Below are 133,389 nucleotides of genomic sequence, written 5' to 3' on the forward strand. Positions count from 1 at the left end.
CCTTTTTCATTTCTAATTCTATTGATTTGAGTCTTCTCCCTTTTTTTCTTGATGAGTCTGGCTAGTGGTTTATCTATTTTGTTTATCTTCTCAAAGAACCAGCTTTTAGTTTTATTGATCTTTGCTATCGTTTCTTTCATTTCGTTTTCCTTTATTTCTGATCTGATTTTTATGATTTCTTTCCTTCTGCTAGCTTTGGGGTTTTTTTGTTCTTCTTTCTCTAATTGCTTGAGGTGCAAGGTTAGGTTGTTTATTCGAGATGTTTCCTGCTTCTTAAGGTGGGCTTGTATTGCTATAAACTTCCCCCTTAGAACTGCTTTTGCTGCATCCCATAGGTTTTGGGTCGTTGTATCTCCATTGTCATTTGTTTCTAGGTATTTTTTTATTTCCTCTTTGATTTCTTCAGTGATCACTTCATTATTAAGTAGTGTATTGTTTAGCCTCCATGTGTTTGTATTTTTTACAGATCTTTTCCTGTAATTGATATCTAGTCTCATGGCGTTGTGGTCAGAAAAGATAGTTGATACAATTTCAATTTTCTTAAATTTACCAAGGCTTGATTTGTGACCCAAGATATGATCTATCCTGGAGAATGTTCCATGAGCACTTGAGAAAAATGTGTATTCTGTTGTTTTTGGATGGAGTGTCCTATAAATATCAATTAAGTCCATCTTGTTTAATGTATCATTTAAAGCTAGTGTTTCCTTATTTATTTTCATTTTGGATGATCTGTCCATGGGTGAAAGTGGGGTGTTAAAGTCCCCTACTATGAATGTGTTACTGTCGATCTCCCCTTTTATGGCTGTTAGTATTTGCCTTATGTATTGAGGTGCTCCTATGTTGGGTGCATAAATATTTACAATTGTTATATCTTCTTCTTGGATCGATCCCTTGATCATTATGTAGTGTCCTTCTTTGTCTCTTGTAATAGTCCTTATTTTAAAGTCTATTTTGTCTGATATGAGAATTGCTACTCCAGCTTTCTTTTGGTTTCCATTTGCATGGAATATCTTTTTCCATCCCCTTATTTTCAGTCTGTATGTGTCTCTAGGTCTGAAGTGGGTCTCTTGTAGACAGCATATATAAGGGTCTTGTTTTTGTATCCATTCAGCCAATCTGTGTCTTTTGGTGGGAGCATTTAGTCCATTTACATTTAAGGTAATTATCGATATGTATGTTCCTATTCCCATTTTCTATATTGTTTTGGGTTCGTTATTATAGGTCTTTTCCTTCTCTTGTGTTCCTTGTCTAGAGAAGTTCCTTTAGCATTTGTTGTAAAGCTGGTTTGGTGGTGCTGAACTCTCTCAGCTTTTGCTTGTCCGTAAAGGTTTTAATTTCTCCATCAAATCTGAATGAGATCCTTGCTGGGTAGAGTAGTCTTGGTTGCAGGTTTTTCTCCTTCATCACTTTCAGTATGTCCTGCCACTCCCTTCTGGCTTGTAGGGTTTCTGCTGAGAGATCAGCTGTTAACCTTATGGGGATTCCCTTGTGTGTTATTTGTTGTTTTTCCCTTGCTGCTTTTAATATGCTTTCTTTGTATTTAATTTTTGACAGTTTGATTAATATGTGTCTTGGCGTATTTCTCCTTGGATTTATCCTGTATGGGACTCTCTGTGCTTCCTGGACTTGATTAACTATTTCCTTTCCCATATTAGGGAAGTTTTCAACTATAATCTCTTCAAATATTTTCTCAGTCCCTTTCTTTTTCTCTTCTTCTTCTGGAACCCCTATAATTCGAATGTTGGTGCGTTTAATGTTGTCCCAGAGGTCTCTGAGACTGTCCTCAGTTCTTTTCATTCTTTTTTCTTTATTCTGCTCTGCAGTAGTTATTTCCACTATTTTATCTTCCAGGTCACTTATCCGTTCTTCTGCCTCAGTTATTCTGTTATTGATCCCATCTAGAGTACTTTTAATTTCATTTATTGCGTTGTTCATCATTGCTTGTTTCATCTTTATTTCTTCTAGGTCCTTGTTAACGGTTTCTTGCATTTTGTCCATTCTACTTCCAAGATTTCGGATCATCCGTACTATCATTATTCTGAATTCTTTTTCAGGTAGACTGCCTATTTCCTCTTCATTTGTTAGGTCTGGTGCATTTTTATCTTGCTCCTTCATCTGCTGTGTGTTTTTCTGTCTTCTCATTTTGCTTATCTTACTGTGTTTGGGGTCTCCTTTTTGCAGGCTGCACGTTCGTAGTTCCCGTTGTTTTTGATGTCTGTCTCCAGTGGCTAAGGTTGTTTCAGTGGGTTGTGTAGGCTTCCTGGTGGAGGGGACTAGTGCCTGTGTTGTGGTGGATGAGGCTGGATCTTGTCTTTCTGGTGGGCAGGTCCACGTCTGGTGGTGTGTTTTGGGGTGTCTGTGGCCTTATTATGATTTTAGGCAGCCTCTCTGCTAATGGGTGGGGTTGTGTTCCTGTCTTGCTAGTTGTCTGGCATAGGTTGTCTAGCACTGTGGCTTGCTGGTCGTTGAGTGAAGCTGGGTGCTGGTGTTATGATGGAGGTCTCTGGGAGATTTCCGCCGCTTAATATTATGTGGAGCTGGGAGGTCTCTTGTTGACCAGTGTCCTGAAGTTGGCTCTCCTACCTCAGAGGCAGAGCCCTGACTCCTGGCTGGAGCACCAAGAGCCTTTCATCCACACGGCTCAGAATAAAAGGGAGAAAAAGTAGAGAGAATTAGTAGAAGTATGAGGAAAGAAAGAAGGAAAGGAGGAAAGGAAGGAAGGAAGAAAGAAGCAAAGAAGGAAAGAAAGGTGGGAGGGAGGGAGGGAGGAAGGAAGGAAGGAAGGAAGGAGGGAAAGAAGGAAAAAAGACAGAAAGAAAGAAGATACAGTAAAAATAAAATAAAGTATAATATAGTTATTGAATTAAAAAATATTTAGAAAAAAAAAAAAAAAGGGACGGATAGAACCTTAGGACAAATGTTGGAAGCAAAGCTATACAGAGAAAATCTTACACAGAAGCATACACATACACCTTCACAAAAAGAGGTAAAGGGGGAAAAATCATAAATCTTGCTCTCAGAGACCACCTCCTCAATTTGGGGTGATTCGTTGTCTAAAGGAGGGAAGGAAGGAAGGAAAGAAAGAAAGAAAGAACGAAGGTAAAGTATAATAAAGTTATTACATTAAAATTAATTATTGAGAAAAAAAATTTTTTTTTAAAAACCATGGACGGATAGAGCCCTAGGACAAATGGTGGAAGCAAGAGTATACAGACAAGATCTCACACAGAAGCATACACGTACCCATTCACAAAAAGAGGAAAAGGGAAAAAAATCATAGATCTCGCTCCTAAATTCCACCTCTTCAATTTGGGATCATTCCTTGTCTATTCAGGTATTCCACAGATGCAGGGTATATCAAGTTGATTGTGGAGCTTTAATCCGCTGCTTCTGAGGCTGCTGGGAGAGATTTCCCTTTCTCTTCTTTGTTCTCACAGCTCACAGGAGCTCAGCTTTGGATTTGGCCCTGCCTCTGCGTGTAGGTCGCTGGAGGGCGTCTGTTTTTTGCTCAGACAGGACAGGGTTAAAGGAGCCGCTGATTCGGGGGCTCTGGCTCACTCAGGCCGGGGGTGGGGGGGGAAGGAGGGGCACTGTGTGCGGGGCGGGCCTGCGGCGTCAGAGGCGGCGTGACGTTGCGGCAGAGGCCGGCGTGACGTTGCACCAGCGTGAGGCCCGCCGTGCGTTCTCCCGGGGAAGTTGTCCCTGGTTCCCGGGAAGCTGGCAGTGGCAGGCTGCACAGACTCCGCGGAAGAGGGGTGTGGAGAGTGACCTGTGCTCGCACACAGGCCCCTTGGTGGCGGCAGCAGCAGCCTTAGCGTCTCCCGCCCGTCTCTGGGGTTCGCGCTTTTAGCCGCGGCTCACGCCCGTCTCTGGGGTTCCTTTAAGCAGCGCTCTTAAACCCCTCTCCTCGCGCTCCAGGAAACAAAGAGGGAAGAAAAAGTCTCTTGCCTCTTCGGCAGGTGCAGGCTTTTCCCCGACCTCCCTCCCGGCTAGTCGTGGTGCACTAACCCCTTCAGGCTATGTTCAAGCCGCCAACCCCAGTCCTCTCCCTGCGCTCCGTCCAAAACCGAAACCCGAGCCTCAGCTCGCAGCCCCGCCCGCCCCGGCGGGTGAGCAGACAAGCCTCTCGGGCTGGTTAGTGCCGGTCGGCACTGATCCTCTGTGCGGGAATCTCCCCGCTTTGCCCTCCGCACCCGTCGCTGTGCACTACTCCGCGGTCCCGAAGCTCCCCACTCCGCCTCCCGCAGTCTCCGCCCGCGGAGGGGCTGCCTAGTGTGTGGAAACTTTTCCTCCTTCACAGCTCCCTCCCACTGGTGCAGGTTCCGTCCTTATTCTTTTGTCTCTGTTTTTTCTTTTTTTCTTTTGCCCTACCCAGGTACGTGGGGAGTTTCTTGCCTTTTGGGAGGTCTGAGGTCTTCTGCCAGCCTTCAGTAGGTGTTCTGTAGGAGTTGTTCCACGTGTAGATGTATTTCTGGTGTATCCGTGGGGAGGAAGGCGATCTCTGCGTCTTACTCTTCCGCCATCTTCAACGTCCCCCCCGTGGTTGACTTCTAACTGAATTTCTTTATATCAGAGACCACAGGCAGTACTATAAAGATTATTTGACATTTATTATGATATATTTTGATTTGGTACATGATAATTTTTTATAAATGGTCCATGTATGCTTGAAAAAAATTTGTGTTCTCTAATTTTTGGATGCAATTCTATATTTATTCATTATATCTAGCTTGCTAATTGACTTTTTAAAAAATTTTTATACTCTTAACTAATTTTCTAATCTATTAATAAAGGAGATATTTTAAAATGGCCAACTAGCATAGTGAATTTATCAATAACTATTTGTAATTCTGATTTATATATTCTTAAGCTATTATTAGTTGCTTATAATTTTAGAATTTTATATCTTCCTTGTGAACTAAACCTTTCAGTATTATACAGTGACTTCTTAATGCCTAATGCTGTTTGCTTTTAAGTCTCTTCTTTCTGATCTCTCTATAGCTATACCAGCTCTCTTCTGTTAGTGTTGTTCTGTGTATTTTAATTTTTACTTTAAAATATCCAGGGAAAATGTTCCCAAAGATTCCTTCTCATTAAACTGCGTGGATGACCAATAAATTAAATGAAATGAGTTCTACAGAGTTGACCTAGTCCTGAAAAATAATTTATCAACACTAATTGGTAAAGCAAATCTCTAAAAATTAATTTCAGGTAATTACGGTAGGAATGTGGAGATTCTGAATGAAATGGAACAGAGGAAAAGAAATGGGGCAATGCTTATACACTGACACAATCCCTCCCATCTCCAACAAGACGTTAAAAAGCCATTTGCGCACAATTCATTTACTAAGAAAAAGTGACATCACCCAGTGAGAAGTCGTAGCATAATTTAAACCTGAGACATATTTCAAGTCATGCTTCCAAATAAACTTGATTATATTTATCAAAGAAGCAAACTGTTCTAGATAGTTGTAATTCAAATAAGGCTCACTTAGGACTCTAACATGTCTTTGATTGAATGAAATGTGATTTGGCTAACAATGTCAAGAAGGCACAAGGAGAAATATTCTAAATTATCAAGATACCAGGTCTTTTTGGAGAGTGCTCACTGAATCAAAGTAATGTCAAAGAAAAGGCTGGATAAAATTTTCCAAGGAGCCTAAGTTAACTTTTCTGCACTGCATATGCAAAGATTTATGAGGACAAAATGTAAACAGTAATACTAAGAGATAGGAGCCTGGTTCCTGGTCTTTCTGCTGTGACTGAAGAGCTGTATGATCACAGACAAATCATTTCAGCTCTCGGGGAATTAGTTTCTTCACCTTTAAAATGAGGGTTGGAATAAAAATTAATTGATCTATCTTCTAAATCTAGTCATCTACATACAAGTCTATGAAGTCTAGACAATTCCTAGGGACAGCATCATAACTGAAAGGGCATCAAGCAACTTTAACATCAAATTAATTCATGAAATATAAGCAAGGCAAATTCTAATAAAACTAGCAATTTTATTCTAAACAACATAGTCTAAAAAATACCCAGAAATGTTCTAAGATACTCTTTTCTAGAAGTAAACTTTAAAGCATATCAAAACTCATCCTAGAAAAGTCAAGCCATAAAATATAAGGGAAAACACCCAAAGCATAAAATATACTCAGTTCTAGAAGGGAATCAGTATGGTTATATAAAGGATCTACTCATTCTGTGAAGTTTCTCACTTCCAAATATCTCTCCAAGTAGAAAATCATTCTGATCAGAGAAAAGTATCAACAGTGGAGCTGAGAACCCTGGATTACACTAAGAGAGACTGCCAGCCAGAGATGTGATGGTGGTCTTGATATGGCCACCTTACATGTCACGGAGGAATGCACAGACTCCTACATGAGAGAACAACCAAACTACAATGTTGTTTTTCAAAGCAGCAGCATAACTGTCAGCCTTGGGTAGTGGTGGCAGCCAAATTGGGAAAGTAGGGGAGGCAGTGCCTATTCTTGGTACTGATTTCTATCTCTGTTATTGCTGGAACCTACAGAGAGTGAGTATGAGGACAATAACATGATGGAAGTCCCAAAGCTCCAATAGATTAGATAAGAAAAAATAAATGCAAGGGACCCATAAGATGAAAATATAGTTCCCTTTTTGTGCTCTAACACTGGCAGTATCTTCACAAGGAAAGTAATATATTAAGGTGAGGATTTTGCCCCAGATTTTTTCACAGCCATCTACTATTCCATAGTTTGGAGACACTGCACCCTGCTGTCCCTATCAATTAAAAGTTCTATCATCAATATATCTAAAGGTGCTTCAAATTTTATGTGAAATTTATTTTGTGTCTCTATTAGTAGCACAAAATAAAATAGATGCTAAAATAAGTAAAATTTCCAAAAGAACAGTGAAAGGGGTTTTCTTCAGTTGCAAAAGTCCCACTCTTCCAAATCCCTGTTTTGGTCATCTTCAATATCAGAGTGACACAGAATTGAGAAATCATTGCAGCAAGGAGAATAAATTAGACATTTATTCTTTAGAGAGTTTAGTCAGTGATTTAGGTATCAGCCATAGTTAATTAGCAGAGATCCCTCTTCTAGTTTTACCTCACAATTCACTGATATAGGGGTCGTTTCCTGACTTGATGAAGGCAAGTTGTCATGATACGATGTAGGCAAACATAGATCCAGGTTTTTCATATCAGAGTCCTCTCCCTTCCGATCTTTTCCTGAACAAAGAAAAGGAAAGAATTGATCAAATGCAAAGGGCGACAGAGAAGGACATTTTGAGCCTTAGTGAGAAAAGCCAAGCTACATGAGGGGAATTTTCACCTACTTTTCCTGTTTTAGTCATCTCATCTTTATCTCCTATATTAATCATTGTTCTCCCTGCTTTGAAAAATAACATAGCAAACATGATCCTTCTTCTAGGATCATCCTCAGAAAGTAGATTTTTGAGCAGTCCGTTTGTTCCTACTTCCATATTATTCAAGAAAGTACCCTTGGGCTTCCCTGGTGGCGCAGTGGTTAAGAATCCGCCTGCCAATGCAGGGGACATGGATTCAAGCCCTAGTCGGGGAAGATCCCACATTCCAGGGAGCAACTAAGCCCATGCACCACAACTACTGAGCCTGTGCTCTAGAGCCCGCGAGCCACAACTACTGAAGCCTGTGCACCTAGAGCCCGTGCTCCGCAACAAGAGAAGCCACCGCAATGAAAAGCCCACGCACCGCAACGAAGAGTAGCCCCCACTCCTGCAACTAGAGGAAGCCCACGCACAGCAACAAAGACCCCAATGCAGCCAAAAATAAATAACTAAAATAAATAAATTTATTTTAAAAAAAAAAAGTATCCTTCAAGTAAATTCTAAATATATACCACCTATAGAACCTATGCATTGGGATCTAAAGAATTCAATTCTTCTGTATTTCAGAGTCTCCTTCTTGGATAAAGAATAGTATGTTATGTGTCTCATTTTTACATCTTGCATTGTTAATAATAAATTAGTAATATGTTAATGTACATAGAAAGTTGTTTTAGACTTTATTGAAGAATATAATATGAAATCATCCCATGGAAACTCTTTGTTGGTTTTATTTTAAGGTTTTTGTTAATTACTCTGTTAATTTTACTGCACAGAATCTTTCATATAGTAGCCAAGGGAGATAGTTTTCTCTGATCTTAGAATTGAGCACTCAGAGTACTGTTTCTTATATCGTGGCAGCCTTAAATATTATGATTTAGAAATTTATGACATAGCATATTAAAAAATCAACAATAAAAAGTATAGTAAAAATATAGTAAACAAGTACTTTAGAAACTAAAAACTGCATTTCTTAATGTGCCAAAAAGGAAATCAAATAGAAATTATGAACTATTACAACATATGAATTAATTTTCTAAGTATATAGTAAGAAATATCAATGAAAGGACAACATATCAAAACTAACGTGAAGTAGCTAAAGCAGTGTTTAAAGGGGAAATGTATAGTTTTAAAAACATTTTTAAAAAGACAAAAAAAAATGACAAAAACTAGTTTTGTATTCAATCACAAAGGCCAAGAATAACTGAGGAAACCCCCCAAAATAGAAAGAAAGATAGCATAAAGAAAAACAGCAAATAGAAAATAAGATAAAACAATAGAATAATCAACAAAATCAAAGACTGGTTCTTTGAAATCAAAGACTTAAAAATATACAAAACTCTTTCACTACTCAATAATATCAAAATGAAAAAAAGGCACAACCACAAATCCAGCTATCATTTTAAGAACTAATATGAAATTACAATTAGACAAATTTGATAAAATGGAAACTTTTATAGAATTATAAATTATCAAAATCTACTCAAGAATATACAGAAAGCCTGAATAGTATAATAACTATTTAAAAGGTTAAACCAATAATCAAAAGTCTCACACCAAGGAGGAAAAAAGCATCTGGACCCAAACAGACTTCCAGATGAGATTTTACCAAACTTCCAACGAACAAAAATCTCTTCCTTATGCAAACTGTTTTAGAGAATTTTTTTTAAGTAAAGGTGTTTAATTTATATTAAAAGGTTAGTAAATCCTCACATGAAAACCAAACATGTAAAATACGAGTAAGAAAAACTGTAAGCCAAACTCGAAAAATGACCACAGATGCAAAAGTCCTAAATAAAATATTACTAAATGGTACAGTCGAAAAAATGTGTACACTAAGATTTATCTCAAGAATTCAAAGTATACTCCGTTTCATAAAAATCTATCAATGTAAATTGGCATATTAACAAATGTTAACAGAATAAGAGACAGAAATCATATTATCATCTGAACATATAAAGAAAAATCATCTGAAAAATTCAATAATCTTTCAAGGTAGAAATAGAAGAAAGCTTCTTTAACTTATAGACAAGGTTATCTAATCAAAATATTGATCCAGCATTATCCTTAATGGTAAAACTTTAGAAACATTCTCACTGTTTTAAAGAAAATACAGGAAAGCCTACTACTTATTTAACATTGTATAAGATACAGGGTCCAAGCAATGAAAAGAAAGAAGAAAGAAAAATAAAAGCCATAAGGATTGGAAAAAAAGCAAGTTAACTGTTATTTGCAAATATTGTAATTGTCTACATAGAAAATTAAAGAGACTCCATGGTCAAACACTAGAAATAATAAAAAAGTCTGATAGAACAGATGACACAAGATCAATAAATTAGAAACATTCCATAGGCCAACAATAACCAGCCAGATACTGCAACAAAAGAAAATATGTCATTCACAATAGAAATAAAAATATAAGGTAACTAGAAATAAATCGAGCCAAAATATATACTGAAAATTGCAAAATTTTGGTGAAAGCTACAAAAAATGGAATAAATAACCTATATTCATATAGGCAAAAACTCCTATCATAATAATGGTATCTTCTAAATTAATCCACAGATTCAATGAAAATCTACTCAAAATTCAAGCAGGATGTGTGGGTGTATTTGTGTGTATGTATGTATGTATGTATGTGTAGAGAAAACTAGAAAACAGAAATCTAAGAACAGGAAAGACAACTCTGGAAGAGTAGAACAGAGAAGGGGCATTTGCCCCATAAAATATCAATACTTATTATAACCTAGAGTAATCAAAACAGTGTGAATTGGTGTAGGGATGGAAAAGTAGATCAATAAAAGAGAACTGGGATTCAAAAACAGTCTCAATCAAGCACATAAGAGCACCTGCCATTTGATAATGATGGCAATGCAAATCAGAGTGGGGAAAGTACCAAAATAAGTGGGGTTGGGACAATTGGCTTTCCTGCCAGAAAAAAAAGATCATATCCCTTTCTCACAGCATAAGATCAAAGACCAAAACATGCAAAATAAAAGAGGCTATTTTTGTTATCTCAGGTTAGGGATGGATTCTGGAATTATGAAAGCACAATTTATGGTATAAAAAAATATTGATACGTTTGAATATTCAAGTAAAAGACACTATCAATACAAAATAAGCATTTACCAGGGAAAAGTGATACAAGAGATGACAGAATTTATCTAGGATGTATAGAGAATTCTTAAAATTCAATATGAAAAGCAACCAACTATCTCTGATTGAAGAATAAAGAAAATTTACCACACGTCCTCTGGGAAACTCCTTTAACCACCAAAAACGCTGAGTGATAAGATATTGTCCTCTGAATGCTGTGGGGTGCACGTCTAACACTCCTGATGCTGAATGCTAAAACTACACCATATCTTCCTAAAGTCCTTGACTTTGTATATCACTGCCAATATTGCCTCATACCAAGATTTAAAGGACAGGGAGCTCTCCAAACCTAAGAAGGAGCTTCAAATTCTAGGGAGGCCAGTTACAAGGGGAAAAAAATGTCTAGAAGAACTATAAACAAGCAACTCATAGAAGAAGAAAACTTAAAGGCCAACAAAGGTATGAAAAAAATGTCCACTATCACCTAATAAACAAAGAAATGAAAATTAGAATAACCTACCACTGACTTTCACTTCTGCCCATGAGGGATTTACTGTTGCAAAATTTATTCACAACCAGAAAACAGGACAAAATACATGTGATGACAATTTTCAGATGTTGTACAACAGACTTTGATCTCTGAAAGAGGGAAAACAAATGATGTGAGCCTTATGATTACCCCAGATTAAGGCCTCAAGGAGTTTCCACGCTAGAGATCAGGGAAAGAAACCTTGAGAGTCTGATCTTTCTTTCACTGAGTTGAGAAGAAAGAGGTCAAACTTCAGAAGATTAGGGCAGGTAGAATTTGTAGGGCAGAATATCAGAGAGAAGGGAGCTAGCTGTACAGAACAAGAGAAGTCTGAATATTGGCAAAGAAATCCTCTCATGTCCTTTACAGAATATGGATCTGCTTTTATGTAGAGGACAATCCCTGACACCCAGGAAGAGTCACTGGAAAGCAGCAAGCCTGACAATTCCTAGAGATTAGTAAGGGCTAGGAACAGTGTATGTTCTCACAGCCAGAATAAGAACTTGTAAAACATGGGGGCACTGGAGAGAGTGCACAAAAAAGATACCTCCTAGTAGTAAAACTAAGTTATCCTCAGAATAAAAGCTACTCTGGACCACCTACAAAAAGTTTAACAGCAAGCCTCAAAAAGGGTCAAGTTACCCAAACTTCAAGTAACATAACTACAAGGCAGAAAATACTTAACTTTTTTATAGGAATACAAAAAAAAAAATTCAGAACCCCAAACTGTATAATTCACAATGTCCATCATCTTGTCAACAGTTAACAGGCATATAAAGAAACAGGAAAATATGGCCCAGAACCAGATAAGTCAATTAATAGAAATACACTTAGAAATAACAGATGATGAAATTTGTAAACAAGAACCTTTAACAAGCTGTTATAACTTTTATAAAGGTGTTCAAGGAAGTAAAGAAAACATCATGTAATGAGAAGAGAAATGTAAAGTGTAAAAATGAGATCCAAATGGAACTTCTAGAAATGAAATGAACAATATATGAACCGAATGGAATTAATAGCAGATAAGCAGAGAAGAAAAGATAAGTGTATACCAACAGATAGCAATAGAAACTACCCAAAAATGAAGCATGGGAGGCTGGTGGGGGGAGGAGACTGAACAGAGATTCAGCAAACTTTTAAAGAAGAAAAAGGGGAAAGAGATACCATGTTAACAATAGTAAAAGAAAGTTGGAATGGCTAGATTATTATAAAAATAGACTTCAGAACAAAGAATGTTACCAGGGATAAAGAGGGACATAACATAATGATAAAGAAGTTAATTCAAAAAAAAAAGAAGTTAATTCATTAGAAATATAACAATTCAAAGTATGTATATAACTAACAGCAAAACTTCAAATTACATGAAGTAAATACCAACAGAATTGAAAGGAGAAAGACACATATACACAAAATTCTCTTTCAGCAACTGACATAACAAATAGAAAAAAATATTAGTAAAGACACAGAAGACTTGAAACACCCTGTAATTCACATTGTCCTAATTTAAAAGAATAGACACTTCACCCTAAAACAACAGAATACCCATTCAAGCACACATGGAACATTCTCAAAGATCACCTACTGGGTCATAAAACAATTTTTAATAAATTTATAAGCTATTAAATAATACAGAGTTTATCATATAAATTATAAAATATATCATGTAAATATCCTCAAATCACAATGAAATTAGAAACCAGTAATAATAAGATATATGGTAAATCTCCAAATATTTGGAGACTAAACAACAAATTTCTATTTAACCAATGAGTCAAAGAAGAAATCACAGGGAATCTAGAAAATATCTTAAACTTCATGAAGATGAATAAAACAGCACATTGAAATTTTAAAGAGGGAGCAAAAGTAATGTTTTTGTAAATGTACAGCACTGGATACTTCTATGAAAAAAATAGAAAGGCCTAAAATCCATGATCTAAACTTCCACCTTAAGAAGTTAGAAGAAAAAATTAAATTCAAAGAAGCAGAAAAATGGATATGTTGGTAAGAACAGAAATCAATTAAATAAGGAGAAAAAGAAAATGGAACAAACATCTGGTTCATTGAAGAGATCAATAAAATTGGTAAGTATCTTGACAGATGAAGAAACAAACTAGCAATCTCAAGAATGAAAGGGAAGACCTCGTAATACTTTCAATAGAAATTTAAAGGATATTAAAGAAATATTATGAATAACTTTAAGTTAGTAATTTTGACAACTTAGATGAAATGAACAAATAATTTGAAAGTCACAATCTACCATAGCTCACCCAAAAATAAACACATAATCTGAATAGCCCTATAGCTAGTAAAGAAGCTGAATTCATAATTTAAAACTCTGCCACAAAGAAAACACCAGGCCCAAAGAGTTTCACTGTCAAATCCAAAACATTAATGGAAAAAATACCAATTCTACACCAACTTTCAAAAAAACTGAAAAGAAGGAAACACTTCTCACCTCATTTTATGAGGTAAACACTACTGTATTAGTTTGTTAGGGCCGTCATAAAAAAATACCACAGACTGGGTGGCTTAAACAATAGAAATTTATTTTGTCACAGTCCTGGAGGTTGGAAGTACAAAATCAAGGTTCCAGCAGGTTTGGTTTCTTCCAAAGCATCTCTCCTTGGCATGTAGATGGCCTCCCTCCTGTTGCGTCTGCTTTGATCCCAGTTCTGTCACTTGGTATGATCTAGGCCAAGTTCCCTATGATCTCTATTCCTCAGTTTCCTTATCTACAGAATAGAAATATTAACAGTACCTATGTCACAAGGATGTCACAATGATTAAACAAGATATACATGAAGTGCTCGGCACAGCACTTGACACAGGGTCAGCATTTAGTAAGTTGGTTACTACTATTTGAGTTTCCAGAAATAATTTTCTTCATTTACATTTTTCAAGAAATATTTATTCCATTAAACCATGTGATTATTTTTCAATTTATTAAAAAAAATATATCAAGCCTAGAAACAATGATACTACATCAGCAACAAACATGCCCAGTGCCCATATCTTGGTTTCTAAATGCTATTATCCAATAAGAGAAAACTAAGCTCTTAGGAGAAATGGCTGCGTCTAGGGCTGGGACAGAAGAAAATGCAAGATAAGCCTGGAGTATCCTGTAATGCAATAAAGTGCTCAAAAAACAAAAGGATGGGTTATGTCAAAGGGACCCAGGAGTCAACCTGAAAGAGCTCCCAAGGACCCAGACTAGAACAATTTGAACAAAGTAAATAACATAACAGCTAGATTATAATATAAAGTACAAAATACATATACTGAGTCCATATTGATATAAACAAATGACAATAAATAAATAAGTAGGGGAGTAGAAACAAATCTTCTTTATAGGGCAATCCCAAATAATGTACATATATTACTCCCTTGTCTAGGAAGCACAGCTACCTCCCTTCCCCACCTATGAGAGCAACCTTGTTGTTTTGACCTCTTGAATGTTATTCTCCTTTCCTAATTCCACAACGATTGTCCAATTTGTCACCATGTGTCTTAATTACTGCCACAGCCTCTAAACAAGCCTGCTATTTTCACTCTTACTATCCATCCAATACATCCTCAACACTGAAGCCAGAGAAATAACAGATAATAGAAACAGACAGATAGGAGTTCTAGATACTGGCATTAACAAATATAGACTTTAAATGTTCTATGTTTAAGGCATAAAAGACAAATGAAAATCTAGGAAAGAAACTGAAGAAAAACATCTATGGTTTGAAAGGAACACAACAGAAAGACTAATACTGAAACTAAGACATCAGTGGTGAATTTAACAGCAGATTGCATACAGCTAAACAGAATATTAGTTAACTGAAAACAAAATCAGAAGAAACATTTCAATAAAAATACAAAAAAAAAAAAAAGACAATCTAGAGCCTGGGAGAAGATCTTTGACTTACATATTAAAGATAAGATTAGCTATAATATATAAAACCTACAAACTAAAAAAAAAAAAAAAAAAAAGCAACCCACGACAGAAAGCCCAGAGATAAACCCATGCACCTATGGTCACCTAATCTATGACAAAGGAGGCAAGAATATACAATGGAGAAAAGACAGCCTCTTCAATAAGTGGTGCTGGAAAAACTGAACAGCTACATGTAAAAGAATGAAATTAGAGCACTCCCTAACACCATACACAAAAATAAATGCAAAATGGATTAAAGACCTAAATGTAGGACCAGACACTCTAAAAACTCTTAGTGGAAAACATAGGAAGAACACTCTGACATAAATCACAGCAAGATCTTTTTTGACCACCTCCTTGAGTAATGAAAATAAAAACAAAAATAAACAAATGGGACCTAATTAAACTTAAAAGCTTTTGCACAGCAAAGGAAACCATAAACAAGACAAAAAGACAACCCTCAGAATGGGAGAAAATATTTGCAGATGAAGCAACTGACAAGGGATTACTCTCCAAAATATACAAACAGTTCATGCAGCTCAATATCAAAAAAACAAACAACCCAATCAAAAAATGGGCACAAGATCTAAATAGACATTTCTCCAAAGAAGACATACAGGTGGCTAAAAAGCACATGATAAGATGCTCAACATCACTAATTATTAGAGAAATGCAAATCAAAACTACAATGAGGTATCACCTCACACCAGTCAGAATGGGCATCACCAAAAAATCTATAAACAACAAATGCTGGAGAGGGTGTGGAAGAAAGGGAGCTCTCCTACACTGCTGGTAGGAATGTAAACTGGTACAGCCACTATGGAGAACAGTACGGAGGTTCCTTAAAAAACTAAAAATAGAGCTACCATATGATCTAGCAATCCCACTCCTGGGCATATATCCAGAGAAAACCATAATTTGGAAAGGTACATGCACCCCAATGTTCACTGCAGCACTGTTTGCAATAGCCAGGACATGGGAGCAGCCTAAATGTCCATCAACAGAGGAATGGACAAAGAAGATGTGGTACATACATACTATAGACTACTACTCAGCCATACAAAGAACAAAATAATGCCATTCGCAGCAACATGGATGGACCTAGAGATTGTCATACGGAGCGAAGTAAGTCAGACAGAGAAAGACATATCATATGATATCGCTTATATACAGAATCTTAGAAAAAGGTACAAATGAACTTATCTACAAAACAGAAGTAGAGTTACAGATGTAGAAAACAAACTTATGGTTACCAGGGGGTAAGGGGCGGGGGGAGGGATAAATTGGAAGGTTGGAATTGACATATACACACTACTATATATAAAATAGATAACTAATAAGGACCTACCGTATAGCATAGGTAACTCTACTCAATACTCTGTAATGACCTATATGGGAAAAGAATCTAAAAAAGAGTGGATATATGTATATGCATAATTGATTCACTTTGCTGTACACCTGAAACTACACAACATTATAAATCAACTATGCTCCAATAAAAATTTTAAAAATAATAATAATAAAGTAACTTGATTCTTGCTCTGTCACTCTCTTATTGTGGACTTTAAATCCATCTATATGTTTAACTTTTCAATTTTGCTAAGCATTTCTTTCCTTGAGAAAAGAGATAATTTGCTAGGTGGCAATAAAGAATAAAACTATAAATTACTACAATATAATGTAGTACTTTTTGAATATAGAAAAATATATTCATGAAAAGTTATGACGACAAAATATGAGAATTGCTAATTTTATTTTAATTTCTTTTAAGGAAGCCCACCCAGTTTGGTCACTTGCATATTAATTTTCAAATGTCTTAAGAAAATTAATGCCTCAACTATTTTTTTGTACGCTGTTATTGCCCTTTTCACAGAAGCTAAAACAAAGGCATGGAGTGCTTAGGATGTAACAGAAAGAAGCCGAGTCAAAATTACATTTTAAAGGACTCCCATAAAATTTAAATTTCATCAGATTCTTGAATAGAAGATCAGAAGGTAATCGATAGAACTGTTAATGCACAGTTAGCTCAAAATGGAAAAAGTATCAAGCAGATTTTTTTTTAAAATCAGGTTACACAAAAGGAAATAAATAATCCTGGACAGTAATCACAGCAACATAAATTAAAGGAAGCTCAAGGCATCATTTCATAACAAGTAAATTAACAAATTAACCACATTTCTTTTTGTTGTGATAACACCAAATGTGGTGAGGTTACAGTATAACTGATATATTGCTGGTAACGTGCTTAACCTTTTCTAAAATAATATCGCAATAGGTAGTAAAAGTAATACAAAATTAAGATTCATTAGCTCAAGGATCCCAATCTGGAGAATTTATCCTAAAGAAAGAATTCAACCAAAGAATAAAATCTATAAATATTAACATGTCAATAATAATATCTATAACTGAAGGAAAAAAAAAACTGGAAACAACATACGTGCTATGGATAATATCATGATGAGAAAGCAAGCTGCCTCCAGGCCTTTCAGAATGTAAACCGGACCAGAAGTACTTCTGAAATCAGACCTGCAAGGCTAGAGCAGCAGCCTGGCAGGGAATGCCCTATGTAGACCTCTGGCTTAAGCCTCTAGTGGAAGGGAACAACACTGATTACAGGGAGGCAGGGTAGAAGAGGAACCAAGAGCTGAGCTGTACATGGAAGAGAAGAGAAAAGACATAAAAGAAATGTTGAGAACTGACAGCAAGCTACTAATGAGTGAGGCACGACAATGACACCATGAGTCAGCTGGGAGACAGTTAACATCTAATTGAAACACTGCCTTAGTATTATATACCAAAATCCTCCTTTTTTGTGTGCTTTTATGTACTTTCCAAAGTACATAAGAATTTCTGCAATAAATATATATTGTATCTACAATCAGAAATAAGCATTATTTGATCAGAGTAAAATAAAACTCATGTAAGAGTCTAATTCTTGCTATTCTAAGCATGGTGGTTTGTTAGAGATGCAGAATCTTGGGTCCCACCACAGACCCAGTGAATCAGAATGTGCGGGTTAAGAAATGCACAGGTGGTTCGTGCATACTTACCGTCTGAGAAGCACTGCTCTGGCTCCCCCTGCTCCCCATGTCCACCACAGTGCACAACGCATAAGAACCTACCAGACTCTGCTGTAGTGTTCCCCGATGAAGACATGTCCCCATTCCCGGATGAGATGGGTAAAAGGTTTCTGCAGGTACTGAGCCTTGTGTTCTCAGAGTCAGACAGAAGGTCAAATTAATATCCTGGGGCCAGCACACAATGGTTGTTCACCTGGTCAAACATACAATGTAAAGGAATTTTAGACAACTCGAGTTCTCACAGTTTTGACATATTATTACTCATTTATTTAGTCACTGTAACTCAGCGAGTTAATTCTTTTAATGCCAAACTTATTCTGAATTAGATGCTGGAGATTCGATATTGGAGGGTAAGAATTAACTTCAAAGCCTATCTCCAAGGAGGTCATGTTCAATCTATAAAAAGTCCTCACACAGGATAAACATTTTTTTCTCTTCTAACCTTTGCCATAATAGGCCTGTAAGATGATGTTACATTGCTCCCATTGGTTGAAATCTAGAGGTTTTTTGGTCTGGTGACTCTTTCAATTAGTTTACCTGCAAATGAAATAAGATTACTATAATCTTAACCTAAAAGTTAATGTTTGGACACATATATTTTAAAACTTTGATATAGTATGTTAAGAAAGATTATTTAAAACATGGAGGTAAAGCAAAAACATAGGGGGCATATCCTTTCAATGTTATATGAGGATGATGTTTAAAAGGCCCTCCCAAGGATTATTTAATTATATAAACAAATTGTACTTTGTACAACTCATTTACTGTTGATTAAAAGTCCTAGACTTAGTAAAATTACGTTAACCTATAGATTTTCAGCCAGTTGGGATACAAATAATTTCTGAGAGAAAAGATGATACCAAAGATTACAATTTATTGCCCTGTCAGACATTAACCAGGCTTTTAAAGTCTAACCTGGCATTCTTACTCTAACCTTCGTTCAAAATACATATAAAAGCCTAGATCCTCAAAATGTTCTCTGAACTACTTTGGCCACCTTCCTGGTTGCTTCATTAATAAATAAATTGAATAAAATCCTTAACATGGTTTCATTTCAAATTTTAATGAGTCACATTTTTAAGTTTTGAAAATGCTACTTTGACAAAGGGAAAAAAAATCTCTTTTTACAAGGACAGCAGTGGCCTTGTGACTGGTACAGAGGTAATGGACCTAAGTGATAGGCCTCCTCTAGAAATAACACTGAAAAGTCAAAGACCTCATTGTTAAATAAAAACCACCAAGAATGATGTCCAAGCTTCTACCTCCCAAGTACATGATTGAAAATATTTTAAATGATATAATCTTTTAAAAAAATTTTTTATTGAAGTATAGTTGATTCACAATGTTGTGTTAGTTTCCAGTATACAGCAAAGTGGTTCAATTATACACACACACACACACACACACACACACACACACATCTTTTCCATTACAGTTTATTCCAGGATATTGAATATAGTTCCCTGTGCTATACAGTAGGGCCTTGTTGTTTATCTATTTTATATATAGTAGTTTGTATCTGCTAATCCCAAACTCCTAATTTATCCCTCTCCCACCCCCTTTCCCCTTTGGTAACCATAAATTTGTTTTCTATGTCTGCGAGTCTGTTTCTGTTTTGTAAATAAGTTCATTTGTATCATATTTTAGATTCCACATATAAGAGATATCATATGATATTTCTCTTTCCCTGTCTGACTTACTTCATGTAGTGTGATAATGTCTAGGTCCATGCATGTTGCTGCAAATGGTATTACGTCATTCTTTTTTATGGCTGAATAGTATTCCATTATTTATATATACCACATCTTCTTTATCCATTCGTCTGTCAATGGACATTTAGGTTGCTTCTGTGTCTTGGCTATTGTAAATAATGCTGCAATGAACATTGGGGTGCATGTATCTTTTCAAATCAGAGTTTTCTCCAGATATATGGCCAGGAGTGGGAATGCTGGATCATATGGCAATTCTATTTTTAGTTTTTTAAGCAACCTCTGTACTGTTTTCCATAGTGGCTGCACCAATTTACGTTTCCACCAACAGTGTAGGAGAGTTCCCTTTTCTCCACACCCTCTCCAGCAAGTGTTATTCGCAGACTTTTAAATGATGGCCATTCTGACCAGCCTGCGGTGATACCTCAATGTGGTTTGATTTGCATTTCTCTAATAATTAGTGATGTTGAGCATCTCTTCATGTGCCTATTGGCCATCTGTATGTCTTCTTTGGAGAAATGTCTATTTAGGTCTTCTGCCCATTAAATGATACAATCTTTATTAAAGACAGTTAAAATGAATTTCCTTCATAAATGTCAGATAATTTTAAGATGCTCCTTGATAATTGGAGATACTCTTACTATTTAAATACCAGTGTTTAAATATGCTATCCACTGCATTCCACCAAATAAACATGTGAATGGCAACCAAACATCTTATCCTCTTTATATAAATGCACATACCCACAACACACACACAAATTAGTAAGATCTCTCTTGCACAGAGATGAGTAGACTGAAATCCATATCAATCTATGCCAACGGTCACCAATTTCAAATCTCCCATAAGAGTCAGCAGTACTTCCAGAACAGTCAACTTTGATCAGAAACACATGCCCATTTCTGGTGTCTGTTAGTGCAGTGAGTTTCAGATAACCCTATAGAAACACAAGAACCAAACTGGATGAATTTCTCTTCTCTTATATTTGACATAGTATATCATAGAAGAAATAAACAAAATAATATCAATATTAAGCTGATTAACATTTATTTCAGTTTTTGAGTTACAACCACTGTAGTAAATCAGTAATAGTGTAAGACTATAGAATTCATTTTACTTATACTAGATATCACTAATATCAGATATGAAAGAGAGGTCATCACTGATGAGTCCATGGACATTAAAAGGATAATAAAGGAATATTATGATGCCCCCAAATTTGATAACTTAAAGAGACCAACTCCTTATAAAACAGAAACTACCAATACTCACAAAATACTCAAAAGGAAAAGTAAATCACCTGAAAAGGCCTATGTCTATTAAAGAACTTGAATCAATAACTAATAATCTTCCAATATTCCAGACCCAGAAGGTTTCACCAGTGAATTCTACCAAAAATTTAAGGAAGAAAAACTATACAAATTATCTCAAATCTCTTCCATAAAATAGGGCCACTGGGAACACTTCCAAACTCATCTATGAAGCCAGCACTGCCCTAACACCAAAACCAAATAAAGATATTAGAAGAAATAAAAACTACAGACCTACATCATTCATAAACATAGATACATAAATCCTCAATAAAATATTAGCAAATTGAATCCAACAATGTATAAAGAGCATTATACACCATGACCAGTGGAACTTATGCCAGGTATGCAAGTTTGGTTCAACATTTGAAAGTCAATTAACATAATGCGACAAAACAGGCTAAAGAAGAAAAATCATATTATGATATCAATACATGCAGAAAAAACATTTGACAAAATCCAAACTCCATTCATGATAAAAACCTCTCAGAAAACTAGGACTAGAGGAGGTGAACTCCCTCAACTTGATAAAGAACATCTACCAAATAATTTACAGGTAACTAAATGGTGAGAAGCTAGATGCTTTCCTCTAAGATGGTAAACAAGGCAAGAATGTCCTCTCTCACCACTCCTATTCAAGTTCATATTAGAAGTCCTAGCTAATGCAATTAGACAAGACAAGGAAATAAAAAATATACAGACTGGGACAGAAGCAATAAAACTGTCTTTCTTCTCAGATGACATGACTGTCTATGAAGAAAATCCCAAAGAATCAATAATTACAACAAAGAACTCCAAGAACTAATAAGCAATTATAGCAAGGTTGCAAGACACGAAGTTAGTGTACAAATGTCAATTCCCTTCCTGTATACCAGCAATGGTATACAACTGAAATTGTAAATACATAACATTATATTAGCTCCCCCCAATAAAATATATACATATAAATATAACAAAACATGTACAGGGTCTATATGAGGAACTCTACAAAACCAATGAAAGAAAGCAAAGATCTAAATAAATGGAGAGCTATTCCATGTTCATGGATAGAAAGAATCAATATTGTTAAGATCTCAATTACTCCCAATGTGATCTATAGACTCAATTCAATCTCAATCAAAATACCCAGCAAATTATTTTGTGGTTATCAACAAACTCATTCTAAAGTGTATGTGGAAAGGCAAAAGATTCAGAATGGCCAACAAATACTGAAGAAGGATAAAGCTGGAACACCAATGTTACAGATTTCAAGACTTACTATAAAGCTACAGTAATCAAGACAGTATGGTACTGGTAAAGGAATAGACAAATTGATAAATGAAACAGATCCCCGAGTTAGAAGTATTCCCAAACTCAACCTAGACCAGTAGTAGGAACCTTAGAGAATGATTTTAGGGGAGTCAATCAATCAGTACACATACCACCATGGCTTCACTACCAGGTAGGTGGTAGTGCAGCATTTACGTAACCAGGCATTAATTTAGGCTTATTAAGTATATTAATTCATGTGATCCTCACAAGAACCCTATCATCAGGTATGGTTATTATTCCCATTTCATGGATAAAGTAACAAAGGCACACAGAGGTTAAATAATTTGTCCAAAGTCACAGAGCTAGTATGTGGCAGTTCTTGAACCCAGGCAATCTGCTTCAGTCCATTATCTTGCCTACTCCACTACAGTGTAGATGAGTGATGGCCAAGGTCTTTAAAAAAGAAAGTTGAAGTATGCAGCAGAAACTGGAGATCAGACCATGTGTAGCTTGGGCAAGTTACTTAACACCTCGGAGCCTATTTTTGCATCTGAAAAACAGAGATAATAATAGTACCTGCCTCATTGAGTTGAGATGACAGTTAAACAAGATTATGCATATAATGTGCTTATAACAGTGCCTGGCACTTTTAAGACCTGTCAATGTCAGCCATTATTATTATTTGTACCATAAAACAGCCCAAGCGGTCACAGAGAAATTATAACCTATGAAACTGAAAATTTCCCCTGGTGATCTGAGATCCATAGATTCTGTAGATTGCCATTACATCAGATCCAATAAGACACGCAGTAATAAAAGATATTCATGAAAACTTATAAGAACTGCCACTGTGACAAACCCCCAGCCCCTCCAGTCCAAGACTATGAGTTAGTCTGAAAATGGAAAGCTCTATTTGCTATAGTTTGTCTCTTTTTAGCAAACATACCCAATTATCAAGCTGTATAAATGTAACCACACCGGGAGCCAGACTTCCAAGTAGCTGCAAACTGCGGTGGACTTTGGTGCGATTGGAGAACATGTCACAGGAGAAGATCCTCTCAGGTGGTAAATGTCAGCCTTCCTCAGTCACATTTGTATAAACAAAAGAAAAACAAAGTAAGAATTCAAACAGGTAGCATTCATCATGTACTTGCCACTGTATTAAATGTTTTCCATGTATTACCGCACCTAAACTTCACAACACGCTTCCCACCCATGGGAAGCCACACAACCCCACTAGGTTGATCCCACTCTAAGTTCACAACTACACATCTCAAACGGGCACTCAGCACTGCCTAGCAATCCAGTTCCATTTCCGTACTTAGTTCACTTCCCCGTTCTCCAGGAGGACTGTCACATGTGTCTCCCAGCACCTCTTCTCCTTTCCCCTGCTGCCCTTGCTCTCAGCCAGTGACTGCCTTCACAGACAGATGATGCCTCTCACCACCTGTCCGCATCTGCATTTGTCTCGGCTTTCCCTCTAGATACAATGGAATATGTGTTCCTGTTCATTTCAAAGCCAACTGCTCACCTACTCTGGAGTCTCCTCCCCTCTCAGGTGTTCACATACCTCCCCTGCAGTGTTCCCCTTATCTGCATCATTTCTCCCTTTCTATGAGTTCAACCCCACTGGCATATAAACATATTCTAGTTTCCTCCATCTTAAAAACAAAATTCCACTTGACCTTAAGGTCCCTCTACTCCACTAAAGTTGTTCTTGTTAAAATGATTAAAATCCTCCTAATTGCCAAACGATCTTGCACAGTTGCACTCACCATGGTTGGCCACCACCTCCCTCTTTTTTGGCTTCCTTCCTCTTCTCTATGTACACTCTCAACCTAGGTGGTTTCACCTAGTCCTTTAGTTTAAATACCACCTACGTGGTGATGATTCCAAAGACCAGTTCTAGCCCTAACATCCCCTAGGACTTCAGACTCAAATTTCCAATGGCCTATTTGACATCTTAACTTAAAAATCTACTAGGTAATTTACGTTATGTGTATTTTACCACAATAAAAAAAAAAAAAAACTACCAGGTGATTAACAGATGGAGAGAGGGATGGTGAGATGAACAGGCATGTGAAAAAACAAGTGTAGCTAAATATTAATGGTAGGGTCTAGGTGGTGGGTGTATGGAGTTTAGTGTAAAATTCTTTCCAAGTATATTGTTCGTATGCTGCATGTTGGGAGAAAACGTTCTAGGCATCTCAACATAATATATCCAAAACAATTTTTGATTCCAACCGTTCCAAAAATGAAACCTACCTTTCACCTACAGTTTTCCCCATCTCATTAAAGAGCAAGGCAAAAGTAGGCAAGGCAAAAACCCAGGACTCAGCCTTGAAAGGCTCTCTCCCACCTGGAATATAATTCCATGAAGGCAGGGACCCTGCCCATCTAGAACAGTCCTAGCACACAGGAGGTGTTCAAAAATAGCTGTGGAACTAATCATGAATTACTGCTCTGTTTCTCTCTAGGCCCTTCAGCCCTCACTGGTCCTTGAGTGAGAATGGAGCTCTTGGCCTCCAAACCTCCCCAGCCCAGGCAGCAGAGACTGTGTCTTAGTACCTGATTATGGCTTCTTACCAATCACAGCGGTTCCATGCTCCTCAGCGAGAGTTCAAGGCCTTTCTTTACCGCAGAGCCAGTGTTTCCTGTCCCAAACCTGTGACACACAGGACCCATGACACATGTCACAGCACAGCTGGGCATCACACTGCCCACGCTGTCTCCCTGCAAGGCTTCAGCGGGCCTCACTTTGCCCAGGGCCTGCCCGAATCCAGCCCAGGAAGCCTCCCTATGGTGGCTGGAGCCACAGTCCACTCCTTCAGTGGGCATCAAGGCATCTTCCTCTCAAGGCAATTGGGTGGGTCCAAGCCTGCTCTCTCACGCCCCACCGCAGCAGCCCCCTCTAACCTCCCCCACGTCCCGCCGGGGCCCTGCCACGTTTCCTCACCTGGACCTGCCCTGCCCAGCCCAGCCCAGCCCAGCCCAGCCCCGCCCAGCCCAGCTCAGCCCCGCCCAGTCCAGCTCAGCCCCGCCCAGCCCAGCTTGGCCCCAACCGACACACCTGCTCCCAGCCCCCTTGCCAGTTGGGTTCCCGCGGGAGTCCGCCGGCCCTGCGAGATCGGTGCCGTCCAATCCTGGAGGCTCCCATGAGCCTGCGCACTGGAGCCGCACTCTGCGCCGGCGCCCTCTGCAAGCAGGCTGGAGTCTGCAGTGCCTCCCTCTGCTGGCCTTCCGAAGCACTGCAGCAGTTACCGCGGACCCGGTGGTGAATGCCTTGTGGTCCCTGGTACACCTCCCTGTCCCTGTCCGTGCCTGGTCCCAAGCCAGGCTTATAATGCCAGCAACTCTCTGAGCCATGCCCACATCCTGAACCACTGAGGACTATGTTCTCTAGGGGTGATGGCCTGGTTCACACCTGCCCCCTCAACTCCCTACTGAGTTGGAGAGGGGCCGGGGTAGAGGACTGGTTTGCAGTGTCAGAAATGGGCAGGTAGTGTTTGGGCACTTTGGACAGGATAGACGATTGCGAAAGGAGTCACTAGACTGTACCAGAACGTTAGGTCAGTTATAGCTGCTAGGTCGGGTGAGACGGTTTCATCTAGGGTGGTCACTGTAAGGGGAATTCAGCGTGTAGACATTGCCTCAATACAGGAAGCCAGAATCTTTTTATCTTAACAAGCGCACCTCTCTCCGTTTGGTCCTGACCAGAGCCACTCCAGTGGATCCAATTCCCTTAAAGGCATGATGAGACCTGCCTCACTTAGCCCACAGCCTGGTCCAGGAGAGCCATATCCTTGAGCTGAGCTGGGACTGAGCCAAAACAGTCACCCTCTGTCCAGGCGTGGAGAGATCAACTTCCTGCTCCATGAGTCACTGACAGCAGATGCCTTTTCTCCACCAGAGGCCCTGTCTTTCCTCAGCAGCCAAGGCTCCCTCCCATCCCAAGGTAGAGTTCCTCCTTAAAGATGGGCCCCCTTTAAGGGGATGCCTGTTGTTTCTCGTAGCATCTAAGGTCAGAACTTTGCATGCCATCACTATTTCACAAATCTGAGCAGCACGAATGAATCAGAATATTCTATTGTTGTGTTCCTACATAGATGGCTGTCATGGGGACACACACACAGAATTTTCACCCACGGCATCAGGAAATCGCTAAATGGAGACTGAATGAATACTTGGTGGGAGTGAACCCCGAGGTGTCATCATGTTCCTCAACTTACTGTTAACCCGCATCATGTTCCCAGTGGCCACCAACCCAAAAGGCTGCTTCTGTTTTCACCAGTGAAAAATTCGAAGAATTATAAAGGTTAGTTCTTTATCAAAATTTCTGCCATTCTTTGGAGGCCTTTTCAAATCCTTATGACTTGCTATTACCAGCAGTGCAAGGAGTCTTGCAGGCCTGGACTTAAGTCCCTGATCTGCTACTGAAAGGTCCCCTTTCTAGCCTGACTGAAGGGTAGCTTGGTTGTCCCCTCCCTGCTGCCCCCCAGACACCAACTTCTCATGTGCTACTTGGTCCCAGGCTCACTGCGGATCCCTGGGGTAGCAGCAGTGACCAGCACAGAGGGATGCAGATTCTGGAATCTCACAGTCTGCATTCCTGATCCTGGTCTGAGCACCCAGACTCCCTCAGGATGGACCCTGAGAGCCAGACATACCTCTGCTCTCCACTGAGCTGAGACCCATCTGTCCCTTTCAAGTGTAAGAATTTACTGCCCAAATGGCCCCTCATCCCAAGCTGTGTTCTCCAGACACAATCAGAGAGTCCCTTGAGGGCCGCCCAGACCCCAGTGGACAGCTTGTACCCAGGACCTCAGGACCCAAAGTCATTTCTTCACAGCGCCTAAGGCCCATGATCAAGTTCAGAGTTTTCTAAACCTGGCTCGGGGCCAGGGAAGAGCAAATAACTAAGAACAAGAAACGCTGACCAAAAAAAAAAAAAAGAAGAATCATTTCAGCAGCGCTACCCTTCCACGGCCCCATCCTGGTACTGGCCTCTGCTTTGCAGCCCGTTTATTTTCGGATGGTGTTCTTCACACCCAGCACCATCAAGTGTGAGTCGATGAGGACTGTGGGCTTGGGAGAAGCTGTGAGACCTTGTCTGTGTGTTTCTTTCTCTCTACTCAGCTTTGAGACACTTCACATAAAAGACTCTATAAAAATAAATTGTGGAAAGTACGAGGCCAATAAAAATCCCAGTAGAGGCTGAACACTATTTTATTTAGAAAGCAGAAGGACATGCACTTACCTCATTCTGGATTCCCAGATGCCTAGTTCCTGAGCCTGGCACCTGGGCAATGCCCAATAAATATAAGTTGATTGATCTGTTAGTTGGCTGCTCACCGGTTTGCAGAGCAACAACCAGCCCACCGCTCTGCCTGCACACACCACAGAGAGAGAGTCCTTAGGCTTCGATGGGAGAGTTGTTAAGTTGGCAGGTGAGCCTGCTACAAACCCTTGCCTATAAATGCCCAGCCTTCTACTTCCAGCTCTGCTTATTAACAGTAAAATAATGATGTAGCAGAAAGTGAACTGCAAACACTGCCAAATTCTAAGAGAGGAGCTGGATGCATGCCTTTTAGTCCTCATGTATTCAATCCTCTTGGTCTGTGTCAAGCCCTGTGCTTTACAGCAAGAATTCAGATGTCGCCATCTTACTGCATCTTATTAGCTGGACAGAATAGGGTTCACACAGAAGGCAACTTCTTTGTTTCTTTTCAGTGTCATTCAAACTCAGTGCCAAGATGCATTTTTCTCCTGGGTTCTTGAATATAAAATCTTGGGCAGGTCTATAACTTTGAGCAACCAGAACAGTCCCATTTCAGTGTAAGACTCCCTCTGACTTCTTATCTAACTCTTAGGCTCTCTCTGTCTCGAGGCCAGGACTGCTTTGGACTGGAAATAGGCATGGGAAATGGGCACATCAGTTTCTCCTTTCTCACCCAACTTCACACCCACATCCTACCCTCCAGACTCAGTGTCTGACATCTTTGCAGCTGGAATCCAACACAGGGCTCTCTGGCTTCAGCAGATATCTTGAGCTGGCTGTTTGCCTGAGAAAATCTTATGGTTTCCCTAAGAATTCCCTTTTGAGGTATCTCCAAGTGCAGCTCCATGGCCTGGGTGATGTTGCCACTGGCCAGTTGTTTACAATGCCCTCCCTCTGTTCCTGCCTCCCATGGGCCCATTCCAGGACCATGAATGAAGGTGTCAGACAAATGAGTAAGTGGAGGCCAAAATGCAGACTTGGCTTTGTGCCCTCATGAGGGGCTTCTCAAATGGAGGAAGGGCCACCTTCGGGTCATTCATCAGCCACAGGAGGGTGCCTTTCCGTGATTCTCCCCAGTCCACCCTCTGTGAGCTGAGGCTCTGAGTCTCTGTTTGGGTCCATGTCCCTTCTGCTTGTTTTAGGGCAGTTCCAGATGGTGCCCCACCTGTAGATCCACTTGGTTCTAAGAAGGGCTTCCACATCCTTCCCCTACCAAGGGTATCAGCAGTTACAGTCCTGGGCAGACCTCTTCCTCTTTGCTCTCCCACCAGTCATGTTGTTTCAGCCATCTCCTTTCACCTTTCGCTTGCTTGGGCATGGGTCAGACACCAAGCCCTTGTGTCCCCCCAAATTTCTGGAGACACATATCAAGCCTTACAAATTATTCTCCTGAAGTTCCTGTTACGCATGCAGAGGTCTTGAAGGAGAAGAAGCACTGCCTTCCCTGTCCCCTCTCCTCCCCAGGGCTGGGAAACAGGTGTGGAAGGGAAAATGCCATGGCATTCCAACAACTCAGAGGAATCTTCCATTCCTGGCCTCCTTACCCTCTAATCCCTCACAGGCTATGGATGGGTGATCACCAGCGCTCCTGGCTTGCCAGGGGAGGTGACTCTTAAAGCATGAGTAGGCGTTAACTGAATGAAGAAGGGAGAGTGGCCTATATGGGCGTGTAGGGCACAGAGCAGCACAGGAAGGAGCACGAGAAACCATGGCATATTCTAGGAGCCCCATATGACTGCATGAGGAAGAGAGAGTTTGAGGGATGGTCAGAGATGGGATTGCAATCGGAGAACCAACCACATCCTGCAGTGTTTTGCACACTCTGCTGAGAAATTTTAATGCTATCCTATAGGATTAGCCATCAAATGGTATTAATCAAGGGAGTACATGTCTGGCCCTTAGCATGCTGCTTTTGGCTGCAATGTGGAGAGGCATGGTGAGAGTAGAGACTTCTTTGGTGTGAGCTGAGAACATTAATAAGCAATGTTCAGAGGATCTTCCAATCAGAATACAGAATATCTGGAGCTTCCCTGGTGGCACAGTGGTTAAAAATCCACCTGCCAATGCAGGGGACACGGGTTCGAGCCCTGATCCAGGAAGATCCCACATGCTGCGGAGCAACTAAACCCGTGTGCTACAACTACTGAGCCCGTGTGCCACAGCTACTGAAGCCCGCGCACCTAGAGCCCGTGCTCCACAACAAAACAAGCCGCCGCAATGAGAAGCCTGTGCACAGCAACGAAGAGTAGCCCCCACTCGCCACAACTAGAGAAAGCCCACGCGCAGCAACGAAGACCCAACGCAGCCATAAATAGATAGATAGATAGATAAATAAAATTTATTTTTTTAATTGCTGTTAAAAAAAAGAATAAAGAATTTCTGACTTGTTTTCTTATTTCTCAAAGTCTTTCTAATACAGTCTTGAAAGCCACACATTCTCCTTGGTTTGCCAAGTTCTTAGGGAGGCGTTGTGATTAAGAGATTTAATTGTGATTTTATTTTTTTATGAAAAGAACCAGTGTCAATCCACACTGAGAAATCCTCTGAGAAATCAGGCTGGCCAGGCCAGGTCAGCAGCCCCTCTGCCCAACTCAGAGGCTCAGTGACAAGGGGCGGCTTTATTCCGAGTGACCTGGGTTTTATTTCAGCATCACTATTTACTTGTGACCTCAGACAAATATTAAATTTCTCTGGGTCTCAATTCCCTCATATATAAAAATGACTCTAAGAATGTATGAGTCAGAATAAGCTAGGTTATGCTGCTGTAATAAACAAACCATCAAATCTTAGTCACTTAGAGCAGTAAAGGTTTGATTCATGCTCTCAGTGCATATCCAGTGTGGGTCAGCTGGAAGCTCTGCTCTGTGATCCCTGACTTCAACCCGCAGACTGATGGAGCACTCACCATCCCACACCCTGTGATCACTGTGGCCGATGGGGATAGAGATCTCTAGAGGGTTCAGCACCTGCAATTAAATGTCTGGATGTGTCTACAGTTAGTATGGATATGGTATGCATTACTTCTGCTCACAACTTTTTGGTGAGAACAAATCACATGGTCCCACTCCACCAGAAATACCTACCCCACAAGCCTGTGGTGGGGTTAAACACAGAGTACTTGGCACAGACCTTCAAACCCACCAGGCTCTGACAAAGCTCTTCAATGAAGAGTGGCCTCTGCCCACAGGGGTAGTTAAGACTTCCAACTTCTCGCTGAGAAGTACTTTAGGAAAAGGATTGTATCCTCAACAACACAGGTAGACACTGGGCCTCCCATTTCAAAATGATAAAAGGAAATTTGAAAATTCCAGTGAAGGAAAGCCTGGTTGAGAAACAGAAATCCAAAAGGACCAGGATTGGCAACGGTCTCTACCTTCGAGTTGTAGACATAGAGTGTCCTAATACAGAATTTGGGGAAAGGCTCAATATTTTGTAATAACCTATAATGGAGAAGAATCTAAAAATGTTATACATATGTATATGTATAACATATGAAACTAACACATTGTAAATCAACTATATATTAATAAATTTTTTTAAAATACTACAAGTACCACAGTGATGGCACTGACTATGTAGATGGGCTGTTGGAGAATCATGTTTGATTCAGACAGTTGGTAGTAGAGGCTGAGCACCCTCACTCTGCACTCTTGGTGGATGGATCTGTAACTTTCTGTAGAACCCGCCCTGCCAATATGTGAACAGCCACGGCATGGTTAAAGCAGAGTTGGGAAGACCACTTTTCAAAATTAAACTTTATTTTGAGATAATTACAGATTCACATACAGTTATATGAACTAATACAGATGATTCCCCGTACCCTTCACTCAGTTTGCCCACAATGGTAACATCTTACAAAACTAGTACAACATCACAACCAGGATATTGACATCGATGAAATCCATCCCTCTTGTTCAGATTTCTTTTGTTTTATTTGTACTCATTTGTATGTGTATTTTAAGTTCTATAATACCTGAATTCTGTGATATGGTGTAAGATTTGAGTGTTTACGAAAAGAAGAGCCACATTCGTTGCATAAATGAGGTTTCTCACCAGTGTGAATTCTCTGGTGTTCAGTGAGATGTGAATGATTGTGGAAGGAATTCCCACAGTCATTACATTTATACGGTTTCTCTCCAGTATGGATTCTCTGATGCTGAGTAAGAAATGATCGACATCGAAATGTTTTCCCACACTGCTCACATCCACATGGTTTCACTCTGGTATGAATTCTTTGATGTCGAACAAGGAATGAACTACGACTAAAAATTTTCCCACATTCCTCACATGTGTAGGGTCTCATATGAGTTATCTGATGCTGGGTAAAGGATGAGTTCTGATTGAAAGTTTTTCCACATTCACTACATTTCCAAGATATTTTCTGTGTAGAGAGGGTCGGACATTTACTTTGGTCTGAAATCTCATTGGTGTGTATGCTACTTGTCTCCCACTGATGTAGGCTCTCTTCTGTAGAAACCCTGAGATGTGTAACAAGACTTGAGATCAAAAGCAGGCTTCTCTCAAAATTATATTCTTGTCTAATCATTTCTGGAGGTGCTTCTTTGTGGATGAAAGTTATTCCCCCAAAACCTTCTTGGAAAAGGCATGGTCCAGGAACCTCTCTGGAAGGGTTTTCCTTCATGCTCTCACATACATATTTTTCTTCAAATGTAGAATCCTGGTATTCATCCTCTTGGGATCTCTTTGATGCTATCCCTGGCAAATCAATTTCAGAGTCATCCTGCTCTGGAGCAGACCTGTTCACCCAACCTGGACAAATCTCTCTTTCAATCTCTCTGTCTTCAGCTCCTTGCATATTCAACATTCACAAATCTTCCCTTTGCTTTGATTGTAGAAGGCTTCAAGGTTGAAAAACTGGGAGCCCAAAAAAAAAAAACAAAAACAAAAACTGGGAGCCCATGATGTCCTGGGGCTCCCCGCAGGGCGGCGACCACGGTCCCAGAGGTACACGGAAACCCCACTGCTATTTTTACATTAATTTTGTCACTGCTACTGTACAGAAGTTTTAACTTTTTCAATATTGTCAGCACTGTAATTCTTCTTTGTTATACTCTGTCTATTGCTGGCAGCCAGAGGAAGTTATTACTCCTCTGTATATCTGATAAAACTAGAATATATTTTCCACCAGTTTTCCTATGCTTTTTTATTTAATCAAGCTGTTATGTAATTTTAGTAGATGACGTGACTTTTGAATCTAAGTCATCTTTTCCATCTATCTTAGTTCGATCTATGAAGCTGGGCTCCCTCCCCCACATTGAGACTGATTGCCATACGCCCCCCATTATATAGCACTGAGTGTTCCTTGGCTCACATTGTGGTCCTCCAGGTCTATTTCTTTTGTACACTTAATAACTCCAACCTTTAGCTTTTTCGTTTTTTTTGTTATGGTGGTGGCTATATGTCCTAATATCATAATGCTGGATCTGCCACTTCACTCTTCCTTTTTCTTAGATGTTCCCATCTTGTTTTTCTTTCATATAATTTTTAGAATTAGAACCCAAAAGGAAAATGTTTTTAAAAGAATGTATAACCATTTGGAGTTGCATAGAAAGTACATAGAAAGATGACAAAACACATTACTCCCATGGCCTTTGAGCCAAGTCTCTCAGCAGATTCCCTCGAGGGAACTGGGGGCACTTTGAAAACCATGGAAACTCCTTCAACCAATGGAGAACCCAAAAGTGTCAACTGGAACAAGGCATCTGTCCCAGAAAGTGTGACCAGTGCACCAGCAAGACCTCTCCCTGTCCTGGCTTATCTTGATGTAGGAGGTTAATTCTCAAATTCTTTCACCAGGCAAAGCCCCCTTTAAGTATGCAAGGACACGTGCACACACATACACACACAGAGCTTTATTCAACATAAACCCCAGAACTGAAGAGGGGTCAAGACCACTATTCAAAATGAGTTTCAGAAGTGACAGGCGTGATTTTTTTGAAGTTACTTCTTAACAACTGGGCCAGACACTCCATCCCAGGTCACCTTCTCAGGGCCCCACTGGCCTCTTTCCTTATTGTGGAGTATGTGGGTACATTCTTTGGACCAACATCTGAGGGCTCTTGCATGTGATCACAGTCAGAACGATGTCCAGGCAGAAACCCTCAGGTTCTGCGTTGGGAGACTGTCCCATTTTCTCTGTTCACCTAAAACAGTAAGCAGCTTTTACTGGGTCACCTTGCCATTTGGCCAACAGCCTTCCCTAAACAGAACAGTTCAGTTGCCTTCTTAATCCCACTGGACAGCAGGGGTTGTTTTAGCCTCATAAGAGAGAAGTAGTAGGACTCATGACACGTGATGGAAAGACATGTGTGTTACACAAGTCTACGTGGACAGGCACATTCTAGGGGAAATGTAAAAATGCACCAAAAGTGGAATCAGATAGCAGCAGTGTGAATCTGCCCCTGCTAGCTGTATGATCTTGGCCAAATTAAATAAACCTTCCAAGCCCCGTTTATAAAAGAGGAATAAGAATACTGCTCAAAGTTGAAATGAGGATTAAATTAAATCATTTATAGAAACTACCTATATACTATTACTGTCTCAATATCTAAAAGGACCAAATAAAATAATTTGTTATACAGTTTTAAAGGATGCATGACTCCATCCATAAGCAAAGTCCTCTTATACCCTCCAAAACTTCTCTGTACTTCCAGGATGAAAGAGAGAATATATACAACAGAGGCCCTTAACTTTGGGGGATTTGTTCTCCTAGAGAACTTGGAGAATGTTAAGAGCTGCTTTTTCCAAAAGAAGCAGCAAGTCAACATTCTAACTGTAGAGCTCCCCAGGTGCCTTGAAGCACATCTGTGGGCAGCTCCATGGAGCCCAGTCTGAGAACTCACACCTTGAGCACCCACACGTGTAGGCCCGCCTTCTGTCAGCAGGGAAGGTAAGTGACTGTGACAGGACTCAGCCTAACTACATCCCAAGCCGTCATCCATAGCTGAGGGCTATTCCATCCACCCTGGATCCTGACACCTTTGCCATAAACCAGTACTTCTCCTCATCCACCCCACACCCCATGTTAGGGCACCAGTCCTTTGTCTACATGGGGAAAAAAACGATGGCATTGAATGCGTTAAGAAGGTTGCATCATCTCACTGCAGTAATTTCCTCCTTTATGATTAAAAGTAGCTAACACTTTTTGAGTTATTACTACATGCCACACAGTGTGCTAAACATGTGAGCCGCGTTGTCATCTAACCCTCCCAGGAACAGCATGAGATGGATTTCGTTATCTCCACTTGGCAGTCAGTTAGCTGAGTCTTAGACGGTTTAACAGTCACTTGCTGCTGGTCATTTAGCTAGTGAGTGGTGAAGTCTGGCTTGGAGCCCTGCTCTCACTACTCTGCTCTCTGCCGCCTCCTCCCATGGCACTGCAGATCTGCTGGGACATTTCATAAGTACTAACACTTATAGGCCTTAATTACTGCCCTGTGGATCCCCAAAGTTTTGCTTATCCTATCTTCTTTTAGCTCCCCAGCCCTGAGGAGCCCCCTCTGGGAAGATTGCCCTCCACATATAAGCTGCTCCCTGCTCGCTGCACACTTTCGTGAATCCGTAATGCATCATTCCCAAAGTTGTCAGAGTGTCTGACTTCCCCATTAATGGCATACAGGGTCTTCAAAGCCTCCATGTCATCTCCTCTATCAACATGTTGCTTCCTATTTCAGATAAGAACCAGCCCTTTCGTCATATTTGAATTTCAAATATCCACCCACCTTATCAGCTTGCCTGCCACTGTCCTTTAAGAGTCCAGTTCAATCATTTGTGATGAAAATGTAGCTGGGACACAATGAAATGAAAGTGAACGAGAGTGTTTCAATTATACCTAAACCTTCACAGCCAGTGCCTTGGTAAGTTTCGACGTGTCTTGGAAATATATTTATCTGAAAGTTTCTTGAACAGTGAGCATTTTTCAAATATTGGAACTATCTATGTTGCAGGCACTTTAACAGAATGCTGCGTGGTTTACCAACTGGTCAAGAGTTTAACCCTTTCTACTTGAAGTCTGACGGGTTTTATTACACTTATTCCTCCCACGTCTTCATCAGTCTGATCTGACTCCAGCCTGGTCACCCAGTCCCAGCTTCTGGCAACACCTTGTGTCAACAGTTTGACTTTCTTGATCAAGAAAGAGCTCACTGTGTTGAGGCACAGGGGCTGTTGAGAAGGGCCACATTACATGATACCAAGACTCTTCTCTGCAATACATTTAGCCCAAGGGCAGTCAGGAGCAGACAAAGTAGGAATCAGAACTTTACCAGCAACCCACCAAAAGAGAGAGGCCCGAGGAGAGATGGTGGGCCCAGCCACATGCAGGAGGCCACAGAGGAGGGCACTGAGCAGGGGGTCCATGGAGTGGGAGACCTGGGGTTGAATTCTGACTGTCACTTACTTATCTGTCACTTACTATATGACCCTGGGAAAGTCCTAAATGTGTCATCTGTAAAACGGGAATGACAATAACCCTATCTCATAGGGTCGTTGCCATGGAACATGTACCATGATAAGTGCCATGATGAGGCATGACCCAAAGAGGGAATGCAAGGGGAACATGGTGATGCGCATAGACCATCACCCAGCCAAAGTGGAGACACTGAGGCCCACTAGAAGAACTCAGCCCAGTCTCATTCCACCCAGACAGAGTGCTACCCACCTGAGGGTGCCATCATCTGGGTCCTTAGCCTCCTCAAGTTCTTCCCACTCGCTGTCACTCTCACGGGACTCTTCTGGAGGCAAAGACTCTGAGAAAGTACCCCAAGAACAGAACTGCGGTAAAGGAATGGTCCCTGAATCTGCCTTCAAACATTCTCCACAGGGTAGCTGGTCTTCCAACGTAGAGCTGATAGTAGGATATGCTTCATCCTCCAAGGTGAGAGAAGGGGCTTCAGGTAGATGGCACGTGTCACCTTCATCATCACTGTACAATTCAGGACTAGAAAACAGAAACCCACGTGTCTTCCAGCATTGATCAGAAATTCCTCTCCCCACCTTCCCTTGCTTTCAGGATGCTCATCATGACACATCACAGGCAAGCCAGCCAGGCTTGAAACGGTTCTTGCCAGAGACTGCTCTGGGGTCAGGAGGCGAACAGTGAATACGGCATGGCCCTTGACCTGGAGGAGCCCCTGATTTAACGGGAAGAGCGAGCAGTGAACAAATGTTAGAATCAGGTAGTAAGTGCTATGGTAGAGGCAGCACAGAGCCTTATGGGAGCAGGGGGAGCTCCTTACCGAGTCCAGAAGACAATGCGGGAACTTGCCAGAGGACATGGATCAAAAGCAGAGCTATGACCCAGTTTTAGTACTGACGCTTCCTATGGGAAGACAGTCAGACTTCAGGCAAGTTTATTAACTTCTCTAGAACCTCAGTTTTTTCATCTGAAAAATGGGAAGGTTAAGAAACTTATAGGAGCATTGGGATGCTTACATTAAATAATTCTGATACAGCCACCCATGGCTCCTGGTACAGGGTAAGTTCTCAGTAAATGGAAGATGTCATGATTACTACTATGATTACGTTTGCTATTTCGACAGAGGAATTAGATGGAAAGGGCCAAAGCAAGAGGCTGGGAACAACTCAAGCAGGTGACCTTCAAAGCACTTTGCCCAAATATCAGGTCCTTTTCAGAGCACTGAAACAGTGTCTATTTGGAGAGGCAGCCAGCTGGAGTGACATTTACTCCCTGTGTGACATAGGAAACAGATGAATGGTGAAGCTCATTGGTTGGTAACGAAGACGCTGAAGCAACAGGGAAAGAATAAGCCTTCGAGGGGCTGCCGAAAGTCACTACACACGTTTTTGATTAGAAAGAGCGGTCCATGAAGATGACAGAGCATTGGGCACAGCGCTTCCAACATGCAGACAGGGTACTCAGAAAATATCTGTCGAGAGTCTGGTTAGAGAAGATGAGTAGGAGAATCTAAAAGAAATGCACATAGGTTGAGCTTTGTACCAAATACATGGATCCTTGTTTATCAGCCTCCTTCCCCATCCCCAAATCATTAGGTTGGCTTTGTCAGTGCCCCTGCCCTCCCTTTCCCTTTCCTGCAATACATCTTTCCCTTAAAATCAGCGCTGGCACCTCCTTATAGCTACAAGCCTCCAAACACCCATGCTGCTGGCCCTCCTCCCCAGTAGGGCTGGAGTGTTGGTTCCAACCTGAGTTTGCTGTCAAAGAGACATCATTTCTGCTCATGAGAGATACGGAGTTCATGTAAATGGGCATTTCCTGTAAATATACACGCACATGTGTTTAAAAAGAAGACCATATGCATAAATACTAAAGAGGAATATTCACTTTAAGAAAACAATCTCTTAAAATTGCTAAGCTCTTTAAGGAAAAATTGATTTAACACCTTAAAGTATTTGATCAAATTGTGCAGAATATGTGTTTTCTTATAAACATAGGGAGGGAATGCCATGGCAGTTTTGTCAAAGGACAGGAAATCCAGCTGGTGCCCAGGCCCACCCTGCCGCTGCTTCCCCGCCCCCCAGCAGCAACCCTCTCCTTCCCTCGCTGCGGAGAAGCAGGTGGCAACACTGCAGCGCCTGGCTGTCCACGCCTCACCTCCCACTTCCGTGCTCCTCCAACCTTTGTAATAAGCTCCTTGCTCTCCAGGTTGGATTTGGGGCTCTGGCTACTAGCCCTGCCCGGAAAGAGACCCAGGGAGGCCATCAGCCTGAGAGGCAAGAGGCAAGGCCGTTGTGTGTCCAGAGGGGGCTCAGTGGTCTCCAGGGTGGCATCTTGGCCATTATCTCAGGGCGAATAACTGCCCTTCCAACCACCCTTCCACCCAGGCCACCAGGCTGCTCTTGGAGCTCTGACCTGGAGTTTGCTTGTGAGCATGGAGAAAAGGATGTGAGGCAAGAAGAGGTCCAGAAAGGGCCGAGAGAGCCCACCAGGCAGAGCCTATTTCACGGAAAGGGTGAGACTTGGAGATTTGGAGAATTTGATAAGATGCTTTGGCAGGTGGACACGCCAGGTAGAGAGTGAGAGTCCTTCCCCCAGGGCTCAAGGCCAGCTCAGGACCTGGAGATAACGCAGTAGGGCTCCATCTAGAACCTGAAGGGATCAGAGTGCTCCGAGCTCTCTGTTTACCCCTGGATACATTTTATGACCTCGGCTCCTCCCTGCCCTCATTCTCTCCCTCCCAAGCTGTCTGATAAAAGGAGCCTCCTGTAGACAGATGGTACTTAGAGGAGAATCTGGAGACCCCACCTGGGTCTCCTCAGGTGTGCCCAGCTGCCTCCTCCACACAAGCTGGCAGGGCCCTGGCACTAGGCCTCCCACCAGATCCTGCAATTCTTCAGTGACTGCTTTTAAGGAAAGGAATCCCGGTTCAGCTCTGAGGTCAGTGAAATCATCGTGGAGCCTCTGTTTGCTACAGGGTATTTACTGAGAATGGAAGACAGCATGCCCAACGTCCCAGGAGAGCTGTTCCTTAGAAACTTGAGCCACCAAAATCACATTCACCTTTCAGGAAGACAAGTCAAATGAGTAGACGGCATTTCAGGCCTGAAATACCGGGTATTGTAATTGCCCTATTTACTGTGGGTAAGCTCACAACAAGGTCGGGTTTTGTGTCTCTTCATGTGAGGCTCAGCCTTCCCCAGCTCTCCAGCACCAGGCCCGCCCCACATCCCCATTAGCCTGGTGAGTGCCACTGGGACTTCCTGCTGGTGCCAAGTTTAACAGCTGGGGGGTTGTGTTTGCAGTGTTTCTAAGACATCAAGTAGAGATGTTCAGTGGATCGCTGGGGGTGAAGTTCAGTTGATAATCCTGAGCTGGAGTTCAGTATTTAGGAGTCGTGAGAGTGGGTATGTATGAGGGTGTCCCCTGGGAGCCTGTCAGCTTGCGGAGAGAACCCAGCTGAAGGCAGCGCCCAGCCCCAGGCTGCCATGGGCTCTGCTCTGCTGGGTTAGACCACTGCCGCTCCTGGCCAGGCATCTGCTCCACTCACTCCTCTCAGTCACACTTTGGCTGCAGAGCGGGCCTTCACAGGGGTCCCCTGTGTCCTCCCGTTTGACCGACAGCCCTGCTCACCTAGCAGCTCATTCAACCCTCGGCCAGCTACTCTGAGGTCACACCTGGCATGACAGCTGCAGTTAAGTTAGACCCTTAATCTCCTAAGCATCCTTTGCTATTCCAGGAGCACTGCCCTCCCCAGAACATATACAGTAACTTTAGGTTCATTTCAAGGACCTGGTTTCACTTTGCATTCTTAAATAACCATGAAGACTTATATCCTCACTTTCTCTAAATGATACTTGCTGAAAATAGATGCATTTTAATTACAGGAATATAAGTATATATGCTAGGGGAGAGAGACAGAGACAGAGATAAAGGAAGGAAGGAAGGGAAGGGAAGAGAAATAACCTTAAACACTCTGCAACAACCAACTTCTCACTCAATGAGTTTAAGCCCTGAATTGAACGTGAGTGGGAAACTTGAATCTGCCATCCCTTCATTCCTATGAGGCTAGCATTTAAAGGTAAGCATTTTGCAGTCAGCATGGCCCATAAATGCAAGTCACCAGACTTCATCTGAGGCTCAACCAAAGAAAAAGTAATCTCCTCCCACACCAAGGGAGAAAAACATCACATCTCCCAAAGTGATGTTCAGGGTAATGTGACTTGATATGATTTTACCTTATGCCCTACTTTAGAAACTAACCTTGCATAAGATGCAACTCCAGCCAAGTACCAAGTCCTCCCTCTGGAAGATACACAATTCCAGTGTTCCTCCATGAAAATGTACTGTACTGCTTTATTACATGTTTTACAAAGATCTACTACCGTATGGTAGTAGTATGTGTACAGTGTGGTAAAAGAAGAGAACAGGGAAATAAGAGTAAAACTTCGTCTTCTCCATGAACACTCCGGGTTTGCTGGGGTGCCGGCAGCCACTAGACTAGGAAGTAACCACCTGGTAGATGGTAAGATCTGCCAGTTCGGTGGAAATTTTAATTGATTGGGACTTGTTTTTAGCTGAAAATGGCTCAGGAAAGGGAAGGAAAACTGACTTGAGCTCCTGCTGCATGCCAGGCTCTGGACTAGTGCTCTGCATGTGTTATTTCTTTTGAAGGGCACAGCACCCTGTGGAGTTGCCAGGGTCTTCATTTACATTTGAGAAGCCTCAAGCTCAGGAAAGACAACTCTTCAGACACACTAGTAAGTGGTAGAGCTGAAACCAGGGCTGTATGATCAAGAAGTCAGTACTCTTTTTGATCTAAACTGCAGAAAGAAAACTTCACTCAGGGATGCCAGAAACAAGAGGCAGTTACCTGGGGCAGCCACCTCAGAACTGAGCTGTGGATATTCCAGGGAGAACCACAAAGAACCACAAACCCACTTTGGAATCCTAATTCTGACCCTACCCAGGAGCTGGGGGAACTGTGTCCAGGGATTGCTGAGCCTGTGCCATGCTTTTCCTCCTGTAGGGGGCAGTCACTATGTGTGCTTTACGTGCAAGCTGACGTCCCACTGGAGGAGAAGCTAATATGGTTTGAGTCCTTCCTTTGTAGAGAAAGAAAGGTTCCTGAATGGAAGAGAGAAAACGCAGTACAAGTGAAACACAGTAAAAGGAAATGTGAAGAGGCAGAGCACTGCCACCACCAGGGCTGTGGGAGGTAAGTACAAGAGGGAGGAGTTGGTGATGGAGGGAGTCAGGGCAGAGAATAGCAAGGCTGCCCCCCTGTAACTCCATGGACCACATGGCCTGGGTAGCAAGCATGGGGCAACAACCAAGACGGAATGATGATCTGGGGCTCCACCAGAATGTTCTGAAGAAGCTCTTAGTATAATTCTAGGAAGGAGCAGCCCCCTGTAAGGATGGCAGGTTTTGGATATCTGGTATACCCTTGCAAGGAGGAATGCTAAGTCAAATTTAATTTGATTCAGAAATATAAAATGATGTGATGTTTCTTATTTTTTTAAAAAAGAAATGACGAAAACAGGAGGAAAACATATCAGGATTTATGAGTAGAAGATAGAGAAAGGCAATTTTCACGTCAGTATAAAGAAGAACTTCCTGATCAACAGCTACACGATGATAAAATGGGCCACCTCAAGAGGCAGCAACTTCCGCCTCCCTGGAGATATTCAAGTAAAAGCAGGCCCCCTACTTCAGGGATGTCACAGAGCAGATTCCAGCATGGGATATGAAGTTAGATGAGACCATTTTTATATGGAACAACACTGAATTTCTGTGAGTCCGTGAATGAGACAGTGACAACATACAGTAATAATTAAACACTATTATTAATAAGTAATAATTATATTATATTAAAGGCACATGGCAAGTCAAACTCCAGGCTTATGTGTAATCCTAGAGTCACTTTGTCATACAGTCCATCACCCCAAACTATCTATCAGTAAAACCTTTAAAAATCCAAAAGAGTGGCCCCATGTCTACAGGGAAGTACCGCTCCTTTTATATTTCCTACAAGATCATACGAATAGTTGTCCTTGGATAAATCTCTGTAGGTTGTTTCCTTTATCATTTGATCAAGTATATCAATTACTGCCTAGAATGCAAATGTAAGGAACTGTACATACACTCGTGCTTATGCATTTTCAAACAATGAAAAGGAATGCCACTGACGAACGTGCTTGCCCACCCTGCTCTACTCCACAGCGTAGTTGGATTTGGTTTAGTTGGCACAATACAGTATACTTTAAAAATTGTATCTGGATGCTTCTAGGAAACATATGTCTGGCTCCTGTCTGTCACGGATCTCACCCTGCCTAATTGCATTACCCCAGCCGCTTCATAGTTCATGTCACCTACTAGTCCCTATAGATTTGCCCTTGTCAGTCTTCTAGGATGACCAACAATTAAGGGCTATTTAATATCAGTGGGTTTATACAGTGTCAAACACAAACCATTGTTCCTCGCTTGTCTGCTTTGTGCCCATGCATCTAGTTAGCTCACTCTTAGGAGCAATGTCTCGCCCTCTCTCAGTATTTGTACCCCTCTCTCTTCTCCTAACAGGTTTCTAAGTACCCTGGCTATGTGTAAAAATACTCATCAAACTGAATGAAAGAGTTTGTTTTCCATCAGAACAGGACTGAGAGGTGGAAATACTCAGGGGTGGATGAGCACAAAAATGCAGACTATGTTGAAAAACAAATGGCTATTAAAATGAATGTTTCAGTCTGGTCTTGAAGATGTAGATTTGTTTTTTTTTTCTTAAGCTGGTGTTGATTATAAAGTATTATATTTGCAATAGAAATGATGTACACAAGGGAACCTCTTTCTTACCATGGCGCTTCAAGAGGCCATGAGGGATGCAGGACAAAGGTCTGTATGTGGGGAAGAAACCCCAAGGCCTGCCATCTGTAGTCTCCAAGGGTACTGGAGGACCTCTGGGTGGGGTTTGCTTTCCCAAAAGCTCACAAGCTGTGGTTACAGCAGCTCCAGATTGCATGCTTCTCTTGTTTCTTCCTCCCCTACAATGCCCAGAACAGTCCTGGCCCAGCAAGCATCTGAGCATAGTTATTAATTGCTTGATTGTAATTTCTAGCAATGATATGCACACAATTTATAATATGTCTGCCAAGGGGTGATCCTTACCTTTCAAGTCTCCTGATATCACAAACTGAATAGCAGTTTTGCCTCATATCGTTTTCCAAAGAGGTAGCCAATGTTGATGCATCCATTTCTTGGTGAAGTCTCAATAAATGAGGGTAGGAATCCCGAGGACGAGTCAAGGAAGTGGCCCAGGGTCTCTCTGTGTCTTGGTCCCATTGTGCCTCTCTGGTGGCCTGTTGGAAAGACTCTGGCCTGAGACCCAGGCCTTCCCCTGCATCTGCGGAGGCACTGTCCCTCTGGCTGTCCTCTTGATCTAGGCTGGGGCTCTGCTCTGAGTCAGTGCCTGTTGCCCTGGTGAATTCTTTGTCTGCTGAGAGCACAGGTGTCTATTGAAAGAAATGCTAAGGATTACTGGATCCACGGTGCACACTGAACAAAATCTAAATATTGCTTTGGTACCAAAGTCGGTACCAATCCACCCCTTTTCTCTGTTCTTCAAATGAGCGTCTGTACTCACTATTTCTGTGTCCCCTCCTTCTCATTTGTACCCACTCCAACCAGGCTTCTGTCTCCATCATTCCACTGAAGGAGCTCTGATTAGGATCTCTAGTGACCTACATCTTTCTAAAGCCAAAGGATAATTCTCTGTCCTCATCTCACTCTAACTCAGCAACATTCAGCATAACTGGTCCTTCCTCCTTCTTGAGAATGTCCCTTACGAATTTACTCTACTTAAACGTTGAGTTTACCCTGAACTCTGCCCTTACCTGGACCACTTCCCAGGCCCCTTCTCAGTCTCATGTGCTGTCTCATTTCTTTGGACCAGACCGCTCAGTGTTGGGGTGTCACATGGCTCACTTCTCAGCCCTCTTCTTGACTTTTTCTGTACTCCTTCCAGCGGTGATCTCATCCAATTTATGGCTTTCAGTGGCATTATTTGCTGATAATTCCAAGTTTGCTTTTTCCAGCCCTGACCTCACACAAGTTCTCCACAAACAACTACCTAACAGACATCTCCATCGAATGCTCCACAAACATTTAAGTTTACACGCTATCAAGAGCTACTTCTTCTCCCCCATGTACTTTAAACTTCTCCCTCCAAGCACTTCCTATCATGGTAAGTGGTGCCACCATTCATCCAAGTTGATCAAGCCAAACTCTACTCTCTGTCCGCACACCCATATCTAATCCAGAAGTCATCCCACGGGCTCTACCTCCCAGTCACATCCCAAATCTGACCACTTACCAGCTATTTGGCTACAACCTGAGTCTAAGCCACATATCTCACCTGAATCGCTGCCAACTTACCTGCTCTACTCCATCTCCACCAGCAACCTAAGTGACCTCTCTAAAGTACAGACCACATGAGGCCACATTCCTGATTCACCCTTCACCCTCCCACCCCTCCCAGCCCAGTGGCTTCCTGTTGCAGCCAGGATGGAATCGGCACATTACCAAGACCTACAAGGTCACACATGGTGCAGTCCCTGACTCCCTCTACAACTCCTCCCGTTCCACACTCCCCTTCATTAGCTACTGTCCAGGCACAACCATTATCTTTGTGTCCTTCAAACCTCCAGGTCATTCCTGTCTCAGAGCCTTTGCATATGCTATTCCTTCTGCCTGGAATGACCTTATTCCAGATGTTTGTACAGCCGCCTCCTTCTCATAACTACTTTATTCTAGTTCTGAACTAAATAGTCTCTTCCTTGGTCTTCAATCTGACCTCTGGAGCCACATGAATGAATGAAAATTCTTCTTGCACTTGGTCCTCAGGTATGAGGAGAGAGGAAGCATGCCCACCATTCCTCACCCCAAGCCCTTCCCACTAGATGCATCTGGGCTCTCCTTGGGGGAGCTCTTCTCCAGGACAGAAGGACAACTCTTTCCCTGGCATTACCAGATATCTCACAAAAACACTGGGTACCAGCCCCTTGGCCTGATCTTTGTGCGTATGAAGCTTGACCCTCCCCTGCCCTGTTCATTTGCTTAACACAATTGCTGTCATCTACCTTCTTTTCCAAATTGGCAACTGGAAACTTTCAGATTTCCTTCCCATAGCTCTTTTCTCACCAAAGTTGGTATCAAATGACCTCTTGGAGTCCAAGCATCAAGAGGATCTGGGTCACCAAGTCCCTGTGCTGTGTCTAGTCACTGTCGCCCTCAGTGATGATAAGTGATTGATTTTATCCACATCTTATCCACATCTCAGATGAGGAATCATGAGACCTAGAGAAGTCAGGCAAGTGCCCAAGGTCCTTGCAGCAAACAGAGCAGGTGCAGGTGATTCCAGGGTGCTCACGCCGATCCCCCTCCACAACTGAGGCCATCAGTCCCCAGCTGCCAGGACTGCTGGCTGCTGGCAGCTTACAGCTATCCCCTCCGCAGGAATTGTGCTCAGCTCAAGGGAACTGCCTCGGCCAAAGTTAGGCCCCCTCCCTTGGGGCAGCTCTTACTCCAGCGCTGGTTGATGGAGAGAACAAAGGTACAGGCTCTTTTGTCCCAATTCGGGACAGCTCTGTGGGGCCATCCCAGCTTCAGAGCTCCCTGTGAGGTCAGCCGAGGCCCCTGTTGCAGCTGCAACACATTTACTTCCCCTTCTGCCCAGCTGTGCTTCTTGCACCCTCACAAGGGTGTTCCCAAGAGCCGGCCCCATAAACTTCCTGCACTCCAATCTCTACCACAGAGTCTGTGCCCAAGGACTCAACAGGTGGTATTGTGATGGTGAACGTTATGTGTCAACTTGGCTAGGCCACAGTACCCAGATATTTGGTCAAACACGAATCTAGATGTTTCTGTAAAGGTATTTTTTAGAGAGTAGCATGTAAATCAGTAGACTTTGAGTGAAGCAAATCACCTTCTGTAATGTTGGTGAGCTTCGTTCAATCAGTTGAAGGCCTTAAGAGAAAAAAGACTGAGCTCCCCAAGAAAGAATGAATCCTGCCTCCAGACTGCCTTAGGGCTCACCCTGCAACATCAGCTCCCCACTGGGTTTCCAGCCAGCCAGCCTGCTCTGCAGAATTTAGACTGGCCGGGCACCATGATCACGTGAGCCAATTCCTTAAAATCTCTCTCTGTCTCTCTGTCTCTACACACACACACACACACACACACACACACATATCCTATTGGTTCTATTTCTCTGGAGGACCTAATACAGGCATCAATGTAAGAATTCTGAACTGTCCTGATTCCAATGCTTCCCTTCTTTGCACTAGACCATACATGGCTAATTCATGTTTTAGAAGGGTGGACATATACCCTTCTTTTTTTTCTCTCCATTTCATTCCTCAGAATGGAAATTCTTACCTTCCCTTCATTTGGTTTTCCATCTACTCCCGTTGCTCCTGGTTTCCCCTCTCTGGAGCTTGGACTGTCAGAGAACCTAGTTCTAGAAGTTTCACAGCCAAGATCTAAACATGTAACCATCTACAAGAAGAGCCAAATATTGGGAGAGGCAGAAGCAGGGAGAGGAAGGGGAAGGCAGAGGTAGGACCTCATGAACCTGTCACAGACTAATGAGGTTTGGGGGCCAGCTACTCTCCTGCCCCAATGAAAGTAGATGGCATTGAGCACTACAAAAGCAAGGTTGGACTTCTCAGGACCCACCAGACAAGAAGAGGAGTGCCTGAACCTGAGGCATGTGGAGAGAGCAGAGGGCACTGCCCCTTACCTGCCAGCCCTGATCCATCTCAGGCAGCACACCTGGCAGGGGTCGGCAAAGCAGGAGCGTGACTTCCTGTGAGGCTCCTCGCAGTAAATGCAGCACCTCCTATCAGAAACCAAACTCCATGGTTAGTTGTAGGGCTGTGGAGGGTCCTCCTCTATGCTCTCCACTATCTCCCGGGCCCCTCCCACCCCCCCACCTTGATCTGTTTCTTGGCTCCAGAGAACTTTGGAGGACACCGCTGACTTCCCAAAATGCATGGATCCAAGGCCAGTGGCCTGTGGTTCCCACAAAGATGACGCACCGATACTGAGCTGGAAGTGGCCAAGGTCTGCTTGGGGCCTTTTGATGGCAGCATCCGCCAATACTGATGCCTTTTCTTCAGCGAGAGAGTGAATCAAGCACACGAGTGTTACCATCTCAACCTCCTTTCCCTGTCTACCCACCCCCACCTCAGGGGCCACCGGTCACGTAGATGCCACCACCCCAATCTCTAAAGCCTGACCCTCAGCCCTGAGCTTCCGCCCAGGGTCAGCTAGGGCCCTCGGAACCTCTCACCTGTGAAACTGCAGTGACTTCCTCTCTGCTCCTGGCCTCCTGCACTGTCACCCACGTCCCTTCCTCCACATCACTGACACGCAGTCGTTCCCAAACACAGATATAACCAGGTTCTTCTCCTGCTGAACCCTCTCTCTGGCTCACCTCACTCAACATAAGCACAGCACCCAGAACCTGTTCTTACCTGCCACTGCCTCTCGCCCTGCTCTCTCTCCCATCTGCTCCTCCCTGCACCCACTTCCTAAGCTCCCACCATGCTGAACCTCTTGCTCCAAGCCACCCTCTCAAAGCCCAGGGCATGAGGTTGCCTGAATAGCTCTTATTACCTATCTAGACCATGATGTCTCAACCTCTCAGCACTATCGACATTTTAGGCTGGATAACTCTGTTGTCAGAGCTGTCCTGTGCATCGCAGGACGTTGAGCAACATCTCTGGTCTCTACCCACTAGATGCCAGTAGCGTCCATTAGTTGTGAAAACCGTAAATGTCTCTGGCCTTCACCAAATGTCCCAAGAGGCAAATTCACCCCTACCTGGAACCACTGATCTGGATTGATCTGGATACTACTCAGTACCCCCAGCTGCAATGGACTGCCATAGAATGGGCTCCTTCCCCCTTCCCTGGTGCAAGCACTGGAGCAGGGCCTTTTATCTCTCATGGCACTTATTTCCCGCAGTGAGAATTGTTCTCTTGTCTATCCCACTACCCCCGTGAGCTCTGGGACCTGACTGTATGAACTGTCCGCCTCTCTGTCTTCAGTTCCTCACCCAGTTGCTGGCCCAGCAGCGGTTCTCAGAGGATGATCCTGGATCAGATGAAGGATGCAGGATGGATGAAGGTATCCCCACCCTAACGCTGCTCTGAGGATTCTCCACCCCTCCCCATCCCACCTAGAGCCACTCTCCACCTTCGTCTGCATTGCTCTGTGCCCTGGAGGTAGACCTGCGTGGGCTGCAGAGAGGCTTCCTGCTGGGCTCAGCCAATGCGAGGGTGAACAGGGATCAGAGCCGAGGGGGGGAGGGAGGCCCAGGTTTGCTTTCCTGCATTCCTCCCCGTGGGGTTTTCACAGGATGACTATATCCCTGCTCCACCTAGCTCACTCAGCTTCTAGGATTTGGTAACTGCTCCTACCCATCTCCCTTTGGACTTCGGGGGTAGGGAGGGTGAATGACTGCACCCACTGTTCCCAGCCCCAGGGCTCTATACTCTCCCTTGAGTTTCCCAACAATCTCCGCACCTTTATTAAACTTTCTCAGATGGCCCAGTTTCTGCCAGGACCCTGACTGATATGTACAATATTTCACTGAGATTTTATGCTATAAGATTAAGAAATGTCCACTTTTTACTTTCCTTTTTATTACGTTTTTGATCATACACACGACAACCAATGCAACACTACACGTCAAAGCCGTAAATTTAGTAGAGAAATGGGAAGGAGGGCAGGAAGGGACCCAAGGTAGCCCATTGAGCCCTCACCCCCACCTCTGGGAGTGTGTGTTAGGAGCCAGCACAGAAGCCAGGGTTTTATCTTTAGCCAGCACAGAAGCCAGGGTTTTATCTTCGATTTCATTACGAACCTACTGAGAAGCAAGGCTTACTCAAGGTCAGATACTTAAGAATTGAGATGGAAATTTTAATATGAGGATGTTCTGCCAATTTCTCTCTTTATGTGATCCAAATCCAGGCTCCACGTGTGATTTCCGGGAGCCCAGAGTATTCCCCATGGTGGGTGGCCCTGAAAGGAGCATGGCTGACCTCAGCCTGCACACAGGACTGCATCCCTCATGGCCTCCCACCTGGAAGTCGAGGCCTTCCGTGGGCCTTCCGTTCACAGCCAGGATAATGTCACCAGCTGTGATGGCCCCATTCTCTTCTGCCGGCTGCCCCGGGAAGAGCCGCTTAATCCTCACAAGATCGTTCTTGAGATGGCCGCGGCGTTCACCCTCCATCTGCACGAAACTGAATCCCAAACCACTGGCGTTCTTTTTTAGCTTGACTTCAAACCTGGGACCTGTATCGTGGGATGTGAATGAGATCCATCCTTCAGTAGATTACAAATGAAATTGGCCAGCCTCAAAATGCAAATTGTCAAGTAAATGAATTATTCCTGTTTTACATTAAAAGATTTCATTTTGCTCATTTTTATGACAGAGTCCATCATACCTGCTATAGGTCAGTGTCATCCAAAGGAAATACGTGAACTGCACATGCAAACCACATACATAATGTCAAAGTTTTCAAATAGCTACATTTTAAAAAATAGGAGGAAAAAGGTAAAATAAACACAATCATATTTCATTTAACCCGACATATCTAAAATATTACCATTTCAACATGTAACAACACGAAAAAATTATTAATGAGGTACTTTACATTCTTCTTATGAACGAAGCCTGAAGACTCGAGTATATATTTTATCAGTTTGGAGTGATCACACTTCATGTACTCAATAGGCACATGGGCAAGTGGCTACCATATCGGACAGAGCAATTATAGACAATCAGCAAAGTCTATATGTAAAGATATAACTTAGAGACGTACGCAATAGGCCCAAATCATTTAGTAAAACTTGAATCACATATATTCCTATTACCCTTTTAGAACCACAGTCATTTTTTAGCATACTTGAAAAAAAATTTTTGCATCATTAGACCATGGAGATAATCATGGCCAACTCCATGAAAATGTTTGAGCTGCCATTTTGTTCAGCCCTGTGTAGTGGCCGTAAGACAAAACAGCTGCTCCTGGGCACCCAAGATGGACACAGCCCAAAGAACTTACATAGTCTGGCAGCCAGAGGCCCCTGGGCCTCCCCTACTCTGCTTTCACCACCTCAGTTGGCAATCAATCAGTAGAGGGACAGAGCACTGATTTCTAGACTATGATTTGGGGCAAGAATGAAAGTGTCTGAAGCAGTTAGGTTCAGGTATGTCGTATGACCAGTTTCACCATCACCATCGTCTGACCCCTTTAGCTCATTCTGTATTCAATTTCTCAAAGGCCCTCACTGGAGTGAGCTGAGGAGCAATGAAAGAAGAAACAGACTTATTTTATGCACATGCTTTTCCCCCTCCACCCAACCCCATTGCTCACTATGGTTACCTTGCATTCAACCTGATGAAACGCCTTCAGGAAAATCTCTATAAAGGGGTTGACAAGCAGCTAAGCTGCAAATCACGACGTACTAAGGAAATAAATGTTTTCCTAGCAGGAAACAAAATCTCAGGGAAGTGCAGAGAGGCAACCCATCAGATGATGTGTAATACTTCCCCTGTAAACTGATCATGGGTTTGCTTTTTGATGTTAGTAACTAGGCTAGGTGTCTGAGCGCCTTCCTCTCCCCACCCACCTCATCTTTACTCAGATTTTTGTTACAAGCGTCTCGGCTGAAACGTGGACCCTCTGTCAGCAAAGGCATGATCCTTTCACTCCAATTTCAACCCCAAATACTTATTTAGACACAAACATTCCAGCAGCTGATCAGAAATCCTCAGAAGGCTTGGGGGCAGAATTATGCCTGGTCATCATTTTGGGGACAATGCATTTTTTTTATAGGAACATGTTCCATTAGATTGGCTTCCGTTGCATCAGAAAGCGGCCGCATGGTGACCACCACTGCTCACTCTCTTTTGAGAACCCAGAGGGAGGCTTCCTGCTTTCCCTTTGGAGTTGACAATTCAAAAGCACCACAGGATGACATGACAATAGTAACACTCAATCCTCTCTCCTCTCACCATATGTCGCTGAGACACTGCTCGCAGGCCTTCCAGGCAAGACTGTTGCCAAGGAAACAGCCGTGCATTCATCTCCCATCCTGTCATTAGCAGAAGGACACTGCTGTGCAGTCCTGGGGCCTCTTCTCTCTAAGACCAGTCTTGCAACCTAGAAGGATGGGTGGACGAACTCAATTTACACCTCATGTGGCAACCAGGAGTCTCTCCCTCCACTCGGCAAATGCTTCGTAATTTTCTGATACATCCAGTAGCGGCTTCATTTGAATCTCAAATCAAAATCTCCAATCTAGCTTATCTGTTAGGATCCAGAGCCATATTTCCAACGTCTGTTGGACAAATGCTCCTGGAAGTAACACATGTACTTCCATCTCAGTGTATTCAAGGCCAAATTCATCTTCTTCCTCTCACTCACCCTCACTTCCCCCTCCTCATTTTGCCTAAAACATTCCTCCTCTTGCCCTTGCTCTCTCAGAACACTGACCTATCCCTCAACTAACCTCCCAGGGGCCACACTTGCAGTGGACCAGCTCTCCCCCTTCTGCCCTCCAAATACCCAACTGGCTTCCAAGGCTTGCATGTTCTCCATCAGAAACATCTCCCTCAGTGCTCCCCTCTCCTCCATTCCCTCTCCTGCTGCCAGTGGCCAGCTGGACTGGGGCAAGCGCCCTCTAACTTGACTTCCTGGACCCTATCTCCTCCTCCTTCAGTCCACTCCCCTCAAGGTTACCTGTGGATTGAAATAAGACACAAGCTGAACATGCAACACTCTTGATTAAAAATCTCCAGTGTTTTCCATCACCTAAAATCCAAAGCCCCAGCACAGTATCCCAGGCCTATGTCAATCTGGCCTCCCCCTTTCTTTCTGGTTCAATTTCCCTTTCCTCTTCCCCACACACTGTATACTCCCATTACCCAGAGCATGACCCAGTAGCTAGACATCGCCTGGAAGCTTTGGAGAAATTCTGAGCTTCCACTCGGGGGACTTGACCCTGCCAACATCCTCCTGCAGCAATGGTCATTCAGCACCATTGCTGTGACCCCAGATGACAGTACCTGTCATCACCACCAGTATACTGGCCAAATACATTCTCTAAGCATGTCCGTCAGCAAAGTTCTGAAGAATAGAGAATACTACTAAATTATGACTTTGTTCTCAAGATATGTCAACCAAGGTCGCCAAGACAAGTAAATCTCACCACAAAATAGAAGAATGGTTTGGGAAAGGAAGCAAAAGGGGGCCCTTCCACCCCTCTGTTTGCCAGAGGGGTCCCTAGGAGCCCTTTGCATCTCTGATGGTTGCCCAGTTGCCAAGAGGGAGACCCCAGCTCTGTGGCTTAGGCCACCATGGCAAGTAAAGGTTCCCACCCTCAGGCGGAGGATGGGACAGAGTGTAGTGACATCCAGATGCTGCCTGGGCACTGCACAGAATGAGGACCGAAGGGTAAATGCTCTTGGCATCTTGAATTTCTACCTCTTTGTAATAAAAGCACCCCTAGGACAGTGTAGCCCGTAATTACACAGGTTGACGGGAACGGCATGAACTCGGGTGGGGGTGGGTTCAGCACGTGCCAAGACGGGTGTTGAGAGGCCCTGAGAGCAGACGGAGGCATTGGTCAGTTACAGCAGGAGCAGAGGGTGTGAGGGGGCGGCCAGGCAGGAGAAGTCACTTCACTCAGTCAGCTGAGTACAGCTGTCTGCTTCCAGAATCTAGGCAAGAGACAGTAAGCTTTTCAAGGCTCCTTAGAGGAGGTGAATTTCACTGCCTGGGAACATCTGCTTGCTTCCTGCTGACTTTCACACCTCCAAAGAAAAGCACTGGTAAAAGGAAGATGTGAAAGGAAAAAAACAGACACAACAGAAAGTCTCGTTGGTTTCCTGCCTACCCCCTCCCACCCAGAGGCAACCACAGCTTCTGATGTTGTCGAGGAAAACTCTGGGGGGAAGGAAAGCTCCCCAGTAACCAGTAACAGTGCACTCACCTGCCCAGAGCCCTTGAGGCACTGCACGGCCTGCTTGTGGGTGAGGCCACACAGACTCACTCCATCCACCTGCAAGAGCCGGTCACCTGGGAGGGGGACAGATGTCATGTCCCCGAGCTCCTGGGGCTGCAGGAAGGACTATTCTGCGAGGCCCCTGCCCAGCGCCCCTCCACACAGCCTCAAGGAGGGGTAGGGAGCTGAGCTGGGGGGAGCCCCGCCTGGGCCCTGCCAGTCTCCCCTGTGAGCACCTGCACAGATCAGCGGTCTAGAAACCTCTATCCTTGGCTCACTGAGCAGTTAAGCCAGCTAACAAGTACAACCTTATCCTTTCTCCCGATTTCCTGGGAAACCATTTTTGAAAGTTTTTTCAAGTCTCTTAGGGGTGATATTTATATCTCCAGGATGTTTTTTATTTCAAAAAACATCAGGGAGACCTGGTTGATGCCAGGGACCCTGGAATTCTAGGGAAAATGGAGATAGGTAAGATCGTAGGTGCCCTTTTTAGCTCAATTCTAGCCATTTTGGAGAACAGTAAAAATCCACCCCCGCTTCCTTCAGAGCAGTGGATGTGAGGAAGGGCAGAGAGGAGGCTTGCTGGTGTCCTCCCCAGATACTTAAGTGGAGGTCACCAGTACCTGCTCTGTCCTCCATGGGGAGCATGGTTTCTCCCATGAAAGCCAAACAGCAACAAGTTTATTTAAAATTTCATATTTTTAAATCACCTTATTTTTCCCAAGCATTTGGGCCCCATGTTAACATATCAGGTAGGTGGGTCAGGTTAAATCATCTCCTTTTCCAGGTAAGGAAACCATGACCTGGAGAGGCAATCATTTGCACAAGGCATCAGAGTGAGAGTGGGGCAAGGCTTGAAGGCTGCACCCCCCAGGCCGGGGCTTATCCCACCACAGAACGCAGAGCCCAGCATGACTCCATCCTCACCCTGCAGGATCCGCCCTTCCTTGGCTGCTGGCCCTCCGGGAATGATGGATTTCACGTAGATACCTCCACAGAGCACACTTGTGTTAATGCCACCCTGGAAAACACAATGAAAAACTCACCACCCATCTGCCCCCTCCTGAAGGGGCCTCCCCCACCTCCCTGACTCAGAGAGCTCCCATCTGCCTTCCGCTCTATCCCATCACCTCATCTCCATGTGACACCATCTTATATATTCACTTGTTTGTTTAGGCTTTGTCATCCACTGGGCAGAAGGTTAGATGCTCATAAGAAGTATAATGATATGAGCTACGTGAGGGAGCTGTGTCATATCCAGCCCAGCACTGGCCAATGGCAGGTGCTCAGAAATGAGTCACGTCAATGTACCACATCATCGCTCCATAAGCAGTGACCAGCAAAAGTGGATACCACGATAGGCCCAAAGGCTGGTGCCATGCCTGGCATATTCTGTATGCTTGTGTGTTGGTTTGTGGATACAAAAGCAGAATTCAACCACACAGTATTTTGCAACTTTTTGTTTTAACTTAACAATAGATTATGAACATCCTTACAGGTCACTAAAGATCTATCTTTATCTTTTTCTTCTAATTTTTCCACGTATGTATACACACATACATAAAAATTTTTACATCAGTGGGATTATATAATATCATTCTTGTACAATTTTTATCCTCCCTCCTCCCGGGTCTGCCAGATGGAGCTCAGAAACCAAATGCAAAGCGTCTGTCCTGAATGGAGGTCTTACCAACCTGACGACCAGGGACCACCCCATTCACCTTTGGCTTGTGTCCCTGAAGCTCCACAATGCTACCCTCTCCTTATTGTCCAGCATAACCATAATTCCACCCACACTGCTTGGAGTGTCTGCTCTTCCCAAGTTTGCCATTTGTCTCCCAGTTTCACTTTGAACTCCCATCCCTCACTGAGGCCCCCACTGACTTTCTTGGTTCATCACTTCTGACGTGTTGCTTGTACCCAGTGATCACTGGGTTATCAGAGATTGGCATATGAGTGCAATGCCCACCGAGACTCCAGATGAACATCTTCCAACTGTTTACTCTAAGCTCTCCTAAGAATTCTTACAGTCACGCTGAATCCAAGTGTCCCATCTTCTTTAACCAGCTCCACGAAGTAGATTTCACTGGCATTGTTTTCTGAAGGTGATAGAGGACACGAAGAACCAGTACCCTGCCACGAATGAACAAACAGAAAGAAAGAAGAAGTGAAGGCACTGGCCCTGCCTAAGCAGACGGCACCTCTTAGCTCTCACCTGCTCTCAGGAGCCAGCAGCATTGCATACCAAAAAAAAAAATCATAAGTTTCAGGGCTGGGCCAACAGGGGATTCACTCTCCACTTAATCAGCTCCTCCCTGTATGACTTTGCACCTGTCTCTTGGTCTCTCCAGACTTCTTCCCCAATCCACGGAACTGCAATGAGAGATCACCTTCTAACAGTGAGTATGAATGATGCCCAGCACACAACAGGGTCTCAGTAGATTCCCCCTGTTTCTACTCATGATGCAAATATCGTTATGAGAACTGAAGTCATCTAGACACTCCCTGGTAGCTTCACACATGACACCAGTCAAGTGAAGGCATGCTGGATACCAGATACACAGCAGCTTCTGGAGCAGAAGAAAACCTCAGGAGGACCTTCAGTCATCTCTAGCAAGGGTAGCTATACCGGGTCTCTACTTTACAGTGGTTGAATTCTTGAGAGAAGAACAGAAGAGAGTATTTTCTACCTCATGCCAGGCATTTTGCTTGGTGCTGTGACATGCATGTCATGTTGATTCATCCGTCCAGTCATGCTACGAGATTAACTGAGCACCAAGAGAAGGTGTACATCCCCATCCTGGGTGATGGAGGAGAGCTGACACAAGGCCTGCTTTCAAAGGTGTGGGCAAGCAGTTAAAGAAACCAATGAGGAGAGCTAAGCACCTCGGGGCTAGAAACAGCGGATGCTCTTAACTTCCCTGAGCCTGAGGAGCGAGAGGAGGGATGGCTGATGGAACTGAGCGAGTGGTAAAGAGCTCGAGGGCAAAGAGCTCCTAACAGGAGCTGTGTTCTTCAGCAGAGGGTCAAAGCCAACCTGAGCACAGGCAGGGTGACAAGCCAGTACCCACTCATCCGCCAGCTGCAGGCTCCCACTAGACCGTGAAATAAGAGAAAACCTTATAGTGGTCTCTGCCCCCCACTCCTGGCACAGAGCTCCTTCAGCCCTTGTAATTTCCTAAGTGATGTATGTGGAATCTATAAAACAAACTCAGAAGCAGCGTAGTGGATTGGTAGCTGCCAGAGTGAGGGTGAGGGGTGGGCAGTGGGGAGTATGGGTGAAGGTGTCAGAGGGTACAAATTTCCAGTTATAAGATAAATAATTTCTGGGTATGTAACGTACTGCACGGTTACTATAGTTAGAAATACTGTATTGTATATTTGCAAGTTGCTAAGAGAGTATATCCAAAACGCTCTCCACACACACACACACACACACACACACACACACACACACACACAATTTTAACTCTGTGAGGGGATGGACCTGCTAACTAACCTTGTTGTGGTAATCATTTTGCTATATATGTGTGTGTGTGTCTATACATATGTACATATGTATAGACACACACATATATGTCAATTATATCACAATGAGTGATAAAAAAATAAAATACAGGGATGTCTAAATTTTTAAAAAAAATTCCTAAGTGATAGAAGACTAGGAGCATCTTTTGTTCTAATATTTGGTCTTTGACCTCAGTTCCTGACACAGAGCTCTCAAATCCCTTGAAATTTTCTGGGTTATAAGAATGCCTTTTGTTCTAAAGAGGGAACCCTGGTTCCTGCGTAGCTTCAGGATGGGGGCTGGTCACCAGAAAACCAAGCCATGATTAGAAGCTTGAAACTTTCCACTCCACTCAACCCCCCATCCTCTGGGAAGGCAAGAGGGGCTAGAGATTGAGCTAATGATCCACCATGCCTGCGTGCTGAAGCCTCCATAAAAATTTCAGAAGTATGGGATTCGTAGTTTCCAGGTTCATAAACACATCTATGCAGAGTACGGCACACCCCAACTCCACAGGGGCAGATGACGCTGCTCTCAGGACCCTTCTAGACCTCACCCTATGCATCTCTTCATCTGTCTCCTCCCTTGTACCTTTAAAACATCCTTTATAGTAAATCAGCGATAGCAAGGAAACTGTTTTCCTGGATCCTGTGAGCTGCTCTAGGAAATTAACAAACCCAAGGAGGGGGCCATGGGGACCTCCAATTTGCAGCCAAGTCATACAGAAGTGTGGGTAACCTGGGGACCGACAACTTCATTGTCATCTGGAGTGGAGGCTGTCTTGAGGGATGGGTCCTTCACCTGTGGGATCTGGTGCTAATTCCAGTCCGTTAGTGTCGGAATTGCTTGATGTGGAAAACCCACCCAACTGGTGTCAGAGTGTTGTGAGTGGGGTAGTAGTGTGAGATAAAGGAAAACAACTCTCTTTTCCTAGACACAGGGCTTCTGGGCAGAGCCAACCAGAAGACAGAGGGCTGACACAGTCTGTGAGTGTCAGCTCCACGGGGCCCAGAGAAAAACGGAGAGAGGTCTGGAGGGGCAAAAGGAGACCTTTCCATCCAGTGTCTAAGGAAACACAGCTGGAGTCTGCCGGCCCTGGGACTAAAGCAGACAGTTCTCTGCATGCCAAAGCTGGCCTTTGTCTTCTTCCTCCTTGGTGTGTTGTCAAGAGCGAAGGCAATGAGTTGCAGCTTGAGGACTAACTAGAGACCAAGAATACAAGATGTCTGATTGTCCATGCGTGGCCCTCGGCAGAAGCCAGTTATTATCCGTCACAGTTAAAATTAGTGACCGAGGACACTGAAACCTCAAACACTGAGCCCTGGCACTGCGCTAGAAGCTTTGCCTTTGCCCCTTTATATTCTTCTCAACAACCTTGCACTGTAAGAATTTATTTCCTGACATGGCAAATAGAGAACAAAGAGGGACTTTGGAGCCAAGGCTGTTGGGCTCCACAGCCTGTTCTCTTTCCTCCAGATTCTAGAGAGTGAAGCAAGGGAAAGATTACCTTTAATGGTGGAGCAGACAGCTGAGGTCTCAGCCTGGGCATTAAGCTCTGAGTCCGAGCCATTTCCAGTTCTTCAATATTTCTTTCCTGGTCTTGTGTGTGCGATGAAAAACTTCCCAGGTGCCCGTTGCTCAGGCTGTCTGTAGAGAAGACCCCAGAGTTGGCCGTGCTATTCTTCTCCTCGCTTGAGGTATTTCCACAAACACCTATAAAAACAAGCCAAGAAGAAATCAACAGCTTGGAAAGGCTGGCGTCTCAGTGGCATTTCTATGTGGGGCATAGCATTTTCCTCCAATGACAGAAAGACCTTTTATAGCTGCTGGGAGCCATGTGAGTTTAGCACCTCATGAGAGATGATGCATTTAGAATAGAGGAAGGGAAGATTCTGGATGTGTTCTTGAAACTTAAATAGAGCCTGTGTGACCCAATTATGAAAACACAGGAGCAACGGATGGTTATAATGGCAGTTCCCCCTTTTTAAGCTCTTGCCACATATGGGCACCACACACACACACACACACACACACACACACACACACACACACACATACACATATTTACGTATGGAAAGATATACGTATCTTTCCATGTTTTCAACATATCCACCAGGAAGGTGTGATCCCAGTTCAAACACAAGACAGCAGAGTCAAAAGGATTAAATCTTGCCCAAAACCCCACAACCATCATGTTGCTCTTAAAGCTAGCCTCTTCCAGAGTCCCTACTGAGCACACCCGTAATCACCCTGTGATCCAAAGTTCACCGTGTCTGGTTCTTTGGGGGGAACTTGGTACTAACCAGATGGTGGACTCCCTATGGGTGAAGACTGGGCCACTGATTCCCATTTACCCCATGTCTGACCCTTGAGCTGGCACAGAGCAGAGGAAAGAACATGAGGTCAGGAATCACTAGGTAAAACCCTGGGCAAGGTAATTCACATTTTTGGACCTCAATTTCCTTATATCTAAAATAGAGATAATCTCAACTACCTCATAGGGTTGGTGAGGCTTAGAAATTAAATATAGAGAGATGTTTATACATGTAGAGAGAGAGAGAAAGAGATTACAGCTTAGTACATAGTACTAAGAGCCTCAACACGTGTATTTACCATGCATATGTTAATATCAGCTATTCAACAAATGTATATGGGAGGAAGGAACACAGATCTTCTTTACATCTGGATATGTAGACGCACAAGTAAGTTTACAACTTTTGATACAGACTCATTAGTACTCAGGAAAATGCCCAACTCACACAGTGGATAAACTTAATTTAATGAATCAGATTAGAAGTAGTTCAAGCCTAAAGGTATTCAGTACAGAGTGGTGGGCCACCGTTTAGTAATGCCTTATTCCTGGCAATTTCTTTATTTTTAACATCTTTATTGGAGTATAATTGCTTTACAATGGTGTGTTAGTTTCTGCTGTATAACAGAGTGAATCAGCTATACGTATACATATATCCCCATATCTCCTCCCTCTCGCGTCTCCCTCCCACCTTCCCTATCCCACCCCTCTAGGTAGACACAAAGCACCGAGCTGATCTCCCTGCACTATGCGGCTGCTTCTCACTAGCTATTCTACTGTCATTGTCCTACTAGCAATGTTGTAAGCATCTGTTTATTTTCTTCCACACCCTCCACAAGAGACAAGGACAAGACTTACGACTGGATTAAAACGTCAAGCTGTGCAACGTATGTCCTGCCTAACGGAAATACAAGCTAGAACTTCTGCGAGTAACTAAAACTCAATCTGTAGTGGAGGGTGATGTCTGCTCCTGATGGGAAGGCTCTCTGTCTTGTCTTTGATCTCCAGTCTAGAGCACATGCCCCAACAGCAGCCCAACCAGATAGAAACTCACGGCGGTCAAGCCTCTGCCCACAGTGACCAGCCAGAGTCACTGGGAAAGCATCTTCCTCCAACAAAGGTGGCAGCTGTTTCGAGGAACCCCAACTGTGACCAGGCAGAGTTACCAACAGGTGACAGGGGCTCCAGGATGAGAGGACACGTAATTCACAGGCACTGTGGGTACTCCATCATCTGAAACTCTAAAGTGAGGTTGGAGCCTCGCAGACTTTGGGTGCCAGTTTTGGACATCCCCACCCCAGCAGGCCATCCTTGACGCTGAATGGACCCCAGCTCAGCTGCATTATGTTTCCTGATTTTAAAAATAGGATGGTTTGATCGCTCCCCTCTGTCCTTTCCTGTGCAAAGTATGGAGGGAAATACAAGGACAGCTAAAACATTGTGGGAAGAACAGTGACAGTGTAGGAAATCCAACAGAGCAGTGTGTTGGGGCGGGTGCTGTGGAAGGGCCGGGCTAGCCCCTGGGTCAGGTCCAAGCACAGGATGAAAGGCGCACGGCTCAGGGCCAAGCTTTGCCAGCCCCCATCCCCCCACAGCTTCTGGACGAAGGGCAGATGCAGCACCTGGAAAGCCACCTGGTGATGGTGTGTACATGTGCAAGAGTGAGAGAGGGCACGTGGTTTTCAGAGGGCAAGGCCAACGGGGTGACTGTATTTAGGACCCAGAAAATGCTGGCTGGTGTGACATGAAGCATTTCTGTACATGAGAGGAGATTGTACAAAGCTCCTAGAGTGTGGGCCTGGCTTTGTAGGCAGCCTTCTGGAAAATGGCAGGATCACCCAACCAAAATGCTGTGGTGAGCCCGGGTAACTGGGAGGGAAAGGGATATTAACATCCCCCCATTACCACCCCAAACCTGACCCAGATAAACAGAGTCATCTTATTCTTCAGTACAGGCAATTGTTGGATAGCTATCTAAAGGATGAATAAAATCATCTTTAAAAAAAAAAACAACCTTTACTCTTTGGGTTGATCTCTAACATGCTGAGTCTTAACTAAATTAGAACAGAATGCTTGTTATGCGCTTCAGCTTCAAGAACAGCCCCCTGTCTCCTTCCCACCGGATTCCACGACTAAGCCCCAAATATGTAGAATTACTGCAGTAGCCACTTTCAATAAGGACTTGGCTGATAGAAAGAGTATCCTCCCTGTCATGCGAGAAGAGTGGCAGAAAACCACGCAATAGCTGCATCTAATAAAGAACTAGAGTAGGCTTCTCCCACTCAGCAGGACAAGCAATGGTGCAGCCCATTCTGCCCCTGAAATTGCAGAGTTTATTGATTTGTGCCAAAGCCACTATCACGAGAGAGGTAATACAAAAGACCTACATGGACTTAAAGCCCCAGTACTCTGTTTGTAAAAATGTACTCCTGAAAATAAAGGAGGCTCTCCAGCTTCTGAAAGCGGGTTAAGACATACCTTTTGACTGAGAAATGATCAATTCTATGTTGTCAGGAGAATTCTGAATCATTCTAACAGCCATGTCGAATGTGAAGCCCTCCAGACTGATGTGATTCAAGGCTAGTATCTGCCCTCCTGGAAAAATAAGACATCTCAATAATCCCATCAAGGAAATGAGAAAGAGCAGTTCCTTAAAGCAGCATCTCTGGCAATCAAAAATGACATACCTGGTTTGATCTTTTTAGCTTTTTCAGCTGGTCCCCCAGGTATAATAGAAGATATAAAGATGCCAGGATCAACTTTGCCTACATCTTCTCCCTCATTAATGACAAAACCTATAATCCAATTATATGAAAGAAGATGATACTTAATGATTTTGCAGCTCAGAGAGGTTAGGTTATTTGCTTGAGATCACACAGCTACTAAGTAGCAATGCTGATATTTGTACCAACAGCTCTTTCTACTCTGCCATGACAGATGGAGAAAAGTCGATTGTCCCGCATTCATAAGCACAACTACAGCTAGGAACATTATGTATTATGTATTATTGTTCCCATACATAATCAGATCGGAAAAAAAAGATGATTTTTAATCAAGTAACCCTTCTCTCCTTAAGGGTCTTCGAATATGGTAAATAGTAAGAGGTGAAAAAGATTGACTACTCTTCCCCATCCCTAAGAATCTAAATATGCTAGAGAAAGGTTATTACGTGGTATTAGACGGAAAAGCCTTTTTCTATCTTATACTTAGATTTTCAAGATCTGCACCCCAAAACCTGATCAGGCCTAAAAGGAAACTTTGACCCCAACATCCCATTGCTGGTTAGGGACATTTAAAGGGAAGAAAAAGAAGTGATCACTGAAAAAGTCAAATTGGGAGAGGACAGGCAGGAAAACGGAGTAGAAAAGTCTAAAGGGAAGATGGCACACACCTCCCCTCTGCCCAGACGGAAAGACTGGGTCCCCCCTGCCAGGAGCCCTCTTACCAAAACCACGGCGTGGATCCCGGCTCAGTGCCACGCGCACAATTTCTCGATCTGGTTCGGCTGTAAAGCTCCTTCTCCTCTTATTTTGCGGCCCTGGAAGTGGAAACAAAGCCCCACATTGTGCTTTTCCCCCAAATTATCAGAGACCTAATACAAAAGGTGTGAACACTATTTCACACACATGCACAATGCTGGGTATGGATGGCTGAACACATACTCTTTTTGTAAATAAGTTTTTAAAATTTATTTTACTGAAGTACAGTTGATCTACAATGTTGCGTTATTTTCTGCTGTAAAGCAAAGTGGTTCAGTTATACATATATATACATTCTTTTCATATTCTTTTCCATTATGGTTTATCACAGGATATTGAATATAGTTCCCTGTGCTATACAATAGGACCTTGCTGTTTATCCATCCTATATATAATAGTTTGCATCTGCTAATCCCAAACTCCCAATCCATCCTTCCCCCAGCCCCCTCCCCCTTGGCAACCACAAGTCTGTTCTCTACGTCTGTGAGTCTGTTTCTATTTTGTAGAAAAGTTCATCTGTGAACACATACTTCTGACCCTCACCAGGTCAGTGTTGGCTCATCAAGGGCAGAGGCAAAGGTAGGTGGGCCATGGTGCTTGCTCTGCATGACTTACTACAGCTATTCTTTTTTCTGCATTGGTCTTGGGACAAGACAGAATCTGAGCAGAGACGACCTTGCTGGCAGTGAAAACTGAAACTAAAGTTGGAGCACAGAGATGAGCCAGCAAAGCCTTCCCGTCTTGGGCCCCTAACAGTAGGGGGTGATATGGCCCTGCAGCCCAGAGCAGGGGTCCCCCAGCTTGGGTCTTGGAGGGGACCCAAGGCAGAGCCCTGACGGGCAATCCAGTGTTGACCACAGAGCACGTGGAAAAATCCCCAAAGAGTGACCCGCTCTCCAGCGTTTTCCACATCGCTCCCTCACCCAACGGACCATGGTGGGACCTGCACACAGTTCATGGTAAAGAGCCACCTGGTGGTATTCCAGATCCAATCCCAGGCTTAATGCTCATCAAATATAAATATCTTCTCTAGCTCAGGAATCTCTTTGTCTTTGTGTCCCACTGGGGACCTGCCTGGAGGATATATGACAGAGGGGAATGCCGCCTGCCCTTTATATGTTTTCTGGTGAGTAGTGGGAGATGATATTCTGGGCCCATATGAAGAGTTGTAAAGAAAATGAATGATACGTTTTTCCAGCCACGCCCCTCCACAGCAGGTATTCCTCACGCTGGACTCGAGCCCTGGGAATCTTCACCAGTGCTAACGCATTTAGAATCTATGTGCTCAGCCCAAGCCAAAGGTGGACATCGTGGGCTTTTCCCAACCATAAGTAGTTTTGTTCTTTTTTTAACATCTTTATTGGAGTATAATTGCTTTACAATGGTGTGTTAGTTTCTGCTGTATAACAAAGTGAATCAGCTATACATATACATGTATCCCCATATCTCCTCCCTCTTGTGTCTCCCTCCCTCCTACCCTCCCTATCCCACCCCTCTAGGTGGTCACAAAGCACCGAGCTGATCTCCCTGTGCTATGCGGCTGCTTCCCACTAGCTATCTATTTTACATTTGGTAGTGTATATATGTTCATGCCACTCTCTCACTTCGTCCCAGCTTACCCTTCCCCTCCCCGTGTCATCAAGTCCATTCTCTACGTCTGCGTCTTTATTCCTGTCCTGCCCCTATGTTCTTCAGGGCCTTTTTTTTTTTTTAGATTCCATATATATGTGTTAGCATACGGTATTTGTTTTTCTCTTTCTGACTTACTTCACTCTGTATGACAGAATACTCTGGTTTCTCTTCAGATCGAATAAATCTTTCACCTTCTACATAAGTAGTTTTGAGATTAATGGAAAAGCAAAAAGATTGTGAACATTATTGGGGAAGCAAAATGAAGTAGTGGCAAAAGATTGAAAGCAAGAGTCACGTGTAAGGTTTCCTTTACCCCAAGCCCACGGCTTGGCCCGTACCTGTGTGCGTGCTCTGAGCAGGCCGTCCAGAGAGAGGGTCACAAGTCGTTGGCTTCTGGGTCAAACAGATGTGCTCCAGCTGCTCGTGGCCAGGGCAGGGCCTGCAGGGAAAGTCAACAAGATGAGGTAAGATGCCCCTAGAAGGCAACTTCCTGCCATTCTGAGTGTGGGTGGTGGCCCCATGCTCGTCAGTCAACAGATCCATAGACAGACCCCATCAAGGGCCGATCTGGTTATCAGAAGTACACTGGAAAGAATGGCTTTGGGGGCTTTCTATCTTAGAGGGGACCCTAGAGTCACCCAGGCCCCCTATGAACCTCCCACTATCTCTCCTTTGAGTTGAATAAGCAGCCCTTCCAAACCTCCATTTCCTTAACCAGAAAATAAGAATATTCCTATTTCCTAGACTTGTGATGGCCCCAAAATGAGGTAGTAGGTATAAAGTACTCATGCTTTTAGTGGGTCCTGATTTTTCTGTTGTTTGCTTTTTCAGCTGGGCCAGCCATGTTCCAACACCTCCACTGTGATGTTCCAGCACCTCCACTGAGGGCTTCACACAGTAACCTACCTGCTTGATCCTTGCAGATACTGGAGTTGGCTACCCCCTAGTAATACTGAGCTGAAAACAAGAATCTTTCATGCCGGCATTCAGTTGGCTTTGCCGAGCCAGCATTCTAGCAAACAAAGGATGTTCTAGGCCCTAGAAGGATAATGAATTAAGTGGGGACCCTGCCTGACCCACAGGGTCAGCTCTGCTCAAGATAAGCTACATCCAGGGATGAACAAAGTAGAGAGTGAGCAGCAAGAACAGAGGCAAAGCCACAGGACTTAGAGCCCTGGAAAAAGCCAGCACTGGGCCTCATCTGAAGAAGGAAGGCCAGGAGATCGACCATCTGAACAGATCCATCAGCCCTTCATCACCCAGGTTGGCCCCAACCTCAGGGAGCCCACACCTGCCCCACTGCTTTAGGCAGCCGGCCCAAGGCAGGGATGGGTGCTGCCACCGCACCTCTCACTGCAACCTGGGATCAGTGATGCCCGGTGCTCTGGGCACAGAGCCTGGCGCTGTTCAAGGGGCCAGACCTAGAAAGGGAAGAAGAGGAGCGATGGGGGAGAGAAGGCAGATGCAGGGCGAGGGACAAGCACAGGGCTGTTCTTCAGAGATTAGGGAGAAGGCCTCACTCTAACTCAGCTCCTGTTTATACTGTGCATTTCAGCAAGTTCAGCCCAAGTTGACTGAGATCCGACTAGATGTCAGGCCCCAGGCTGGCAAGGGACTGAGGGTAAAGGTGAATCAGACATGGGCCCAGCCCACTGCGAGTTGCAGGATGGGTGCCTTTCATGCCATCTAGAGCTGACCTAAGTGCCCAGGGAGAGGCTTTGGCAGAGCACTCCTGGGTTTCAAAGAAGGAGATATCCCAGCAGACCCAGAGGGGCCAAGAAAGGCCACAAGGGAGGGCCTCTGGAGAAAGGAAGGGATTTTCTGCCTTAGGCTGCCACTGCCCATGTGATCCAAGTCACACGTGCAAGTCTATTGTTTAAAAAGGATAAAAAGCAGCGTCTACTGCAAATCACAAGGAGACTAACACTGTGTGATTCCACTTGTACGGTAGAGTGAGGTCCTTAAAGTAGTCAAATTCATAGAAACAGAAAGTAGAATGATGGTTACCAGGGTCTCAGGGAGTGGGGATGGGGACTTGTCTTTTAATGGTCATAGGTTCAGTTTGGCAAGATGAGAAGAATTCTGGCTGCACCAATGTGAATATACTTAACAGCACGCCGCTGTCCACTTAAAAATGGTTAAAAGGGTGAATTTTATGTTATGTATATTTTACCACAATTAAAATAAGCTTTTAAAAATGCAAACCTAAAGAAAACAATGCCATTTACTGAAAGTCTCCGCATGCTGGCCTCAGAGCTGAGGAGGAGACAGGCACGTCACTGTTCTCTGGAAGTTCCCCGTTTACAGGACAGACAGATGCATGTGGATGTCGGGGTGGAGGGGCCCTGGGGGCAGCTGCTTGAAGGCGAGCCAGTGGTGCTGGCCAGGGCGGTCAGGAAAGGCTCACAGAAAAGGTGCCATGAAGCACGTGGGGCAGGGATTGTATGTCAGGGTTGGCACCCTGATGGCATCCCCGTTCTAAGCAGTGCTGAGCACACAGCTGCTCAGGCTTGACACCGGGAAGCAGGTCCCATCTCTTGCGTGTCAGTGTCTGCATGCCATCCCATCCTTCCCGTCCTGGCTCTGGCCCGCTGGTCAGCAGCACCACCTGCTCCTGCCACACGGGCCCTCTGCTTGTCACCTCTGTGAGCGCCATGAGGCAGGGGTTGTGTCCGTCCTGCCCGCTGCTGAGTCCTCAGTGCACAGCTCGGGGATGGCACACAGCAGACACTCAACCAGTCTTTGTAGCAAGAGGAACTGGGCCTTCGCTCATGGCGTTCCTGCCTATCTCCCTTCCTTCTCGCTGTGCCCAAACCCATGGTTGGTCAAGACCCGCTGTCACTTCCCCCATGCAGCCCTCCTCTGTCCCCTTATCTGGAAATCACCTCACTCTCGGGGGAGCGATAAAGCTGTATCTGTGTCTGCCTTAAACATTTAACCATTCTATCCCCTTTAAGAGGGTTTGTGTTCCTACCTTCTCCCCTAGAGACTAGGGGAAGGGCACCAACATTAGGACACTCATCACAGACTCATCCCATCTTCAGGGTTCTATAACACCATTTAATTCCCACAGCCACCCAGTGGGGTGGGCATCACTGCTCCCACCACTAGACAAATGAGGAAAGAGAGGCACGGGTGTTACAAACAACTAGCACAACACCACACGCAGCAGACAGCTGAGTAGGTGTAGGTGGATTTCCACGGCATTGGGCTCGTTCCAGCGCTCTGCCTGAAGGGGACCCTGGGCTGGCTGATCTTTGCACCAGCCACAGCAAGGATGATGCACTTCTCATCCATGCACAGGGATGACAGAGCCGGATGGATGCAGCCCTTGTCCCACCTCAGACCAGCCAGAGCAGTGGTGGGCAGTGCCACCTGAGCTCAGCCTCAGCTCGTGCTGGTCTAGCTTCAGATATGGTCCTCCTTCTGCCCTAGAGCTTCTTGAGCATCTTAGGCATCTCACACACCCCCTCTATCCCCCCACCTTGCCCAACGGTATAGGAGAGTTCATACCTCCCACAGCCAAGCTTGCACCAGAGCGGGATGGGAGCCGGTGCACAAGTGTCCACTCCCTGGTCCTTCAGACAATTCTGGGAGGACTTCTGTGCACTTCTCATGGGATTAAGCCCTGGCTGCCCACAGCAGCTATCTTGATGACACTGCCCCCTTTCTTTTCACTTTCCCTCCTCCCCTGTCTCACTTACCCTGCTCACTCCTGCTTCTCGGCATCACCTCCACAAAAACCACCTGCACCCAAGTCATTGTCTTGGGCTGTGCTTCTGGGGACCTTCCAGATGGCCAGAGGCCCTAGATTTCCCTTTTCATGGGAGGTGACCCATAACCTCTGACGCGAGTTACTAAGGGTTGTGAAAGTCTGGCATTCATAAACTAAAATTAGAGGAGAACCAGAGATTACTGAGGACTCCAATTCAGCTTCCTGTTGAGAAGGCTGGCTGCCATGCAGTGCTGCCAATCCCCTCCTGTGCGTGCCCACTGGCAGGTCACTGGAAGGGTGCTTTGCAGTCAACACATTCTCAAGGTGGCCTTGAGCTAGTCATGGCTTCTTCAGGCTTTTAATCTATAGAGTGCTATAAAGTACTATCAGTTTGAATGACAGATTAAAGATGGCCACATATGCTTTGACACTCCTACATCAGGAGGTGGGGTCTGTTTCTGCTGCCCCTGAATCTGTGCTGACATGTGACAACTTTGACCAAGAGAGTATGGCAGAAGTGACCATGTGCCAGCTCCAGGCCCAGCCTTTCAGGAGACTGGCAGCTCGCCTTGGGCCCTTGGAGCCCTGAGCTGCCATGTAGAAGCCTCACTACCTCCCACATGGAGGCACCACATGGAGAGGGCCTGAGACCACACTGGGATTGAGAAGGGCCCAGCTGAGCTCACCATCCCAGCCATCCCCACTGAGGGCCCGGGCACATGCACAACACAGTCCTGGAGCCTCCAGACCAGTCCTGATGAGTACCCTCAAGAGAAGCAGAAGAATCGCCCAGCCAAGCCCTGCCTAAATTTGTAACCCAGAAAATCGTGAAACAGAATAACAAAATGTGTGTTGTTTTAAGTCACTATGCTTTGGAGTCGTTTGTTACGCGGTAACAATAATAGATCGTTCTGCTTCATCATTATTGAGTTAGTTTGCAGTGCGTGGTGATGCCTATTTGCATCAACAGAATCTGGAGCAGTAATGTTCTAAGAATTACTTTAAGATATAATATATGCATTGCCGTTCAAATCAATCACCCATACCCTCCTGCTGAAGCAGATGTACAACTCATTCCAAAAGACAGCTCCCTCCCACAGCCCCCTTCATTGGTCCTGTGCTGCTTGTGCATCTGTGCTATTTATAGAACTTGCTATGTAAGTGCAATCCAACTTCGAGGCTATTTTAAAATTTATGGATCATTATGTTATAATGTGAAGTTGTGTTGATAAGCTCATTATTTTCCCTTGCAAATTAAATTGCAAGCAATCCATCAAAAGAGAAAGCATCGGCGATGTAGAGCTTAGGGGTACAGACTCCAGGGCCAGCTGTGTGTGTTCAAGTCTCACGCTGGGAGAAAACAGAAAGTACTTCACAGGGTTGCGAGGGCTAATGTAGGTGATGGGCACAGTGCTTAGAACAGTACCCGGCTAAATAGCCTATTGCAACTTGTTTATTTTGTCCCCTTCAATTTTGTATCATCATCTAGCTCTTTCTCCACCAAAAGATAGAGCAACGCAGCAGGGAGACACGGGATGTCTGTCCCGTGTCTAGCATAGATCTGGCCCACAGCTGCCCTTCGGGAAATCTCTGTGGATTTAGTTGATAATTACCCAATGAATGCATACTTCCCTTAGACAGTTGACATCCTTTAAACAACGTCTTCACGTATGGATTACTCCAGAGCACCATGTACATGATGCTTTGGGCCCACAGAACAGATATGTCAAACCCACCTGCCTCTGAGCCCTTGCGCCCTGGTCCCCTTGCTGGCGTCCGCAGTGAAGTTATCCAGTGACGTGTGTAGCAGGCCTCCTGCCGCACCCTCCAGCCCGGGTACAAACAGCGCATTTTCTGAGCACGACAGTCTCTGGGTCCAAGTGAGCGGCTTGGACTGGGCCAGGTGTGCAAGACTCAGATTGGCCATTTGCACACACTTATCATAGTCTGCAATGTGGGAGAAACAGATAAACATAAATACTCACAAGAACGATGCCGGCCCCATCGCTCTTGTGGCAGCCACACATCACAGGCCCCAGGCTCTGTCCTGGCTTTTCTTTGTCTGCATGGAGGGGCCTATTTTTCCTCATGCTAGCTCGTGGAGCTCCTATGATTAGCCCTGAGAATGCCACGTCTGCCTAATTAGCACTGACTAAGGAAAGAAAACTCAGACACACAGGAAGGAGGAAACAAGATGCCCTCCACCCCCTGGCAGCTGACAGGCCTTGGAGCCATGGTTCACGGCAGTGTCACAGCGCCAGCAGAGGCTTGTATAAAATTAACCGCTGTCATCCGCTCTGCTCGCTGCCTTTACAAACCATCCTCCAAACGTTGTTTTAACAAATAGGTCTGCAAACTACCTGAGCTCCCAAGATTACGCTCTGCCCTGTGGAATGTAATCTTTCATCTCTACACGGCTTAGTTTCCTTGGTAATAATATTTAAGATCCGATTTTCTGAAATATGAATACGGATCAGATGTGTTGTCTCCCAGCTTTCACACTTCCCTTCCTCCCTTCCTGCAGAAAGAGGTAATAAATGATTCTAATGAGCCCAGGAATGTGAGTGGTTCTCACCACTTCACTCTTCACGTCATTCGTAGGAAACTGGATTTGATAGATAGATTCCTTAAATTAACTAGGATTTACACAAAGCCCAGTTTGTATTTTGAAAAAAGTAAATGATGACTGTGTTCCAACCATCTGTTCCCTGTTAAAACCAAGAAGGAAAGAATGCTCGGGCACACGGCGTTTGTATGGCTCTAGTTGTACGTGTGTTTGTGTGTGTGTGCATATCTAAAGCACAGTGAAATGCCTTCACTGATAGCATGCTCATGAACATTTATTTCCTCAAGCAGACAGCCCCCCTTTCCTGCAATGGTGCCTGGTTCATTGTCGGGACTGTGCCCACTGAAAAAGGTAGACTCTAAAAAATACTTTTTGAGAACGTTCTGTGTCTAGGAGGCATTAGGTACCATCATTCACATACGGTAGGCAAGGAAGAAAGGAGGACTAAAAGCAATGTGAATATGACCTGCAGCTTTTGCAGAAATTGTCCAGTATCTGACTCCAGAGCTTGGACCTGCTCAGACACATAGCAGCAATGACTGTAACGTCCATACCAGCAGTTCACACATCCTGCATGCTTGTTACATGCCAGGCCCAGTGGTAAGCATGTTATCTGCATTGTCACATTTAATCCTCACAATAACCCTGTGGGGTAGATATTATTATACCCATTTTATAGATGAGGAAAAGTGAGGCTAAGAGAGAGTTTACAATTTGCTCAAGGTCCCAGGGCTTGTAGGCGGTAGAGCAGGACTCACACTCGGCTGACTCCACAGTCCACGCCAGAAAATGGACGTATAGAGGACATGGAGATACAAACAGTAGCACAGGAGATTCATCTGAAGCATGCCCGGCCCTCTGATCGCTAAGGTCTAAAGGGATAGTGGTCTTAGCTTTAATTGTGGTGTATATTAATACCCCCAGGGGGACATTTCACGGAAAGAAAGTGGTGACAGGGAGAGGCTCAGAGAAGTTTTATGGGTTTCAAGGGAGCCTTCATATAGAGGTTGGAGGTGCAGGAAGAAGGGGCTGCCCCCTGGGGGAGGAGGGCTCCCAGAAGGTAGCAGATGAATGAGAGCATCACAGCCCTGGGTCCTGAGCAGGGCTTTGTCCCCGCAAGAAGCTGGAGAACAACAGGGCACTGGGGAGGACGCTCTGTTAACAGGACAGATCACACAGTGAGGTCAGGGAATGAGAGTCTGGATGTCTAACACTTAGCATCAGGCATTCAGCATGAAGCAGGGGGGCTCCTGGGGCTGGTGGGGTTAGTGGGAAGTGCTGTTATCATTATTAGGCCTTAGCTTAGTGGGGTTCAATTGGCTGGACAAATGGTGCAGGAAGGATTGATTGGTAGGTAGGAGAGCCAAGAGTTGATAACCTTTCAGGAATGGAAGGAAGGGATACCAAGAATGTCCCAATGCCACTGACATGTCAAGCAGAGCGAATGGTTTCTGTCCACCGGTGGAGGGCGGGGGCAGGGAACTCACAGCCTAACTGTGGCACCAGGAAAGTAGCTGACAAATATCCAAATCAGTCTAGATGGCAAGGCTGAAGCCAAGGTTATTTAACAGATTTTCAAGAGTACAGGAGCCAAGGAAAAGGTGAAGGGAACCAGGGCAGGATCCTGGGCAGCCGCTGCAGATCTGCAGAGTCTCATAGCCACAAGCTCATGGAAGGGCCACCGGCATCCATCCCTGAAGCCCCCTGCTATGCATCTGAAAGGGCTGAGTGAAGGCCTGTGGTCCCACTCTGCAATGCTGACAGATCCTGCCTGATTTAGCCCTGAATTTATGCACGTGTAAAAGCTTGTTGATTTTTCTCTCTCCCCAGGGAACCAAATATAACTATAGAGTAATATGCTTGTTTAGACACTTCACAGAAGAGTGACTAAGAAACATTTGGAAAATGTCCAACTTCTTAACAATCAAAGAAATGCCAAATGAAACAACACTGAGAAATCATTTCTCCCTATAAATGAACAAAGATAAACATGATAATATCTATTCCAGCAAGGATGCCATAAAACAGGCACAATGATACTGGACATGGGAATGGCACTCAGGAAAACAGGAAGGGCCCTAAAAATGCCCCAATCTTTGTACCCCAAATCGAACTGAAATCTACCTTAAAGAAATAATACACAATACAGAAAATTTTTCTTCCAATGATGTTTACTGCAATATTATTTATGTTATTGGAAAATGAAAAGCAAACTTAAAATCTAGAGGAATGATTAAGTAAATGATTGTATTTCCACACTAATCATCCATCCATGCATTCATTCAAAACAACATGTATTAACCATCTCCCACCTGACACACCTCTGTTCCATGCTGGAACCGTAAAGGTACGGGGACACTGTCCCTGCCCTCCAGGAGCTCCCAGCCCACTGCAAACTGGAGGCGGACACATCCACAAATAAAAGGGGCAGAACATTACAGGTGAGAAGACGGAGTCTGCACAAGAGAGGGAGTAGTCAACTCCACCTGGGAAGGGAGTACGGGGGCAGTCAATCAGGAGGAACTTCAAGGAGGAGGTTGTCCTTGAACTTATTCTTGGAGAATGAGGCTTATCTTGGTGGTCTGAGCCTGGAAGGAGGCAGGAACAGCATTGTAGGTGGAGGCCACACAAATGCTAGATTCCCCCAAACTCCTATGATGGTAGAATTTGCAGTTTGAGAAAATAGCATATTATGAGCGAAACAGGCTTAGAAGGACTAATTTTGCTAGTAAGCCCAAGGAGTCTTTATAAATATTTTATGTTCACTGATATCAGGCAATAAAATTGATATTGATGATGTTTCACACTGTATCTCAGCAGGTAAGACATAACTAATTTACATTCATTATCTCCAATTCCCTGGAAATATCATGGAAATGCTACTCTGCAATTTCAAAGAAATATTTATATATTTATTTGGTTTCGCTGCAAATAATATGCCACGTTTGTTTTCTGTATTTGGTTCTACGTCTGAATGCTCAGCAATTTTGGTTCCTAGTTGATCCCCCGTCCCAGGACTGCAGGAGCCAGTGACACAGCTCCCCTGTGAATTGACTGGCAGCTAACAAAACCCCCCACAAGCAGGAGCTGCCGTTACTAGTCACATGGAGCCATGAACGCCAGACACTCATTCTAGATGAGCTACAGACAGCACACACACTGTCCTGTTGGAGCACAGCGCAAACCTGCCGGACGGCCAGTTGCTCAACTGAGGACACCAAGGCTCAGAGAGGGCAAGTGAGCGGTCCAAAGTCACGCAGCTAGTAAGTGGCACCTCTCTGAGTCTGTTGAACTCCAGGCTCCACATTCCAAGCCTGGAGTTCCCAAACTTTCATCTGCATCCAGATCACCTGGGTTCTTTTTCGAATGTAGATTCTGATTCAGGGGCCTGAGGTTCTACATCCCTGGCAAGCTCTCAGGTGATGCACATGCAGAGATCACTCTGAGTATGAAGGGTGAAACCACTGTATTATATTGTGCCCTCTTATAAATGAATAGGAAATAATGGTGAGAGATCAACAGCAAACTCAAAGCCAAATATCTCTAGGTTGAGAAGATGGTGTCTACTCACCAGTTGTAACTCCGGGAGAGCTCGTCCGAGCGTTAAATCCATGCTGGGCGCAGCAGAGGCCCAGTAAATATTTACAGGTCTTGGCTGAATCGGTGAAAAACATGTGCTTTTTCCCAGTGATGCTGCCTGTGATGATGAACTTCTTTCGCTGAGGGAAGCAAACACAGACTTTAATATATTGATCGTTCTTACCTATCCATTGAAGCACAACTATCCAGAAAGTAGCCAAATGCTGGAGCCGTCAGTTGGATACCAATGTACTAGGCATCCGGAAGTGTGTGGATGTCTGACTATGGCCCAATATTTCTTCTTAGATTAAAGAAAACCCCTCTTTTTATTTTTTCCTTAATTCGTAAATCAAATGTTTGTTTATTGGGCAACTGCTATCTGCCAAGGAGCGTGCCAGGTGAAAAGAATATGAAATGAGTTCAGTACAGGCTTGGCCCTCAGCAAGCAGTGCATTGTGAAAGGCCATTAAATACACCTATAGTTTGCATTGTCCAAACGCCCAGAACTTGGAGGCAAAATCTCGGCTTGCATCATTATAGAAATGATAAAAGCACATCTGTATGCGCATGTTTCGTGCTATTATGTGCCAGGCTCTGTGCTAAATCCTTTCTGTGTATTAATTCATTTCATCCTCAAAGCTATAGAATGAGGGAGGTCCCATCATTATCCTTATCCTACAGATGAGGAAGCAGATGGAGACTCCTCGGAATGCAGCAGGAACTGAGGTCACATCACCAAGAAACGCTTCCCTACATTTATAACTTCAGGGTCCATGCACAAAGTGATAATATTTGTACAGCTCACTGTGATAAACTGGAGAGGATTATCTATACGGGGTTATCTATATGGAGCTACCTGGAAAAAACTCCGTACATTTTTGCAATATAAAATTCTAATAAGAACAATAAAATACAAAGTAATAGAGATTATATTAGATATGAATTTATATATAACTTCCAAATAATATCTCTATTCTAGATATTTCAGTAAGAACCTTGAGCTTGCTCCTATAAAGATAACTTTATAAATACAGGGTTTGTGCTTGAAAGGGCTCCCTGAAACTCCTGAACCTCTTTAATGCTGATTCCTTTTAATTCATGATAGTCACCATTCCTAAGAAACTCCATTCACGCAGTCAGGTATTAACAAAAGACAGATAACTGTTCATTGCTTTTCCTCTAACTCCTTTTTATCACTAACCTAATTTCAGACAATTTGAGCATTCTCTAAATACCCTTTTCTTATATTAATAAATGTAATGTTGAACCTATACTAATGTGAATGGATTCTGAATCCAATTGAACTATACTATACCTAGTATTTTTTTTGTATGATGTGTTTTCTCAAACATTCATAGATGCTGTCCTACTAGCCTTACTAATTCTTCCTTAGTATTCAAATTATAATAACGTCTAAATTCCGCTAGCTAATCATCTTATTCACACTTTTGCAAAGTTGAATATTTGCTTAGAATCCATCTACTTTTTCAGTATGCGTTGATATGTTTTCATACAGTCCTGACCACTCAGGTATTAAACATTTTAGATAAGTCATTTTTTAAAATTGAATAACTTGGGACTTCGGTGGCACAGTGGTTAAGAATCCACCTGCCAATGCAGGGGAAACGAGTTCAATCCCTGGTCTGGGAAGATCCCACGTGCTGCGGAGCCACTAAGCCTGTGCGCCACAACTACTGAGCCTGCTCTCTAGGGCCCGTGAGCCACAACTACTGAAGCTCGCGCATCTAGAGCCCGTGCTCCGCAACAAGGGAAGCCACTGCAATGAGAGGCCCACGCACCGCAACGAAGAGTAGCTCCCATTGGCCACAAAAAGAGAAAGCCCGTGTGCAGCAGCAAAGACTCAACGCAGCCAAAAAAAAAAAAAAAAAATTAAATAACTGTTCTTGAACAAATCTGAAAAAAGAGAATTGTTCACACACATGAGCTACTTCTTTCTTTGAGCTCATAAACTCTTGGCAAGGTCTCGTCCTTTTGGACCCCAGTGCCCTAAGGTGTCCCAGAGGGTGGAATTTCGATCTCATTTCTTGGCATGGAGCTGAAAATAGTCTTGACTGTAGCGGTTTGGATTTTTTTCCATTTCGATAACATCATTTAATGGGAAATTCATATCTGTAGGCCAACTTTCACACAGGCAAGCTGCTCTACGAATAAGATGATGTATAACTTGAATCCCAGGGTTTTCAGCGCAAACATGAAAAATGTATTTACATCCCTGCTGTTGCAGAACAAAAATACTTGGTGCTTCTGTAACATCATGTTTGTTTCTAAGCATGGTTTTACTATTTCAAATATTTCATCCCCAATAGTTTTATTGTTGCCGCTGTTTGTTCACAGGCTGGTTTCTTTGTTTGGTTTGATACATCTTTGCAGAATAATAAGATTCTTCCAGACACAAGCGGATGTGCCCTGAAGCTAAGGAAGTTGAAATCCCAGGCCTCTACTTGGGAAGGCCGTTTCCTGGGAGGGACCCAGCATATTTTCTTGTGTTCTTGTAAAACGTGGAAAGTAAGATGCTTTCTCTACAATCTGTTAAGACCACTGACTCTTCTTTCCACCGCAACTCAGTCTCACTTTTCTCACCATAGGTAACGTTGCATGGTGGGGAAGCAGATCTCACTAAGGAGAAGTTGAGATAGGGCTACATTTAGTGTAGATTTAGTGGGATTTATTTATGTGGTTTGCAGTCTCTTCTGCAGTAGTTTATTGCCAACCATCCCAGAATACTCCTTCTATTGGACCGACTCACCCAAAGTCTCAGCATAAAGATATAGGGCCAGTGGCCATGTGAAATTGACTGTGCCCTACAGTACCCAGCCCCAGAAGTATGCGGTGTCAGCACTGGAGGGGAACAAGCTTTAAAATACACAGAGCCACAATATCAAAAAAACAAACAACCCAATTAAAAAATGGGCAGAAGACCTAAATAGACATTTCACCAAAAAAGACATACAGATGGCCAAGAGGCACATGAAAGGATGCTCAACATCACTAATTATTAGAGAAATGCAAATCAAAACTACAATGAGGTATCACCTCACACCAGTCAGAATGGCCATTATCAAAAAATCTACAAACAGTAAATGCTGGAGAGGGTGTGGTGAAAAGGGAACCCTCCTGCACTGTTGGTGGGAATGTAAATTGATACAGCCACTGTGGAGAACAGCATGGAGGTTCCTTAAAAAACCAAAACTAGAACTACCATATGACCCAGCAATTCCACTACTGGGCATATACCCTGAGAAAACCATAATTCAGAAGAGACATGTATCACAATGTTCACTGCAGCTCTATTTACCATAGCCAGGACATGGAAGCAACCTAAGTGTCCATCGACAGATGAATGGATAAAGAAGGTGTAGCATATACATACAATGGAATATTACTCAGCCATTAAAAGAAACGAAACTGAGTTATTTTTAGTGAGGTGGATGGACCTAGAGTCTGTATACAGAGTGAAGTAAGTCAGAAAGAGAAAAACAAATACCGTATGCTAACACATATATATGGAATCTAAGAGAAAAAAAAAAATGGTACTGATGAACCTAGTGGCAGGGCAGGAAAAGAGACGTAGACTCAGAGAATGGACTTGAGGACACAGGTGGGGAGGGGGAAGCAGGGATGAAGTGAGGGTGGCATGGACATATATACACTAACAACTGTAAAATAGATAGCCAGTGGGAAGCAGCTGCATAGCACAGGGAGATCAGCTCCATGCTGTGCGACGACCTAGAGGGATGGGATAGGGAGGGTGGGAGAGAGGCTCAAGAGGGAGAGGATATGGGGATATACGTAGGCATATGGCTGATTCACTTTGTTGTACGACAGAAACTAACACAGCATTGTGAAGCAATTATACTCCAATAAAGATGCATATAAATAAATAAAATACACAGAGCCAAAGGCCAGTCTGAGGGACGTATTTTCAATTATCAGAAATGAAAACCTGTAATTTAATTCTCAAAAACACCTAATGAAGTGGAAGTTTTGTCCTATCAGGGATATACTTTATAATTGTATATACTGCCTTGTAAGTACAGCACACAATTTTCTCTTTTTTTGATAGGAATCACACAATATGGAATGTATTTGATTTTCCTGTGTTGATAGCATTTAGAAACCTACAGAGGCACTTCAAAGAGCAAATATGTCTCTGCCGCAAAGCTGCATGTTTTGTGCATCTCATCAACAATAAAAACAACTTTCAATCAGCCATGCTAGAAGAAAGACTACATTAGATTTCTCTTCTCTGTAGAGAAAATATTACAAAAGTAAGTATCATCCTATGGAAAAGTAATCAGAGGGTATGCCACCAAAAATTTGAAAGGAAAACAAAAGAATTATAGTGTTTATCAGGGAGTTCATCAAGAAGAATATTACTTTTTTTGCTTTTATGGTTTTGCAGTAGTTGTTCAAGTTTTTTTTTTTTAATTCACAGGTTGTGGTGATTTCTTTTCTCATTCTAAATGAACATTCACTTAAAAATCTTGTTTGTGTGGGCTTCCCTGGTGGTGCAGCGGTTGAGAGTCCGCCTGCCGATGCAGGGGACACAGGTCCGTGCCCCCGTCCGGGAAGATCCCACATGCTGCGGAGCAACTGGGCCCGTGAGCCATGGCCGCTGAGCCTGTGCGTCCGGAGCCTGTGTTCCGCAACGGGAGAGGCCACAACAGTGAGAGGCCCACGTACCGCAAAAAAAAATAATAATCTTGTTTGTGTTTGGAACTTTGCGTCCTTGTTCTTGAAGAGAGCCCTACAAAGCCTGTATTCTCCAAGATTTCAGGCATTTCTCTCCAGACATTTTAACTACTGCTAATACCCAAGAACAGTTACTAACATGGGAAGGTTCATCATTACACAATGAATGCTTTCTCGACTGAATAATCTTCTGAATTGATGTCTCTGTCATAGATGGGCTGCCAATGCACCTACAAATCGTATCCATTGAAAAATGGCATTTTCCTCTATTTCCTTTGCTACTTCTCTCCAGGCTGACAAAAATACATGTCTGCAATTGTCTGGAGCATTCCGGCTTCCACTATTAATTAAGCAAATTTGGAACCAGCTTCCTGAGCTCATTCTCGTATTGTTCATGGAGTTCCCATTTTGTGCTTGCAGAAGTGTGAAGAGTCCAAGTCATTTTCTGTGTTAAGACGCCTGGTTTGTGGCAAGCAGCTGGTGACGTTACTTCCCATGATGACTTTTCCATAAAAAAAAGGATATTTATGCTGAGGAAGAGACTGGTCATCAACATGAAAATTCTGATTAGTGACAAGGGTGTTTTTAAGCTACTAAGTTTGTTTTGTGAACCTGATGATATTCCAGCTTTAATCAAGAAATTGTCTATGGTCGTAGGGAAAATAAATATCTGCACAAATTAAACCAACTTAAATATAAAATACTTAAGGGGACTTAAATTTTATGGCTTCAAAAATTCTATTTTTCAAAATTACTTTGTAGGTTGTCTGCACGTCTACAAATGTTTTAAAAGAAATTACACTGAGAATTTTGAACAATTAAATATGAGATAAAGAAAATAGAAAGTAATATAATAGTATTGAATAAATTCAATAATTAAAATTCTTCAAATAATCTTTCAGTGGAATTAAAGTTATTTGAGTCATTAAATTTCTGAAAAGTTCACAAAAATAAATATCAATTACTTTTAGATAATGTCAAAAATATTTGGGAAAAAGTCAGTTTCCTGATACTATAAAGGCCACTTTAATAAAATTATGCTCAATTATTATTTATTTTTAGATGTAAGCTTTTTTTCTAAGGAAAAACAATACTTTATTATGAAATTCTATCAAGAATCACACTTTAACAATTACATCAACTTCAATAGCCAAGATGGGAGAAACACTAAGAAAATGAATAAAATCAATTATGTTCTGCTTAGGAAACTTTAACATTAGATAATGATAATGAAAACAAAAACCAAAGAATAGATAATGAAAAAAAATCTCGTTAGTAGGAAAACTTTTAAAACCACGAGAGAAAATTCAATAGAAAGAAAAACTAAAATGTTTCCTGAGCCACAAGTCAAAGAACTTCATGTTTTATAATGAAATCATTGCTGAAGTTATGGGATACTGACCCACAGGACAGGTGGGTAGATTAGCTACTGGAGCATTCTCTGCTATGGGTTCACACATAATGTTTTTGATGTCAAATTTATTGTAACTGAATTCAAGAAAATGGTGTTCAAATGTTATTTCAAACATTGTACATTTAATAAAGTTGTTGTTTTGTTTTGTTTTGTTTAAATGGCTGACAAAGGTTTGCACACCTGTAGTCCATGGGAGACAGGCCAGATGCCTCGGTACAATGTGTGCAAAGGGAAAATTAAAATACAAGGAAAATGTTTCAAAAGCATGCAGACTCCATTGCACCTACTATACACTCTCCTCCCCCATCTCCCACCTCCAACCTTGCTCTCAACATCAATAGATTCCCCAAATTAAAAGAACTTCACCCAGAGGGAAAATGTAGTCCTTTAGGCCAATGGCTGCCCATGGGAGTGAGGGGGAACTAGGTGATGGATGGCAGAGAAGTAACGGCCTCGTGGGGACCCTCAAACCCCCTGGTAGACTCCTTCCAAATATGTAACAGTCATCAGAGTACAGGTTAGCTGACAGGCTGTGAGCGTATCTTCTTAGGAGAAGATCACCTGACCTATCGCTCTTTAAAGGGATAACAGATCAAAGAAAAATGAAGCATGGGTCATAACCAACTGAGTGACACTCACATAGGCCAAAATCTTTTCAATTTCTCTCCACTGAAACCGTGAAGTCACAATTCTGCTGTTGTTTCTCACTTCGTACACTATGACCCCCTTGGCACAGAGCCCCAAGGCCATCTCTCCTCCTGGCCTTGTCTTCTCTGGGAGAACTTGGTAAACCAGCACACCATATTCCGGGAGGTGCTGAGTCACCTGGAATGAGAAAAAGGTCAATTAAGAAGAGACAGGCACATTGGTCTAAAATAATGGATTTCAAACCATTCCATGAAGAAAACACCTTCACGTATGTTCTGAAAAAAAAGAGTAGGATTGCCAGATAAGCTTAGGAAACAATGAACTAAACAGATCTCCTTACTATAGAATTCCTCCGTACCTCTAATATGATAGTGTTTTTCTATTTTATTAACCCAAGGAATCCTTTCCTAATGAAGTACCTTAAGACACTTGAAACACAGTTACTATGAAAATGGTACAACAGAGTAAAAATATTCTGAACAAAGTTGTAGAATTCAGACTCTCTTGAATCATCTCAAAGTAAAGAATCCTTTTTCCCAAAGTCTACTGCAATAAAATCTGGTACAACCCCTTCATTTTACAGATGGGAAAACTGAGGCCCAGGCACAGGAAGCAAACTTCCAAATGGTTAGCATCACTGTTAAAGCAACATGAGCCATGAACATCCTGCAGAGAAAATGACCAATCACTGGCACTTCTCACCATGTAGCAGTGCTTTGGTGGGGTCCCCACAGCACAAGATCTGTCTTCAGTTTACCAGTTTAGGAGATGGAATTTTGTCAGGGGCATGAGGGTCAATCAGAACTGGGAACTGCATCAGGCCAACCAAAGTCTTAAGAGGCCAGAGTATAAACCTAACACAAATGTTTTTATGTCTGAATGGTAATCATGTCTCTATTCTGGTCTCTACCGTCTTCTTCTTCACCTGGAAGACTCCAGTTTTTACCGAACGGTTGATGCACCTCAGCTCACAGCAGGGACATTTTGCTCCAGGCATTTGAAACCCTCTCAGAAGGGTTTCACTGGTGAGATCTGGTATCTCCTCTCTACCCCTGAGCGGAGGGCTCCATGTCCTGCCTAATCTCTCTCATCCCCAGGTGGGGTCACAAAAGTGAGGACAAATTATGGCTTTTGAGAGCTCCTTTCTCAAGCTCTTTGCTGACCTTTCTGCTTCTGCTGGTAAGTAATCTGTGCAGATAGGTTACACTGCCTACGAAGCCTACAGCTCTTCACATGATCTTGATTGCATTTCTGGACCCTGAGCCTCCCCGCTTTGTTTAACTTTGGAGAGACCCTCTCACTGTCACCATCATCATCCAAAACAATATTCGTTGGACGTTGTGCTGAAGTGTCCAACGGCCAGACCAGGCACGTACCTAAAGTGTGACAGAGCAGGACCATCCCAAAACAATTCGGTAAATTCTTTTAAAGAATCTGATGTGAAACAGCAAAGGAAGCCATAAACAAGATGAAAAGACAACCCTCAGAACGGGAGAAAGTATTTGCAAATGAAGCATCTGACAAAGGATTAATCTCCAAAATTTGCAAGCAGCTCATGCAGCTCAATATCAAAAAAACAAACGACACAATCCAAAAATGGGCAGAAGACCTAAACAGACATTTCCCCAAAGAAGATATACAGATTGCCAACAAACACATGAAAGAATGCTCAACATCATTAATCATTAGGGACATGCAAATCAAAACTACAATGAGATATCATCTCACACCAGTCAGAACGGCCATCATCAAAAAATCTACAAACGATAAATGCTGGAGAGGGTGTGGATTTGAAAAGGGAACCCTCTTGCACTGCTGGTGGGAATGTGAATTGGTACAGCCATTATGGAGAACAGTATGGAGGTTCCTTAAAAAACTAAAAATAGAACTACCATATGACCCAGCAATTCCACTACTGGGCATATACCCTGAGAAAACCATAATTCAAAAAGAGTCATGTACCACAATGTTCATTGCAGCTCTATTTACAATAGCCAGGACATGGAAGCAACCTAAGTGTCCATCAACAGATGAATTGATAAAGAAGATGTGACACATATATACAATGGAATATTACTCAGCCTTAAAAAGAAATGAGATTGAGTTATTTGTAGTGAGATGGATGGACCTAGAGTCTGTCATACAGAGTGAAGTAAGTCAGAAAGAGAAAAACAAATACCACATGCTAACACATATATATGGAATCTAAAAAACAAAAAAAAATGGCCATGAAGAACCTAGGGGCAAGATGAGAATAAAGACACAGACTTACTAGAGAATGGACTTGAGGATACGGGGAGGGCAAAGGGTAGGCTGGGACAAAGTGAGAGAGTGGCATGGACATATATACACTACCAAACATAAAATAGATAGCTAGTGGGAAGCAGCTGCATAGCACAGGGAGACCAGCTTGGTGCTTTGTGACCACCTAGAGGGGTCGGATAGGGAGGGTGGGAGGGAGGGAGACGCAAGAGGGAAGAGATATGGGGATACATGTATATGTATAACTGATTTACTTTGTTATAAAGCAGAAACTAACACACCATTGTAAAGCAATTATACTCCAATAAAGATGTTTTAAAAAAAAGAATTTGATGTGATAGTTCAAAAAAAAAATTAAACCATTAAAGTCGTCATCATCAGAATAGAGATGCCTTTGTTAGAGTTGCTTACATTTTTTAAATTGTTTAGTATTTATTTTAATTTTTAATTTTTTAATTACATAGAGAGGGATATGATACTGAAGTACTTGGAGCCACAAAATTCTTAAAATGGTAAAGTGCCATTCTGTAATGGAGCAGGACCCTATGGGGCCTTCCTGGGATAGACACACACACAGACCCCGCCATGTCTTCCGCCTGCCTCTTGTTTGTAGAAAAACTTTAGCTTCCTAGTCCTTCCCCGAGTTCCAAAGAATAAATTTAATCAGACAAATGAGAAAACAAAGGAAAACAGTCAAGCAAGACAATTTAAGAAGAGCCGTTAAACAAAGTTAAGAATGTGTAATTCCCCCTCAAAGGCTATAGATAATATTCTGAGCCATATCCTTTGAGCTGTTTTGCAGATACTGAAACCCCCACCAGGAGGAAGAAGTTAACTGTATGCTGACCACCACCAGCATGTAGACCCCCAGACTGGTTGGAACCAGAAGGTTGATGACGTTGACTCCCAATTACCTCACTGCCAACCAATCAAAAGAACGTCCATCAGTTGATCACACACCCCACAGCCCTCTCCCTCACCCTGCCTTTAAAAACCTTTCCCTGAAAGCCATCAGAGAGTTCGGGTCTTTTGAGCATGAGCTGCCCATTCTCCTTGTTTGGCACCCGCAATAAATGCTGCACTTTCATTCACCACAGCCAGGCGTCCGTAGATTGGCCTTACCGTGCACGGGTGAGAGGACTAAGTTCAGTTCAGTAACAATTCTAAACATTTCTCATGCATTTATTTCATTTAATCTTCACAGTAATCATAAGAGATAGGTGTAGCCTTGAAACTGGTAAGATCACATACAAATCAAATCTATTTAGTGCTTTCCATCAAAGACTAAAAAAGAAAGCTTAGAGATTACCATACTAAGTGAAGTAACTCAGACAGAGAAAGACAAATATTATACTATATCACTTACATGTGGAATCTAAAAAATAGTACAAATGGACTTATTTACAAAACAGAAACAAACTCACAGACATAGAAACAAACTCATGATTACCAAAGGGGAAAGCAGTGGGCGGTGGTGGGGGTAGATAAATTAGGACTATGGGATTAACAGATACACACTACTATATATAAAATAGAAAAACAGCAAAGATTGACTGTATAGCACATGGAACTATATTCAATATCTTGTAATAATCTATAATGGAAAAGAATCAGAAAAAATATATATCAATATATGTATATAACTAAATCACTTTGCTGTACACCTGAAACTAACGCAATATTGTAAATCAACTATAGTTCGATTAAAAAACAAAGATACGCCCTACAAAATTTCCTGCATTTTTGCTTACGAGATGGTGGCTTCCTTTACAACCACTTGTCATCCTTCAACCAGAGGAAGGAGGGACACAGTGAGCCCAGCACACTAAGCCAGGGCCTGGGCAGAGGCGGGCCAGGCATCGTCTGCCTGCAGGAGCCTCTGCAGACCTGAGTCCTTAGTCTCTCTGCTGGTTCTATGGTCCTGTGGCCACTTTCCATCAGATGTGTGCTGATGGCTTTGAAGTCCCCACTTGTCTCTCGTCAAGGGAATGCTGCATCCCCTTAACAAGGAACGCGCATGAAGGCTGGATAATGGAAGACAGTGAGCGTCTTTCTGCCAGGGCTTCTCAAATGAGATGCTTGAGGGTTTACACTGTGCTAGGTGTTGCAGACAATTCCAAGTGACTGACCAAAAAAAATGGACAGACCTCACCTTGGCAGTTCTGCTTTCAAATGACTGTCTCTATCGAAGGCAAGAAAACACAGAATATTTCTACCTGCTTCAGGAGACTTTTGTACAAAGAAATGTATAAATCCTGGAGTTTCCTTTTGAAACTGATCCCCAGATCTAAAGGCCCCACCAGGCACATCACCCTGGGGAAGCTGGGGGGCCTCCTCCCGCGTGCCCCCGAGCTCTACCTGCACAGGCAGAGCGGCCATTCCCTCCTACGCTGAAGTAAAGTAACTGGTACTGTTTTTGTTCTCATTGGGCAGTTATCACAGTGTTGCATGCCTCTGGGTACCCATCTGTCCTCCCTACAAGACTTGGGACTCCCTGGGGGCAGGAAGCATGTCCTTTCTGTCTCTGTTTGCTACTGTGCTTGGTCCACTGCAGGTGTAAGTCGTGGAGTGAGCAAAAGCTATTCGTCGGAGGATCTGTGTGCCCACAAACATAAGGGACTGAAATATCACTGCTTTTGCTAAAGGGTCAAAGAAAGAGTAGACCAGAGCTGTACCCATATGTACGGACCACACCACCTGTGCTGTGCTGAGAACGTTGCCCGGAAGGCTGCAAACTTGAAGTCTTCCAATGGCTTTGCTTTTGACTCGCACTTAAGTTTTTTACTTCAGTTGTCAGAAATGTCTCTATGGGAAATGTGGTCTCCCCCCACTCACCGAATAGCGACTGTGCGCTCCAAGATTGAAGAAAGGCCCTGCCATACCCACCCCAGCCCAATAGACCTTACCCATTTGGGGGGACCATTTCCAATGCCATCTGCTTCCAAAAGTCTCTCCTTGCCCCACAGGGCGATGGAGCTTCCTTCCTCCCAAAGGCTCAAGTCCCTTGGTCATACTTCCTTGTGGGTCTGAGCACATCCAGCCCCAGAGAAATCTCTGGAGGGGATTGCCAAATATGTGCCCTTGAACACCGATACACCCTCTCAAGAGTCCAAAGGCCTCACCCTCAAGAATTCCAGCTCCGCATCCTCTCCCCAGAGCGCAGGACTTAAACGGTGCAGCTCTGAGACTTCAACTTGGACCCGGAGAGCCGTCATCCTCTCAATCAGACTTGCGGGGATGTAATCTTCAACTCGAAAGTAGGCTTTACTCTCTACCTGCTGGAAAGATGCAGAAGAAAAGAGGTGCCACCAAGACGCCTTCTATGGGAATCTGAGCAGGACAGAAGCCTGTCTGCTCCTTTAAAGTGCCCACTGGGATATCATTTTCTACCATATTAGAGATTGGGCCAAACCATATGACAGGAACAGAAGGGAGAGAGGAAAGAAGCCACCTGTTTTTGAGCCCCTTCTGTATGCCACATGGTGCCCAGACACATTAGCTCTTTCTATCCTCACAGGAATCCTGTGAGGACAGTATTATTATTGTCATTGCCAAGATGCACAAAATGAACAAGAAAGGAAGTCATTCAACAGGGCCAAGGTCACACCACTTGTAAGTGACAGAAAGAAGATTTCATCCCCCAAAGCCCTCACACATTCCACAACGCCACTCCACTTCCCAAAAGGCACAGCGAAACCATGGCCCTAAAGCTTTGTTTCTATGTATTCATTTAGTGCTTCTGTCTGCATGTGCTACCAGTACACTGTCCCCTCTCACAAGGGAGGTCTTGGCTGTGGCACCATCTCTCCACAAGGTGATCAAGAAGTTGTCCCATTAACAAGAGAAGATCTGACACCCACACCCTGCCCCAGGTCAGAGCCTACATCAAGTCTACTCTTCTAGGAACCTGGGGCTGCAGCCCACCAGGAGTTGCAGGAAGATCTTCATGACTCAGCATCACTTTGCTGTCTGATGCTAGGTTCCCTGGTACAGACTCCGGGGCAGAGAGAGGTAGGCAGCTGTTCTGGAGGCGTGGTCTCAGGGTTCACTGTAAGGAATGAGGAAAGTAGAGCTTGGCAGATGGAGAAGCTGACCCTTCCCTGGTGTTCCTGAATCAGCCCATCCTAGTCTCAGGAAGCCCCTCCCAGTCTAATCTTGAGCAAGACAGGTCCCCACAGCTGAGGACAACTGCCCATGAGGGAGGCAGCTGGAAGCCGAGAGCACCTGGCCTTCTTGGGGCTGGGATTGGGCAAGTCGGTCTGATGAGGGGGTCTGAAGGGAACAGCACAGCATCCACTACATCCCATGCCCCTGGTGTGGTACAGGAGTCCCCATGTAGCTGTGGACTGAGAACCCTCCAGCCGAGAGCTGGCCCATGCCAGTTCTGAGCTCAGCTCAGAGACGCAAAGGGAAAGAAATTGCTCAGCAATCCAGTGCATAAAAAAGCATTCAGAATGCTATCAGAGTGGCCAAAATCCAGAACACTGACAACACCAAATGCTGACAAAGATGTGGAGTAACAGGAACTTGCATTCATTACTGGTGGGAATGCACGATGGTTCAGCCACTTTTGGAAGACAGTTCTTCAATTTCTTATGAAACTAAACACACTTTTACCATATGATCCAGCAATCGTGCTCCTTGGTATGTACCCAAAGGAGTTGGAAATGTACGTCCACACTGAAACCTGCACGTGGATGTTTACAGCAGCTTTATTCATAGTTGCCAAAACTTGGGAGCAAAAGAGGTCCGTCAGTAGGTGAATGAATAAATAAACTCTGGTACATGCAGACAATGGAATATTACTCAGCACTAAAAGGAACTGAGCTATCAAGTTGAAAAGACATGGAGGAAACATAAATACATATCATTAAGTGAAATAAGCCATTTTGAAAAGGCTGGATGATTCTGACCTTATGACATTCTGGAAAAGGCAACACTATGGAGACAATAAAAAGATTGGTGGTCGCCAGGGGTTGGGTGGAGAAAGAGAGACGAATAGGTGGAGCACAGAGGATTTTTAAGGCAGTGAAACTACTCTGTATGATACTATGATAGTGGATATGTGTCATTATAAATTTGTCCAAACCCATAGAAGGTAAAACACCAACAGCAAACCCTAGTAGTAACTATGAACTCTGGGGGATAACAATATGTCCACGTGGGTTCACCAGTTGCAGCAAATGTACCACCCTGGTGGAGGACGTTGATTGTGGGGGAAGCTATGTATGTGGAGGCAAAAGGGTATATAGGAAATCTCTGCACTTGCCACTCAATTTTGCTTTGAAACTCAAACTGCTCTAAAACAAGTCTACGAAGCTTTTTTGTAAGTATGTAGGACCTTTGACCCAGCATCGCATTGCTAGGACTATGTCCTAGAGAAGTCAGCCTGAAACTAAAAGAACTCCAGCACAAACATTTATTTCTATGTCATTTAGGTTAAAAAGAAAGATCAGAAGCAACTGGAACAATAATAATCGTAGCTTTACCACTCACACGGCGCCTCTAGGTGATGCCCACCAGTGAGAGAACAAATAAGTAAACAAAGGTCCAGCCCTGCTGAGGCATACCGCATGGCTATCCCAAAAGCTCATTAGGAAAGCCAGGGGAAGACATACCAAGGAGGGAGAAAGCAGAATGCAAATCGAATGTGGCAACGTTTACAACTGCATAAAATCCCTGCGTGTGGTCAAAGGCTGGAAGAGAATGCACCCAGAGGAAAGTTGTTCTACTGTAATGATGTGATTAAGGAGATTTATTTTTGTACCAAATTGTCTTTGTCTCCCTTTTTAAAATGCAAATGTAATCATGTTACTTCCTGCTTAGAATTCATCAGTGGCTCCCAATCTTTCACTACAGTGGTTTCTAAATCGTGGGGTTTTTTTTTCCAGCACCAGAACCATTTATCAAACAAAATATCCACCCCTTAGGAGGGCACACGAAGTTTCTCCTGGATCTGACTGGCAGTGCCACCCAGCCTCGCAGCCCGGTAGCTAAGGCTGCCGTCAAATCCCTGCAGAGCTGGACGGGCCAGCCTCCTCCTCCTGCCCACTCAGTGACCCAGACACAGGGAGGGGCTCTCCCCTCTGAGACCCCCTAATGCCCTTTGATGTGCCCACCGCAGTGCCTGGCACATAGTGAAACGAGGCCCTAGAAATGAGTCCTGGCTGTGCTTTCACTAGCTTACCTAACCTCACAGAGGTGCAATTCTTCTATAATGCAGATAGAAATAACACCAGCTTTGCAGGGTTGACACGGGCTTAGATGATGCAAGCATGGAGGAGGCCCTCCATAAATTAGGGCTGAGCGAGTGGCTGCACAAATGAATGAGTGTGTGTAATCTGTTGCCTTTATACACACACACACACACACACACACACATACACACACAGAGAGAGAGAGAGAGAGAGAGAGAGAGAGAGAGAGAGAGAAAGGGAAAAAGTCTGCCTTTGGAGGCCACACAGGGGCAGCAGAGAATATCTTGGAACCACACTGGTCCCCAGAGCAGCTGGAGAGGTTGAGGATAGGCAGGATCTGGGGAAGAAGCTGGAGGTGAAGGATGAGATTGGGCTGAGGCAGCAGCTAGGTGAGGCCAGTCAGAAACGGGGCAGGCCAAAGGCGCAGGGGGTTGCCAGAACTGGGCGCCTAGAGTCAGGTCTGGGCCCCTGCAGCCTCGGGGCAAGTGATCCCATAAGAAAAGTCTGGGCCTGCGTGTTCCCAGCTGCCTTCAGTGGACCTGGCCCACAGTTTCCACCAGCTATCAGCCCTAGAGTTAGGGTCTCGGGTTAAACATCGTGTCTGAATCCATAGACTGAAAGGTAGTCTTTGTTTTGTTTTACAGCAGAGCACCCCTGATTCTGGGGTAGGGGAAGGGAAGCTTGCAAACAGCAGTTGCTACATGCCGGGTCTCATACATACGTCACCACCTTCCACCCTTACAGCAGCTTTGACCTACTACTGTTTCCATTTTGCAGGTGAAAAGGCCGAGACTCAGAGAGACAACGTGCCCAAGGCCACTTAGCTACTTAACAAAAGAGTCAGGGCTTGGACCTGGTTTCTGTCTGACCCCAAAACTCAGGCCCACTCCTTTGCTCCACAGAGCCTACTAAGGGCAGCCCAACGTTCTGCCCCTGGAGGCCGCCCTCCCTACCCCCCCAGTCTGCACCCCGCCCGTCCAAATGAGCCGCACACAGGTCTGGACAAGATACTGCTGCTAGGACGGTGACTGATTCACCAGCGCACCCTGGCTGACAGCACCATCCATGAGCCTGGGCCCCTCTCCTCCCAAGACCCCCCTCCCCCCAAGTGCCAGTACAAGGGCAGGAGGGAGCTGGCCTAGGCATGCTTAGGACCCCAGCTCTGGGGACTGAGGAGACAGGAAGGAGCTCCAGTGTAAGCAGTGACAGGCCTGGAGGCTTGTCAAAGGGGCAGGGAGGGGTTCCGGGGGCCAGGCCAGCCCTGGGAGACTGCCCACCCAGGCCAGGGGGGAGGGTGGTGCCAGGAGGAGAAAGCGAAGTCTCAGTCCTTGTGGACTGAAGTGGGAGCAGGGAAGGGAGGGTCAGAAGGACAGGGTGTTGGGAACTGAGCTACGTTTCCCTGACAAGCAAGCTGCTGACTCCCCTGATGGATGACTTTTATCCACAGTATTATCCAGCCAGGAGCCTGTACTCCATTCGTCCACCCACTCCTTAGAACAATACTCTTGAGCAAACTGCCTGTGTTTGAGACACTGCTTTGGTGCTGGGGAAATGGCAGAACAAAACACACAAAACCTTTACCCTCTGGTGGATCCCATTCTAATGGAGAGACCTACAGTAAGGCTGATGAGGAAATGGATACACCATGCTGGGTGGTGAAAAATGCGAGGGGATGCAGAAGGACTTAGAAGGCTCCAGACATGGCGGCACCTTCTGAAGATGTGCTAGGAGGAAAGCAAGATGATACTGGTGTAGTCTGAAACGTATTTTTCAAACTGCAACCTGCAATCCATTAGTGAGCTGTGAAATCAATCTTGTGGTTCATAGCCTGCATTTATAAATTAACTAGAATAGAATAGGAAATACCAATGTGTATCACGTATAGAAAGGGTGCATCTGATTTCCTAAACTTTTGCCTCAGTTCTGTTACATGGACACATGTGTACAGGTTGGGTGGTAATGGCTGTCATTTTTTTTATCAGGGGTTATGGCACAAACCATTTGAAAGCCAGTGATTATAAGAACGCGGTAAATTAGTAAATTACTGTTTTTAGGCAAGACCTTAGATTAGAACTACATTACAATGTATAAACTTGACCTTTGTTGACCTTTGTATCCCCCAGAGTCTAGCAAAGAACACTTGATGGTTGTTTGTTGGATGAATGGATGGATGAATGAATGGAGGGATGCAGTTTACCCCAATCTCAGCAGTTGATAGGTGCTAAAAACACAGGCTCAGTCTTCACATTTCTAACTGTTTCCCCCGTCCCATAATTGCTTCTCCAGTGACCCCACCCAAGGGACCCCAGTCTCTACCCCTACCTCCTCTGGGTAACTTCCAAACTCAGCCTGCAGGGCGAGGACCCCCAGCTGCAGCAGCATCTCATCATTGCAGTACAGCTTCTCCTCCAGGATGTCTCTCCGAAGCTGCAGGTAAAATTGGTGCCTTGTCCAACTGTGCCTGGGAAAGAGATGCAGGAATAAAGGTCACTGGAATGCTGAGGGCGAGGGAGACCACTAAAGCCTGGGAAGCAGAAAAAGGAGAGAAGATGAGATACAAGTCAATAGAACCCAGAGGGCAATGCCAGTAAGACAAAGGCGGTCTCCTTTATCCACACCATGCTTCCTGTTACTCATTGAGGTCTGCTCTGTGCCAGTCATTTCCCACAACCATGGAGATGTTTGTTCCTGTGGTTCAAGTGAGAAAACTGGTGTTCAGTGAGATGGTGTTTCTAGTAAGCAAAGGAATAGAGACAGTGATCCAACCCCAAACCGGTGACCCTTTCCTCGAACCCTCATCACTGGGCTGCTGGGAGGCGGGGCATGTTGGGGTCAGGGGAGAGAGAACTTGACCTTGACTAGCATATGTTTGAAACAAAAGGGTAAGCTCTCATTTTGACCAGGGCCTGTCCCCAAATACTGACTTTTCCCCCTTTTCTGTCATATTGGAATCCAATCCACAGAAGACCGGCCACGGTAAACGTTGTTATTTATACGCACTTTAGTTTGCCAAGCACTTGCCTGCCCATCATCTCTAACGTCAGCCTGGATGTACATAAACACCTTAAGGAACAGACAAAGAAGCTTGCAGCACTCACTGGAGCAGCCCACAGTGACTGACAAAGAACTTTATTCTCAGGAAGAGCGTGAAGGTATCCGGGGAGCTCTCCTTCTGGGGCTGCTCACTCCAGCCTTCGGGGGCTATTTTGCACACCCTGGTTTCAGCGTCCAGGAAAAAGAACTCTTTGCCTGAAATGGAAGTAGAGAGTATTTAGAGGGAAAAGCAGTCGGTGAGGCACCACCCCTCAGACTCACAGCCCTGAGCTCTGCCCGGAGGGTCAGACAAGAGCCGATTGAGTACAGGAGAGAACAGGAAGCAAGTCATCTGGATAGCTAGTACCACAGGACCTTTGTTGGGTCCATGAGAGGCCAAGAACAGGGGATAAAGAGGAGAGTGTCAAGGAAGAGAAACTCAGCACCCAGAGGAGAAAATATGATTATTTATCTTAGAGAAGATATCACTTAACATCTGCCTCCCAGCTACCATCTTATGGAAATAAAATTAAAAAACAAAGAACTGAGTATTTATTCCATTTCTGCCATGGGCCAGGTGCATCAGCTGGACCATGCCCACATCTCTCCAGCCAGAGTGTCATGGACTGAATGTTTGTATCCCCCAAATTCATATATTGAAACCCTACCCCCTGCAGGTGTGATGCTATTTGTAGGTGGGGCCTTTGGGAAGTAATTAGGTTTAGATGAGGTCATGAGGGTGGGACCCCCATCATAGGATTAGTGTAATAAGAAGAGGAAGAGACCGGAGCTGGCTCTCTCTGCTATGTGCGGACACAGTGAGGAGGTGGCCATCTGCAAGCCAAGAGGAGGGCCCTCACCAAGAACATGACCATGCTCGAAGCCTGATCCTGGATTTCCCAGCCTCCAGCACTCTGAGGAATAAATGTGTGTTGTTTAAGCTACTCAGTCTACAGCATTTTGTTATAACCTGAGATGACTAAGACATGGCATAAGTGGAGTCACCTTTGTCTTTTGACCTGAATGTTGCCACCTTGAAAACTCCACCAACCCAAGCTCAGGACTTCAACTGCAGTTAAGTTTGTCTTCTAGCACCTCTGGGAGGGAGGCTGAATCAGCTCCAGCCACTGGAGGCCCCACCTCGACCCCCTGCTCTCCTCAAGGCAAAGCTTGACCCTCACCACCAATCCTGGGTGCCCTTGGCCACTCCCCCTGAACCCCTGCAGGTCTGCCCCAGCCCTGCTCTGCCCCATGCCCTTCTCCACACTCCACCCTCACCACGCAGCGTCCAGACCTCTGCCCGCTGTGTCCTCGGCCCTGGCTGCTGAACCTGACTCCCCACACCAATTCACCCTTCCCTTTGGGTCACGTCTTCCCAAGGGATGGGCAGGTCCCCATTACAGTTTGGCTGGCAGACCCTCCCAAATGGGTTTATGTCCAAACCCCTGACTGTCACTCTTGAGTGATTTACCCAGGAGGCTCCAGCTGAGTAGGTCTAGGATGTCCACATGGAAGGGGTCCAGGGGTGGGCAGCTGACTGGGAGGGAAAGTAGGGGAGAAGCCTTAAGGTTTTTCTCCCAGAGCAAGTGCACTGGTTTTATTAAGGCTGCATGTTACAGATCAATAAAAATGTTTCCTGCAGGTTCTTCTATTCACACTTGAGGAAAGACTGAGCAAACATCAACTGACAACATCGAAGCATATAATGTTGCTCTTACTTGGGAGAGGGATTTTTCAGAGGTCCGCTGAGAACTATGGGAGGTAAGGTCTGCCCTCTACCCACCATGGCACACTGAGTGATCCTACCGCAAGCTGATAAGCTTCTCCCACTGGGGATGGGAGAATAGAGGAACACGGAGATCATGACACCTAGCAAGGTGGGCTGGTGGAGCAGGGTTTAACCTGAAGGCCTGTGTGATCCCAGCTCAGCCTGCTTCCCATCACTCCACACAGTGGTTAAAGAGCGTCCACTACAACGAAGGGATCTTTGCGGTAGATGGAAATAAAGACTCCCTTTAACAAAAAGGCAGAGCTGGGAAGGTGTAAAAACCCTTTCCTTCTGTATCTTCAGAAGGGGTTCTTAACTTAGGCTCCTGGGGTGGGTGTGCTGATTTCCCATTAGTCCTGGATGATTAGATGGACTCATTTTTATTTTTATTGTGGTAAAATACACACAACATAAAATTGACTGTCTTAGGGCTTCCCTGGTGGCGCAGTGGTTGAGAGTTCGTGCCGGGGTTCGTGCCCCGGTCCGGGAAGATCCCACATGCCGCGGAGCGGCTGGGCCCGTGAGCCATGGCCGCTGAGACTGCGTGTCCGGAACCTGTGCTCCGCAGCGGGAGAGGCCACAACAGTGAGAGGCCCGCGTACCGCAAAAAAAAAAAAAAAAAATTGACCGTCTTAACCACAGTTAAGTATATAGTTCAGGAGAATTAGGTACATTCACACTGTTGTGCAAACCCATCAACACATCCATCTCCAGAACTTTTTCATCTTGTAAAACTGCAGCTCTATCTGTACCCATGAAGCAATAACTCCCATTTCCTCCTCCACCCAGACCCTGGCAACCACCGTTCTACTTTGTGTCCCTACGAATTTGACTGCTCTAGGTACCTTACATAAGTGGAATCATACGATATCTGCCTTTTTGTAACTGGTTTATTTCACTCGGCATAATGTCCTCGAGGCTCATCTATGTCGTAGCCTCTGTGTGTCATCTAGCCATCTATGTGTCAGAATTCCCTTCCTCTTTAAGGCTGAATAATCTTCCATTGTACGTATATACCACATTTTACTTGTCTATTCATACGTCAGTGGATACTTGCGTTGCTTCCACATTTTAGCTACTGTGAATGATGCTGCTATGAACATGGGAATACCAATATCTCTGAGAGATGCTGCTTTCAATTATTTTGGGTATGTATGTCAATGTGGAATTGCTGGATCATAGGGTAAATTGGTAATTTTTTGAGGAACTGCCATATTGTTTTCCATAGTGGCTGCACCATTTTGCATTCCCACCTAGACAAAAATGTTTCTCACATTTGCTTGTCTAACCTCAAGGCACTGAGATTGGTCAACCAGACCCAGCAAATCACAGAAGATACAGCATCTTACAAGCATTGTTTCCTTACCATCCTCTGCACTTACTTGACAGTTTGCACATGAGGACTTGACATACTGACTAAGGTCTAGGCGTGCAAGGGGCAACGTCCCAGTCTCAAGCAGTTTTGTTAGAAGGAATAGCACTCAGGTACCTAGACAGCGGGGTTACCTGAGGCACCAGCCCAGCTGTGGGCTACCTGGGAGCCACTTACCTTTCATGTAAGCCAAGCCAAAGTAAGTGAGCTCCCCAAGGTTGGCAAAGGACGCAACAGCGCTGAAGACGGCTCCCACTGTCGACGTGATGTCACATCTCACCTCCAGGCACTGCCCGTTCAGCAGCATTACACAGAGGGCCCGGAGAGCCAAATAGGACTTCCCTTTTTTGGTCTGAAAACAAGAATGGTATAAATTGTAACAACAACTACAAGACATAGAGTCTTTACCATGGGCTAGCTATTGTGCTAACCACTTTATATGTATTTTCTCATTTAACTGACAAACAACCTGAAGAGATAAGTACGTTTGTGATTCCTGTTCAGCAGAGGAGAAGCAAGGCTCACAGACGGTAAGGGACTTGCCCAGAGTTGCAGAGTTAGTAAAAGGCAGAACCAGACTCAAATCCGTGCTCTCTGCCAGCCTCTGCAGGGGCCAGGAAGGCTGGGGAGCCACATGTAACAGATCTCTCCCCTGCAGAAATCCTGGCTGCCCCTTGAGCTCTGCTTCTCGAGAGAACTGCCCAGGACCACAGTGGTGAAGCGTACACCCCCAGGAGTACTGGACAACCTGATACTGACCCCCAGGCCTTCACAGAGCACAGCAGAGAGAATTTGGGTGGGCACAGATCCAAGGAAGAGAGAGGGCTGGCGCTAAGGTGATTACTGTGAACCGAGAAATTGATCAGCAGAGCCGCATCCAAAGATATGCCTTCTGTCACTTCACCCTGCTCAGACAAATTCCAGATTCATCGGCCTCTGTAGCCCCACCCTAACCACTGTTGCCTGGGCTCAACCGCCCAGAACAGCCCATCATTCTGCCGCCACAAAGTCTTGTCTGCCTGAGTCTCTGCACATACTGCCCACTGCCTGGAATGCTCTTCCTCTCCCTCCCCACATGGCAAATTCCTATGAGTTTCCCAGATCAGGCTCAAGACCTTTTGTCTGTGGCCTGGAGGGTCAAGCCACCCTCTCCCTTCTCTGCTCCCCCGATGCTTTCTGCTCAGGGGCCCAGCCTCCCTAAGGACGGGGACTGAGTATCCCCTGTGCCCCAAAGCCTAGACTGAGGCCTGGCCCAGACCTCCTCAGAATGTCCTCATTAAAAGACAGTCATGGGTGGACACTACAGCTGGCTTTAGTGCCATTGAGACCATGCCTGCCACCACACCATGACCTTCCTACACCCAGGGGCAGCCCCACACCCCAGGGGCCAGGGCAGGTCTGAGGACCCTGTGGGAGGGAGAGCTCTCCCATGATCCCAGGCAGGGCTGACCACATGGCACACTCTTAGCCACCCTGGTTCCTGCCTGTCCTGCACACCTGTGTCCCCTGGGGCGGCTGTTTACCATATGTGCGCATGCTGGGGCAGGGAGGGTGTGGAAGGTGCTCTGAAGCACCCAGTGCTTCGGTTTAATGCTCTGCAGTTGCCCTCTTGAAATTTGTGATAATTGTATCCTTGAATGTGTGCTTTCTAAGTGATGTCCCATTGGAGCACGCACAAGGAGCGTGGGTTCACAGTGATCCTGCCTCCCCACCTCTGGTAATGGGGTCTGGCTGCCAGCTCCTCTGTTCCCTGGTGCCCCAGGCCCCGTCCAGTCTCTGCCTCCCCCTCCCTACCCTGCAGCCTCTGCCACCTTCCACCCAGGGCAGCCCCCAGCTTATATATTCCACCATCCCTCCCGTCCTCCCCGGGGGACTGGTTCAGGAAGGGTCTCAGTCAGGCATCTCAGAGCAGGGCATGGCAGTGGCTGTGCCCACTCTGGGCCGACAGCACCACAGCTCTTTCCTTGGGCCCCAGGAGGGACAAGCCTGTCACTCACCCCCAGTCCAGGTCCGCCTGAGCTGGGGCAGCAGAGCCAAGGGAAGGGAAACTGGCTTTTCCTCCCCAGAAAACAGACAAATGCATAAATGCTAGAAAGCAAGCTCCACATGAAGAGGACTCTGCATTGTTCATATCGGAGATCTAGGGTCTGGAGTAGTGCCTGGTACCTGCTAGCTGCTTCAAGGATATTTCCTGACTGAATGGGAAGAAGAAGACAGAGCTCGTCTGGAAGGACAGTCAGGACTCCGTCAGAAGTCACAGAGGGTTCCTCTTAAAGGGGAAGAGGATGCTGAAGAAAGGACATGAAGTAGGAGTGTGACTTGGCAGGTGCCTGGAGGAGAGAGTGAGCCCCTCAGAGCTCAGTCAGCCTTGTGGCCTGCCCAGCTGGTCACTTCCCTCGCCAACCTCCAGCCCTACCCAGTCGAACCCAGCAGTTACCACAATTGTTCCAGGCAGATATAAGATCACCGGGGCCTCTCCAGCCAGCAGGGCGAACTCCGGCCTGGAGAACTGAAGAAACACGCAGAGTCACTCACAGTAGAGGAGAGAAATCAAAGTCAAGTTCCACAGAGCTGGACCCCCAGGTCCAGAACTGGGCTTCTCCCATGGCCTCACTTCCCCCTGCCCACCAGCAGCAGTCCCTTGCCCAGAGCCAGCAGCAAGCAGGTTTCAATGAAATGGAGCTCAACTGTGCTGAGGCCCTAGCTAAGCTGGGCATCTCAGAGCAGATGTCTTACAAGTGGGTGTGGTTTTGGTGATGTTCTAGCTCTTCAGTTAGGTGTCCACTTCATTCTCAGTGTCATAATTCATGCATGATCACATAGTCTTTTATATGTCTCAAAATAAATACATATTATATGCAACAAGAGTTTTCAAAAACGGAAATACCTTTAGATTTAGATCTGATGAAACGTTTTTCCAGCTCTGGACATTGAATCAGTAGTGTGCATGAAGAGCGATTCTCAGTTTCACTCCATGTTTGTAGCACACTTGTGACGCAGGAAGTGCTTTAATGCCACCATTATTTAGACCGAGCCATCTAAAATGGGCTGAGAATGTGCACCCTATGGGGTGCACATTCTCAACCCATTTTGCAGGAAGTCAAGGCTCCAAGAGGTTAAGAAACTCACCCAAATCTAACACCAGTGAGTGATAGGATTGGGTGGGCCTTCTAATGTGTCCCCCATGGGTTCCTGGCAGGACTTCTGTCTCAAGAGGCCAAACATCCAGCCAGGGTGTCCCTCAGAAGCGTCTTTAGTGAGTGGTTATGAAGAAAAGCCAAAGAAGATGAACAAGGCCTCCCTGATGCCGGTCCATCCCTCCCCCTCCAAGTTCATGAGGACCTGAGAGTGGCCTTGGAGGGCAGCAGGGGCTGGAGAGGAGTGTGGCACCAGGGCCACAGAGGAGAGGATGTCCTGAGGCTGCCCCGAGCTCAGCTCATTCCTAATTAGTTGAGCACATTAAGCAAATCTCTCTGCAACAGACAGACAGGCAGACAAGGCCTACTGGGGGCATCTGGGTCTGACGTTCCCAAAGGGCTACTGATGCTCAGACAGAAGGCCTGGCAGGGACAGCCTCCTCAGTGAACAGCCTGCTTGGGAGGGGCTTGTCACAGATCCAGGGGCACTGATCCCCATGGTCACTGTGGGCTTGTGTGGTTATTAAAACAGTTTTTCAGCTAATGTCAGTGTCATGCATTGAGGAAGGGATGCTTTTTATCTAAACACCGGAAGTGGCTCTGACCGCTGGTGCCAGAGCTGTTTCTGGCAGAAGGAGTTATCCTGGGACCACCCCTGATCTCACCCTGCAGCACAGGTGTAGCAAGCCGGCCCCTCAGCAGAGACCAGCCTGCCTGCCAGGAGTCAGGGGTCCCCGGAGCCACAAGTAGAGGTCACCCAACATGGTCCCTCCTGTCGTCACGGACTTCCAGGCTGGGGCAGGCTGGCGTGGCTACTCTTGAGCCCCGACTCCCCACACTCGTCCAACCCCTACTGCCCTATGTGCCAACCAACCTGGAGAATCTCTCTCCCTGACTGTCCCACCCACCCCTTTGCTCCCACGTGTCACCTGTTCAGAAGGCCCTTTCCAAGTACATTCAGCCTTCTCATCTCTCTTACCACGTCCCCTGTTCTGCCACCATCCACGCCAACGGCTGTGAACTTCCTGAACGCTGGGACCTGGTATCTTCAACCTTCTGTCCTACACAGAGTCTACAGCAAGGCCACTCAATAACACCTATTGCCCTAAATTTCAAAGTTCAGGATGATTTTAGTCCAGTTCTCTGTAAATCTCAGCCCAGGGAAGCTGCACCACCCCGACCCCCGGCAGGACCCTGCCCATTTTCAGCTGCTGTGTCAGCCACACACGCCTCCTTGCTCACACCTCTCTTGGGAGTGCCCTTTGGTCCTCTCTGCTCACCTTTCCCTTTCTCTGCAGGAAACCCTTTCCAGAAGAAGCTGCTAGCCGTGAGTTTTCCGGGAGAGCAGAACCAGAGCTGAGCCGTCGGCCTCCCTGAAGATCTGGGGGAACTTCAGCTGGAAGAACGCTGGCCAGAGGTCAGAGAAGGAGCAACAGTTAACAGTAGAAACAGCTCCCATCTAGCAAAAGCCCACACACACGTGTGTCCCCACGACTGCCCCTTCACCCCACGAGTTATATCTGCTTTGTCAATGAGGAAGCTGAGGCCCAGAGACGTTAGGGCTGCAGAGCCACGGGGGTTGTTTTGAGGTACAAGGGTGCAGGCCGTCTCTTCCTCACCCCACTTTGACCCTGCCTCTGCTCACTGTGCTCAGGACAGGCCGTGACCCCAGGTCCTGAGCACAGAGTGATGGGGCTGCAGAGGGTCTGACTTTCCTCCCTAGAATTCTATCTATTGTTCAAAATGTTTCAACGATAAACACACATTGTTTATGGAATCAGAAAAAAAAACCCATGATTTTCATTGGGAAAATAGCAAATAGAGTTTTGTTTTGTTTATTTATGTTTGGCTGCATTGGGTCTTTGTTGCTGCACATGGGCTTTCTCTAGTTGCGGCGAGCAGGGGCTACTCCTCGTTGCGGCGCACGGGCTTCTCATCACGGTGGCTTCTCTTGTTGCAGATCACGGGCTCTAGGCACATGGGCTTCAGTAGTTGTGGCACGTGGGCTTAGTTGCTCCGCAGCATGTGGGATCTTCCCGGACCAGGGCTCAAACCCATGTCCCCTGAATTGGCAGGCGGATTCTTAACCACTGTGCCACCAGGGAAGTCCCACAAATAGAGTTTTAAATAGAGGAAAAAGCATTTTGAGGTGAACTCTGCAGCCTCCTGCCAAGGCCCCAGCTGTGTATTTGACATCAAGCTGGCTACAGCCCTTGGCTGACCCGTGGAGAGACAACGAATCAAGATGTATATAAATAAAGTTTCAAAATGCATAATGTTCCAGGTCCAGGAAGATATGGGCCCATATGGGTTTCAAGCAGGTTTATTAGACTGATTTTGAAAATAGCCACAATTCTTCTCCCTGATCCATGCCCTTAACCGTGGGACTTTGAAGTCCCTCCCATCAGAAGGTGGAGTCTGTTCCCCACTCCTTGAATTTGGGCTGACCTATAGCTTTCTTTGGCCAATAGAATGAGGTGGAAGTAGTGAGGGCTAGGGCTAGTTCTGGAGGTTCTGTGGAGATACCTCTCTCTCTCTCTCTCTCCCTCCCTCCTCCCTTTTCTTCTTCCCTCCTTCCCTCTCTTGACCTCAACTCTGCCATTGTCATAAGGACAATCCCAGGCTAGCTAGCCTGTGGTGAAGAACCAGGGCTTGCCTAGACAACAGCCAGCCAACCCCCAGAAGCGAAGTTGCCCAGCTGAGGTGTAGCTGATCACAGATGCACAAGAGTACCCTGCAGAGTGCAGAAGAACCTCCCAGCTGAGCACAGCCTAAATTCCTAACTCACAGAATCAAAAGCTAAATAAATCATTGTTTTTAGTCGCTGTGTTTTGTGGCTGTTTGTTACGCAGCCTCATGTGACATAGATAATCACAACAACAGAAGCATGTTGTTCCATAACTGAGTCTGAACTTGGTTCCCAGGGGAGACAGAATGCCCTGACACCATAGCTGCCATCAGGCCCCTCATCATCTTGGCTTCATATCTGTTTAAATGTGGCTTTTTCACCTGCCAATGCAATAGGGTCAGCTTTTTCCGGAAAAGCAACAGACTTCTCAATAATCAGAAGAAAGAAGCAGGGTACAGCAGGTCCCACACCAACGTCCCACACCAGGTTCACAGCCCCGTACACCTTGCTGCTTACCTGTTCACAGAGAGGCTGCAGCAACTGTGTGCTGAGGCGCTCAGTCTGGGCTCCAGGGAGCTCTGAGTCTCTGTGCTTCTCTCTGAAACTAACCAAAGAGCATGGTGGAGGGCATGAGCAGAGGCAAAGAGCACGGCTCTCTTGAATTAAGCAACCTAGGGTGTGGATATAAGCATCACAACTTACTAGCTGTGTGCCATTGACAAAGTTACTTGACCTTTCTGAGTCTCTTTCCTCATGTGAAAAATGGAAATGGAAATAACAGCTACAGAGGGTTGGGGGAGTTTTTGGGAGGAAAGATGAAGCTTAACAACAAAGAGAACCTTATTTTATGGACAACAAACAGTAAATTAATTTTTTTTAAATCTCAAATTGAAGAGCAGAGAACGGTGGAAGATTTGAAGATTAGTCTAAAGGCCATTCTTCTAACACACCTAGAGCAACAGCAAAAACACTCTTTCACAAATTGCTTTTTCTTTCACTCCACCTAGAAATCAATTAAAGGGAAATTTTTCTTTCATGTCGTTTGTTTAAATTTGTTTTTATCAATTTTAAAAGAGAGTTTATGTTGGATATAAATAACTCTGCTAAATTACATCTCCGAATGAAGTTTTCCTCAGGACACAGGCGAGCCCTAAGCTCAGCCCCTTCTCTTCAGGGGCTTCCTGGAAGAGTTGGGTTTGTACGGGCTTTCTCTGCCTCCACAGCGTGGATATCAGGCCCACAGGGGCCAGGAAACAACAGAGTGGGTACCATCAGCCCACCCAGGGAATGCTCAGGCGCCATACCCACCTCTGCAGGGATGCAGACACCCCGGGGCCCTCGGTGCCCGGCTCTCACAGCTGGCCTGCTGCAACCTGTTCCTGAGCAGGTAGCTTCTGTCCTGCTGCCCGGACGAGCTTTCCTCCACAGCCCTCCTCTCCACCTGAGGGTCAAGTACATCACACATCCACATCCCAAGGTCGAGAGGGGACATTTACACAGACGCATACAACCTGGCTATCAGTTTGAGTCAGTGTGGAAGGGTCTGTCCTGCACAGTGGGAGCCCAACAGTGAGCACGTAGCAACCAGAGCGAGGTCTGTGTGTACCAGCCACACAGCCTAGAGGTGGTTCACTCACCCCCACCCCCCAACACCTGCATACACATGCACATCTGTGCCTTCGCTCACACGCCCCCTCCACGGGCCAGGGTCTCCCTGATGATCTCTCCTGTGCTTCCAAGGCCCAGAGCTACATCCTCTCCACCTCTGCCCTCTCCATAACTGCAGATAGGAATGTCCTCTCATCACCTCCCCTCGTCACTTTACTCACATCTGGCTCTATTCCACCACGTTACAGCAAGTTTGCTTGCTTGTCTCTCTCCCACAACCTCACCGTGTGCTTAACGCACCTCTGTAGCTTACTGAGTTCAGTGCCCCAGTGAGGGTCTAATAAGCAGTGGAAATCACTTCACAGGTCCCTGATCGAAATCACTTTATGATTTCCCGATGGCAATGCTGCAGATCATCACAATGTCCATCAGGGAACAACGACATATCAATGGATGGTAGGCTCTAGTGTCCTTCGAGTACATGGACCTCCTCTGTCCCCACCAAATCCTCTGGCTCAATGTACAGGAGTGACATGTTTACACGCCAAGAGAGAAGGGGCCCAAGAAGGAGGACAGGATGGGAGAGGCATTTTCTTTGATTTTATTTTCTTTCTTTTTCTTTTCCTTTGGCCACCTGCACAGCTTTCCGGATCTTAGTTCCCCGACCAGAGATCGAACCTGTGCCCCCTGCAGTGGAAGCACAGAGTCCTAACTCCTGGACCGCTAGGGAATCCCTGGGAGAGGCCTTTTCTGATTGACTGTGGGCAGCATCTCCACAGCCATCCCCTCCTCTCCGTCCACATGGCCCCGTCTCAATTCTCCAACACGCCCCTGGACAAGCGCAGTGCTGCCCAGCGAACACCTCACTTGCCTCACCCGAGTCCCAGCGAGGCTGTCTCCTCCTGAGACCACCTCCTTACTCGGCTTGTCCCCCATCCTTCCATCACTCCCTCTCCTGGGAGTACCCCCAATAACTAACTTGCACAAGAATGCCCGCCTCTGGCTTTGCTTCAAGGAAACCCAGCCTAAGCCAAATGTTCACTATGTGCCGGACCCCTTGCTAGGCACTGGCGAGTGCACAGGGCAGCAAGCAGCACCGTGTGACAAGCACAGCAAGGGGACCCTCTGCAGGTACAAGACGGCAGAGGGGAGGGAACGGCCAGGGACAATGTAGGCGAAGTCAGGGAAGGCTTCTCATGCAAGGCCTTAGGGTTGAATTTTGATAAGCTAACCCATGGGTCATAAACACGACTGTTTTTAGGAAAAGAGGCTCTTTCAAAGATCTCAAGGGTCTTAGCCACATTAGAAATCTAGGCTCGCTCAAAGGTCTTCACCAGCACTGCCTGCTAGAACTGCAGTAACAGGAACGTTCTAGATCTGTCCTGTCCAGTATGGTCCTCGCCAGCTACAAGGGGTTACTGAGCACTTAAGTGTGGTTGGTGTGACTGAGGAATTGAATGTTTTATTTCCTTTCAATGAACTATGACTTAGCTCGTTTGAACTTCAACAGCCACACGTGGCTAGCGAGTAACCCCTGGCTTGGAAAGCGCAGATCTACACTGACCTCGGAGATGGTGCCCAGAACCAAGCCGACCAGCTGTCTGACATGGAGACTGGCAGAGGCTGGGTGGACGGCCACTTCTTCCCAATGAATCCGACAAGCTTCCAGGATGGACTGCAGCGGTAGCCGCCTGCCAGGCTGGTCTTCGCACATGGTTAGTAGAATGGAGTGCAGGGGCTCGCAGAGCTGCAGGGGCTGGAGAGTGGGGCAGCCACGTGAGAAGCCTCCAGAGCCGCAGCCCCTGAGGCCAGTGCCTTGTCAGGTGTGCCGTGGAGACAACTAAGAACGGATGTTCTCATTAACTAGACAGATGCTCACTCCTTCTGGGGAGTTTAGGGAGGCTAAACAGCCTGAGGCCTGTTTATCACTGTTTATCACTGAGGCCACAAAATGAGGAGCAATTATCTCTGCACCAGCTGTGTGTAATTTGCTGCTTTCTAATCTGGAACGTCCTTCGGGGCGCCGGGAGCCCAAACACATCCTTGAAATGCCTACGAAAAATAGGTGCTTGACAAAATGGATTTCTGCCTATGCCAAGCACCCAGATCCAACCAGGTCAGCCTTTAACTCACATTCGCCTGGCCAGATTGACATTTTCTCTGATTATTTAGGTGGCTCTCTCTGGGCCTTTCCCCTAGAGTGTGAGCTCCAGGACCGCAGGGACTGTGGCTTTTTCACTTTGGAATCTCCAGTGGTCGGCGTAAGGTCAATCATCATTGACTGAACTTTATGTCACATGTACACATCAAGCAAAAGAAAAAACAGTTATTTTATTAAACACTTCCCTCATGTATTTGAATGACCATAATTTATGTGGGGAAGGTCTCAAATTCATACTCACTCTTAGGTGTTTTCTCACCCTCACCCACACTGTAGGTTATTTTCCAGATGAAGACCGCACTACCACCCCCTGCCATGGAGCATGAGTTGTGAATGCCTATCTTCATGTGTAACCAGGCTACTGAGCCCCACACTCATATAGCACATCAGAGGACCTCTTATGTGCTGGGACTGAGTGGCTACTTGCAGTATAAGGTGGGAGACAGCCCCAGCCTTTAAGAGGTGTAAAGTCTAATGAGGAAGATGGTCACTTAAAGAGACAAGGACAGTACAGGGTGATAAGGGCTTTGGTCTCAGAAACATAAGACGTGGTCATAACACAGAGGAAGGGGCCTAACCCAGTCTGGGGAGGGAGGAGGGAACTGGGGAAAGAACTTGAACTAAATCTCAAAAAGCACACGGGCTGGCCAGGAGAAAGGCTGAGGAGTGAGCCGCAAACAGAGGGAGCAGTGTGGGCAAATGTTGGCATGTGTCTAGAAGGAAGGAGGCTATGAGCAGGACCAGGCCCAGGGCAAAAGGACAATGCAGGGCCCCTTGGTCAAAATTGTTAAGAACTTTAATGCAGAGCACTGAATCAAGTGGGGGGCCCTTTTAAGTGCAGGGCCCTGTGCTATTACACAGGCCACATGCCCACTAAGCCAGCCCTGATTATGGCAGAGTATCAGAGAGGAACCAGGGTCACAGGTTGGAACCAATTCTGGGCTCCAGGTATGCTCTGCTGAGAAGAGGAATGCAACGCCGTGGGGAGTGGGGAGCTGTGAAAGATTCCACAGGAGAGGGACATGGGCAGGTCCCTTTTCAGAAGGAGCGCCGGAAACACTGGGATGTTTAATTGGAGAGGGCAAGGGTGAGATGGAAGGAAGGAAGGAAAGGGGGGGAGGGAGGAAAGAAATAAGGCAAACAGTCTAGACAGAGTTCTCCAATGTATGTTCTTGTTACACTGGTTTCTACGGAATTCTTATAGCGTCAGATGAAAATTTACACATACACACACATACGCATACTGTAATCAAAAATTTTATAAAATGCTACGATAAAATTTAAAAGTTTCTGTGCTTTAAGCCTTCTCAGAGTCTTTAATAAACTACTCTGACAAATCTTCAAGAAGAAGACATCGTAGGGACATTTTCCCAAATCAAATGAGCACAGAACCCTTTTTCATGGAAGCATCTCACTTCAGGAAGGGCTGCTTTAAAGCCTTTTTTATAAATTGGTATCTTCAGTATCTATAAAACCCTCTAGCTTCCCAGTTCCTCTGGACTGGAGTGGCAAATAAGTTCTTATCTTTCTTGCCAATCCCAAATTGTGTCTGCCTGGAGTGCCAAGTTGAGTAGGATTCTGAGGTTCTTTCTGTACGCAGCAGGAGCAGCTCTTTAATCGACTGGTAATCCTTCCTAGAACCTAGGAGTACAGAGTGGTGGCACATAGCTCAACAGATGTGGTCCCTGCCCTGGGAAAAAACTAAATAAATCCAAAGACATGACCTGGCAAGACTTTGAATATCTTGTTCACAGACCTGATTTGGTGGAATGTGAAACCCTGCTGACCAGTAGAGGGTCATTCCCAAAGAATAGACGTGCATCTGCCCAAGAGAAAAAGCACATGATTAGATCTGTCACCTCTGTTATTCCACGGTCCTGTAAGCAAGATACAGTTCATTTCCGCATGTGGCAGACACTGTTGGCTGGCTAGCCAAACAACCATCTGCAACTCCCTTAAACTTTGCTGCATCCTACTCTGGAGGCTGAAAGTCTCAGTGACCATGACGCTCAATTTTTGTGAAAGATGTGAAGTAAGTCTGTTAGGGGGCTTCTGAAAAAGTTTGTTCTTTACTGTCAACAGGAACACATGTGGCTGGTCCCATCCTTTGCCCCCTGTTTCTGTCTTGAACACTGATGTGATACATGGAATCATGGCAGCCATCTTATGACCATGAGGCAATAAGCATAAAGGCAAAAAGTCAACAGCTAAGGAGGACAGATTGGAAATATACGGCCTAGATCCTTGATGACATTTACCAAGCTTCTGACCAATCTCTTGACTTCTTGTTACATAAATAACTATAGGTATGGTTCCAGCAGCTGTATTTTAGGCTTTCTGTTTCTTGTAGCCAAAACTGTCTCTACATGACACACTACGGTTCAGCCTGATTAAAAAGCATCATATGTTGTCAGAAAGCAACATTGTGTAACAGAAGAGCATTATCTGACTTCCCTGAGCCTCAGTTTCGTCATCTTTAAAGTGAATATTCTGCCTGAAAACTTCTGAGGATTGCGTAAAGAGGACCTGGACACGGTAATAATAATATTCATTATTGTTTTGATTATTATTAGTCAGAGAGCACTTATAACAGACTAAGCCTTTCTCTAAGTCTTTTACTTATATTAATTTATTTAGTCCTCACCACCATCCGGTGAAGTATGTATTTAATTTTCCCCATTTCACAGAGAGGAAACTAAAGCAAAGACAAGTTAGGGAACTTGCCCAAATAAGACCTAAAGCCTAAACTTGAACCCAGGCACCAGAGCCCCTGCCTTGAGCCACTTGGCTTTGTCACCTCTGGATCATACTAAATCCTCAATAAATGTTTATTATTATTATTATTATCATTACTATTATTATTAGGCTTCTATTATAACTGACAAGGTGCATTTCCCTTAAGATTTTTCTCTTCATGAAATGATTTCTGGGACTTTGAAAGGGAGACGTTGAATTCGCAAAGCATGATATGTAAAAACGTGTCGTTACTGGAGCAATCTACTGAGTCTAATGCAAGTGGGGTTCATTTTGGTTTTTACATTTTTAGGTCAAGGGCATGTGTACAATTCACATGCGCCAATTAGTCCTCTTCTTGGTCCGAAACTATACACATAAACCAGCTAACCACTCCTCTGATAAAAGGCTAGACACCTGCAGGGAAGTTCACCAGCTGCACCCTCATTTCCAGAGAACTGACCCTGAGAATGGCTGTCTGGGCACTGCCAGAGGCACCGTCCACACCTGGGAACCCACCTGGATTCCAAGGGCTCTATCTTAAAGTGTTCCAGCGCAGGGCCTAAGGCTGCAATGACAACAGGCCTCATCCCAAATCCCAAATACAGCCCACTGGTAGTTGCTGCCTTGGAGAAGGGTGGTGAGAAGGATTCTGAAGGCAACTCCTGGCTCAGCGTGAAAGAACGTCATGGTAGATTGGTAATGTCTGCCATGATCCCGGGATGGGGTGATGATGGAATGAGTGCCTTGTAGTTAGAGACCTGCCCACACCTTCCACCTGCACCTAGAACTAACACTCCAAGCAGTGGAGGAAACATCTCAGTGTGCTGGGTAGAGCTGAATGTTGCCCTGAGGAGAGGGGTCAGAGTACATCCTCTTAACCTCAGAAAGGGCCCAGGGCTGTGGGAGGATTCCGAGCACAGCCTCTCTTGAGACTACTTTCCTGATTGTCTACCCCACCTCCCACAGGACCCAAGCCAAACTGGATGAAGACAGGAGACCCTGATGAATGGAGGAAAACAGAAGTTAACAGAACTGCATGGTAGGGATGCTGTAAGAGAGGGAATGGCCAGGTAACCTTGCATCCTGGCCTAACAAATAAGGCTGAAGGCCAGTGGTTTCTTCTACTTAAGCCACACTCCCATATGCCATGCCTAGGGAATTAAACCACCAACAAAATTGTTGTTTGGTCCATTAAGGACTCAGTCCCTGACCACATTGACCCTCTCCCAGCTCAAACTCACCCTTTCCTTCCTGGCTCAGATTCTCAGCAACACGCTTCCCTAGTTCTTAGCTCAGCCTATTCCTTGAGCCTTGGAACTCTGGGAACCCTCCCTCCTCTCCATGGAGGAACATGTGCAGAGGGAGAAGGATGTTCTTCCCCAGCTTGGCTCAGCTCCAGGATGGTCTGAGCAAAGGAGTGACTAGATCTTCAGAAGAGGCCAAGCTGCAATCAGGAGGGTGATGTCTGTCCCTCACTAGTGAGTGTTGGGAAGGATGGGGAAGGACCCCAGGAGCACTCAAGATCTGTCTTAGCTCAGGTCCTGGAGAAAGCAGAGCCTGAAGCAAGGATTCAGTATGACATTTCATTCAGGAGCAGTAAGCCCAGGGCAATGAGGGTGAGGAGAAAAGGGGGAGGGAGGCAAGGACAGATGTGATGTGTGGGGTCACTACACTGGTCACTTCCTTGTAACAAGCAACAAAGCACAGCAGGAAGCAAGCACACTAAGCCTTGGCACTCAGAGCTTCTCTGGAAGGCCAGCAGGACTTTCCTAAAAGCAGTTCACGAAGAAAGGAAGAAGGGAGAATTTATCTCCTCCTTCCCCTCCCATCTCCCACTTCCCATTGGTGGAGTTTCACTCCATAGGAAACTAGCTCCCCTGCACTTTCAGGTTTCATCAGCAGGCCCCTCTAGTGTTTGCTCAGAAAGTCAGATCGCACGGCTCAGGATGTATCATCTTAGCTGAGTTCAGAGTGTAGGAGGCAACTTGGTGTGGGTGGAGCATCACCCAAGAGACCCAAATAGGGGCAATCTGAGAGGCACTCAAGTCTGTGTCCAACACAGGAGTCCAGGGATTCACCCCTGGAATCTGGCAGTGTAGGAAAGGGTTCAGGGGCCTGGTGTGCTGGGGCAACTGCCAGTGGGGTGACGGAGCCCAGGCCACTGCAAAGATGACTCTCATGTTTTCGCTGTGGTGATCTGATTTGGAGACAAACCAGTCAGACATGGGCCCAAACTAGACAAACCTGGAAGCCACTGAGGTCCTATTCTCCAAGCGCAAAGGAAAAGCAGCTCCCATTCCAGGATGCCTCCTGAGAGGAGCGGAATTCCAGATTTGCCCTTTTCCAATGAAAGGGAAAGGAACAGAACTCAATGATTAAACACACACTATGCTCTGCCCAGCACTGCGTGCCTGCCTGACCTCATTCTTTCCTTAGAAATGCTTCGTTTTAACATCGAAGATCATGTTTAACTAGAACTTTTTACTATTCAGAAGCAAAACACATCCATGGAAAAAAATCACCACTGATGTTGCCGTCCAGAAATAATCACTCGAGACATATATTTTTAGAACTCTGGGCATGTGTATGTGCGTGTGCGTGTATGTGTACACAACTAGGATCACGTTGTACATGTATATATTTAATTTCTTTTCAGGTCATTAAGTTTCTACAGCTTAATTTTAATGCTGTCTTGTTTCATGTCTACTCTAACTGGAGATTTAGCTCGTTTCCAGTTTGTCACTAATGTCAACCACACAGCAATAAACCTCACTGCAGCCAAATCAATCTTTACTCATGCCTTGGGATACATTCCAGTTGAGGACTTGTTGGGCCCTTTTTACTGTTTTGCTACATGCTGCTGGACCATTTATCTACAATTTTTCCAGAACTTCTTTTTGAGTATTTCTAATAAGCTGATTTGTTAGGTCATATTAACCCCACTTTATAGACATAGATCTTGGAGCTCAGAGAAGTTGACTTGTCCTCATCTAAGAGCTAATAAATTACTGGCAAGAAAGCCTGGGAATAAAATTCTTTAACTCCATTCTGCTTCAGTGCTCCTCGGGGCTGAGCTGGGAGCTGGGGATGACCTAGGACCAGGCATTTCCCAGAGGACAGGCCCAGGGGGTGCTGCAGAGACACCACGTGCCTTACCTGAGATGCATCAGGCTGCTCGTCATCACTCTGTCCTGGTAGCAGTTCAGGGGCCTTGAAAGGAGCCGCTTCTATATGAGAAACGTGGTCTTGGAAGGAGAGACTTCCAGTCGCAGAAAGCAAGACTGACCAGGGGCAGACCACATAGTCCGAGGAATCTGAAACCAAGGCAGCGATGCGGGTGTAGAGATAGGGCTGCCATCTGGAGGGCCATCTGTGGGACTGTGCCCGGCAGGTGCCTTGCAAACCCCCCCTCTGGGATGAACTGTGAGCAAGACCCGGGGAAACATGTAGTGGAAGGAATTCAAGCCTGACGTGAGCAGGCATAGGAGCATGTGTCATGAAAGGTGGCTGCAGCGGTAGCTGGGAAACTAGCAGCTGCATCCAAATTCACAGGTGGCCCAAGAGTCTCAAGGTAACAGGTAAAGAGAGATCAGATCCACCTGGAAATTAGCACAAGTCTGAGTTCTCTGGAGCCAGTTCAGGGACCAAGATAGCCGGTCTTCTGGAAGTACTATAGCTGTTCATCAGAACCTCCAGGGCGAGGAAGAGGGAGTGAAGACTCAGGAAGAAGATGCAGCTGAAGGGACCGGTGCACAACCTCCCTTCATCTCCCCACGCGGGGACCCTCACCCTGACTGCGCATGTGTCATCTCCCGCATGGGGAGCCTCCACGGCTGGCTGGCAGTCCCCAAGCACGTGTGACTTCGGAGCTGACATCTGGGTGTGGGCACCCAGTGTTTGTTCCAGTTATGAATTTAAGGCCTCGAATCTCCAAATCCGTCTTTCAAGACCTGCTCCCTCCCTTAAGCATCTTTTACGGCGAGCGTGATGTGCAGTTTTCTCAGTAGAGGGCGCTGGAAAGACATTGCGGGAGGCGGGCTCTCCTGCCGTTTCGAGGGAGGTGGGGGAGCGGTCACCGGTTTGTGCTTAAGAGTGACGCTCTGCTCCTACGCACGTCCCTGGGCCACCCCTCGGGCCGACCTTGTCAAGTGATCATCTTCTCGCGACCCGGTCCACACAGACTCGTTGGGCTCCAGGCCTCCTGCCGGCACTAGGTCCCGGAGCTGTGGCTCACCTGCTCCCGCCCCCACCCAGAGGGTCACCTGTAGGCAAGTGCCTGTGCCTAGCTTGTCCGGTGACTGCAAACGGCTATGGCCAGGCAAAGCAGAGAACTTTGCCATCATCGTGGGCTGCAAGCACAGCTCCTCCAGCTGATCTGAACCCCAACCTGGGGAGGGGGCTTCCCTTCAAATTTTGTCCCTCACTGGGTACTGCCCTCAATCCTAGGGGGCCATGTCGAGTTTTCTTATATCTGACAGTTACTTTTCTATCGGAGTTATAAATAATTCTTTATATTAACCTCCCCTGTTTAGACCACTGAGTGTGTGGGTTCTGTCCCCTGATGGGACACTGCTGTTGCAGCATCTTGCAGGGGACCATTTTGCAGGTGCCAGCCATCCTGATAGCTGCCCCCTGCCTCCTGTCTCTGATTCTGCCCAGACTGCCCAGGTGTTGGGAGAGGCCCACAGAGCTGCAGCCGCTCTCTCCCTAGACACCTTGCCCAGAAAAGTTGCAATACCAAGGCAAAAAAACTTTCTTCCAACTCTGCGGCATGCCATGGGTTCAAGAGACAGAGCTGCCCTCCCAGAGCAGCTCCATGGGCGGGTGTCCTTTGCCTACTCATTCTAATACCTCGGACGGATGACACATCAATAAGCAGCACCCAGAAATGTGTTTGGGAAGCTTCACATTCAGCTCCCTGTGACTCAGCTGCCCCCATCACACACTCTTACCACCACGGAGGTCTTCCAGGAGCCGCTCAGCAGCCAGGGACAAGAGGGACCAGATCTCCTCTTCAGACAGAGCTTCGCCCCGGACCTGCAGGGCACTGGCCAGAGTTACAGAGGCCGGGCTCATGCCTGCAAAGACACACGTGTGGCAGAGCCCTTGCAGTGTCCAGGAGCATGTCTGGGCCAGCACTGGCCATGCCAGCCCATGCACGGTCCAGCCCCCTCTGCAGCACACCAGCCCCATGTTTTATCGCTTATGTCCCCCCGCCTGGGTGCAGGGCCAGACACACAGGAGAAGCTAAAGAAATGTTCATTGGTGGCTGGCTGGGTTCAGCTGGTTCTCACTGAATGAGCACATAAATAAACTCCCAGTTAAGTGTTAAGTCAATAAATGAACGAATGAACAAACAAACCATGAGAATGGTTCCCTCTGAGCTGGGCATGTTCTGTCACAGAGAGCTTCCTTGTCTGGGGAATGTCTCTCGCCTGCTGTCCCCTCTGTCTGGGAAAGTGGGTAAACAATGTTTTTTGCCTCCCAGACATGATTCATGTCTCTTCCTCTCTGGCTGCCACAAGCAGAGTTGGATTTGGTGCCAGAACCAGCCCTGTCTCTAATGATCACCGACACGTGCCTGAAGGGCAAGAATCAGTAGAAGGAATAGTAAGCCCTGTGTTTTGAAAAGGTGCAGACTCACAGGAAAGCAAGGGACTGATCTGCTGGAGAAGGAGGTGAGAAAGGCTGGTCTTCTCTTCCCTCTCTTCTTAGAGGCTCTCTTTAAACTAAAGCTGACGTTTAAATGTCTGTCCCCCTGACAAAGCTGCCACCCACTAATCTCCAGTGTGGAGAGCCCCAGGTGCGGTGGCAGCAGGAAGAGGCCAGGCAGGCTTTTCCTAATCCATTTGCGTCACTGATCTTTTCTATAGCCGGAGCTCCGAGGGCGGGTGTGCTGAGTTGGGGGCAGGGTGGGGAGCATATTATGGCCCAGCCATCCCTCCATCCAACATGCTAATCCAAGCTCTCCACTCGCCAGCTGCTCAGCTCCCTCCACGCACCTCCAAGACCAGCCTCCTGCAGCCTGATTCCCAGGAGAAAGAGCCTGGCTCTTCCATCTGTCCCCTGAGGGTGAGAAGGGCACTGCAGCAGAACCTAGACACTTTCTGTATGTCATATTATTTACCACAAGGAGTCTGCGGAGAGGGACTGTTGATCCCATTTACAGGCAGGAAAGCAGTCCAAGGGAATCCAGGTAAACAATGATGGAATCAAAGCTGTAATCCAGGCCCTCACTTGTCTTTCTTTTCTTTTTTCTTCCTCCTACTTCTTCTTTCAAACTTTTCTTGAGACTTATGGACTAGGCATTCTCATTCTGCCACATTTTTCTAAATCTTTATAACCACAATGAAACACTGCCTAGTAAAGAAAAAACAATGGGACAAGATTATGATTCTCAAATAGGAAATGAAATCTCTGAATCTCAAAATGAAGTATCTCTCAAAAAATATGAAATGTGATTTTTTTTCTAGCTATTTTATGACTAGAAAAAAAATGCATTAAATGTATAGAAAGGCTGGAGTAGTTAGTTAATACCGTCATTTCCATATAGTAATTGAATGGAAGAAGGACAGCCTTTTCAACAAATAGTACTGGAACCATCATGAAAAAAACTCACACCTTATATAAAAATTAACTTAAAATGGATTATAATGTACAACATAAAACTGTACGTTTTTAGAAAAAATAAGGGACAATACTTGGATCTAGGACTAGGCAATGGGTTCTTAGACTTGACACCGAAAACACATGCCATAGAAGAAAAAATTGATAAATTGGACCTCTTCAAAATTAAAAACTTTTGCTCTCAGAAAGATGCTGTTAAGAGGATGAAAAGACAAGCTAGAGACTGGGAGGAAATAGCTGACCACGTGTGAGGTGGTTAATGTTGCCACGTCTGCTTCTTCAGTAGGTATTTCCTGTGTCAACTCTTAATATCAACTCTTGAGCAGAAGAACAATATTTGCCCATCACAGGCTTTTGTGCAGGGTTTTAAAATGAAGAGACTGAAACTGGGGACTTCGTGATTGTTGAGCATAATGTAGTCAACACTTTCCAACACATGCTAATAGGAGGAACAAAATGTATATACTGTATATATTCACATTTTCAATTTATCAAGCAGAGGGAAATGAAAATATGCACAATATGTAAAAGGGAGTAGGACAGTGCCTAGCACAAAATAAATATTATATAAGTGTTAACTTTTATGATTAATATCGGACAGCACTGACCTAGTATTCATAGGGAATTATTATACTGCACTGAAGTATTACAAAAGTTATTATAGTTATAGATGGTCTTAGATCCTAAAAGTTCTATATTTGACAAACCAACATATTAAATTTTTCTTAGTTAATAGCCAGCTAAGAGGGTTTAGGCTTGGTTGAATGAGATTTCTGCTCCTATTTTAATTTTGGAATGTAAATGTACTTACCATCCTGCTTGAAAATAAATTTGACTGCACTAGAAATCTGCCCTGAAAATTTATATATTGTGCCTCCTGTAGAAGGGACACAACACCAGCTATAGTCTTACAAAGGGATTAAACCTGAGTCATATCAGGTCTCTGTATCTAGCTGCCATTTTATGACCTTTAAAGGGTAAAGAATATATTGAACTACACAGAGAGTATCCCATCGCGAAATCCAAACTTGGGAAACTCTGCAAGTCAAACAGCCTAAGTTCTTCAGCAAGTGAATTATTTAAAAAAGAAGAAGGGAAGGAAGGAAAGAAAGAAGGAAGGGAGGGAGGGAGGAAGAGAGGAAGGAAGAAAGAAGGAAAGAAAGAAAGAAAGAAAGAAAGAAAGAAAGAAAGAAAGAAAGAAAGAAAAGAAAGAGAGAAAGAAAGAAAGAAAGGAAGGAAGAAATGGAAAGGGAAAGAAAGAAGAGGGGGGGAAAGAGGAAGGAAGGAGTGAAGGAAGGGAGGGAGGGAGGAAAGAAAGGAAAGGAAAGGAGAAAATGAGGTAATGGGAATGCCAGAGTAAAAACCTCCAAAAAACCCTCTCCTCCATAAAAGCAGTGATGAAACAAGCAGCCTTGTAGATATAGTAAAGATCAAAACAGAGTTGTAGCTCTTTCAAAACTCCATTGCCAGAGAATTATCATTATTTGACCTGTCTGGCAGTTCTCTGGAAAGCCCCTCTCACAATGTTTGCTATCACTTGACCCAATTCAGAGTCTGCCCAGTGCAAGCAGACTTTTCCCAGGGGACGTTTCTCAAAAACAATCAACAGCAATTGTTTAACGTTGCAGCTGCTGGAGGTAGCAATAACAGTTGGGCAAACAGCAAGCTAATTAAAAAACAAAACAAAATAAACAAACAAACAAAAACCTTAAAAGAAGAAACCGGGAAATGAGATATCTACAGTTACCTTTGAAAAGCTCCAGAAAATCCCTGAGAGGCGAAACACTCACCTCTGGCTGACGGTGAGATTCTGAGACAGTCCGAAGTGATAACTAAGACAGAGTGTGTACTGCCTGGCTGAGTGTTGAAGGCCTGTTCTCACAACACACAGAGCCCTCCAGCAAAGACTGGGAGAATTACTGGTTACAAGCACTTAAAGAAACCCCTGTCCAATCATTCGGTACCCACTAAATTAACTGAGTGGAGACTTCAGGGGCCACCATGACAAAGAGTACAGACTTACGAAATTGGTTCAAGAAAGTAACTAAACAAACGGCAAATGGGCTATGAAACAGTCATCATCAACCCTTCACCGGCATGTTGTGATGCCTCCGGGCTTCCCTCCAAGTTTTTCTAAACCGTCTGGTGGGCGAGTGCATGCTACTGCTGTACCGTGGACTAAAAAGGGGATCGTTAACTATCTAAAGGATGGAGGGATCCCACCATACGGATAAACCCAGTCCCGCTGCCAGTGGGGCTGCTTGGAAAAAGCATCCAGCCAACAGGCATGACTTTTGGGGGGAGTTTCATTGCTGCACCCTCATCTCTCAAGCATCTTGCTGGATCTCACCTCCACTGCCTGAGTCCACTGTATTGACTCCATTCTCTGAAGACTTCTGTGGTCATATAATAACCTAAAGGTCTCTTTTTCCCTCTGAAACCCCATTGCCCATTCAGGAGTTTCCTGGGGCTCCCTTCCATAAGTTCTCGTGCTGTGGTACATCCTGTCAGCCACCAGCTTCCAGCAGCCTCGCACCCGGGTCTAGCTTGGCCTAGAAGCTCCATCCATGACCTTGCTCTTTAGTGCTTCTTCTTGGGCTGCCCTCTCACGTGGGCCATGGTGGGAGCAGCCCTGAGCTTCATCTGTGAGATTGCCTAGTATATTATAAGCTCTGGCTACGAATAGAATGGTAGGTCCAATAGAACATCCTACCCTCATGAGGCTTACATTCTAGGGGGGATGGGGAGAAGGGGACAGACAATGAACAGGTAAACAGATAAACAAAATAATTCCACAGAGAGAGAGAGACTAGGCAGAACAAATAGACAAGGGGATGCACTACAGCATGCCTTTGGTGTGGGGACACCTGAGCTGGAATGGTCCAGGAAGGAGCCTTGGAGAGGTGACATTTGAGCTGAGACTTGAAGGTCGAGAAGGTGTCAGTATTGGGAAGAACTTTCCAGGCATAGGGAACACCAGGTGCAAAATCCCAGGGCATGGCAGATTCTGAGATCAGAGAGAAGCTGGGCAGGACAGGAGCATGGGGTGAGGGAAGCAAGCAAGGGGGCAGAGAGGTGTGAGGGGAGGCGCAGAGCTGGTCAGGTGCACTTCTACCCAGCCTCTCTGGCCAAGGAGAGGAGTTTGCATATTTGCCGCAGAGCTGTAGGAAACTTGGCCTGCCTGCTAGCTTGCAGCATAAATGCAACCCATGCTGTGTGAAGCCACTCTGTGTGAAGCCACGCTGTGTGATGCCACGCTGTGTGATGCCAGGCAGAAGCCTTACTGACACAGCCACGCTGCTGAGTATGGACCAGAGCAGAGAGCGGATTACGATGCCTGAGGGCTGGAGTCTAACACCTTATCTCATCTCACCAATTCTGTACGTGGAGATGGCTTTTCTCAAGGGCAAGGCTCACATCTACCTCCACCCCCCCACCCCTCAGGAAGAACCATGTCTAATTCACCTAGACATCTGATGAGTGACAGTCACCGAGTGCCAGCTGGTGGATCAAGCCACCTACCCGAGGGAGGCTGTGCCTTGTGCATTTGTTGCGGTGATATTTCACGGTGTTTGTAAAGTGCTGGCTTCTGAAGAAGTCAGGATCTCTACTAATCCGAATCATCTACTGACTGCGTAGTGGCTTTTGGACTGTGAGACTTTAGTCACGTTCCAGTATTCTGCCCTCACTTACCTCCTCTCCCTCACCCTCCACCAAGGCACCAGTGATGATCTCTGGCCTTAAACAAAGTGTAGTTAGTGTGACTTACAACCCTCTGCAACGCCCTAGGAGACACTCCTGCATTGGGACAGAACTTGGACCAAGGTCTCTAGAGCTTCAAAGACCCTTCTTAGCTCAGGAGTTCAAGGGCCCGCTGCCTAGGGAGAGAGGGCATAAAGATGGAAGCGAGGGCAGCAGAGGAGACCTGTATGGCGGGGATGATGCACAGCCTCTGGTCTCCTTGGGACAGGCCAGTGGTTGAATACTCCTTCCTTGAAACACTCCGTGTTACTTCAGATTCCTGGTTCCCCTAACTTTCTCAGTATTCTTTCTCCCTCTCGCTGTCCCTGAAATGCTGTCCCTTACGATTCTATTACAGACCCTGTAATAGTTTCTTGTGGCTGCGGTAACAAGTTACCACAAACTTGTTGGTTTGTAGAAATTATTATCGCAGAGAAAACAGTCTCTCAGGGCTGAGATCAGTGTCAGCAGGGCCACACTCCCTCCAGAGGCTCTAAGGGAGAATCTGTTCCTTGTCTCTTCCAGTGTCTGTGGCTGCCACCATTCTTTGGCTTGTGGCCACATCACTCCAATCTCTGCCTCTGTAGTTACCTCACCTTCTCCTCTTCTGTCTGTTTTAAATCTCCCTCTGCCTGCTTCTTACAAGGACATTTGGGATTAGGGCTCACCTGGATAATCCAGCATTATCTCCCCATCTCAAGACCCTTTAACTTCACCACATCTGCAGAGTCTTTTTTGCCATATAAGGTAATATTCACAGGTTCCACAGACCAAGATGTGGATATATTTGGGGGTGTGCAGGTGGAAGGAGGCATTATTCAGCCTGCCATAGACTTTTTCATGCAACACTCTCTACCTGTTAGCTAAAAAAAAGACATGAACTTTGGGAGGTTGAGTCCCCAGCCATAACAGGCTATGAGCTTGGGCACAGAGCATATGCATAACCTCTCCAAGCCTCAGTTTTATCATCTGGGAAATAGGGTTAATCATGGCAGTTCCTTCATGGAACTGTTGGGAAGATTATATCAAAGTGCTCAATATATAAAAAGTGCTGAACTCATCTTATTTACCTCCTCTTTCCATCTCTGCTCCAACCACCCAGAGAGGGATTTTAAGCATCAGGGCTGCTGAGCAGCTTCCAAGTATGAGATTTTTAAGCTATGGTGTTAATTGTTTCCATCTGTCTGCCAGGATTGAGCCGCTATAAACTTCCCATTTTCAACCTTCAAAAAATGCCTAAAATATCTCAATGTCCCCAAAATAGACACCCTGGGGAGGGACCAGAGAAGGATGTGGGGCTCCCATAGAATCAAAGCTTTCAGAATGATCCTTGTTTCTCTCCTCCTTTTGTTCCATGTGTCTCCCTTCATTCCTCTCCCTTTGGACATTCATTAAACACCATCCATCTACACTCAGGCCAAAATCTGAGCAAAACTTTGCAGAAGGCAAATGGCACCCTTCGCCCCAGGAGGAAAAGACAGCTTCTGCCTCATCTGGGCTCTGTTTAAAGCGGTAAAGGACAGGGCTCTTACCTTCCAGAACTCTCCCACAGTGAGCTCCTTGGAACCTGACCTCAAGTGACATTCTCTCCACACAGTCCCTGCCTCCGACCCTGATTTAAATACTGGCTGCAGCACCAGCATAGTATGACCTTGAACAAGTAAACTCTCAAAATCTCATTTCCCTCATCTCTAAACGGAAATGATACTTCCTACCTTACAAGACAGCTGTGAGAAACAGAACAAGCTAATGGAAAAAAGGCAACTAGCAGATAGCCTACCTTTCTTTAGTACCCCAAGGTGGAATCTTGCATTTCTAGATAAGAGAGTGGATACTAGTGTCCAGAAAAATATTTAGAGCATTTTAAAGTAGTGTTACTCCCACCTTCCATTCTTACATACCATTTTCCCAATTATTTGCCGCTTTCCTATATTATCTGTCCTAATGTGGCAAGTTTTTTTATTTAAGTACGTTTATTTGAAGAGGAAACTGTATAATATACTTATAGTGAGTGAAAAATCAGTATTATTGGACATAAATAGAAGGTAATTATAACTAATTTTTTAATCATTGAATTCTTGCCAGATAATATTGCCTTCCAAATGCTCTGAGCCCAAGGCCTGATCTTTCACTGTGAAAGGAGCAATTCTTTCAAGAAATGTGAAAGGCCTTTGGCTCTGAACAGACTCTCTTCTTGACATAATCTGAAGAATTAAAGTAAAATGTCAAAAACATAATTCAATGTCATTAACGCAGCCTGCATTCCAGCTGTATTCTTTGATCCTGCTTGTCCTTTGGAAAGTACTGTTTCACCCTTTTTTAAGGCCTCAGGGCCAGTTATAATGCAATCTGTACTCAGAGGGTACCAATTTTACTTACTTTATGATAATGACTTAAATTTTATTTTAAAGCAATGCCTTCTAAGGAGACAAGCCCTTTATAGCTTAGAGTTTTCATAAACTTGTGTAATTCCCATAAAAATGTTTCAAAATAGGCAAATCAAAATGATCCCCATTTCCAGATGAGGAAACTGAGAATTTAACTGACAAAAGGTCACAAAAGTCACATGTCTAGTCAGTGCCATTTAAGGTTCTAAATGAGGGGAAGGGAGGAGTTGTAACCTAACGAGATTAATTAAAGCTATGTGTGTTTAAATTAGTATTCAATTTATTAATGTGAATTTTAAAAGCTGCTTTTTCTTAAAGCTTAAATTCAGTATTATGCTCCATTCATCTAGTGATTGATATAAAAAAAGAACCACTTGACAAGATATTTGATTAATGTTCAACTAATTCATAATATTAACTGTCAGGGTGTTCTCCAGAGAACCAGTAGTAATTCGCACAGTCAGAGAGGTTTATTCACATACCTCTTCCCAGACTTCCCTGTGACCAAATTTTTAATCATATTCCTTCCAAGTCCCTGGCCAGCCAGCTAAGTTATTGGCCACAGCCCATGAATCAGTATAGATTTGACCTCTGGTAATTTCTCTTTCCAAGAAAAGTCAACCACCAGGTACACAGCTAGAACTTCTGCCCACCGGGAGGACTTCCCTTCACCACTGTCCTCCTGGGTTGTCCCAGAGAGGGGCTGCAGCACTGTAGCTGTTCCACTTTGGGGTGGTGCCAGCATATCATGCAGAACCATCTGTAAACCAGGCCCCAGTTCTTCCTCAGTTAACTGATCATAGGGAACTCATCATGAGGCCACAGGTGCAGGCTGAGAGGGAACAAGCAGTGTAGCAGGAGAGGGGACCCTGGCCTCATGTAAACTACTTGTGCCTTCAGGGGCTGCTGAGCCAGATATCACATATACCACTTCCTGTGCACACCTAACTTTATGGCTTGGTGGGTCAGACTGCACCCAGCTCATGATGGGCGGCTCAGGTCATATGGTAACTTAGTGGCTCATAGGTAAGTGATCAGCCTCTACTAAGGTCTAGTACAGGTCAAAAGATGTTCATCAAGAGAGTAGCTATCCTCAGATGATGGCAGGGCTTTGCTCCAAAATCCTAAGGGTCTGCACTGTGATTCACTCACAGGGGCCTGACAAAACTCCAAACATCTTTATCTGCCACAGACACTTCAGGCACCATTGGATCTGCTGGGTCATCTGGGCCAAGCGTCAGAGCAGCTCTGTTGCAGAACCTTCTCTTGCTCTGGGCCCTACTCATAATTAGCAGATTTTCAGGAACTTCAGTAAATTGGCTGGAGTAGCACAACCAAATGAGGAATATGTTTCCTTCAAAATCCAAAGAGTCCCCCTAAGCATTGTGCCTTTTTTTTTATTTGTAGGAGAGGCCAGATGCAGCAACTTATCCTTCACCTTAGATGGACTATTTCAACGTGTTCCACACCACTGGACCCCTAGAATTTGGGGGAGATTAAATTCCCACTCTCTGATGTGCAAAGGTCTTATCAATAAGTCTAGGTTAGTTGCTACTTCTCACTCATCAGGTCCAATCAGCATAATGCAATCAATGTAATGGACAAATGTGATAACTTGTGGAAGGGAAAGGTGGTCAAGATCCCTGCAAACTAAATTATGACATAGGGCTGGAGAGTTAATATGCCCCTAAGGAAGGACACTGAAGGTGTATTACTGGCCTTGACAGTGGAAAGCAAACTGCTTCTGGCAGGCCCTGTGAACAGGTATGGAGAAAAAGGCATTTGCCAGATCAATAGCTGTATACCAGGTACCAGGGGATGTGTTAATTTGCTCAAGCAATGAAACCACATCTGGAGTGACAGGAGTTACACCTTGATTAAGTTTGTAATAATCTACTGTCATTCTCCAAGATCCATCTGTATTCTGCACAGGTCAAATAGGAGAATTGAATGAGGCCATGATACAAATCACCATCCTTGCATCTTTCAAGTTCCTGATGGTGGCTCTAATCTTTGTAATCCTTCCAGGAATGCAGTATTGCTTTTGGTTTACTATTTTCTAGTGGCTTCCACTTGGCCTTTCCCACAGTGATAGCCCTCACTCCATAGGTCAGAGAAGCAAGGTAGCATTCTGCCAATTGCTGAGTATACCTATTCCAATTATACATTCCAAAACTGGGTAAATAACCACAGGATGGATTTGAGTACCACATCTACAAAACACTTTAACAGCAACACCCAGATTAGTGTTTGATTGAATAACTGGGTACTATAGCCTAGCTAAGTTGACATATCGCAAACTAACCATCATACCTATGATTAACATATTAAATACTCCTAAAAAATTAACTCCATTTTCAAAATTAGTTAATTAAGTTCTCTTGAATATTTGAACTGTATTTTAAACTTTAATACTTTTAATTAGGCCAAAGCAAATTAACAAACCTATCAGGCCAAGTCTTCTTATATATATATACACAACTCCTATCAATATAATGAATAAAAGTAGAATAGCAAATAAATCAGGTTCTCTTAAACATTTCATAATTGTTTGGTGCTGATGCAATTAATATTGTGTTTATAATTTCAAATTCTAATCATCAAAGAACAGTTGACTATTTTTGAATTGTATGTGTCTCCCTTTAACTTCCACCCATAAACACTGTTTATAAACTTAACTAATTACATTCATATAATTTCACATTAAATCATTAAGTATGTTGAGTGTTCTCTAATATGTCATATTTTCTTAAATATTTCAAATATCTTAAACATATTTCTTCATGATTACAAGGCTTATCTCTAAAGGAACATTACAGTTATTAATGCTTTCTGCCTTTGTCTTCCCAAACTTTTGTTTTACTTCCCCAGTGGAGGCTACTGGGTCTAAATATTTAGTTTATAGATTAGTTACAGACAGAGATTCTGGATCTGGGTCCAAGGTTTTGCAGATTAACTGGCTGAACTTTTACCATTGGGACTTTTCTGTTCTACAACACAACCTCTTACAACTGGGAATGAACACTTTTTCATGATGTTTACTTGCATCAATTGGATGCATCACTGGCTCATTATGATTATAATTAAGTGCTTTATCATCCAAGTTATACTGTTAAAACTCTATACTCTCTTTTCACTTTCTTATCTATCTCCTGTATCTATTTTATCCACCTCCTCTCCATAGTTCTTTAATTTTCCACAAGTGTCTGAGAATACTCAAATACCCCACCCCTGTCCCAACAGGCCCGTGCTTCTCAGGGAATATTCACCGCCATGCAAAGTGAAAAGCAAAGAGAGCAAGAAGACCCCACGTGACCATAATCAAGCCATGTTTAAATTCAGCCCTTGTGGGCTTCCCTGGTGGCACAGTGGTTAAGAATCTGCCTGCCAATGCAGGGAACATAGGTTTGAGCCCTGGCCCAGGGAGATCCCACATGCCACGGAGCAACTAAGCTCGTGCGCCACAACTACTGAGCCTGCGCTCTAGAGCCCACGAGCCACAACTACTGAGCCCACATGCCACAATTACTGAAGCCCGTGCGCTTAGAGCCCGTGCTCTGCAACAAGAGAAGTCACGGCAGTGAGAAGCCCATGCACTGCAACAAAGACCCAACACAGCCAAAAATAAATAAAATAAAATAAATTTTTTTAAAAAGTAGAACTCTTCCTCGTGGAAGGAGCAGAGAGAGAATGGCTTCAGATAATCCACCTTAAAAAAAAAAAAAGCTTTATGGCAGTAACGAATGGGTGAATTTGAGGAACTGTGGGGGAGGGGATTATAAAACCTTGATTCAACCTTACTAAAAATTTCTGTTGAAATCCTAACAGTGTCAGTGGTGCTTAATGAAAGACTTCAAGTAAAGAAATTATTGACCCAATGTTTGAAAGCTCAGGGTTGGAAAGGTTAGGGGGAGATTTACCTATGAGGTATTGTAAAATTTAAGTTAAATTTATATTTATACTATAGCTTATTAAAATGGAGGTTCTGACTAAGTATTTGTTTATTTGCTTTAATAGTTAGTCTACTATCTCTGACTTGTAACCTTGAAACTGTGTGTTTGGAAACGTATATCACAGTTGTTAGAAGGCTTGCCATAGAGAAGCATGTTTGTTTCACCGAAAAATGACAACAATGTTTGCAATAGGAAGTTAGGTGTGTCCAGTCCTGTAAAAACTAATTCACTATAACTGTAAGGCTTCTTTACATTTTACACTGCCTGAATATCTATTAAAAATATATACACAAAGATACTCTTAAAGGTAAAAATGTATATTAAAGGTTTTGTCTTTGTGAAATTTACTTTTGGAAATAATATAAGTGATTCTAACAAATGGACTTTGAAATACTACGCAAGGGACTTCCCTGGTGGTCCAGTGGTTAGGACTCCATGCTTCCAATGCAGGGGACATGGATTCCATCCCTGGTCGGGGAACTAAGATCCCACATGCTGTGTGGCAAAAAAAAAAAAAAAGAAAAAAAAACATGCTACACAATGTCTTGTTCCTCCACAGATCTATAAGGTGTGTGCTGGGTGATGTTCCCAAGACCGCCCCCAGGTTCCATGATTCACTAGGAGGACTCAAAAGACTCAGTTTATAGTCCTAGTCATGTTATTATTTAATACAGAGAAAGAATACAAAGCAAAATCAGCAAGAACAAAAGGTAGATATGGCGAATCCTGGGAAAACAAGGCACAGGTTTCCAGAGTCCTCTTCCAGTCAAGTTACAGAGGATGTGCTTATCAATTCCCCCAACAATGAGTTGTAACAACATAAGTGAAATATTGTCTACCAGGAAAGCTCATTACCCAGCGTTTTTATTGGGGGCTGACCACATATGCACCCTCTGCCTAGTATGCACCAAAATTTCAGAGTCCCAGAAGGAAAGTATGTATTCAGCATAAACCATATTATTTGCACCATCTAGGCACAGATAATGCCTCTTATCAGTTAGGGTGATGGAGACTCTCCCGAAAACCAAACTCCCAGACATCAGCCAAGGGCCAACCTTTTAAGCAGGCTTTTCAAAGAATAGCAATCAGTCCTGCTATGTTGTCCTTTCTGTACAGAAGGTTAATATGGCTAGTGTACAATGAAGGAGAGGTAGAATGGAACAAGATGAGATTGAGGAGGTAAACAGAGGTCACATCATAGAGAAGGTTCAGGCCATGGTAAGGCATTTGGAATTTTTCTGAACAAAATGGTAAATTAATGAAGAGTACATCTGTCAGGGTTCATCCAGGATAACAGAAATTAGGTTTTTCAAAAGGAAAAAAGTTAATACAAAAAATTGATTGTATAAGCAATGGAAGAGCTGGAAAGACGAGAGGGTGGTTAGGAAAATGTCCAGCACAGAGAGTTGCAAGCATGTGACCAACTGATAGAATTCATGCTTGTGAAAGATCACTCTGGCAGCAGGGTAGATGGTACAATTGAAAGGCTCCAGCATCCTTCTAGTGTAAGTTCCAGAAGAGAATGGAGGGAGAAGAGAGAAGGAGGATTTGAAGAAATAAAGGAATTGCTGAGGGCTGTCCATAGTTAAAGAAATGGGAGTCCTTAGGTACAAAGTACATTCAAGTAATGAACAGGATAAATCAAAATAAATTCACACCTAGACACACTGCAGTAACACCACACAACATCAAAGACAAAGAGAAAGTCTATATGTTATCATTCATAAAGATAGTTTATCTATAAAGCAATTACACTAGTCTTGGAAATTATATCTTAACAGTAGCATATAAGCCAAAAAATTTTAGGGTATTCATCTCAAAGGTAGAAATCCAGAGAATTCCCTGGCAGTCCAGTGGTTAAGACTCGGTGCTTTCACTGAGGTGGCCAGGGTTCAATCCCTGGTTGGGAACTAAAATACTACAAGCTGCTTGGTGCAGCCAAAAAAAAAAAAAAACACAGAAATCCAATCTATAGTTTCCAAATCAGCAGATTATAAAAAGAATACTAAAAAGTGTATTAATCCAACAGAAAGTAGAAAAAGGAAAAACAAAGAAAAATAATGATAAATAAATCACACAAAATAAGACCAAACACATTAATAGTATATCAGAAATCAATAAATGTAAAAAGATTAAATGTACCCACTAAAAGGCTGGATTTAATCTGTTTAGCAAAAGACACCATTACCATTAAAGAGTAAAATGATAACCCAGAGGGGGAGATGATATCTGGAATACATATATCAAAAAAAGAACTTTTATCTAGAATGTATCAATATTTTAAAAACTACCACAAATCAATTTTAAAAGAACAGATGCGATAGGAAAAAATGGACAAAAACTTGAACAAGCACATCACAAAAAAGAATACTCAAGTGGCCAACAAACATATAAAAAATGTGCTCAACTTTATCAATCATCTGGGAATTCCAATTAGAATCACAATGAGATACCATTATACACCCATCGGAAGGACTAAAATGAAAAAGACATAAAGTACCACAAGCTGGTGAAGATATAGAATAACTGGGACTCTCATATCTCATTGGCAGAAGTGTAAATTAGTACAACGACTTTAAAAAACTACCTGGCAGTATCCACAAAAGCTAAGCATATGCCTACTCCATGACCCCAAATTTCTACTCTTCATATATACATGTCCACAAAAGGCAAGTAGTGAATGGACATAGCAACACTATTCATAGTGTCACCAAACTGGAAACTACTCAAATGCCTATAAACAGTAGGACAGATAAATAAACTTAAAATACTCTACAGCAATGAGACAGAACAAACTACAATTAAATGCATCTCATAAATAGAATAGTGAGCGAAATAAGCCATGCGCAAGAGTATATTCTGTTTGATTCAATGTATATAGATTAAAAAAAAAAAGAGGTAAAACTAACCTTTCCTGTTAGAAGTCAGGATAGAGGTTACCCTTAGTCAAGGGACAGTGGTGGAGAGGGTACAAGTAAGGCTTCTGTCATGCTGGTAATATTCTGTTTATTGATCTGGGTGCTGGTTATGCAGGTGTGTTCAGTTTGTGAAAATTCATCAAGATGTGCACTTATGATTTGTGTACTTTATGTATCTTTAATGTCAATAACAAGCTTTTTTAAAAAGCTGAGTTCATCATATTAGAGGGAAAAAGAAAATCCTGCTAGAGTTGTTTAAAAGAAGCCATCTAAAACAGAATAACAGAAAAACTGAAAAGACAGAATTAAGGATAGGAGTGATATGGAAGCACTAACCAAAAGAAAGCTAGCATAGCAATATTAATAAAAGACAAAAGTTAAATTTTTGTCAAAATAATGACCAAGAAAATCCTCAACAAAAAAAAAATACCAGTCATGAACTTAAATGCACCAAAAATACAACCCTAAAGTCTATAAAGAAAAAACTGACATAGTTACAAGGAGAAATTTACAAACTGACAATCATAGGAAGAGATGATAACATATTTTTCTTAGAAATTAATTATTCAGATAAAATAATAAGGATACTGAAGATGAACAATAACATTAACATGTTTCTTTTAATAAATCTATGATCAACAAACATGTTTCTATTATAAAAATTACGTGATTGGTAAATAGGGGAAATGAAGTCAATATAATATGGAAATAACGTTGGTAAACACTTAATTAGTCTTCTTCCTAGAACAGAGATGTTTTGCACCAGGTAGTAACAAATGAACACCAAGTCACAGAGCTGAATTCAGCAAGCCAATAGGCTACGGAACTCATTTCCCCATTCATTTCCTGTACTTCATCCTCACTCAGTGTGTTCTTTTACTCTGCTTTGGAAGTATTCTGTCTTGAAATTTTCTCTGATCCTTGTGCATCATTAGCTAAATGTTGGATTCCAAATATTAAGTATGCAAAGTGGTTTGAAAGTGCCCCAGAACCATGCTGTGACATAATTTATTCTGGCAAGTGTAAGAGAAGACAAGTTTTAACAATGAAAGAAAAGCATGAAATTCTAAAGCATTTTTTAAAAATGGAAGAACATAGGACATCCCTTGAGCTACCGAATCAAGGGCATCAACACTGTTGCACAAATTGGAGACGGTGTAAAAATAAAAGAAAGTTATCTAGCTGGAACAATTGATTGCTAGTTCAAAAAAATCTAAATGAAGATGAGAAGTAAGAATAATAAAGGCAATGGAAAGACCAAAGATCAAACACAGAAGTCGTCAGGGGAAAACTTCTCCACAATTAAAGAAAAATCCTTGGCAACATATAAAGACCTTTTTATTAAAGCTAAAATATTTCAAGTCTGTTGTCCTTTAACATTCACAATGGCTGGTTTAGTGGCTTCAAGACCTGGTATGTTTTCCACAATGCTAGGCTCTCTGGTGAAGCTGAAAGTACAAATGAAGAAGCTGTGAAGACTTTTTACCCGGTGTTAAAACAAAAAATAGTCATATTATAAAACCCCTATGAATAAAATAGTGTGGCATTCGCATATGAACAGACTAACGAAATAGAATATAAAATAGAAATAGATCAAATTGAATAAAAAATTTAGTAATTTAAATCAGTGAGGAAAAAGCATTGACTAATGAATGATATTGGGACAATTGTTGTTCACTTGGCAAAAATAAATTCAAATTCCTACTTCACACTGCACACAAAATTTAGGATTAATTAAAGTACTAAATATTATGTATCTATATAGGGGAGACAGAGAGAGAAAGGAGGGGAGGAAAGGGAGAGGGAGAGAGAGATTTAGGATATAATAATGTTTATTTTATTTATAAATGAAATGGTGAAAGCCTTCTTAAGCAAGATAAAAAAATTCAAAATCCATGAAAGACAAGTGGTATATTGGACTACATTAAAAAAAAAAAAGTTTGGTATGGCATTTACATGAATTAAGTCTTAAAATATGCAACAGGCAGACTTCCAGTTTCCGCTCCAGTCTGTGAAGAGTTTGGAAGTCATCACTCCCATTCTCACAATTAGAAAAATAGTAAGTGGCTGGAGTCAGTACCAGGAAGGAAAACAGACGGTAACTGACAAGCTGCAGAGGCTGAGGGTAGACTAGCTTAACAGTTACAAATTTTGCAGGGCCCAGTCTTAGAGGGACCCCACACTTTCATGAGTTTTATCTCCAGGAGTCCCAGCAGGTTTTTGTGGCAGATATGAGAAAATCCCCTCATGCTTTCCAGCTGGGGAAGAAAAAACATAACCATTTTGAAATAAGCCAAGAGCATTCTGATCTCCCCATTAAGGGAAACTACTTTACCAGAGTCTAACCAAGATAAGGGAAGGGAAGGGAAATACCCAAATCCAGTGCCTCTAGCCTTCCTGTCTCACCACAAGGGAGAAGGAAGCTAAGAAGAATGTGTGAAGGTCACAGCCCAAGGGAACAACAGACTTACTAAGAGACTGAGACCTAATCATAGGATTATGGAACACAAGCTCTTCCCCACACCTCACCACCACATCAACAGGACTCCTGTATAATAACAGAGGATGACAGTGAAAAGAACTGCAAGGATTCTATTTAAGAAGGAGTTTTTAGAGACATCCAAAGACAACAGGGGAGACAAAAGCAAAGATACTAGAAGAAGTTGAAGCCTCAGACACCTACAGCTACAGTAAATAGTAAACACAGTGTGAATCTTGGCCAGATAAACACAAGTGCTCACACTAATGGCTTATGTATCTCAATTATTACCCAATACATCATATCTGGGTTTCAACAAAAAATTACAAGTATGTATAAAAGCAAGGAAAAAACACAGTCTGAAGAAATAAAGCAAGTGACAGAACCAGGCTCAGATATGACAGAGATCTTGAAATTATCATACCAGGAATTTAAGAGGACATTACATAATAATAAAGGAGTTAATACTCCAAGAAGACATAACAATCCTTAATGTGTACGTGCATCACAACACAGCATTCAGAATGATGTTAGAATGACCAAAATCTGGAACACTGACAGCACCAAATGCTGACAAAGATGTGGAGCAACAGCAATTCTCATTCATTGCTGGTGGGAATGCAAAATGGTGCATCTACTTTGGAAGTCAGTTTGGCAACTTCCTGCAAAGCTAAACATACTCTTACTATACGACCAGCAATTGTAGTCCTTGGTATTTACCCAAAGGAGATGAAAACTTATGTTCATACAAAAACCTGCACACGAATGTTTATGATAGCTTTATCTCTAATTGCTAAAACCTGAAAGCAACCAAGAAGTCCTTCAGTAGGTGAGTGGATAAATAAACTGTGGTATTTCCAGACACTGGAATATTATTCAGGGCTAAGTAGAAATGAGCTATCAAACCATTAAAAGATGTGGAGGAAACTTAAATGCATATTACTAAGTGGAAAAAAACAATCTGAAAAGGTTACATACAGTATGATCCCAACTATATGACATTCTGGAAAAGGCAAAACTACGGAGACAGTAAAAAGATCAGTGGTTGCCAAGGGTTAGGGAGGAGAGTGGGATGAATAGGTGGACCACAGAGGATGTTCAGGGCAGTGAAACTATTCTGTATGATACTGTAATGGTGGATACATGTCATTTTACATCTCTTCCAACCTATGGAATGTATAACACCAAGTGACTCCTAATGTAAACTATGGGCTTTGGGTGATGATGTGTCAATGAAGGTTGATCAGTTGTAACAAATATACCACTGTGGTGGGGAATGTTGATAATGGGGAAGCCTATACATAAGTCAGGGCAGGGAGCATATGCGAAATCTCTGCACCTTCTGCTCAGGTTTATGTGAGCCTAAAACTAGAAAATAAAGTCTATTTTTAAGAAACTTCAGTGGGCAAAAGACAGGAAGAAACATTTTACTGAAGCAGTTATACACATGGTGAATAAGCACATGAAAAAATGTTCAACATCACTAGCCACAAGAGGAAAGAAAATTAAGACTCTAAGGAGATATCACTACCCACCTATTAGAAGAGGAAAAAAAGCCATCATACCAAATGGTAGTGAAGTTGCAGAGAAAAAAAACTGTTAACAACCAAAATGTCCTTCATCTGGTAAATGGTTAAACAAATTGTAGTATAGCTATACCGTGGAATACTGCTCAGCAATGAAAAGCAAACTGTTGATACCTGCAACAACTTGAATGGATCTCAAGGGCATTATGCTGAGTGCTCTAAACGGAAAGTCTATTAAAATAAAATAAAATAAAGTAAAATAAAATAAAATAGTAAAATAAAACTAAATTAAATTTAAAATATATGAAATAAAATAAATATTGAAACTTAAAGTTCCTGGAGTAGGCATTAACAAGCCAGGTGTCTGGTCCTAGTTCTCCAGACATTCACTTTGGTTGTAAAATGGAACAAGGCTTTACATCTCAGCTCAAACATTTCTCCCTGACAACCAAAGACAAAGAGTACATTCCTTCTGCTGGTTGCATCACCCTGTGGCAGAGGGAAAATGTGAAACAGGGGTAAGTGTGTTGGGGGCTATGATCTGTGAATACCAGCTGGCGAGGGGTCCAGGAGCCAGATAGGCCTGGGAAGGCCCCTATTTACAGAGACCTTAATCTCCTCTCATCTTGCAGCCACAGCTAGGAGATCAACCTCTGGTAGAGGGGACTCAAGCAGGGCAGGGACTTTGGTGGGCTCCCGATCTCGTGCAAGTTGAGAGGTGGCTCACCCTGTCACAAACCCCACAAAATGTTCCACCGGGGGTGAAGCTATATCCTTCAGCTGAATTTATCCATCGAGAACATATCATTAAACATAACTACTGGAAAAGAAATGGTCCTTAACTATCTCTACCAGGCTTAACTGTTCCAAGAGACCTTGCTTTAGACCAAAAAAGAAACATCTGAGAACAGCGGAGGGTTGAAGAAGTGAGGGTTTTTCCTCACAAGACATTCCAAGTGGTTTCAGGGAGAGAGCTACAGTCGCAAGCTCCTTGCCTGGGTTTCAGTCAACAGTTTCCCTCTCTAGGCTCTTGAGTTCAGAAGCTGTTTCCCACTGTGACATCTATAAAGTGCAATACAGTGAGCTGGGAAAAGGGATGAAGGTCAAGCTGAAAGTGACTATTTCTGTCGAGAGAGAGAGAGAGAGAGAGAGAGAGAAATCTGTGGTTCCCAATACCAATAGATAAGCAGAAGTGAGATTAAGAAAAATCATAAAAGAAACTGCAACTCATTATTAAAGCATACAGAACACTGTCCATCCCTACAGGTAATCAAGGAGACTCAAATGGAAACAGTCAGGAGGCCCATTTTTCATCCATCAAGTTGGCTTCAGTGCTGAGCACACTCAGTGCTTGTGAGGTTGCAATGAAACTGTTCCGCCCGGAGACCTGACCTGAGACTGCTGATTTATGAAGCAATCTGGCAATACCTATCAGGAGCCAGGGGATGTCCATCTCTCCTGGCAAGTTATTCCTCTTCTGGGAATTTACACTAAGAATATAATTGACATGTATATACTCAAAGAGATTGGCCATGGCGTTATGTGTAACAATGAATATACCGAAATACCGAATGCCAGTGGGCCTCAGGGTTCTTCCTGCCCTGGCCTCTCTCCTCAAATCGCTCTACATACTTTAAAGTTACCAACTGTCAACTCACCACTTCCAGTCGTGCCTCCAGTTCAGACTTCTCTCCTGAGCTCCTTTTTGGTGCTCCCTGCTGCCTACTAGACAATCCCACTCGGATGCTCAAGACTGAAATCATCTTCCCCCCAATGCCTCTTCCTCCAACTCCGTATCCAAACAAATGGCATGACCACCTACCCAGCTACTCAAGCCAAACCTTCAAGCATCACTCTTCTCTCCTGTCCCTCAACTCCCCATCCTCTTAATCATTACCTCCAAAACCTCTCTCAGATGCATCCATTTCTCCCCAGCTCCACTGCACAGGCTGGCCTAAGCTACCGGCATCTCCCACCTAAATGACAACTATATTCTCCCAAATGGTTTCCGCTTACCACTGCCCCAATCCATTCTCCATTCTGTGGAGACCTCTTCCTAAAACACAAATCTGGGCTTCCCTGGTGGCGCAGTGGTTGAGAGTCCGCCTGCCGATGCAGGGGATACGGGTTCGTGCCCCGGTCCGGGAGGATCCCACATGCCTCGGAGCGGCTGGGCCCATGAGCCATGGCCGCTGAGCCTGCGTGTCCGGAGCCTGTGCTCCGCAACGGGAGAGGCCACAACAGTGAGAGGCCCGCGT

General features: G+C 44.3%; 2 protein-coding genes and 1 pseudogene across 2 annotated transcripts; all 3 read right to left on the minus strand.

Annotated features, from left to right (window-relative positions):
- Positions 1-31,479: 31,479 nt before the first annotated feature.
- Positions 31,480-32,353, minus strand: LOC114908532 (annotated as a pseudogene).
- A 4,846-nt stretch (positions 32,354-37,199) lies between these two features.
- On the minus strand, positions 37,200-53,238 carry LOC114908954 (putative protein FRMPD2-like). The gene is made up of 6 exons (XM_029245765.1): positions 53,021-53,238; positions 51,042-51,189; positions 49,104-49,318; positions 46,755-46,853; positions 43,124-43,467; positions 37,200-37,468 (listed from the first exon to the last, which is right to left on the minus strand). The coding sequence occupies exons 1-6, from the start codon at positions 53,126-53,128 to the stop codon at positions 37,420-37,422; spliced, it is 963 nt and encodes a 320-aa protein (XP_029101598.1). The 5' UTR covers positions 53,129-53,238; the 3' UTR covers positions 37,200-37,419.
- A 560-nt stretch (positions 53,239-53,798) lies between these two features.
- LOC114908533 (FERM and PDZ domain-containing protein 2-like) lies at positions 53,799-112,693 on the minus strand. The gene is made up of 23 exons (XM_029244800.1): positions 112,453-112,693; positions 110,657-110,814; positions 106,563-106,586; positions 104,168-104,320; positions 102,304-102,436; positions 101,512-101,599; positions 99,647-99,773; positions 97,667-97,738; positions 95,407-95,581; positions 92,155-92,305; positions 91,379-91,517; positions 85,982-86,137; positions 80,589-80,774; positions 73,815-73,962; positions 72,079-72,087; positions 69,414-69,624; positions 64,301-64,401; positions 62,297-62,389; positions 61,539-61,646; positions 61,330-61,446; positions 58,048-58,253; positions 55,061-55,165; positions 53,799-54,053 (listed from the first exon to the last, which is right to left on the minus strand). The coding sequence occupies exons 1-23, from the start codon at positions 112,691-112,693 to the stop codon at positions 53,799-53,801; spliced, it is 3,156 nt and encodes a 1,051-aa protein (XP_029100633.1).
- Between the last annotated feature and the right edge of the window lie 20,696 nt (positions 112,694-133,389).

The sequence above is a fragment of the Monodon monoceros genome, unplaced genomic scaffold, assembly GCF_005190385.1.
Source record: "Monodon monoceros isolate NGI ecotype Baffin Bay Population unplaced genomic scaffold, NGI_Narwhal_1 Super_Scaffold_4, whole genome shotgun sequence".
Lineage (NCBI taxonomy): Eukaryota > Metazoa > Chordata > Mammalia > Artiodactyla > Monodontidae > Monodon > Monodon monoceros.

Coding starts and splice junctions, on each gene's coding strand:
- LOC114908954 (XM_029245765.1), bottom strand. CDS start 53,128: ATGACATCTGTCCCCCTCCCAGGTGACCGGCTCTTGCAGGTGGATGGA. Junction 46,854..49,103: donor CGGAAGGCCTCGACTTCCAG/GTGGGAGGCCAT, acceptor GGTTTCTGATAG/GAGGTGCTGCATTTACTGCG. Junction 43,468..46,754: donor AGATGGATCAGGGCTGGCAG/GTAAGGGGCAGT, acceptor TTCTTTCAATAG/ACACCTGTGCTCTCAGCAGA.
- LOC114908533 (XM_029244800.1), bottom strand. CDS start 112,693: ATGGGGCTGGTGTGCTGCAGAGGGGGCTGGACCGTGCATGGGCTGGCA. Junction 97,739..99,646: donor TCCTGCAGAGAAAGGGAAAG/GTGAGCAGAGAG, acceptor GTGTTTCTTCAG/TTCTCCAGGCCGGAGTTCGC. Junction 92,306..95,406: donor TGGCTTGGCTTACATGAAAG/GTAAGTGGCTCC, acceptor CTTCCATTTCAG/GCAAAGAGTTCTTTTTCCTG.